Here is a 124,840-nt window from a genome sequence, read left to right on the forward strand (position 1 = left end):
TCTGGGTTTCCAGTTTTGAGTTAGAATGCAATGTCTTGGATAGCAACTCAACTATGACACATTAAGTCCTCTGTGGCCATCCCAATCTTGAGGGCAGAGGGCTCTCCCTGTTAGTGTCAAAGGCTGTTTTTGCTTTTCACTAATCTCAAAACCTTGTGGCTGATTCACAACCAATATCCCCTCATCCACAGCTGGCCACATGTCATAGAGTCATATGTGTGACATCAAACACTCATGTGGCCACCATTCTTCCTCCCTCCCTGGCAGAAGGTGGAAAAGACCAAAGGATCTGCCTCCACTCCCACAAGACCACCAGACTGCATATTAGTACCATAAGGTAAGATGACAAAGATCCTCAAGGACATGTTGAAGCAGCAGCAGCAGCAGGTATGACCACATCCCACCCCACCCATCCACCCCCACCCACTCTCCACCGTGGGTCCTTCCACAGAACGTGGCCACCCTGCACATTTAGGCCCAAAGAGGAAAACACTGCACAAGACACATTGTTTCTCATAGAGTTCTATTGTGGCGTATAATAATAGGTACTCTATATAAATTAAATTAAAAATAAAGCTCCAGCAGGTTGCACAGGTTGGCTGTTAATAAATACATCTCTGGGTAATTGTGCCCCAAGACCAGCTCATGACCACTCTCCCTCAACCAGAGAATTATACAAAAATAAATACAGGCTTGAGGGTGGGGTGGGAGGGGAGGACATGCCCAATTCCATTCTGCAAGTTTTTACACCATCCCCCCGTGCCACTTCTCTCCACTGGTATTGCCACAGGGAACCCCATGCTGACTGGAGAGCTGAGGGACAGAGATGCCTCTCTCCAGCCAAGCATTCTCAGAAGCAAAGGACTGTTCACTGAACAGACCACACATCCCATCTGAACCCTCTGGGGAAGGGGGGTTAATGCAGGGGCTGCCCCTCCCCAGAGAGGGGAAACCTGTTATTGCTCATCTCACAAGCAGCTCCTACAAGAACCAGACCAGAGAGAGGCACAGTGCAAGCACCAGGAGGGACATACCATTGTTCAGAGCCACAGGGACCACCACCAGCACAGCTAGGACCCCCAGAGTCTGGGTCAGGGGTCCCCAGAGCTGGGGAGGCAATACACACACACTCTCTGCAGGGTCTGCTAGGGTAGGAGACCTCTTTGGGGGCTCAAGTTTTGGGCCTGAACCCCCTTCATCCTGGGGGCTTACATGGGGCCTGGCCAGGCTGGAAGGACAGACTTCAGTCCCTAAGGGTCCAAGGAGGGAGAGATCTTGCCCCTGCAGGCCCAGAGCAGCTGGCTCCTGGCCAGATAGAGAAATCAACCTGTCTGCCAACTCAGTGGTAAACTCCATCTGGGCTTCTGTGGCCCCTGAGGATCCAGTCACCCCAGATATCATCCTATTCACATGCAAAGAGTCAGACTCCTTGCTCATCCCCTTCTCTGGAGCCCCACTGAATTGACCCTCTATACCCAGAGCCACAGGGCTGTTACATCCAGAACCCTCTGCCCATGGGAGCCACACATCTCCCATAGTGGCTACCACAGAAGGGGCCCCCGAGAGGATTTCTGGAGGTGATTCCTTAGGGGTATCCCCTTCTGGGCTGGAGGGTATGATGGAGAGCCCCTCCTCCCCCTCCCCCTCCTCATCAGGGTCCTCCGTGTCCTTGATGAGCTCCACACCACGCCCCAGCCGGGCATAGTGCAGCGTGATCTCCTCAGCCAGGGCACTGTTCAGGGCCCGCTCAGGGCCAGGCCACTTCAAGATCAGGTCGCGGTCTGTGAGTATGCCCAGGGGATGGCTGGGGGACACCCCTCCATCTAAGGGGCCCTCCCCACCACCCCCCATCCCACCAGCAGCCACGGCAGCCCGCAGGCGGCTCAGGTGGGATAGGTAGAGCTGCTCCAGCTCCTGGTCGATGGTGTCCTCTCCAAGCAGCTCCTCCAACCCACTCACAACCTCCAGCCCCCCGGTAGGCTCGTCCATAATAGCTCCCACTATGGGCTCCTTTCGGCCCCTTCCATTCTCGCTGGATACTTCCCACGTGGCCTCCATCTGTCGCTGGCTCGGTTCCAGGAGAGGCCCAGCTGCCCCCTCACTTGCATCAGGCCCCGAGGCCTGATCCCGGGGAGAGCGACCCAGGCCGCAGAGAGAAGAAGAGAGGGGAATCCTGATGGCCGGTGCCTGGGGAACCTCTGTGAAAGTCACAGGCGGGCTGCTTCTGGTGACATCACCTTCTTCTGGGGGTCTGCCAGTCACTGTAACTTCAGAAACCTGGAAACCATAGGGAGAGGAGGTGGGAGGGGAGAGAAAGGGAAGGGAATGAAGAGGCAGGGGAGGCAGGGAAACAAGCAGAGACAGTGAGAACTGGTGACAGCCTGCATCCAGACCCACAAGTGTTTCCAGATGAAAACTCCTTAAAGAACTATAATTTCCTTAACTCCAAAGACTATGCCTATATTAAAATAGATGGAATAAAAGGGGACTTCCTGCAGATCATAAAGGTGAGGAATTCAGTGGGCACCAATATTTGGTGAACAACTATCAGTAAAAACTATTGGTTGACCTCCAAAACATATCCAGAACATCAATATGAATTCATGTATTTTCTCTTTAAAAAAATTGTATTTCCTAGCACTGTCTTTTGACAAGGCCTAGAAACAACGACCAGTCTAAAAGCAACAAGCATTCCTAGCTCCCAAATCTTGGTTTCTAAATACCATTCTCCACTAAAAGGAATCAGGGATCCTGAAATAAATGACTGTTTTCAAGTCTGGGGCAGGAAAAGTACAAGACGAGGTTGTGACAAATTAACATACCAGAATGTGAGAAAGTGCTCAAAGAATGTTGGGGATGTGTCAAAACAAGTCTGGAGCAAATGAAAATAAACTCCCACTGGCCAGAGACAGTTCAACTTAAGCAGTTCAATTTATTATCAAAACAAATAAATAGGTGCAATGGGTTGAAACTCATCAAATATGTTTAGAATTCAAGAGTTAATAATGCCACCCCAAAACTTAAATCCCTAATTGGTAACCTTTGGTGTTCATTTCTTCTGAAAACTGGTAAATGAAAGGGAAAATTTTAAATATTTATCCAGCTTTTTCTATACAAACTCTATATATCCTCAGTATATATATGCTCAAGGTAGCCAAATAGCTTTTCTTTAGAGAAGAATTCCAGCTAATAAATAAAATGGAAATAGAAGTAAATAGAATTGATTCTATTTAAATTACTTTAATAACAGATTTAATAAATTTATTTAATAAAAATTAATAGTTTAATAAATTAATTAAATCTAAGATTAAATAAAATAGAACAAATTAATAAAAATAAAGTAGAAATGTGTTTCCATGTGGATGCAATCAGCCAAATCCAGACTGTGGGAAACTCTATAGGACAAACAAGTCTTCTTCAACAAACAAATTGTAAGATAGATTTAAAATTCTAAAAAGACTCATCAACCAAATGCAATGTGTTGACCTTGTTTGGACCCTAAAACACTTACGATATAAGGAAATTTGAACACTGACCAAATGTTTGGTAATACTAAGGAATTACTGTTAATCTTCTGAGGGGGAACGACGCATTGTGGGTTTTTTTTTGAGTGCTTAATTTTCTGAAATATAAACTGAAGTATTCGTGGATGACATAATGTCTAAATCTTCTTCAAAATAATTTCATAGGGAAGGCGAGAAGAAGGGGTGGGTGGAGTATAGAAAAAGTAGGAGTGGATGTGCTAAAATTTGTTGAAGCTGGGTGATAAGTATATGTGGGTTCCTTATACTAGTTTTCTTATTATTATTATTTTGGCTGCTCCTATGGCATGCACGGAGAAGGCAATGGCAAGCCACCCCAGTACTCTTGCCTAGAAAATCCCATGGACAGAGGAGCCTGGTAGGCTGCAGTCCATGAGGTCGCTAGGAATCGGACACGACTGAGTGACTTCACTTTCACTTTTCACTTTCACGCATTGGAGAAGGAAATGGCAACCCACTCCAGTGTTCTTGCCTAATCCAGGGACGGGGGAGCCTGGTGGGCTGCCGTCTCTGGGGTCGCACAGAGTCGGACACGACTGAAGCGACTTAGCAGCAGCAGCATGGCATGCAGAATCTTAATTTCCCTGACCAGGGATCAAACCCATGCCCTGTGCAGTGGAAGCACGGAGTCCTAACCACTGGACTGCCATGGAATTCCTGGTTTCTTTACTTTGATACGTTTGAAAATCTTTGTAATAAAAAGTTCAGACACACACACACACACACACTTACACATCTCTAGAATCTCTCTCTCTCCCTGCTAGCACCAGCATCATTCACCTGGACCACTGCAGTAACCCTTCCTAAGGGTCCCCCAGCTTCTGCCCTCAACCCCACAGTCTATTTTCCTCAAATCAGCCAGAGGGAACCTGCTAAACCGTAAGTCAGATTACAGCCCCACTCTGTTCCCCTGCCATTTAGAGTAGAAGCCAGAGTCCTCTTGACAGCCCATGAGGTCCCACACACTCTGTCCTCCCCAACCTCTCCCACCTCACCTCCTGCCGCTCCCCTGCACTCACTCTGCCCCTCTGCACTGACCTCCTCGCTCATATAGCCGCAGCCCCAGTTGGGGACTTTGCACTAGCCTGAGATGTTCTTCCCTCAGTTATCCATATGCCTCACTATTTCACTTTCTTCAGCTCTTCACTCAAATCTCACTGACCACCAAGGCTTTCCCTGGCCACCCAATCTGAAGTTGCAAACATCTCCCCTTCTCTAAACCCACCTCCCACACACACATCCACACACTCTCTCTCCTTATCCTTTTATTTTTTTTCCTTAGCACTCATCATCTAAAATACCATATTTTTAAAATTTGTTTTTTAATTGGTAAAATACCATACATTTTTACTACTACCTTGTTTTATTATGTCTCACTCCACTAAAATGTAAGTAAGCCCCATGAAGACAGTGTTTTTGGTCATTACTGTGTTACCAGTGTCCATAATAGTGCTTGGCACAGAGCAAGCACTCAATAAACATTTGCTAAACAAATGACATCTCTATAAGCCCAGGCAAATAACTGCATCCTACACTTCTGCCACCAAGTTCTGACTTGGGGGTCTCCCCCGACTCAGTGGACATGAGTTTGAGCAAACTCCGAGAGATAGTGAAGGACAGGGAAGCCCGGTGTGCTGCAGTCCATGGGGTCACAAAGAGTCGGACACAACTTAGCAACTAAACAGCAACAGACTCCTACCTAGGGTTGACCCAGAGCAAGTCGGCTCCCACCACCCAGCCTCTCATCAGGCGTTCATCCTTAGGCTGCCAGGTCTGCTTACCTGAAGTGTCATCTGGGGCCACGGACGGAGAGGTGTGGGGGCCACCAAAGGACCCACTGTCTCCTGGACATCAGGACGCTCTGCTGGAAAGAGGAGGACAGCGTTGGAGCCAGGCAAGTATATGAACTGGCCTGGTTTGATTAAGAAAATATATGCTTCTAGCCAGTTGTCAGATTTGCCTCTGAAGCTTTCTGTGACAATCTAAGGCAGAGGGTGCCTCTTAATTTATGGAGAAAGAAAAGGAAGATAGAAATGGTAAATATAAGCTAAAACTCCCACAGCCTGCCAATTGCTTACCCACAGCAGGGGTATTATCGTCCGCACTCTTCATCTTCAGCTCTTCGTTAGGCCTGTGGGGCGGAGGAGAGAATGCATGGATCTGATGCCCTGAAAGGCCAGTTCTGCCACCTACCGGCACTGTCTGAGCCTCTCTGCTGGCCCACCCTCACCTGATAGCTGCAGTTTCTCTTCTGCTGCCTCTCTCTATCCTCTGGTCATAAAGTCTACACACTCACTGGAGAAAACTGACGAAATACAGGAACGTGTAAAGAAGCAGGAGAAAAGTCATGCATCAGCCAGAGGCAACCACCATTACTGTTCTGGAAAATTTCATTCCACACATTCTACGAATCATTTAGATTCTACAGGCATAATTTTGCCGCTGGTTTTGTCCATTTAACAGTAAGAAGCAGAATTATATACTTTTGTAACCATCTGAAAAGGCTGCTTACTGCTCCTATCACATGGGCTGACCTTAATGTACACAGCCATTCCCTTCCTATTGGGCAGCTAGGTCATTTCTTTCATCTTGCTCTGGCAAAGCAGACCTCAGCAGACATCACTGGACATAGCTTAATGAACATTTTGGATTATTTCTCTAGGGTATATTTCTGGCTGTGGAGGAAACCACCTTTTCCAAGAAATGGCAAGTGAGGACTGTGGGGCACAGGAAACAGCAACAGGAAGGAAGGAAACAAATGGAAAATGGAAAGGTCAGAAGAAAAGGCAGTTATTCGAGGTCACAGAGGCCTAGGTCCCTCCGCCAACCCTCCACCCATTGCCGTATCAGCCTGGCAGGATACTTAATCTTCCTGAACCTCACCCTCCTCATCTTAAAACGGAGCACAGAGGAGCCAGGATATGTACACCAAGCACAGGGCAGTCGTGGGAAATGAGGACTTCAAGCCAGACACCAGGGCCTGGCACAGAGCAGGGGCTGAATAGATATCTGTTGGTCTTTTCCTCCTTTGCCAGGCAAGTCTGACCCCAAGGTCTGAGTAGCAGAAACCAAGTGTATTTCACCCAGTCCCTACCACAGGTGAGGGCACGAAGATCATGCGGAAATCATTGTTCTCATAAGTATCAGCTGTTTCCAATGAGGGAACAATTAACTAAAATCATATGGAGATCTGAGAAGAGCTGAGGCAATAGCTCAGGTCTTTTTTCTTTCTAAGAAGTAACAGTATATTGACACTTCCAGAAGTGGTTGCAACTTTTATGAAAACATATAATCAATTATCTTCACAATTACCTACAGAAACAGAATTATCACTAGCTGACCTGAATATAGTGTTACTATGGTACTTCGTAGCATAGCTTCACATGTATTCACTTAATTCTCATGAGAACCCTATGAGATACTTTTATTCTTATCTTACAGATGATGAAACAGAAGCCAAGTAAACAGCTCAGTCATGCAGTGAAGATAGAAACCTAGGCCTTTCAGCTCCTAAGTCTGTGCTCTCAACCAACAAACTGATGAGGGAGGCTGGGATCTTACCACAGCCCCGTCTCCAATCCTTTCCAGAGTAGATACGAAGCAGCAACAATGGACAAGATCCCTCCCTCCATCTTCATTAAAGCTTTGCTTTCGATCTTTCGTTTGCCACACTGTCATTCCCAGTTTCCCTGCCTTTGTGGGACATGTGGCTAGGAGACCACCAGACACAGAAATGGCTGAAAGAACTGCTTTTTATTAGCACCCTTGGGGAGGAAGCTTGAACAATGCACATGGATCTAGAGTCTGGAAGATCCAGAAAGGACCATCTGTCTTTCTCCACAGACTGGGGCTCACACCTCCCAGAATCACAGTCTAGAGGGCAGGGAGTGGGTGACTTTAGGAGCTCAGCCATCACCTCCTGCATTTCATGGATGAGAAAGGGGGATTTGAAGCAAACTGGCTTGGTCCTGCACCAGTCCCCCGAGTAGGTTGAAAATCCATGTCTTTGGATTTGTGGCCCAACACAATTTCTGCTGACTTCTTTGGCTAATGTAGTCCTTCATTAAAGAAAATGTCATCGTCCTAGGGTCTTCTCAAGCATCCTCAAGAAGACCCACAGAGAGGCAACCCTGCTTCCAGGGCAGGACTAAGCCAGCCTTCCCCTGCCATCTGGCCCAGTGCATGTACACAACAATCAGACTTCTACAAGCCACTCCAGAGTGGCCCTGGGTGTATGAGATAATAGGGGGAACTCAGGATGCAGCAACCAGCAGGGAAAGAACTCCACGGTCCATTTGAAGGAAGAGAGAGAAGTAAAACAAAGACATAACAATCCTTCTGCCCCCAGAACATCTCTTTCACAGCCGGGGAGGGTGAGAAGAGGGGAAACATCCAAAAATTGGGTCAAGCAATTCAGCCAATCCCAAGATCCACGAAGTCAGCAGAAGTACACAGGTCACTCTCCCTTCCTCCGACGTCAGAGAAATGAAAGCAGGAGGCACAAACATCTATCATTCTTCTCCACCGTGGACCCTTTTCACTGATACACCTAAGTCATCTGAAAACCTTCATATCTATCTTTCAAAGCAATACCCTTCCTTTTGCAGAAACTGTTCACAAATGCAGAAACTGAGGCTCAAGGAACTGTCCATACACACTACTAACTACACACCACTCTGATAATATCCAAAGAGGGTTCCATTTTGAAGAGTTTGAAACTTTGGCCCTTAAAAAAAAAACACTAACTATTCTTGAACTGTCTTTCACAGTAAATATTCCGAGGCAGCTAGGATTTTAATCAAAAGGATAGTAAAAGAAATTGGAGTACAAATGTATACTGACTCACTAATTGGTAACAGAGAAGAGGGGTTCTTAGAAAACTGAAGAGGGAGATTAAGAACAAAACTGTACCTCCAGTGTGCTTGCTAATTTTTGAGAAGGAAACCTGCCCTTTTGGCACCAACCCCACACATGCCACATGGTATCACCTTAAGGGTTATGAGCAGTCACAAGCTGGAGCACACAGATCAGGGGGCATCTTGCGCATGCATCTTCTGGGTGCTCTCCTGAGAGCTAGTCAAGACAGTGTGGCCTAGAAGAGGCCATGTCAGCCCTGCACGCCTGTCTCCTGGGCGTGAGAAGTCTTCTGCCATCAGGAGACTCAATGGCCTCTTGACCTGATGGCAGCTGAGACTGGGGGTGGGGTTTCAGAAAGAACTGCTGGGAGCCCCAGCCTAGGCCAGCCAAGACAGAACAAAAAAGTGCATCGTCACACAGTGAGTGAGCAAGTGATGGCTGACAACCCCCGTGGAGAAGAGCAAAGCAGACTTTTAGGGATGTCACATCACTGCTGCCACCACCCAAGTCCTCTGAGAGCACCCACAACACTCGTGTTTTCAAAGAACCTGGCCAGCCCAAAGTGGGTCATGCACTGAAACCCAAAGGGAAACTCAGCAGACCCCAGCTCCCATGCAGTCAGCCCAAAGATAATGCTGACTCTCCAAGGGGACAGGTGGCTTTGGAAACTTGCCCAAGATACTTGGAATCCCAGTTACCCTGAGCCTTCTGTTTTCTGAAAAGAATGGGGTTTGAAGGAGGCTGTGAAAGCCAAGTTAAGTGGGGCACTGCTTTGCCTTCCCCAGCTGTGTGTGTCAGTTCTGGAACTTACGGACAACCCAGTAGGGTGGAGGGAGGAAGCTGAGCAGTTTATTGTGCTATGAATTTCTGTTAAAGCAATGCCTCTATTCACTTCCCAATGACCCACAGTAAGAGATAACATTTTACATCATAACCCAGCACACGCTCATACATGTGTAAATATATAGACACATATCTGAAAACCAGTTGTTCTTTGAACACTTACCTTCACTACATGTTGTGATGCACTCATTATTTTCTATGCTGTTTTTTAATGTTTGTTGGAATCCAGTAAACTGATCTCACATCTCAATAAAGGGTCATGACATGTAGTTTTGAATAACCCCAGCTCTGCCACCTACCAGCTGTGTGGCCTACAGCAAGTTACTTAACCTCTCTGTGCCTCAGTTTCCTCATTGTGAAGAGGGTATAATACTAATACCTACCTCAGAGAGCTGTTTGGCAGATTGAGGAAATATTTGGAAATTGCCTTTAAAGTGCTTAACCAACAGTTCAGTTCAGTTCAGTTCAGTTCAGTCGCTCAGTCGTGTCCGACTCTCCGCGACCCCATGAATCACAGCACGCCAGGCCTCCCTGTCCATCACCAACTCCCGTACTCCCCTCCAAATTCCCACTGAAAGAAACTGAGGCTCTGAAGAGGAAGGAAACTTGCCCAGCTGGTAAGACCCATCACCCAGCCTGGCACAGCAGTTGAGAACTGGGGTGCCAGAGCAGGAGCTCCCAGCTCAGATCCCGGCTGTACCATTTTCCTAAAATGTGGCCTCAGGCCCACATCCTCGACCATGATGCCCTACTAGTTTTCCATGGAATAAAAGAGGACCACTTTCCCACTAAAATCCTCACTCTTCAGACAACTAAGATGACCCCTGGCCCGTCCTGTTTCAACTTTGATTGTTCTGATGTCCCAACTGCTAACTCGGATAGCAAGTCAGGCCCCCACTCATTCACCTACAGGTACACCTAAAAATCATGGAGGCATTACTGTGCATCAGCCCAGGGACAGACCTGAGACAAAATGGTGAGCAAATCCGACTAGGAGGCTTACAATTCAGTGTGCAGGAAGATATCAAAAAAAGATACTCACACTCATTCTTTCAACAAACATTTATTGAGCACCTGTTAAGTGCCAGGCACTGTGACAGGCCCTGTGGGAATACAGTGGTGAACAAAAGCAGACCATGTCCCTACCCCTCACGGAGCTTACAGTCTAGCAGGGCAGAAAGGGTCATCCAATAATCCCCTAATGAACATCTCACTAAAAACTGAGGCCAGGGCCTTCAGAAAAGGAAAGAATGCCCTAGAACAAAGGGCCTTGGCCCAGACTACAGGGTCAGATAGGGCTCAGGATGCTTAGAAGAAAAATAAGCAATGGAGGGGTTGGGGAGTGAGGGGCTGCTCAGGACTCTACGGAAGAGGTGATGGAGTCAATCTTGAATGAGGAGAGTTTGAGGCATCTTTGGGACATCAGCCAAGTAGAGGTACTGAGGTAATACATATGAGGCTGAAGAAAAGAGTGGAGAGAAAGAGAAGGGCCAGAGAGTCAGAGATAACGAAGCAGAAAGTGGTCCCAAGGCAAGGAAAAGTATTTTAAATAGGACTGCTCAACCACTTCAAGAACACAAAAATACCCCTATGGAATCTGGTAGATGCAGGGGCAGAAGTGAGTGGAGAGGTGTAGGTACCTCTTCAGAGAGGGGTCAACAGTGAAGGGGAGAAGGGTGATTGGGTGCTAGCCAGGAGCAGCATGGACAGAAGTGAGGTCAAATGACATACAGTTAAGACAGTAGTGACGCTGGCACGTATAAAGGCCAAGAGAGAGGCTCAGTCGAGGAGGGCAGTGAAAAGCTGCCAGAAGAGAAAGCATAACTGATTACGTCAGGTTCTGGAGAAAGTTGCAGAAAAATGGAACCCAGAGTGTAAGCAGAGGACTGGCCTAAGGGAGGAAACACAAAGGTGGGAAATCAGTTTGCAAGCTTGGGGGCTACAAGTCGTAGGGAGTTCCATTCTTATGGTTTCTACTTGTTTTTGTGAAGCAGGAAGTCTGAAGGTAAAGAACATTTAAGAGTCACTTCAGGGACAAGACAAGAGTGGCTCAGAATAAAGTAGGACTGCCAGGCAGGGTGGAAAGTGATCCTGGATATGTGGAAATGCTCATCTACTCTGCTATATGACAGTCTCTATCAGGGCATGCCTGCTTGGCTGATCAGTGCTATAAAAAGACCTGGGCCTGAGGCCATTGGGACGGACAGGCTTCCAGGAGAGGAACTGAAGGATCAAAATGAGGAGCTGCAAGGGGCAAAGGACCAGCATTCTTGGTGAGGGGAACAGCAGGGACAAAGGCTCTGAGGCAGGAAAGGGCAAAGCACCTTGGAAAGACCCCAGTGACAGAAGCTCAGAAGGCAAAGGATGGCGTGAGGTGAAACAAGTAGACCTGGAGGCCAGACTGGGGGAGAAGGCAGGAGGTGCTCAAAGGACATGCTGAGGCCTTCCTGGTCTTTATTTTTAAGAGGAATAGGATACTTCCCAAGGGTGTTAGCCAAGGCAGGTCTGGAACTCTCCTCCTCACACCGGCCCTGGGATTCTGGACTCTGGGAGCCTCAGTTTGCTCATCCAGAAAAGAAGGATCAAAACAGTCTTTCTCACAGAGAACGTTGAAAGGATCAGATAAGACTGTGCACGCAAATACTCCGCAGGGGCTCTGCCAGGTCTTGTTCAACAAACCCTCCATCCCTGCCCCTCCCACCCAGTTCCACCACCAACCCTTTGACAACTTAGCACCAGTCTGCAGTTTTTGCCCTATTTGAACCATTGCACTGTGCCCAGCACATGGCAGGCCTTCAATAAATGCTTGTTAATGGGTCATCTCTAAGCCTGAGGGTTATCAAAAGCCTAGTCCAGCAACTTGAGGAATGCAGCCATTTCAGTTTCTGAGCTGTATCCCAAGGGCTAGCACAGACTTCTCCCATGCCCCGACATGACGTGGCTGTGCTGGTGCACAGTGGGCCTGCAGTCAACACTTTCTGAATGGGAAGCCTTCTATGACAGGGCTCCCAAAGAAGGCTAGCCCCTAAGATCCTCTACCATCTCCTGAGGGCTGGGTTGCAGGGAGTGGCTGTTCTTCAACAGCGCTCCATGTCACCAGCAGCACCCAGGTTTTAAAACAATAATAAGTTGAAATGTACTCGCCAAGAAAGCCACCGACCTACAAAGAAAATCTTATCACTGATCATCGCTGATCTTGCAGTGAGCACCAACCTCCCCTTTGCAAGAGCTGAGATCAAGATAAAGAAGCTATCAAAAGCCATCTGCCCACTTAAAATAATATCACAAGTCATGTTAGGAACCACAGACCTGGGGCCAGATACCAAAACAATTGTCTGAACGGGCCGCTTCAATTTCTCCTTAAAACCACCCATGTATTTTAAAAGAAAAACACCCTCTCCACCCACCTTGGCCCTGCAAGCTTTTGATCTCTCTGTTCCCTTCCTTTCACACTCTAAAATGACCAAACTCTGCTACCCAAACTGTCGCGTCTTAGACAGCTCCCACGACAGCTGCCTGGGATGATGACTTGGGAAAAGTGACAGAAATGAAGGTGATTCTGGGGCACTGGAACAACTCAGTTATCTTGATTTAGGTGATGGTTTCACAAAGGCGTACATATGTAAAAATCTATTGAGCTTTACACTTAAGATCAATAAAGAAAAAAAAAAGATAAAAGGAAAGCAAGACATGCTGGAAACATAAACACCAGGAGGAAAATGCAGAACTTGCCCTGAATCCTATCAGGCCTTCAAGAGGAACAATAGTCTTTTTAAAAGTCCCTACCTCTCCTTCCTGGTCCTGTCACTCACTAGCTGAGTATACTTGAACAAGCTGGCTCACTTCTCTGAGCTACCTCAGTTTTCCCCTCTATTAAATGGGCATAATCATAGCATCTACAGCACACAGCATGCGCAGCAGGACTCAAGAGAGAACAAACTCGAAGCTCTCACGGAGATCAGTAAATGCTGGCCACTGTCAATCTTTTGAAGCTGCCACTATGCTTCAGTTACCTTGCCCATGCTTGCTGCATCCAATCCAAGCACCAAAGTGACTGTCACTTCCCTTTAGCAGATGGGAAAACTGAGGCTCACAGATGAAGAAACTGATGCAAGGCTACACAGCTGATGACGGGCAGAGCAGAGATGGGGAGCAGAATCCAAGAAGCTGTCTGTGATTCCCTAAGCATTAATATTGACACCTATATGGCCCCACTAAAAGCCAGGCTCAGTTCCGAATGCTCTTACTCGTCTCCTGTGAAGCAGGTGCAATAATTATGTTTTACAGATGTGCACTGAGGCACAGTGCAATGAGATGAGTTGCCCAAGGTCACAAGGCTAATAGACAGGACCAGGATTTGAACTCAGGCACTGATGTCAGAATCCACACTCTTACCGCTGTAAAGACAACCTTGCTGCCTGCCCTGTTCAGGTTACTGTGGGGCTCACTGGTTGGTAAGTGGGTACTTGTCTGCTTGCTCACTTACCCAGGCACATCTGCGCACCAGACCCGAGCTAGACCTTTCGAACCACTCACAGCCTAAGACCTTGCCAGAACCACAAACATCTTGCTGCAGCCAGAGGCTTCTGATCAAGCATCATATACAAGATCCAAAAAGCATTTTCCCATTCCAATTTCCAGTTCTCCCAAGAGTGGGGAAATGTATGCATTTCCCCCAAGTGCACAGAGAATCTACTTATCCCAGGTTAGACTTAGGTGGTTCCCCTCAAAATCAGGCCTAGTTGCTTCTCTTGAAAAACTCGCTACTTGATAGGAGAATCTTATATCAAGACCTTCTGGGGTTAACGGGTTCATTCTCCCAGGACCTGAATGGTCTGTCACAGGTGGTACAGCAAAAACAAAGATCAAGAGCTTCCAGTCTAGGCCCATCTGGTTCTGCCTCTGCCAGAGGCACTGCTTGCCTGTGAAAGCAGGGGCTCAGCCCCTCAACTCCACAGGAGATATCAGACTATATTAGAGCAAAGCAGGAAAGAGTGCACAGGCTTCAGGGTCAGACATGACTGAACTGGAAAAGCCAGGTGCCATCACTTCCTCAACCAGTTTCTCCCTCTGGAACCCTGACCTCCTGCTCCATCAAATGGGGATCAGATTCCCCGCCTCCCACTGGCAACACCCTTGGTCCACACTACCATATCACTGCAGTTCTCTTCACTCCAGCACACTATCCTTCATTCACACCAGGTTCATTCCCACCTCAGGACCTTTGCACTTGCTGTTCTCACTCCCTAGAACACCCTTGCTCCCATCATATGTGCATAGCTATTCCTCTTTATCATTCAGGGATCAGTTTAAACAGCACCTCCTCAGAAAGTCCTCCCTGTTCCCTTTTCCACAACCCCCCCTTATCTGTACATAACTCTTTATCAGCATCCAGGTTTCACTCCCTCAAAGGCCCTCCCCAAACATCCTGCCTAAAGCAGCTATTCCCTCCCAAACTATCCCCTTACTCTATTTCACTTTTCTCTCAGCAGTTAATCTTATCCTATGTATCTTATATACCTGTGGGTTTTTTTCAAACCAGGCTTATAAAAGCTTGTATGAACCTTGAGGGCAGGGAAGATGTCTGTCTTGTTCAGGGCTTTACAGTGGACTTCAATAAATCAATGAAACCCCAGTAATTAAAACACGGCCTAGCACATGTTTGGTCTCCATTACTCTTTGACTAACTGACTGAACGTGCCCTCCTCCCTGTCCTTTACAGCAGGCCTGAGGGTTGTTGGAATGCTTGTCCTCCATCCTAAACACAGCCCTGCGTTGGCGGAGGTGGCGCTGGCAGACATTACCTGCGCCTCATCGGCTTCATGCAGCTCTTCAGCTGCCTGGCCTCAGCCTCCACGGGGCCCTGGCACTCGGGCTGTGGCTCCAGCTGCTGCTGCTGGAGCAGCCCTTCGGCATCAGTGGGTATGGGAGCGGGTGCAATCCGGAGCAGAACTGTGTAGTTGCGGCCGTGGTTGTTGGCCCAGAAAGTGCCCTCGGGGGTCTCATAGCGCACCACGAAGTCCAGGCGCGCCCCATCGCCCGCGCCCTCAGCAAAGGGCAGCTGGAAGGCAAAGCGATCGGTGCGGCCACCGTCGTCGGGCGAGGAGGCAGACACCTGGCCAGGGCCCAGGCCAAGGCCCAGATCCAAGATGGGATCTCCTGCTCCTGGTCCTCCCACTCCTGCCCCCGGCGGGCTGCGCGGGACGTAGCGTGCTGGGTGGTCGCAGAAGGAAGCCCAGCCGTCGTGTGAGGCCCGCACGTGCACCACCTTCTCGAAAGAGCGGTTCAGCACGCGGACCAACCCTCGCAACACTGGCGGGCGCCCCCCAGGCACCCACACCCCGGCACCCCCGGGGACCGCTCCGGGAGGCGGCAGCAGCGCCTCCAGCTCCACCATGACGCGCCCCAAGCGCTCCAGACGGCCCGGCGCGGGCGGCAGCGAAAATGTGGGCACCAAGTAAAACCCCCCGCCAGCGGGAACGGGGCACAACGGCGAGGGCTCGGGGCAAGCCTCCTCTTCCTCCTCCCCTTCATCCCCATCCTCGCCATCGTCGTCCTCAGCCCCGCCGCTGTCACCATCTTGCCCGGCCGCCGCCGCCATCTTGCCCGCCCCGGGCCCGCCCCACGGCCGGTAGCGGCGTAGCTGCGCCAAAGGTAGCCCCAGGGCCTCGTCGGCGAACAGCACCCTCCGCGGGGCCACCGCTACCTCTACTGAGGTGCGGGGCTCGCCCGAGGCCAGCGAGGGGGGCGCGGGATGCCGCAGCGGGGGCTCCACAGGGGCCGTGCGCGCCATATTGGCGGCGGCGGCGGCGGCACCGACGGCACCGGCGGCGGGACCGGCGGGGGCAGGGCCTGAAGGGGCAGGCAGCCAATGGGAAGGCCAGCGCGGGGCGGGGGGTTACGACTCACGGGGGACGTAGGCGGTGAGACGAAGACAGGTATAGCGGAGAGCCAATGGGGATCCGCGCATGCGTGACGTAGGCGATGAAGCGCGTGCAGCGGAAGCACACAACCAATGGGGATGCCCGAGAGTGGGCTGTGTAGGAGGCGGGATGATCGAGGAATCAATGGAGACGCTTGGATGCGTGGAGGGTGCGGGCCCGGGATGAAGAGACCAGACGTAGGATAGCTAATGGGGAAATGTGAGCCGGGGTGGCGGGGAAAATGGAATGGCTACATGCGATGGGGGCAGCAGAAAGGCCAGAAAAGTAGGCGATCCGTGGGTTGCGTAGGTAGTGGGACGGAAGAGAGAGACAGCGAGGAGCCAATGGGGAGCCGCATGCCGGTGATGTAAGGAAAGATGACGATAATAGCTGCAGTGAGCCAATGGAGAGTCTTGTAAGTGTGCGCTACGCCTTTAAGGGGCGGTGCCAGGGCAGAAGTAACCAATAAGGAGGCTAAAAAAGATGAACAGGAGGTTGTGTCAGCAGCCTCAGCGGGGAGGGGAAGAGCCAATGGGGTGGGCGATGAAGTAGCAAGGAAGAGCTGCCGGGTAGCCAATGGGGGAGCCAGAGTGAAAGCAGTTGAGACCGCAAAGGGCAGTGCTAGAACGGGATGAACCAATACCGAAGCCAGAAAGTGTAGAAGGACCCGGAGGCGGGGCTGCAAAGAGCAGAACCAACTGGGATGTTTTAGGTGTTATGAAGGAGATGAACAGCCAATAAGGAGGCCAGAGAAGAGGACGGTGCGTAGGCCGCCTGAGCTGTAGGGTGATCAGGCCACTCATCTGTAGAATATAGGCAGCCCTTAGGAAGAGTACACCTCTGATGGATGAATTTACGTTCTCCTTAATCCTCTGTGACTCCCTGTTGCCCTAGGAGTGTGAATGCCCAGAGCCCCTGAAGACCTAGATTGCATCCTCGTGTGAAACCTAAGAAGGCAAAACGGACCTCTCCTGTCGCAGTTACTGGGCTTGCCCCACCCAGCTCTGAGCCTTTTCTTGAGCGGTACCACTAGCCAAGAATGCCCCTGATTATCATCTTCAGTATTCTCCAGACTTGGCATCATTCTTGAGTGAATGGTCAAATGAGAGTCAGAGCTTTGTGGGGAAGATTAGCTTTTTCTAACTCCAGCTCAGAAACACTGAGTGATGACTGTATGCATCCAGGAGTTGGTTGGGTGTGTTGGCAGACATTGACTAATGTAATCACAAATCAGAGCCCTGTCTTTCTTGCCTGACTCAAACTCCACACCCCACAGAGGCCTCACCTCCCTTCTTTCTGTCCCAGGTCTCTACTCCTACTGTTCCCTCCTCCAAGAGTACTGCTCCTTCTTGGTCATCTAATGAAATCTTCTCACTCCCCTTCCACTCTCACTTTGAGACCCTGCCTCCTGTGGGAACAGAATTGTAGCTTGTGTCCACTGAACATGACCATTCATACACTCTCCCTCCATCCTGGGAGGATTTTCTGAATACCCACTGTATGGAAGGTTCTGACTCACAACATCCCTAGGAGAAAGGCAGTTCTCCCAGCGGGCTCCCCTCCTCAGGTCTGTGTCCAGGATAGGGTCATGGGCCAGGAACTAATATGTTTAGTTGCAAATAACAGGGAAACCCACACAAAATAATATGGGCTTAAACAAGATAGAACTTTTTTTTTCTCACCTAAAATTTCAACATGTTAAGTAGTCCAGGAACTCCTTCGTTTGTGTCCTGGTCTGGCCTAAGACTGTCATCCTTCAACAAATCCTGTCAGCTCTCCATTTGCTATATTTCCCAAATGTGCCATTTCCCACTCCCTCCACTGCCAGCACCATCATCAGTCACGTGGATTACTGCAGTAGCCTTCCTCTCACTGATGCATCTGCTTCCACCCTCACTCGTACAGTACATTCTACACTCAAGCAATCAAAGAGATCCTGTTAAATCCTATGACAGTTCACATCTCTCCCCTGCTCACAACCCTCCCATGGCCTCCTACTCACTCAGTAAAAGCCAAAGTCCTTACCATGGGCTATAAGGTCCTGTATGTTTCAATGCCCCTCCCTCCAGCCCCCTCTCTTACCTCACATCCTACCCCTCTTTCTCTCACTTGTACCACTCTAACCACACGGACCTCCTTGGTATATTTTGAGCAGGTCAGGCACACTCCCACATCAGGATCTTAGCACTGGCTTATTTCCTCTGGAATTGTTCAGATATCATCTACTTGACTCCCGCCTCACCTCCTTCAAATCTTTGTCAAAGGCCCACTTCTCTGCGGACTTTTGCCAACCTCTCTATTTAACCCTGTCCCCTCTCCCACAGAAGCCTCCCCTGCGAGAGGATGTAGTCCAGTGCAGAGAGGTGGTGACCCCGGCCTCTGCCCACTTGACACCTTGGTCCTCACTGTGCACGAGTCCTGGCCCCCAACAGCAGCAGCATCACCCCTCACTCAACCTTCTCCCTCCTTTTCTGGTGCTCCTCTCACTGAGTGAGAGGATGGGTAGGGGCCCTGTGGGGAGGATGCACCCCACACCTTGGACTCTGAAAGGGAAAAAAGAGTCCCCTTTCTCAGGAGGGAACAGGTCCTGGGGCAGGGAATGGGGCCTCAGCTTCTAGAATTGACCTGGTTTATAGTTATATAGTTCAGACCCCCCAAGTCCCCAAGGAGCAAGGGGACATCCGTAAAGTCAGACTCCTTCCTGACAAGCACGTTCCTCACCCCCTCTCTTGCTTTTAACCACTTGCCACATCTTTTAAGCTCCTTCTATACGCAGGATCCCTGAAGGCCTCCAGCCTGAGACCTTACCCCACTTGGTGCCTCCCCTGGCTGCTCAGCACATATGGGCCATCTTTGGGTCTCAGACATGTCCTACCACCTCAAACGCCTCAACCAGTGAAATTGTTTTGAACTAATGGTAGGGAGAGTTGCTTTTTTTTTTTTTCTTTATTGTTGTTGTTAGCTGTTTTTTTTTTTTTTAGGTCTTTTTTCTCTATTCACTTTTTTTTTTCTTGTCTTTACAAAGCCAGGCCACCAGGCCCCTCTGTGCTTTTCCAGAAAGGTAAGTCTGAGTGGAGGAAAGAGGCTCTCCTTCTTTAGACAACTTGGGAGGTGATGGGGAAAAAAAGAAGTGAAGGGGTGGGTCTTGGACAGGAGGTTTATACCATGTGAATAAACTCTTCCCAATTTCTGTTCCCCAGGCCTGAAGCCAGTCTTGCAGACGGGTTGGAGTAGACGATGGATGGCAGAACCCTAGGCTCTGCAAGGCACTGGAGTGCCAAGGGCAGAGAGTCTCAGCCATGGCTTATCTGGAGAAGCCCCTGGGGGCTTCTCACACCTGTTGACCATTGACTGGAGGGAATGCTCACTGAGGTGAGGAAATGGAGCCACCAAGTCTTGGACAAACTGAAACCTTCAAGCCCCCCGAAGAATCTCCAAATCTCAGAACCTCCCTGTCATTGCAGCCTAGAATTTAAAATGTGAGACCATTGTGCTCAAGGAAACATGGGGGTTTCAAACTCCACCACCAACGGAACACAGGGCCCCTATTCACCAGCTCTGCGATCCCAGGCACATTGCAGGACGACCTCATGTCTCCCGTTTTCCCGATATGTATAACGGCCGTGATGACAGATGGATCTCCAAGGGCTGTGGTGAGGATTGAACATGATAAGTTGTGAGAAGTGTTCAGTGCTGTGCCTGGCACATGGAAAATCTGAGATAACTGTCAGCTATGGGGATGATGGTGGATATTTGGAATCCTAAATCCTTAGAAACTTGGATTTGTCAGAGTAGAAAATTACAACGGCTGAGGGCCTCAGAAGCATCAGAACATGATGTACCTGACTGTGAGAAGTTTGGGGTCCCAACGGGCTTTGCAAGGATGGATATATTAATACTGGGGCCTGGTTGGGACCTTACTGGTAGGGTAGCCTCTGGGTCAGAGTTCTCAGGCCCTAAGATATAATGAGGCAAGACTTTTCTCCCTTTCCTTATTCAGTGATGTTCAGTGGATTCTGGGAGCCAGTGATTCCCAGACTCTTGGATTCTGTGAATTGTGAGGGGGTAGGGAGGGACTCCCTGCATTTTTTCTCTGTGAATTAACTTCTATGCCCCTCACCCTCAGTGAGAAGATGGGTTGCAAGAATGCCCAGAGCTCCCCATCCTTGGGCAGTAAGAGCATGATGACCATGTCAGTTCCACTTAAGGGTAAACAGGCCTGGACCAGAGCAAGGCCTCTGGAAATGCAACCCTATTTCATTTCTTTCCCTGGCGTTTCCCATCCATGCATAGCCTGTAGTTCGTCTCTCCCTTTCCTCGGAGACCCTTACATATACCTTCACTCACGGAGTGGCATCTCTATCTTGCCTGAGAAGCCCCTGTGATTTATTTGAGTTCTTTTCCCTTTTTTTCTAACTCTACACAATTGTTTTAAAAACTGTGGTTTCTCATGAGCCTTGTTATCTCATTGATACCTCTCACCTCTGTAGTGAGGGGAAGAAATCATATTTTCAGATGACTCGTAAAGGGCAAAGAAAAAACCCAAAATTTCAAAATTTCCGTTTAAGTCTCATAATCAAGAAGAGAAGAAACAGAGCAAGCGAGTGAGAGAGAGAGAGAGAAAAAAAAAAAAAAACTATGAGAACCCCCCCCACCCTGTGATTATCAGCGTACACACTCATCGAAAAAAAATTGGATTATTAGAAGAGAGAGGTCTGTGGCTTCCACACCGTGGTTTTTCTTCTCGGTATAAAAGCAAAGTTGTTTTTGATATGTGACAGTTTCCCACAAGCCAAGCTGATCCTTTTCTGTCAGTCCAGTTCACCAAGGTGAGTGTCCCCACTCTCCCCCACCAGATGTGGGTACAACGGAAGAAACGACGGTGAGGTAGACATTGAGGGGATCGGGGACCCTTGGGGACTGTCAAGACGCACACAGCTCCTGTGGTCCTGGTCAGGTAAGGTACTATTTACAGTTAATAATAGTAATATCGAATGCCAGAAGACTGATAGATCAAGCACTTAATCAGTGCTGAGGCAGAGGCAAAGATAAATAAATGGATCAAAGTGTGGATGGGTAAGATATTTTAAATATATCAACTGCCAATCTTTATGAATTGCAGAGCTTTGAACAACTTGAAGTACTATACAGGTAAAACTGGAAATTTCAACTACGTCTGCGGCATCTCTTCGGCTCTTCTCTCTTGATACCTCCCATCCCTCTCTGTCTCATTCTTTTCATGTTTCTGTGCCCCACTGTTTTTCTGTCTTTCCTTGAAATGCACAATCTCCATCCCTCTGTCTCTCTCTGGCTCTGACCATCTCCCCTGTTGCTGTCTCCTCCATCTTGACCACACTCCATCTGACTCCTTTCCTCCATCTCTCCTACCGCCTTTCCTATTAACTCATCTTGCCTTCTCCCTGCCTGCCTCCCCGCACCCCAACGTCTAGCACAGAACTTTATACAGTTGGCGGTTAATAACAGTGTGCTAACTAACGTTGAGAAGGACATTTACATTTTACAAGAATGAGCTTCAATTGTTTGCCCTGATCAAAAGAGGAGTTGGGTTGGCCTGAGCCCTTAACATGAACTTGTGCTTGCGCCGCATGATGAGAGCCTCCTGGGGGGCACTTCACACTGTTGTCAACCATGGTTTAGCTGCAGAATCATACCCTTAGGACCTGGGTTTGTGTGTGTGTGTGTGTGTGTGTGTGTGTGTGTGGCCAGGATCCATGTCCAGTAACAGAGCAGATCATTCAGGGTCAGTGTGACCTCCTCTATGCAGGCTTAGCAAGTGCTCACTGAGTGTTAACTGTATTTTTTTTAAACCAAATTAGAATCATGCTATCAGGCTATCTGTTGATTTTGTTTCTGCTTTATTCAATGAATAGGAGCATTTTTGTAGGTCACTGAAAAATGTTTCAACATAAAATGATCTTTTATAACTGTCCAGACTATCCTCACATTGGTGTGAACCACGGCTGGTTTGACCAAGTGCTGATTTTGGACATTTGGGTTGTTTCTAGTTTTTTCCCATAATCATCCCTGATTAATCCCTCGGATTCCTACAAGTTGAGTGGCTAGGGCAAAGGGTTTGTGCATTTTTAAGGTTTCTGACCCTTTGTGCAAATTGTTCTCCCAAAAGGTTGTCCTGTTTTATGTTCCCTCTACTTGAGCTAAGCATGGGTGGGTATTATCATTTTTTAGTCCTTTCTCAACATAACAGGTAAGAAAAATATTACCATGTCGTTGAAATTTGCACCTTTTGATAATTTATACTGTTTGTTGACCAGTCATGCTTCCCGCCCCTCCCAGTTGTCTGGTCATGTCCTTAATCCTAATAGGGTGTTCATTAATTTATTGATGTGTCACAGCTCTTTATATAAAAGGATATTAACCTTCCTTCAGCCATACATATACAGCAAATATTCTCTCTCAGTTCATCATTTGCTAAAGTTGTTTTTCTATTTCTGCTGTTTTGTGATGCTTATGATGTTTTTATATTGTCAACGAGGTTAGTCTTTTCTTCTGTGGTTATTGTCTCTGGTTTTATGCTTAGAAAGTCCTTTCCCACTTGAAAATGAGATAAATGTTCACCTGTGTTGGCTTCTATTCTCTTTTATGGCCTCATTTTTTCCATTTACTTTAGAGGTTAAGAGTGTGGGTATTGGAGCCAGACTGTCTGGGACAAACCCAACCTCAGCCCAAGCAATCTGTGTGATTTTTAGCCAAGCATCTAACCTCTCTATACCTCTATTTCCTCATAGGTACTGTGATGGTTATAATAGTACCAACCTCAAAGGGTGGTTGCAAGGATTAAATCTTTCAACCTTCTTAAATGCTTAGCATAGGGCCTGGCATACAATAAACCCAAGATCAATATAAGATATTATTATTTATCCCTTTAATGGATCTGGAATTTATTTTAGAGTATATGATGAGGGTGACATTTCACACTGGGCTGGGAGGGGTTGGTGGGAAAATGGACTGGTCAGTCATTAACTTTATTGTCCCCTTAATTATCCCAGAAACATTTGTTAAACAGTCTCTTTCAGTGTCTCCTGGCTTGAAATGCCACATGCCACATTCATCACAACTCCATTCCCTGTAGACATTGGTCTGTATTTGAGCTTTTCCCCTTCTGTTCTGTTCCTCAGTTTCTCTTCTGGTGCCAGGGCCACAGCATTTTGTGATTGTTGCTCTTTGCTACAATGTAGCACCCACTGAACGGAGAAGGCGATGGCACCCCACTCCAGTCCTCTTGCCTGGAAAATCCCATGGACGGAGGAGCCTGGTAGGCTACAGTCCATGGGATCGCTAAGAGTCAGACACGACTGAGCGACTTCACTTTCACTTTTCACTTTCATGCATTGGAGAAGGAAATGGCAACCCACTCCAGTGTTCTTGCCTGGAGAATCCAGGGATGGGGGAGCCTGGTAGGTCGCACAGAGTCGACGCAGCAGCACCCACTGAAAGCCCTGGCACCTTGCCCTTTGTTATCCCTTTGTAATTGTGGAATAAGAAAGGATCAGTTCCTCCAGCCAGAGACCAGCAACTGTTCTTACTTGGAGCATCTCTTTCTCTGTCTCTCTCCGTCTCCCTCTCTCTTCCTCTGTCTCTTTCTGTTTCCCTTATCTGTCTCTTTGTCTCTCCCCATCTCCCTGTGTTGTTTCTGTCTCTTGTTCTCTGTCTTTGACGTTCTGCTCCTGTGGGTTCCTTGCTCGTCCTCACTGTCTCTCCTCTCTCGTTATCTTTCTCATTCTCTTTGTTTTTCTCTCCGAGTGTCTCTCTCTGTCCCACCCCATGTCTCTCCCATCTCTCTCTGTAGCTCTTGTCCTCTGGGTCTCTCAATTTGCTTGTGTCTGTTTCTGTCTCTCTTTGTCTCTCTGTATCCCTGTCTCCAGCCATTCCCCCGGATAGAAGGGCAGTTATCGAATCAAAGGCCTGCAGACACCTAGCTGCTCACTCAGACACAGAGCACAAGGCCCCTGGCCCTCATTCACTCCACACCCCTCCCTTCCCAGCATACAGAGGGGGCAGATTGAGGCCGGGAGATGGGCAGGAGGACTCCCTGAAGCCCTTGCAGAGACACAGTGGCAGAGTTGAGACCCAAGCTCAGATCCCGAGACTCTCAGAGGGGCCCTGGCTCTGTCTCTCCCCAACCGTGGGCCTCAGACCACTCCTCGGCACCCATCACAGGGACAGGGGAACCCTGGGCTGCCTCCCATCTGCTGCCATTCCCCGTTCAGCCCTCTCACAAGTTGGACCCTCAGGGTCACAGTGTGGGGCCAGCCTCACAAGAGCTAGGCTGGGTGGGGTCCCAGGGCCCCATGAGTCGGGAAGCCTCATGGCCAGAGGGTGGTAATACTAGAGGGACATCAGTCAGTCTGTTTGTGAGTCTGGCTGCAGGGCTCAGCCGTGTCCCCAGAGTTGGCACTGGTCCCTGGCACTCTATCCTGGGGCCCCTCCAGAGAGCCTGATGGTTCACACTTTACTGGCAAAGACCAGGGCCTTTCCTGCTCCCACCATGAGGTCCTAGCCAAAGGTGTGCTGGCCTCAACGTCCCCTTCCTTCCCTCCCCCATCTCTGGCAGAGTGGCTGTGAGTCTGAGAGCTTTCTCTGAGAATGGACAGGAAGACAGACCCTTCATGGGTCCATCTACTGATCACTGACATTTCATTAAGCATTTAGTACTCATTAACTTTGGAAGATGGATACTATTATTGTCTCAATTTACATATGAGCCTGAGGAGAGTTACAGCTGGTTAGTGTCAGAGCCTGGTTCCAGACTGGGGGAAGCAGAGAGGATGATTCTGACCTTCCTGCTTTCCCAGAACTTAGGAGGGAGGCCGAGGGGAGGCTTGCTGCAATTCCAGGCCTGGTAGGCAGGAGGCACTGTGAACTTCAGGAAGTTCCAGTGAATTTAGGCACCAGGGACATTGGCCTTCACATACTGAGAAGTTGAGCCCATGGACCCCACAGAGTCTGTGGGTTTGAGATTCTGGGATCCTCTGAATCTAAGAAATAATGTTCTATGATTCTAAGGTTCTGGCATGGTACCATTTGAAGACTCCGAGGGCCCCAGTCTCTGTGGGGTCTGCATGGCGCTCCCCAAGCGTCAAACCTTGGGCCTCTCCGTGACCCAAGAAGGACCAGGTCTATAGGACCCAGGGCTCGTCATGGTGGCCAGATGGACGTCACTCACCACATCCGCCAGCACTCACGTCACCCCACCTGGGCCAAACCAGCTGCAGGACGGGATGGCCAATTCTCGGAATGAAACCCGTGGGGTGGGGTACCTGCCCCCTTCTTTTCCTCCTTGGTACTGATGAAGCCCAGTGCATCCGGCCGCCATGACGTCAATGGCAGAAATATCTGGGGAAGTCGGGGGCTGTGACAGCAGGGCTCAGATGCAGACCCCGATACGAAAATACAATCTGTGTCCCAGAAACATCCTCCATGTGGCTTCTGAGAAATACTCAGAAAGGGACGCCCCAACAGACAGTGCAGGAAGCAGGCTGCCCAGTCTGGCCCTCCAGGTACCCTACCACCAGACAGACCATATCCACGGCCCCTTTCTGAGAATGTATCTATGCTGCCCTGACTCAGGTGGTTCCAGATGTATCTGGGGGAGTGGTTTCTTATATGCTCTGGCCAAGGTCCAGGCAACTGGAGAACCGACCACAAGCTAGCCTTGTGGACCAGGCCAGAGTGCTGGGAAACATTCATGCATCCACCAGAATCGGTATTGGTTTGCTCAGGTCTTCTGTGACAAAGTACCACAAACTAGGTGGCTTACACAATAGAAATGATTTGTTGCACAGTTCTGGAGGCTGAAGTCCGAGATCAAGGTGTCGGCAGGGTTGGTTCCTCGTAGGGGTATGAGAATCTGTCCATGCATCTTTCATAGCTTTGGATGGTTTGCTGGCAGCCTAATGTCCCTTGGCTTGTTCAAGCCTCACCGTGATCTCTGCCTGCCTTCATCCACTCATTCATTCACTCATGTCTTCAGGGTCTTCGACACTCTCTGGCCCTTGTTTTCTGAGCCTCCATAGACCCAGGCTCTTAATTCTCAGGCAGTAATGTCCTAAGCCGGAGAAGGCAATGGCAAGCCACTCCAGTACTCTTGCCTAGAAAATCCCATGGATGGAGGAGCCTGGTAGGCTGCAGTCCGTGGGGTCGCTAAGGGTCGGACACGACTGAGCGACTTCACTTTCACTTTTCACTTTCACACATTGGAGAAGGAAATGGCAACCCACTCCAGTGTTCTTGCCTGGAGAATCCCAGGGAAGGGGGAGCCTGGTGGGCTGCCATCTATGGGGTCACACAGAGTCGGACACGACTGAAGTGACTTAGCAGCAGCAGCAGCAGCAATGTCCTAAGCCCCTGAAAGACTAGGGCTTTAAATACCTGGATTCTTACCCCTACTTCCTTCAGCACCATAGCTCTGACACCCCCTGTGAGCTGACAGCAAAGGAAAAAATGAGCTACTGCCCCCTCAAAACCCTCCCTTCCACTCCCCAGGTCTGCTCTCAGCAGCTCTGTGCCCATCCCAGTGCTGTGGGGTGAGATTGGGACATAAACACACACACACGCACACACTTTCTGGAGAAAGTAGAGTTCTCAAGTCACCATGGGGCTGTGGGACACTATACCTGGTTAGCCACTTCCATAGCATGGAAGTTGGGCTTGGCAGTCCCTTCCAGTTCTGGCTTCCTCTCAGACTGGGATTACATGAATCTGAGAAACCAAGGCCCTGCCCATCAGAGAATATAAGGTTCTGGAGCCATTTAGGAGGACTTTCTGGACAGGGCTTGCGTACAGGAAGAGGAGCAAGCATTCCGGGTAGGTCGAATAGCATGAGCAATGGCTGGGAGGCAGGCCTGCAAAGCAGAGATTGGGGTAAACTCTGGTGGGAGCCAAGTCAAGGAGCCTGTACCAGCCCTGGCTCAAGAAAATCTGTATTTCCTCCTCTCTGGTACCTGCCCTGCCAGCTCCGTGCAGGGTGGGAGCGTGGAGATGGTCTTAGAGATGCCCGTCTAAGCTCCAGACTTCTTCACTCAGCTCCTACCTGGCCTTGCCAGTTGCACATCTAATGCCAGACTTTCCATGTCCCCCCACACCTGGATCATGACCCCCAACCCTGCTCCCCCATGTCTCCCCATCTCAGGTCATGTCAGCTCTGTTCTTCCAGCTGCCCAGCTAACACCCCATAAGTCACCATGATCCTCCCTCTCTCACGTCCCATATCCAAGCTGCCATCCAGTTCTCCTGACTCCACCTTCAAAACATAACTCCAAATCCACCCACTTCTCACCATCCCCACCACCATCAGCCCGGTCTGGACTGTTGCTTGCCTGGACTGTTTTAGCAGCCTCCTCACTATTCCCCCCACTTCCACCCTCACCTCCCTAGAGCATCCCCCTCTTACAGCAGCCAGAGGGATCTTTTGAGTCCATGCCCCCCTCTTACTCCCAGATATGCCTAAGTCACTGGGGTAACAATGCTCCCAGGAGAAAATCGGAACCCAGTCCTGGCAGGGTCTGCAAAGGTTGTGTGGCTTGTACCCAGTTCCGGGAGGACAGGAGGGCGGAGGCTTGAAGTCCACCACTCAAGTGCTGAGATCTACCCTGACTGAAACCCCCCAAACCAGCCTGAATTCCCCAGCAGAGTTGTGCCAGTGTGTGCGGGCAGGCTGTGTACTCCATCTATGTATGTCTGCACAGGGGGTGTGCTTGGAGACATAGTAGGCACACCTGTGTCCCTGACACCAAGTATGTGTGACCACATGAACACACATGTGACCAGAGCTGGGGGTCCCTTTGGGACAGTCCCTGACCAATGCCTGCTCTGACCAGAGGGGGTGTCCACATGGTTCAAACAGTTGAGTATTTCATACATGCACAGCCCAGCACACATGTAACTCCTTCTTCTTGTGTCCCTGCAGCCTGCCCTTGGACAAGGACCCAATGCCCAACCCCAGGCCAGCCAAGCCCTTGGCCCCTTCCTTGGTACTCAGCCCATCCCCAGGAGCCTCGCCCAGCTGGAGGGCTGCACCCAAGGCCTCAGACCAGCTGGGCACCAAGAGCCCGGGGACAACTTTCCAAGGCCGGGATCTCCGGAGCGGGGCCCACACCTCCTCTTCCTCCTTGAACCCCGTGCCACCATCGCAGCTGCAGGTAAGGCCTAGGGTCCAGGATTGGGCAGGCAGGGTGGGGCACCTGGGCCTACAGGTGCCGACCTTTACTGTGGCACTGGGAGGGGGGCCCAGCCGGGGCACAGGAAGTGGTTTTCTGGGTCCCAGGCAAGTCTGTGACTTATGCAGATGTCACGGGGCCAAGAAAGTCCCCACATAGCAGGTCTCAGAGATTCGAGGCTCTCGCCGACCTCCCAACCCGTCTCTCAGGAGAGGAGACCCCATCATCGTCCCACAGGCATAGCCGTGTGTGTCTCCACCCCCATGTGACAAAGGGCTGGGGACCCGTGGAGCTGAGGTGACAGGATGGAAGCCAGCTCCAAAACTTACTAGCTGGCTTGACCTTGAAACAGTCACCCGGTCTCCCTGAGCCTCAGTTTCCACGTATGTAAAATGGGGATGGTCAGAGTACCTAGTAGGCAGGGTTGCAGTGAGGAGTATAGGGATTAGACACGTAGAACAAGCATGAGGATAGCATGCCTCCCACCTGCCTCCCCCAGATGCCCACAGTGCCCCTTGTCATGGTGGCGCCCTCTGGAGCTCGGCTGGGTCCCTCGCCCCACTTGCAGGCGCTTCTCCAGGACAGGCCACACTTCGTGCACCAGGTACCAGCTCAGCATGGGTACGAGGGTGGAGCAGGTGGGAGAACTGGGGAGGGGACCAGGCTGAACCACAGCCCTCATGTGCCCCCAGCTCTCAACGGTGGACGCCCATGACCGGACCCCTGTGCTGCAGGTGCGCCCACTGGACAGCCCAGCCATGATCAGCCTCCCACCACCCGCTGCTGCTGCGGGGCTCTTCTCTCTCAAGGCCCGGCCCGGCCTGCCACCTGGTAACACTGTACCCCGCAGCTCCACAGAACCCCAGAGCCCCCAATCCTTGAACTAAAGGAGTGTGGGCTGCTGAATCACGGCCCTTGGGGGGCCAGAGGGGTCAGGTCTTATCATCTTGGAAATTCCAACCTCTCAAAAATGTCAGAATCTTAAAGACGCAGAATGTCAAATCCCAGAACCACAGATCTTTTGCAAAGTTAGTCGAAATGTCAGCACAGTCTTTGAGCTGCTCTACAGAAGCTTCGGAGGTTAGGGACCACAGAGCCCCCTGGGAGTCTGGGCCTGCTAAACTCAGGGGGGGTCAGAAGCTCAAAACGAGAGGCCTGGTCGGGGCCAAGCTTCAGAGCCTGGCACGCAGAGATGCCCTGTCCCCACTGCAGGGATCAACGTGGCCAGCCTGGAGTGGGTGTCCAGGGAGCCAGCACTGCTCTGCACCTTCCCAAGCCCCGGCATGCCTAGGAAAGACAGGTCAGTGCACAGGGCTGGGAAGGCTCCCTGCCCTGCCACCGCCGTCCCTGACACTCTTTGTCCCCTCAGCACCCTTTCAACTGTGCCCCACGGCTCCTACTCACTGCTGGCAAATGGTGTCTGCAAGTGGCCCGGATGTGAGAAGGTCTTCAAGGAGCCAGAGGACTTCCTCAAGTGAGTGAGCCGGGCCCACCAGGCCCATTCTGGTCCAGAGGTGGGGGGCAGTTTGTGGGAGGAGGTCTGGGGGTGCGGGTTTCAGCTCAGACCTCATCCTGATAGGGAAGTAAGATGAAAGAGGCAAAAGCTGAGACTGTGGGTTCAGAGCCTGACTCCATCACTCATGGGCTCTGATCTTGGGCAAATTACTTAGTTTCTGTGAGCCTCAGTTTCCTCATCTGTATAATGGGGCATCACAATAGAAGTGTGTGCTATGATTGCCTCCATTTTACAGACAGAGAAATTGAGGCCAGCGAGGTTAAGTGTCTTGATCAAGATCACCCAGCTTCTGAGCGATAGCCAAGCTCCAGAATCTACACTCCTAACTGCTTTGCCCTGCTACCCTGTCATGCCAACACACCAGTCTGATTTTATTGATCCCCAAAGTGCCAGATCCTCACTGTTGCTACCTCCTCTCAGCCCCATCACACACACACACACACACACACACACACACACACTCTCTCACACACACACACACACACTCTCTCTCTCTTTGTCTCTCTCTCTCTCTCTCAGTGCATCCTGTCTTCACGACCGGGCCTTTGCACAGGCTGTCCTCTACATCTGGAATGCCTTTCCCACTCTCACTTACCTGGCCTGCTCTCAGCTCACTACCCATCCATCATCATCTCCAGCACCCTGGCCATACAGTAGATGCCCAGTGGCATGTGCCGAAGGAATGACAGGTGTGAGAAGAAGACTGAGCTCAACAGAGGGGAGGGAGGCTGAGACTCTGAAGAGACCTTCCTCCCAGAGAGTCTGAGCCCTTTCCCCTCAGAATGTTGAGCCGGAAGGCTGGGCCCACCATGGTCACCTGCGTGGACTCTTCCCCCTACCCAGGCACTGCCAGGCAGACCATCTCCTGGATGAGAAGGGCAGGGCGCAGTGTCTGCTCCAGAGGGAGGTGGTGCAATCTTTGGAGCAACAGGTGATGTGGGGGGGTGGTAAATGGTCAGTCCACCCCATGCCAGGAGCCAGGCTCACCCAGGAAGGGGCCTGGCCTGAAAGAAGGAAGGGGGCAGGGCACTCCCAGGGAAGACCACAGCCCGGGCAAAGAAGTGGAGGAGAAAGAGCGGGTCGAGGCCTTACTCTGTGCCTGTCCTCACAGCTGGTGCTGGAGAAGGAGAAGCTGGGTGCTATGCAGGCCCATCTGGCCGGGAAGATGGCCCAAACCAAGGCTCCATCTGCGGTGAGCCACCCCAGACCCACAGGTGGCACGGACAGCTGGGCAGTGGGAGAGGCTCCTGCAGGGGGCAGGGGACCTATCCTTGCACCCAGGTCCTGGGATCTCTGGGCCCCTGTCCCCAGCTCCAAACAGACCCAGACCTGGGAATCTGTCGCCTTCTGCTTACAAACTCTCTGATCTTAAGATCCCCAGACATCACGATCTTGAGTTTGCAAAGCAACAGCAAATCACCCAACACTGAACAGAGACCATGTGCTGCTGGCAGAACCACCTATATAACTCACAGGGCCTGGTGCAAAATGAAATCGCCGGGCTCGGATTTCAAAATGATGATTGCAGAACATTAAACAAAGTGCCGGGCCCTGGGCACCTGCAGCGATCATATAGAAGCCAGCCCTGGGTGTCAGGCGTTGTTTCTGAGCACTTTGGTGATGTTACCTTATTTAATTCCTCATGATGCCTGTGTGAGGTAGGTATTACTATCATCCCCACTTCACAGATGAGGAAAATTGAGGCCAGGCAGGCTTAGGTGACTTTTCCAAGGTCCCAGTTGGGTGGCAGAAAAGCCCAATTCAACCCTAGCTTGTGGCCCCATCACTGGTGCTCTAACACCCATTTGCCCACACCTCCACTGTAATAAATAGGGTTTGTGCTGCTTCGTCGGATTCCACCTCAGAGTGGAACTGAGGACGCCCTTGCTTTTGCTAATAAAAAACACTTATTTAAAACTAAAGTGGAAAGTTTAAGCCTCTGGGTCAGCAGCCCCTCCCTCTTCCCCCAGGCATCATCTGACAAGGGCTCCTGCTGTATCGTAGCCACTGGCACCCCAGGCACCACCGTCCCGGCCTGGCCAGGACCCCAGGAGGCCCCTGACGGCCTGTTTGCCGTGCGGAGGCACCTCTGGGGCAGCCACGGAAACAGCACATTCCCAGGTAAGGGTGGTGCGTGTCCTACACAGTGCGTCCTGAACCATCTCCCTAACTGGTACAAGGCGGGGGACCACTCTTCCCTACCACTGCCACCCAGCCTTTGGGAAATGGCAACTGCTTGCAAAAGCTTCCTGTCTGGAATTCCATGGCCTCCAAGCCCCCATTGTGGTCTCAGATGTCTAGCCCTGTCTTCCCTGGAGGTTGGGACTCACTCACTCTGGGCTTCAGCTACTCACTCCATTTGATCATCAGGAGGGAGAAAGCTAGATTAATAATTCCCAGGGACTCTTTGTCTCCCCACCACCAAGAAAAAGCAGGGTGCCTTGCCGAGCTCACCAATCCCCTGCCACTCACAAGGTCTGGGCTATGGGTTTAACAGGGATCAGGGCCTTTGAGTGCCCTCCTGGCCCCGCCACTTAACCAGTTACATCCTTTTGGTGTGGAAGTTACTACTTTTAAACCTTGGGAAGAATAAGCCCTATAGTGGTTGGAGCAGTGTAAAAAGGAAATGGCATCATTTACGTAGAGTGCTTAGCCAACAGTGATTGTGATCCTGGAAAGTGGTGTACACGGTGGGATTTCAGGCATGCAGACTCGACAGCTGGTGGAGAGCAGAGGGTGGGAGAGGGAGTGAGGAGTTCACAGATGGCGTCTGATCCCTCCCCACCTCTTGACAGAGTTCTTCCACAACATGGACTACTTCAAGTTCCACAACATGCGGCCCCCTTTCACCTATGCCACCCTCATCCGCTGGGTAAGCAGGGTGCCAGGCTGAGGAGAAGGAAGAGAGAACTGGGGTGGAGGACCTTCCCTCACCAAACACCCCCAGGGGGGCTCCTGTATGAACAAACCCATGCCTTAGGTGTGATCCCCCATCTACACCCCAAACCCACACCTCAACTGCCATCCAAGCCACGGCAAGCCAAGAGCAGGACCTAAATCCACCCCTTTCCTAATGGCCACCTCAACCCCATGCCTAACTGCCTCCTGGGCCTATAAATAGCCCCCAAACTAATCTTATCTCTGCCCTTCCCCTATGCTCACCTCGGGTTCACCATAACTCCTTCCTCAGCCCTGACATACCCGTCTGTCACGACATCCCCCTGCTAGACCCCACCCCCAACCCCTTCCTTGTAATACCTGACCCTTCACCTCACCCCATCCCAACCCCTTCATCTTAATCTCCCTAATGCCTTCCCCAAGGCTTCACCAGAGGCCGCCTGGACCTTCATCCCAGGCCCACACCTAACCCTACACAATGCCACTCATTCACCTGCCTCACCCCATCCAAACCTGGAGGCTCACCACAGCCGTCATCACCGACCCCTGACACATTTCCATTCCTAAATCCAAGCAGATCAAATTCCCAGACCCTCAGCCTCACTCCACACCCAATCCCATCCCTGATCCTTAAATGACCACACAATCAAGACCTACAATCCAGACACACAAAATAACTAGGCCCATCTCTGCCTCCTGACCTAATGCTACACGTCATCCCACCCCTCGCCCCTTGACTCACCCCAGCTCATCCCCAGCCTGACCCTTAACCAGTCACTTCTCTGACCTCTAACTCTGCCGGGCCCTTTACTCCTTCCAAACCCCTAACTGTACCCCATCCCTGGCCCTTAAACTTCCTAAACCCTGAAATCTCACCCCACCCCCATCCCAAGAGCTCCAACTCCACCCCAGAAATTTAACTTCACTCTAGCCCTGACCCTGAACCAGATGTCACTCCAACCCCAGCTCTGATCCTTCACCTAACCCCATCCCAGCCCCACCCTCACCCCACTTCTAACCGTCTCTGACCCGTCACCCCTCACCATCTCCCTTCCTTCCCCTGTCCCCACAATTCCACCCAGGTCAGAGGCCAGCCCAAGGTGGGCCAGTGCCCCTGTCAGGGTGCGTTCGGGGGAGCAGCTCCCCTCACCCCCACACCCCCTAACCTCCAGGCCATCCTGGAGGCTCCTGAGAAGCAGCGGACACTCAACGAGATCTATCACTGGTTCACACGCATGTTTGCCTTCTTCAGAAACCACCCGGCCACCTGGAAGGTGAGCTCCTCTGGACAGGGCAGTGGCTGGGAGGGCCTCAAACGCCACCACAGGTGGGCCTGGGAGGGGGCTTGGAGGCGTGTTGCGAAAGGGCAGGAGCTCAGTTTGGGGTGGGCACTGCTGGCATCAGTGCATGACTGCCTGATCCTCCCACCCCCCTGGCCCTGGCCTTGCTGGCTGGTCCTCCCTGCACAGAATGCCATCCGCCACAACCTGAGCCTGCACAAGTGCTTTGTACGGGTGGAGAGCGAGAAGGGGGCTGTGTGGACCGTGGATGAGTTTGAGTTCCGCAAGAAGAGGAGCCAGAGGCCTAGCAGGTGTTCCAACCCCACACCTGGCCCCTGATCTCAGAGCCAAGGAGAGAAGGGAGGACAGGGGAGGGGACTGAAGTGGCTGGGGGCAGGGGCAACCGGCCCTGGACATGCCTGCAGGGACCAAGAAGTAAGGTGTGCGCTGTCCTGCCAGTCAGGGACCCCACTCCCCAGCTGACTGCCCTCTTGGATCACATGCTCTTGCACCAAGGATGCTCAGAGGGACCCCAGGCCCAGCCCTGCGCCCACTCCCCAGCTCCCTGTGATGGACTCTTCAGCCAAACTGAGACCTCACAACCAGTCACACACACACAGCCTGCCTCAGCCACTCTCACAGATGACCTTGGAGCTGGAAAAGGACACATAAGAGTCACAATCCTGTCCCCTGGACTCAATACAAACCCCCAAAACATGAAGAGCCTGCCTCAGTACACTCATACCACCTCAAGTTTGCAGTCACACAGTCACACCCGCACACAGTCAACCCACGTCCCCCCAGGCACACACCCACAGCCGGCTTCCAGGCCCACAGGTGCAGTGTCATACGACGCAGGCCCTGACAACAGCACAGAAGCAGCCTCGGGACCGTCAGGATGTCAGGTTCCAGAAAGCCACCCAGACGTGTGCATGCAGGTCACACATGGTAACGCATGGCTCCTGATACACATGCTTGGTCACACAGCCTCTGAGCTCACCAGCACGTCTCATGTGCACATACACACCCACACAGCACCCCAATGGGCCTCCGGAGTCCCAGGCAGATACCCAGGGCTACGCACACCAACTCACCAAATGTATCCAGTGTCTCAGCTGCCACCCACCCCTGCCCCACCCTGAGCCCTGCACCCTCTTCCATGCTTCAGCTTCGACTGCAGACAGAGCCCCTCATTTATTTGAGATCCAAGACCCCAACCCCCGCCCCATGCCCTCCACAATAAACGGAAGCCAAGCTCCCACACTCTGGATGATTGCCCCAGATAAGGGTTGGGGTGAGGTGGGTGAGGGTCTGGGGCCAAGGCTGCAGCAGGAGGAACTGGATGGTAATCAGAGGGCACAGCGAGGGCCAGTGCCCCAAGCACTCCAAATCCCTGCCTGAGGCTGGCGGGTAGACCTCTGGAGGGGGCTGCTCAGGCCTCATGGACCCGGCCCAGGAGCCCAGCGTTCTCCTGGCGAAGGGCTCGGTAGTCCTCACGGATCTTCTCCAAGTTGCTGAGGGTCTTCTTGCCCATCTCCGTCTCAATCTAAGGCAATGTGAACCACAGCCCTTCAGCATGCAGGGCCCCTTTCCCAGCTCCTGCTTGCCACCAACACCCCACTGCAGCCACTCAGGGCCCCACTGTGCTCCTCCCACCCCCCGCCCCAATAACAGCCTGCTCTGTCCCACCACCGGGCCTTAACATATGTCATCCATCCACCTGAAGCATTCTTGGCTGCGTAGCAGGATCACCCAGCCCATACTTAAGCTGAAGCCTCTGCCAGTGGCCCTGGAGGCAGGTATGAGGACCCTCAGGACGGAAGGCGGGAATCAGAGCAGGCCACTGGGCAGTTCCAGGTTACACAACCAGTTACTAATGGGCAGGGCTAAGACCCCAACCATTGGCTAGGTCTGGTCCCACAGCTTCTCTGTCCCCTGGCCTGCCTTGCTGAGCCCTCCCACCCCCTGGCCTCACCTGCTCCTCCAGGTCTCGAACCTCCCTCATGATCGTGCCTGTGTCCTCGATGGTCTGGATAAGCTGGCTGCAGTTCTGGGGACAGCAGGAGTGGAAGGCTCACACCCAAATTTGCCCCTTCCCCAGCCAGCCCCCAGGCACACTTCTCCCCTCACCTCGTGCAAGGCAGCTAGATACTTATAGGCCTTCCGAACAGCATCGTCCTTCTTCGCGTCCTGACAAAACAGAGAGGATCTTGAAGGTGTCAGTGGGCTGTTCCTGCCCCGCTCCCACCCCACCCCCACCTTCAGGCCCCCACAAGGCCACCCCTTCCCACTCCCCTGACTTCACCTTCCACGCAGCAAAGCCAGACGCAAGCGTCAGTGTAACTACGAGACTCACACCTGGTCCAGGACCATCCACCCCACCCCTGCACCCAGCCCGGCCTGCCCCAAACCTTGAACACAAGTTCATCAGTCACTGCAAATGTCCGGTCCAGCTTCCCAGACAGAGAGTTGATTTCCTTCTGAAGCTCCTTCGTGTCAGACAAGATCTGGCAGAGACCACGGTACCCATGAGCCCACGTCTGGGACAGGCAGCCAGCCAGCTGAGGCCATTCATATTCATGCTGTCACAGCTAGGCAGGCTCAGGGGTAGCTGGAATGGACTGTGTGGGGCTGGGCTATGCCAAGTATGGCCATATAGCTCTGCCTTCCATAGGGTGTGAGGTCCCTGTGTCACCCTGCAACACACATCCTGCCCATGGGTATGTCTGCCTGCGTGACCCACCTTCCACAGCCACAATGGTGTACCTTAGTGATCTCTTCCTTCTGCTTCCGGATGTTGCCCACAATCTCCAGGATGCGCTGAGTATAGGCCAACCGGGACACATCTCTGGGCAGGGTCTCAAGCTCTGACACCTACAAAGAGACAGTGGGTGCTCCCCTTGGACCCACACCTCCCCCACTCCGAGCCACCCAAGGCCCCCACACAGGTCTTTGGTTGTTGGTTGGTCAGTCGCTTCAGTCATGTCTGACTCTTTGCAACCCCACAGACTGTAACCCGCCAGGCTACTCTGTCCATGGGAATTCTTCAAGCAAGAATACTGGAGTGGGTTGCCATTTCCTCCTCCAGGGGATCTTCCCAGATCAGGGAAGAAACCCGTGTCTCCTGCATTGGTGGGTGGATTCTTTACTGTCTGAGCCATCAGGGAAGCCCCACGGATCTTACCAGCTGCTTGTAGACCTCCTCCTTCCGGCGGGCTTCTTCGGCAGCTGCCCGAACGCTCTGGTGCAGCTCCTGGATCTCTGCCAGCCGTCGAGAAGATTCCAGCTGCCAGGGTCCCGCAGAAAGAGGGTAGGGTAGTGAGGCAGAGCACAGGACTAGTCCCCTAGGGAGGGACTGAACCTGCCCCAACCATGGTCTAGGACCCCACCACCTACCTCTCTGCAGTCCTGGAGCTTTCGGAGGTGGCGGTACTCAGCAAGGAGCGGGACCCGGTGCTTTTCCCACTGACCCGCCAAGTGGATGACCCGCTGGGCACTGCTCTCCACCACAAGCTGGAGGGTGATGGTGGGAGGGGGGCTGCAGATCACACAGGCTGGGCCCACCCAACTCCAACCCTCCCAGCCCAGCCTCAGCACCAGCCCCACCTGCAGCTTGGCGAGGTTGGCAGCCCCGTCGGGTAGCAGCTCCACCGCCTGGCTCTTCAGACGCAGGGATTGCTCACGCTCCATGATGCTGAGCTCACTCTGCCGACACTCGGTCTCCACCTGGCACCCCAGAAACCCTTATTCCCTGTCAGTGGGGGAGCCCAGCCTGCTGAGCCTGGAAAGCCCTGGCCTAGCCCAACCCCCACAGATGACAATACATCCCTCTAGCCCTTATGGGTCCCCAGGTGGCACCAGTGGTAAAGAACCCGCCTGCTAATGCAGGAGATGCAAGAGATGGGGGTTCGATCCCTGAGTCAGGAAGATCCTCTGGAGGAGAGCATGGCAACCCACTTTTCCAGTATTCCTGCTTCAAGAATCCCATGGACAGAGGAGCTATGGTCCATGGGGTTACAAAGAGTCAGATACAACTGAAGTGACTTAGCATGCACGCAGCCCCTGGAGGCCCCGCAGACCCCTCCCAATAGCAACACAGACATATAAGCAGAGACAGGCACCCACAGCAGACCCCTCTGACTCCTTGACCTCAACACTGACTCCCATGGAAGCCCCGAGGAGGCCCACAGGCCCCTCCAGTTGCCCATGGACAGTCACACCTCTCCCAACTCTCACAGACAGCAAGGTACCTCTAACTCCTACAGGTCTCACACCCCCCTCACTCTCCCCGATTCTCCTGAACCCTCAAGAGTCCCACAGGTCCCCAATGGCTTCCATGAACCTTTCTGACATCTACAGACCTCTACAAAGTACACTCAGCCCCCCAAGTCCCTCTAAGCCCCCTAGGCCTGACCTCAGTGGGCATCCCCTCCCCCACCCTCACCTGCACAAGGTTGATTCCCAGCGTCTTCATGTTGGCTTCAACCTCTTCAATGTTGTGGTTCACCCCCTCCAGCTGCTCCCGAAGAGACTCCAGCTCCTGCTCCTGGGCTGCCCACGTGTCCTGGTAGACACAGGCCAGGCGGGGTGCGGGTGTCAGGCCCAGTAGACAGCCAAGGGCCCAGGACACCACCCCAGCCACCACTGCTCTGCTCACCTGTTCAGGCCGCTGGGAGGTGGACAGCACATCTGACACCTGGGCTGCCTGGGCCTCAGGCTCCTGGGGAGGGAGGAAGGAGCCATCTTGGCTGTCGGGGAAGGCCTGGGCCCTCACAGCCAACCTCAATCCCCCCCCGTCAGCACCCTCGCAGCACAGTACTCATGTACAGTGCATTGATGGCTGTCAGAATACGTGTGAGGATCAGTACTCTCTGTAACCTTAGACTGGAGCGTCTACTTATAAAGAACCTCCCTGACCCTGACACAGCTCCTGCCCGCCTGCCCATGAGAGGGGTGAGGGCCCCTCCGGGTGACCATCCAAGAAGAGATGTCCAGAAGAAACTCTCCAGAGAAAGCTGAGCTTTGCACAAAGAGCAGTCCTACACATTTACACAGCTCCCACCCCTGGACCCTTTCTCCACAGAAGTTCCCAAGAAGCCAGGGGATCCCTTTGGGTATGCACCCCAGTGGGGAGCAGGCAGGTCTGGTGGGAACAGGAGCCCCTTGTGTGGAGAGAGTGTGGTGTGTATACCTACAGCAACCTTGGTGCCATCAGCATGCCCTAGCCCCACCTACCAGATGGAAGGTGAACTTCTTGGAATGTGTGAAGCGGGAGCCTTTAGGAGCACCAGGCCTGGCTCCAGCACCCCAGGCCTGCAGCAGTTCTCCCAGGTCTCGGGCTTGTTGGGGGGGCCCTGGCCGGCCCCAGGTCTGGCGCAGATGCTCGGCCAGGTGCTTCTGTAGTCGCTGCCGCTGAGCCCGAGTGTCCTCCTGGAAACAGTGGAAGGGGGTGGAGGTCTGCTGGGTACCCGAGGCCCTGCTTCCACCAGGGAGCTGCCTGACAAGGGGCCACCCCCAAGTCGCACCCACCCTCCAGCCTCTCCAACAAGAGGACCCGGCTCCACTGTCTGGGCCCACCAGCCTGGGAGTTCCCTGAGGACAGCTCCATTTCTCTCCACCCACTCGCTCTCCACGCTGGAGAAGGCTGTGGGAAGGGACAGAAGTAAGCCTGCAGCCCCCAGTTAGAGACCAACACTGAAAGGACATGTGGGGACAGAGTGGAGACTGAGTCAGATGAGCTGGGAAAAGAAGGGGGCGGAGGCAGAGTGGAGCAGAGAGATATGAGAACAGAGGCAGTTTTGAGACAACTGGAGAAATCTGATTATGAACTCAGTGTTGGATAGTATTCAGAGGTCACTGTTCATCTTCTTAACTGAGAAGATGGCCTGCTGGTTGCATTAAAAAGTGAATGCCCTGGGGCTTCTCTGGTGGCTCAGTGGTAAAGGATCTGCCTGCCAATGCAGGAGACACAGGTTTGGTCCCTGATCCGGGACAATCCCACGTGCTACGGAGCAACTGAGCCTGTGTGCCACAACTGCTGAAGCCTGTGTTCTAGAGCCTGTGAGCCACAACTGCTGAAGCCCACATGTCTAGAGCCTGTTCTCTGCAATAAGAGAAGCCACCTCAATAAGAAGCCTGCGCACCACAACTATAAAGTAGCCCTTGCTTGCCACAACTAGAGAAAAGCCCATGCAACAACAAAGACCCAGCACAGCCAAAAATAAACTTTAAAAATTTATTTTTAAAAAGTGAATGCCCTTTTGAATTACGAGATGTCTGCCTAAGTATTCAGAGTGAAAATGACATGATGTGTCCCCCATCCTGAACCCCCTCCCACCTCCCTCCCACCCCATCCCTCTGGGTTGTCCCAGAGCACCAGCTGGGACACATGTACACCCGTGGCTGACTCAAGTCAATGTGTGGCAGAAACCACTAAAATAGTGTAAAGTAATTAGCCTCCAATTAAAATAAATTAATTTTTTAATGACATGATATCTGGGATTTGCTTTAAAATAATACGCACAAAAAAAATAAAGAGATGAGGAAAGATTGGAAAAATGCTTGGATTTTTTTTTTCTCTTTTTTTGGCTGCACCACACAGCTTGCAGGATCTTAATTCCCTGACCAGGGTTTGAACCCAGGCCTGGCAGTGAAAGCATGGAGTCCTAACCACTGGGCTGCCAGGGAAGTCCCACAAAATGCTTTAATGGAAGGTGGATGACAGGGCCATAGGGCTCATGAAACTATTCTCTCTACTTCTGTGTTTGAAGTGCCTGTAAGTTTTAAAATGAGAGAAAAAGATAAAGACAGAACAAACAGCAGTCGGGGAGGCAGAAGGGGACAGATATAGAGGGAGACAGAGTGGGAAGGGAATGGAGACAGACCCTGAGGTAGACAGAGGAGACACAGGGGCAGATTTAGAGGTAGACCAGAGAAGGCAATGGCACCCAACTCCAGTACTCTTGCCTAGGAAATCCCATGGGCGGAGGAGCCTGGTGGGCTGCAGTCCATGGGGTCACTAAGAGTCAGACACGACTGAGCGACTTCACTTTCACTTTCATGCATTGGAGAAGGAAATGGCAACCCACTCCAGTGTTCTTGCCTGGAGAATCCCAGGGACGGGGGAGCCTGGTGGGCTGCCGTCTATGGGGTCGCACAGAGTCGGACACGACTGAAGTGACTTAGCAGCGGCAGCAGCAGCATAGAGGTAACAGACACTGAGGTGGACATAGGGGCAGATATAGAGGGAGACAGAGGTGAGGGGACAGTACAGAAATGAGACAGTGGTGGGGAGAGAGAAAGAGGGGCCGCAGAACCACAGAACGAGAAAGCCAGTGGTGGGAAGAGATGGTCAGAGATCTGGAGGCTGTAATCGGTGATGACGACAGAGAGAAAGAGGAAGCGAATTGGGGGCAGGAAGGAGGTAATAGAAGCAGGGAGAAAGGGAGGAGATCCTGATGGCTCTGGCTGCCGTGCACGACCTTCGGTGGAACATCACCATTGGAGGAGAGCAGTATTACCCATGCCTCAGAGCAGGACATCGAAGCTCCGAGGGGCCACACTGACTTGTGTGAGGACTGGCTCTCTGGCTCCAGTGTTCTTCCAGGTGGGGAACCGGGTAGTTGCACACAGAGAGGAAACAGCGGAAGGAAGGGCCAAAGCGGGGAGAGGAGAGGGGCAAAGGACTAAAGGGAGGTGAGATGGGAGCTGCGGAGAGGAGCCGCCTCAGCAGTGGGGCCAAGCGCCAAGCAGTACCTGGGCAGGGAGGCGGGATGTCCGGTGGCCCCAGTCCTCGTCCCCGGCACAGCCCCGGCCTGCGTGCTGACAAAGCTGGACGGCATGGTGTTCAAGGAGTGAGGCCGCCCTGGCAGCCGGCTGGGGCACCTGGGTGGGGACTGGTAGCAGCAGGGGACCTGCCTGGAACTCCCGGGACTCTAGAGGCAGCAACAGAGTCAGCCAGCCCTCTGGCCTCACCACACAGGGAGGCCCACCCCTGCCCCTCCCTTCAGCCCCTCTCCACCGCCTCCTGCTCACCTCCTCTGGAGCTCAACTCAGGCATGACCAGCCTGCTGGCATGGAAAGGCTTCTGGTGGGCTGAGCCCTGGTGGGAGAGCAGAATCAGAGAGCCTCTAGGGTAAATCATGTTGGGCGGGGCAGAGGGAAGGGGTCAAAAACCTGAGCAACCAATTGAAGACAAGGCAGGCAGGGTAGTGACAAGCAGTATTAACATGAGTTGAGGGGTCCCACCTGGAGGTACTGTAGTTTAGGAGTGCGAAGGAGGGGTGGGACCCAGGGCAGGGCCAGGTGGTCCCGGATTCGGCTCCCAATGGCCCGGAGAAGGATAGCAGATTCACCTAGGGGAGAAGGGAGGGAGTGTCAATCAGGTGACAATGCCACAACTCCAAAATTGCATATACCCTGGGAAAGCAGCCTGACTCCCTCACAGAGATACAAATCTAGGTAGCTATCATTTTCACAGTCATTCAAGGAACACTAATTAAGCACCTACTCTGTACCAGTGCCCATCCTAGACCCTTAGGCTACCTCAGTGAACAAACATAAATATCCTCCTGCCCTCCCAGGGCGGCAGGCTGATAGAGGTGAGCATGACGGAGGTCATAAGTACAATGCAGAAAACTGGCAGGCGGTTGTCAGGAAAGGAGGCTAAAGACCAGGGAGAGGAAGATATTGTTTTGAACAAGGCAATCAAGGGAAGGCCTCTCTGAGGTGACACATGAACAGGAAACTCCAAGGGGTAAGGGAGTGAACCATGAGGCTACCTGGGAGAGTAAGCCAGCAGATGCAAAGGCCCTAAGGCTGGAGTGGCCTGATGTTTCTGAGGAGCCTCACTGAGGCCAGTGTGGTTAGAGTAGGGGCAGGCAAGGCAGGAGGTAAGGCCACAGGACCCTTCCAGCACCAACTCCCCACCTGGGTCAGCCCAAGCCCCAGTTCCCTCCCCCTGACCTGTATCTCCCTCCCCACCCCAGTCCTCTCATTTAGCTCTCCCTAAGACACATATTCCACCCCCCATCAGTCAAACTTTTCACCGCTTCCCCTTTTCTCAAGCCCCACAACACCCTCTCCCTCACTCCCAGCACATACCAGCAGACTGGTCTGCATCCTCAGAGGCATCAGTGGGCAGACGCTCAGCCAAGAACAGAAGCAGGTCTCGGAGGTCAGGCTCACTGGGGTAGAGGAAGTTCTGATAGCCAAGCTCCAAGGGGTAGCCCAGGTCCTGGGGGTTGGAAAGGGTGACACCTGTGAGTCTGGCAGGCAGGATCGTCCTGACCTGAGAGCCCAGGGCAGAGACTGCAAAGGCTACCATGCTCTCACCAGCCACCACCCTCTGAACTTTCCCTTGGCTCCCCACGGCCTCCAGAACTTTAATGTTAAAGCTCTGGCCTTGCTAAATATGATCAAAATCCAGAGGTCATAGATGAATGTTTCTGAATACACAAAAAAAATTTTAAAGAAAAAATATAATGAGCAAAGTCAAAAGAATAATAACAAGATAGGAAAAACTAGTATTTGGAGTTGGTATTTTTTGTAATTTAAGATGTTGCAACTGGCTGTCACATATCCAGCCTCTCGTCTGCATTCTTTTTTTAAAAAATTATTTATGTTTAATTGAAGGATAACTGCTTTACCATATTGTGTTGGTTTCTCCCATACATCAACATATCAAAGGCAAAGAGTGAATCTACCTAGTATATAGCATACACGCTAAGTTGCTTCAGTCGTGTCCGACTCTTTGTGACCCTATGGACTGTAGCCCACCAGGCTACTCTGTCCATGAGATTCTCCAGGCAAGAATACTGGGTGGGTTACCATTTCTTTCTCCAGGGGATCTTCCCAAGCCAGGGATCAAACCCGCGACTCTTGTCTTCTGCACTGGCTTTACCACTGGTGCTAGGTTCTTTACCATTAGCGCCATCTGGGAAGCCCATCTAGTATATGCTGCTGCTGCTAAGTCACTTCAGTCGTGTCTGACTCTGTGTGACCCCATAGACGGAAGCCCACCAGGCTCCCCTGTCCCTGGGATTCTCCAGGCAAGAACACTGGAGTGGGCTGCCATTTCCTTCTCCAATGTGTGAAAGTGGAAAGTGAAAAGTGAAAGTGAAGTCAATCAGTCGTGTCCGACCCTTAGCGACCCCACGGACTGCAGCCTATCAGGCTCCTCCATCCATGGGATTTTCTAGGCAAGAGTACTGGAGTGGCTTGCCATTGCCTTCTCCGACCTAGTATATGAAGAGTGCCTAAAACCACACACGCTGAAAGACCAGCAGTGCAACAGTAAAGGAGGCAAAAGATAGGAACAGATAGACAATTCCCAGAAAAAGAATGAAAAAAATGGTCCTTAAACATAAGCAAACATGTCCAACCTCACTTACAAGGGAGACTTGAATTGAAAGCACACTGAGCCCCAACATGAGTATCACTGATCTGGGACAACCTGACATTATGTTCTCCTGAAGTTCCACTTGGGTAGAGAGATATTATCACTGGCACAGAGATACTGCCCTGGAATGGAACGACCAGCCTCCTCGCTTCAGAGACGTGGGTCATCGCAAAAAGAAATAAAGAAAAACTAAGAAGGACTGCTGTTGGAGACAGAAGATTAGAGATATAACAGTAAAATAAAATGTATGATCCTTGATTGGATTCTGTAATTGGAAAAAAAACAGCTGTAAAGGATATCTTTGTAACTACTGAGGAAATCTGACCATCTACTAAACATTAGATACTATTATTCTATCGATATTCAATTTCATGGGTGTGATCATGATACTACGGTTATACTGGTGATTGTCCTTTTATCAATACTTAGGAGAGGTGCACTGAAAGTTTTAGGTATGAAGTATCACAATGTCTGCTGCTTTCAAATGGTTTAGAAAAGAAATGTGTGTGTGTGTGCACCCAGATAGAAAAGAAAGAAGTAAAATGTTAACAGTATAGAAAGATAGGAGAAAGATGTTATGTTTCTATTTTCCTTAAATTCAAAAGCTTTTCAAAGTGCAAAACTAGCAGGAAAACTATACGGAGATACTATTCCTCACCTATTGAACAGGCAGAACTCTGACACTACCCTTACTCAGTGCAAGACGCTGTGGGGAAACAGATACTCTCTCATACACTGCTGTCAGGAATACAGAAATTAAACAATCCCAATGAAGGTGATTTGGCAAAATCTAACAAAATGACACATGCATTTACTCTTTCACCTAGCAATCCTATTTCTAGGAGTTTACCATGAAGATATGCCTCCAACAATTCATGAATATAGATATACAAGATTATTCATTACAACATTATTTGCAAAATATTGGAAACTCCCTAAATGTTCAAGCATAAGAGAGTAGTTGAATAAACTACAGTGCATATATACAATGAACTACTCTGAAGCTGCAAAAAGGAAAAAATGAGGAAGAGCTCTATTGTCTGATATGAAATGATTTCCAGGATATGCTGCAAGGGGGGAGAAAGGATAAGAATTTAGGTATATGTTCTCTTTTATGTAAGAAAGGGGGGAAATAAGAATACATATTTTTATTTGCTTATATCTTCATTTTTTTCTGAAAAACTGGAAAGATACACAAGAAACTAACCAAAGTAATCTCCCTCTCAGCAGCCAGGTAAGGGTAACCAGGTGAATGGTTTGGAGTGCACGTGATACTTCTCAAGGTATCGCATCACTTCTGTCACACCTTGGAGATTTGTTTCACTCTTTCAGTTATTAACCATCTTTCACCTAGTAAACAATTCTTCTTTTTTAAGAAACTGTTTATTTTCTCTCAACTGAATTTCGCTTTCACACATTGGAGAAGGAAATGGTGACCCACTCCAGTGTTCTTGCCTGGAGAATCCCAGGGACAGGGAAGCCTGGTGGGCTTCCATCTATGGGGTCACACAGAGTCGGACACGACTGAAGTGACTTAGCAGCAGCAGAACAGTTTAAGATCCCTCGGTAGTTGTCCCTCCCCATTCAGTGGGCTGGGCAGTGGAAGCTGCAGACAAGTCATCTTCAGTGGCAGGCTGCTGAATAAGCACAGAAGGCACATGAGCACCTTCAGACCAGTCCACCACCTCAGGCTGAGTTGCAGTCAACTCCAGAGCTGGAGTAGTCCATTCACCCTGAAATTCCTCCTTGGTCACAGCTTCTCAGTTGCCGCCTGCTCTTCCTTTTCAATCTCTTCAAGATCTCTGTAGAAGTAGAGATCAGGCTACACTTCTCATGGGTATTCACACGAGATCGTGCCACACAGGCACAGAGCATCCACCACATCTGACCCACTGAGTGAGCTCCCCTGTTGTTGCATGAGATAGCACTATCCACATCCTGCCGAGAAGAGTCTGTGTTGCACAGAGCAACAGTAGGCAGGTTAACGTAAGAGGCTTCTGTGAGAGGCTTGTAGTCAGCCCTGGGATCAGTAACCACCAGGAATCTTGGCTCCTGGAAGGCTGCCTGGATTTGGTTAGTAAAGGTTCCAGGAGTGAAGTGGTCAGCAACAAGAGTGGCTCCAGGGGAAGCAGCAAACTTTAGCCCAGCTCACTGGCCAGTATTCCTAGAGAATGTGACATTGACATCAGCTGGGTTTTCCATGGCAACAATGGCATGAGCTGCCAACAGAAGCTTCTCCTAGGTTCTCTTCAGATTTATGATGTAGATGACATCACTTTTCCTTCTGTAGATGTACTGTCCCATCTGGAAGTCAAGGTTGGTGCCACCTAAGTGGGTTCCTGCTGCAAGGAATTCAAGGACATCTTCCTCCTTCATCTGTAGGGTATCAAGGGCTCCAGACACTGTGAAAGTTCCCCTTTAAGTTACAATGGGAATCCAGAACAACGCCATATGAACCCCTGTCTAGATAGCGTCGAAAGGCAACAGTTCTTCATATTAAATTTTCCCTATTCAAATTACTGCTACGGTTTCTGTGTCTGGACTGGACTCATAAAAACGACCTCCATAAAACAATAAATAACGCTTTTAAAAGAGACTATGGGCTTTGGAGTCAAAAAGGTTGCAGCTGAAATCTAGCCTGTGCTACTTGACTCGCTATAAAGCTTTGGACTCGTTATTTAACCACCCAGTTCAGTTTCTAGCTGTAAAATGGGGCTGACAGTACTGTCTCTATGTGGATGCTTTAAGGGATTAAAAAAAAAAGGCTTCCCTGGTGGCTCAGATGATAAATAATCTACCTGCAATGTGGGAGACCTGGGTTTGATCCCTGGATTAGGATTCCCCTGGAGGAGGGAATGACAACTCATTCCAGTATTATTGCCTGGAGAATCCCCTGGACAGAGGAGCCTGGCAGCCTACAGCCCTTTTAACAAAGAGTCAAACACGACTGAGTGACTAACACTTTCATTTTCACATAAGTGGTAAAAAGGCCCAACAAGGTTCTGGTCTGGAGCTACATGGATTCTGGAAGCAGACTTTCTGGATTCAAATCTAAGCTTTGCTTCTTATCAACTGTGTGACCACAGGCAAATCACTTAACCTCTCTGAGCTTTACTATCCTCACCTGAGTAAAAGGATACCAACAGTGCCTACTTCAGAAAGCTGTCTAAAGAATTCAATGGCTTAATGCCAAGTTACCACAACAGCCAGCACAGAGCACCACTCAGAAAACATCACGATTATATATAACATCATTATTACACAGACATATGTATATTTGGTCACAATGTAGGACATACTTATTTCAGAGGGTCGCAGTCAAAAAGTGTGAAAACCACTGTCTTTTAAGCTACTTTACTTTGGGTTTTTCCCGACACCTGCAATCAAAGAGTTATGACTGATACAGAAACTCATTCCAGGAGTGGGGTGTGTGAAATGACAGACACCAAAATATGGAGGTGGCTGAGTCGCAGAAAGTGGTGTCAGCAGTAGGGCACAGGACAAGGCAGACACCAGAAGGTGGCAGTGCTGAGCCAAGGTGGGCTACAGAAGCAGCACCCAGCTGAGTTAACAGACTTTTTCTACTTGCTTTTGCATCCCCTGAAGAAGGAAACGGCAACCCACCCCAGTATTCTTGCCCAGAAAATTCCACGGACAGAGGAGCCTGGCGGGCTACAGTCCATGGCGTCACAAAGAGTCAGTCACAAAGAGTTGGACACACGGCAGGCTTTCTAGCTGCTCAGGTCAAACCAAGACTTTGGGGCCAGACAATCACGTGAACTTCTCCATCACTGAGAAAGCCACACTCTCTTCCACACACTAAAGTTAGTGTGTGGAAAAGTAGATCACCATCAAATCCAGTGGGAAACAACACTGAGAGAAGCAGGTAACAGAAAACTGGGGGAAGCCTAAGCCCCAGCCCCTCCTCAACATGTCCCACTGTGCCCCTGTCTAGACAAACAGAGGACCCACGTTCCCCCTTATAAAGTGCCATTCTCAAGAAGACAGCCCCAGGCCAGAGGACAGATTGCTTGCCTCGAAGGCCACCAAAAGCCCCAGACAGAAGAACCCGAGAAGACCTGAGAGCTAGGCGAACCTGAGAGCCAAAGGCTGGGTAGAGGCCTATTTCTAAGAGACAGAAACTGCACAAGCAAGGCACAAATTCAAGAAACCTGACCACCCTGTCCCTTGGGGTTAAGTGGAAAGTTTCACTGTAGCTAACACTATTGGCCCCCTACCACCAAATACTGTTGGTATGTAATGAATGGCAATTCATTACATAGCCACAGGCTGTTGGAATGCAAGAAGCCAGATCAAGCCTATCTGGTTAACAGGGCAGAGTGAAGTTTTAGTGCAGACACTGTTTAAATTAACCAGCATATCTTCCTTTGGATAACCCTCCGTCCCCAACTCCATGCGATCCTGAAGGAGTAACCAATCACAGTGCCCTATAGGGATGACCATGGCTGGGCCAATCAGAGAACAGGTGGTTAATTTCAGCCTGAGCATTCAATCAAACAGGGCTGTTTCAGGAACTGGTAAATGGATATTATAGGGTTTAGAAAAGTACTTGGTGCTAAGCTCAAAATATAGAAGTCAGGAGTCGCCCAGGGGCAAACTGGATCAACTCATTTGATGATCCTAACAACCCTACTTTTATCATCCCAATTTCACAGAGAAGGAAACTGAGGGCTACAAGGTTTAGGGTCACACACAGCAAGTGCTGTAGCCAGGGTCTCAATTACTTAGGCAGTTTGACCACAGAGCCAGCAGCCTTAACCACTAAGTCACAAGGGGAGATAGCAGAGAGGAGAGTCAAGAGTTTCAAAGGAGTCTGGCGACTGTAAAGGAGGAAGGAAGAGGCTGTGTATATTGGGAGGAAGGCACTCACCATGCAGGCCTGAGCCAGGCTCATGGCCAAACGGAAACGGGCAGACATGGCAAGAGGCAGCAGGGGGCTGAGGCCAGAGCCCACAGCAGGGTTGATCACACGCAGGCAGCGGACCACAGCTTCTACCACCAGCTCAGTGGTGAAGGCTCGCAGAGTCTGCACATCTGGAGGAACTGCCCTGAAGAAGAAGGGGGCAGGCTCAATGAAGGGAATGGGAGCAGTCAGGAAACAGGGATGAGGCTGAGCCATGCAGTCTCCTGGAAGCCCTAATACTGGAAAGGGGTGGTGAGGATGGACACAGTTCAGACAGGTCCTCAGTGTTGCTGGCTGACTTCCATTTATAAAACTAAAAATGGTGGTGGTGGTGGGAGGTAGTCCTCAGGTCCTAAGACCTCAGTGTAGAATGGTGGATGGAAGGGATCCAAATTCAAAACATCTCAAATTCCCCTATGCCTAAAAGCCCAAAATGCCTGGGGTCTGGGAAAGCCTAGGAGCCCAGATGGAATGGTCTCTGGGTTTCTGCATCCCCAGATATTATGTTCCCTGCATGTCAGGGGCCCCTAGATATTGAACTGCTAAGGTTTTGAGCCTCAACGTCAAGAAGCTGGGATTTTCAAGAGTTCCAAATGTCAGAGTCCCTGGATATCAATACCACCTACTCTCAAGCAATCTGGAAGTCAACCTCCCTACATGTTGTCATCCTGGGTGTTTAGGATCCTCGAATGCAGGAGTCCCAGTGTGTCGGGGTCACCAGGCATTAAGGACACCAGATTTTAAAGTCGTGGAATTTTAAAAGCTTTCAGTTCAGTTCAGTCGCTCAGTCGTGTCCGACTCTTTGCGACCCCATGAATCACAGCATGCCAGGCCTCCCTGTCCATCACCAACTCCCGAATTCACTCAAACTCATGTCCATCGAGTCGGTGATGCCATCCAGCCATCTCATTCTCTGTCGTCCCCTTCTCCTCCCACCCCCAATCCCTCCTAGCATCAGACTCTTTTCCAGTGAGTCAACTCGTTAAAAGCCTTGGGTGTTGGGAAAAGAGGTTTGACGGTTCCCAAGTATCCAGTCCCGGAGGGTTTTGGAGTCCCTGAGTGCCAGGACCCCAGGGTTTTAAGTTCCTTGGTTCTCAGGATACAGGTGTTTTAGAATCTCTAGATATCAGGGTGCCAGGGTACTGATGTCAAGAACCATGGATTTCAGGAACCCAGGCCTTGAGACTGCAAGGTTTTAAGGTCTCAAGGTGCCTAGGTCCTGGAGTTTGGGGTTTACCAAGTGTAGGGGTCAAAGGTTTGGGAGTGTGTGAGTGTGTGTGTGTGTATGTGTGTGTGTGTGTGTGTATAGGAGGGAGGGTCTTAGGGTCCTGGAGGATGGATCCCTAGATGTTAAGGTCTGGGGTTTTAAGGTTCCCGGGTGACTGGATCCGGAGTTTTGGAGTCCCGGATGTGGGCATTCCGAGGTAGGCGGGGGCTGTGTCCTTACGTGCCGGCCTGGCGCAGTGAATGGATGAGGATTCGGTCCGCCTCCTCCATGGTGGAGCCGTTTCGGAGTCCGAGGTTGGGTCCAGGGCCGGGTCCGAGGAAGAGAGGCGCAGCAGAGGAAAGCCCGCTCCCCGCCCGCGGTCCAAGGAGTGTCACGGGCTCCGCGAGGAGAGTCGGGAAGTGTAGTCCCGAGAGCGCGTTTGACGCAAGCCGGATGCCTGTCGTACTGGTGTGAATGAGCGCGTGCACGCTTGGGCGCGCAATGGCTGCTGGGAGTTGTAGGTTCCGTTTTGTTTTGTTTTGCCTACAGCCCAGTTCGTGCTTCCAAGTGAGCGAGGGATTGTACTGAGCGCGCGCGCGAGAGAGAAGCTTCTTGACTCATTCCTTTTAAGGCATTCATCTTCTAGATTGTAAAAGTGTACAAGTTAATTAAGGCAGGAGCTTTCGCACAAAGCTACTAGGTTTGAGTCTCAGTTCCGCAGCCTGCTAAATGTGCAACAGTGGGCAGGTTACATAGCTTCCTTTGTCTTAGTTTCCTCATCTGTAAAATGGGACTATTAATAGTACCTGTTTCCTAGGATTAAAGCAGAATTAATTCATGTAAAGCAGCTGTTAAATGGTGTGCGGGATACATAATACAGTAAAAAAAGTACTATGTAAGCTACAGTCACTAGTATTCATGCATTCAATAAATGCTTTATTATAACTTTATACAGATTTGTACACTCCAGAGAATAATTACCTAGGGCAGAAAGTGAAGAGGAACTAAAAAGCCTCTTGATGAAAGTGAAAGAGGAGAGTGAAAAGGTTGGCTTGAAGCTCAACATTCAGAAGACAAAGATCACGGCATCTGGTCCCATCACTTCATGGGAAATAGATGGAGAAACAGTGGAAACAGTGTCAGACTTTATCTTTTGGGGCTCCAAAATCACTGCGGATGCTGATTGCAGCTATGAAATTAAAAAACACTTACTCCTTGGAAGGAAAGTATATTAAAAAGCAGAGACATTACTTTGCTTACAAAGGTCCATCTAGTCAAGGCTATGGTTTTTCCAGTGGTCAGGTATGGATGTGAGAGTTGGACTGTGAAGAAAGCTGATCGCCGAAGAATTGATGCTTTTGAACTGTGGTGTTGGAGAAGACTCTTGAGAGTCCCTTGGACTGCAAGGAGATCCAACCAATGCATTCTAAAGGAGATCAATCCTGGGTGTTCATTGGAAGGACTGATGCTAAAGCTGAAACTGCAATACTTTGGCCACCTCATGCGACGAGTTGACTCACTGGAAAAGTCTCTGATGCTGGGAGGGATTGGGGGCAGGAGGAGAAGGGGACGACAGAGAATGAGATGGCTGGATGGCATCACCGACTCGATGGACATGAGTTTGAGTGAACTCCGGGAGTTGGTGATGGACAGGGAGGCCTGGCTTGCTGTGATTCATGGGGTCGCAAAGAGTCGGACACAACTGAGCGACTGATCTGAACTGAACTGAGACATCCACATAACCACCAGTCATTAAAAAGACCACCCTGTCTTCACTGATCAGTAGTGCCACATTTGTCATTAAATCATGTGGGACAAAATAGATTTTCTGAACACTATTTTGTTCTTAATTACTCTAGCTCTATTACAAGTTTTGATATCTAATATGGCAGGTTCTCCCATCTTGTTATTTTTCAAAGATTTTGCTTTTTCTAGGTCTTTTGTATATCAATATACATTTTAGAATCAGTTTGTCAAATGTCAAGGAAAAATCTTCAGAAATTTATTTGGGAGGAATTGACATCTTCATAATATCGGCCATTTCAATTAGTAAATTTAATCTATTTATTTAGATCCCCTTTAATCATTTGATAATATTTGACAGTTTTTTCCCATGGAGATCTTACACATGTGTTATCTTAGGTCTATTCCTGCATACTTCAAATTTCAGATACTTTTGGAAAACAATTATCATTTTTCTTATTTTAGTTTCTGCCTCTGGTGCTGGTATATATTTTGTAAAAAAAAAAAATACGTATATGTATATACATATTTTTAATCAGTGCCTTTTCTGTTACCAGGCTCTGGCCCACAAGTGTCCCATCTTCACCCCTCCCCACCCTCCCATCCGACCCTGTTATGGCCCCGCCCTGTGACCTTAATCCCTCCAAAGCTGGGGGAAGAGACGGGGGCTGTGTGCAGATGGCTCTTCAATCTCGAAAGGAGGATGTCGGCATCTGAAGGCGGGAAAGGTGAGAGCAACCTTCCACCCCTACAGACCCTTGGAGCAAGCCTGGGCTCTGCTCTATCTTCTGCCCCTCTGACCCACCCACTGCCCACCAGGATCCTACCCCTGGAGAGCCTTTTGAGGACTGGAATCATATTACTCTGTTCCCATCCCAGACAGCCCCAACACAGCCCACAGCCTTAGATCCCAATTTGAAACCCAACCCCAATCCTGGCCCTGACCGCTATCCTAGCACCCACCCCAACTTCAACTCCAATGTCAGCCCCAAGGTTAATCCTAACACAAACTTTACCAACCAGAGGACAAACCCCTGTTAGAGTCCAAATCCCAACATGGATACAGACCTTACCATGAGCTCTAAAGTCACCTAAACTCAATCCCAATCCATGGATATCAGCACTGTTGGCGAATGGGTCTCTGACTTTCCAGAAAGAGCACAGACCCGTTTTTAAGGATCAGAGAGAAAGATAGAATGCATACTTGATGGTAGTAATAAGTTGTGAAGGTTTAGAGTCAGAGACTCCCTGGGTTTAACTCCCAATTCAGCCACTTCTTCAAATAACTTAACTTCTCTTTTTGCATCAATTTCTCAACCTGAAAAATGGGAATAATACTATGTGTCAGACATTCTTCTGAATGCTGAACTCATTTAATCTTCACAACAACCCTATGTTTAGGTACTCTTATTGTCATCTCATTATACAAATAAGGAAATTGAGGCTCAGAGAGATTACATAATTTTCTCAAGGCCACACAAAGCTACCAAGTGGTAGAATCAGAATTTAAACTCAAATAGCTTTTTTCTTCCAAAGCTGATGGTATCTTAACCAGGCCAACCCACTGCCCCTTGGAGGCTGAAATAGGGCCATGGGAATTGGGAATGGATTTAGCTGAAAACCCCAATGTAAAACTCAGATCCCACCTGAACTCAAACTCAACTTTAACTCTTAACCTTGATCCTAATTCAAATCCCAACTCATTCAACTATCTAGACCTAACCCTAAATCATATTTTAAGCACACTTTACTCACACCTGAATTTAAACCCAACCCAAAATCTACCACTCAAGTTTAACCCTAAATTTGCTTCCAGCTATAAACTCAGTCCTACCCCATGCAAATTTAAGCTCTCCCCCCACCAAATCTAACACAAACTCTGCTTCAGTTAGAAATATAATCTAACCCTTACTCACCTATAAACTTGTACTTTACCCTCAAGTCAATTCTAATACCAACTCATCCCCCAATCTTTAACTCAGGTACCCTCAACTCTCCCTAATTTTACATGCTCTTCTCTCCTTCCCTCAGATAGAAGAATAGGATCAGGTAGGAGGCAACCAATACCTTGTCCTCACCCTGATTTGGTTTCTTCACACAGACACCACCCCAGAGCCCAGTCCAGCCAATGGGACAGGCCCTGGGCCCGAATGGGGGCTATGCCCTGGGCCCCCAGCATCAGATGGTGAAATCAGCGGGGCATCAGGCCTAGGGACTCCTAAGCGAAAGACTCAGCACAGTAAGCACAAGACAGTGGCAGTAGCCAGTGCCCAGCGGTCACCCCGGGCACTCTTCTGCCTCACCCTGGCAAACCCCCTGCGGCGGTCCTGCATCAGCATTGTGGAATGGAAGCATCCTTGAAGGCCAGGGGCAGGGCTCAGGGGTGAAGGTCACCAGGGTACCAAGAGTCAAGGATCAAGCCAGGGCTGGAATGAAAGAGGGCTGAAATCACCAGGGATCAAGGGTTAAGAACTGGATTCAAGGGAGAGTTGAGAAAGGTGAAGGTCTGGAGGAGGGGATGGTGTCAAGAGCCAAAGACTAAATCTCAGCCAGACTTGAGGATGCTAAGGTTTTCTGGGGGGGTCAGAGTCAAGGCCTTGGTCAGAGCAGGGGCCGGGATTGTCAAGGTTGGTCATCTTAGGGTCGAGTCAGCACTGGGTGGGGAGGGCCCCAAGGGAATGTCACATTCTGAGGCCACTCTGCCTGGGTCCTTAACTGTGTCCACCTGAGGCCCTTCGACATCCTCATCTTGCTGACCATCTTTGCCAATTGCGTGGCCCTGGGAGTCTACATCCCCTTCCCAGAGGACGACTCCAACACTGCCAACCACAACCTGGTGAGGCTTGCCCCGCCCCACCTCCAGCTAGATACAGCTCAGGTAGAGCCACACCTCAAGCCTTCCAGCCTGGCCCCGCCTCTGCTGACCCAGACGACCCTCTCCTGCCCAGCCCCACCCTCCGTCCTGCTTTGCTGGCCTCCCCCTGAAGTGAAAGTTGCTCAGTCATGTCGGATTCTTTGCGATCCCGTGGACTGTAGCCCGCCAGGCTCCTCTGTCCATGGAATTCTCCAGGCCAGAATACTGGAGTGGGTAGCTGTTCCCTTCTCCAGGGGCTCTTCCCAACCCAGGGATCCAACTCAGGTCTCCCACACTGCAGGCAGATTCTTTAGCCTCTGAGCCACCAGGGAAGACCCGCCTCCCCCTACCCCCTATCCAACAAACCCCACTCCCAAACAACTTCCTAATCTCCCGCCTCACCCCGGCTCTGCCCCCAGGAGCAGGTGGAATACGTATTTTTGGTGATTTTCACTGTGGAGACGGTGCTCAAGATCGTGGCTTATGGGCTGGTGCTCCACCCCAGCGCCTACATCCGCAACGGCTGGAACCTGCTTGACTTCATCATTGTCGTGGTCGGGTGCGCATCTGCAGGGGACACACCCCACCACAGACCCGCTAAATTCGGGGCTCAGGGAAGCGACTGCTTCAGACTGCCCCCATTTGGCAGCCAGAATCAGGAATATTAACATATTTTAAACCTATTTGCATTTCCAGTTAAAGGGATTTGTACTTCTCAGAGGAGAAGGAAAGGAAGGGAAGGGGGGATCCCAAGGCCTGACCCCCTACTTCCTTTTCCCATGCTCCCCCATCAGGCTGTTCAGCGTGCTGCTGGAGCAGGGTCCCGGACGCCCAGGGGACACCCCGCATATGGGAGGGAAGCCAGGGGGCTTCGATGTGAAGGCATTGCGGGCATTTCGGGTGCTGCGGCCACTGAGGCTGGTGTCTGGGGTCCCAAGTGAGTGGCACATCCCCGGGGCTTGGAGGTGACAGAGGGGAGTGGGAGGGGTGGGGGGCTGAGCTGACCCCGCCCCTACTTTGCCCACCCCTCGCTCCCTACAGGCCTGCACATAGTGCTCAATTCCATCATGAAGGCTCTGGTGCCACTGTTGCATATTGCACTTCTTGTGCTCTTTGTCATCATCATTTATGCCATCATCGGACTGGAGCTGTTCCTCGGACGCATGCACAAAACGTGCTACTTCCTGGGATCTGGTCAGCAAGCCCACCCATCCCGGGACAGGACACGCCCCCTCCATTGGCTCCTAAGTCCCTCCCTGTTATCAAGGAGACACACTCAAATGCACGAGATTCTGCTCCCCGATTCAGGCTCTGCCACCAGATCAACAAGCCCTACCCCATATATTCCAGCTTCCCACTGGTGCTAGTGGTAAAGAACCCACCTGCCAATGCAGGACACGTTAAGAGATGGGTTCAATCCCTGGGTTGGGAAGATCCCCTGGAGGAGGAAATGGCAATGCACTCCAGTATTCTTGCCTGGAGAACCCCATGGACAGAGGGGCCTGGCGGGCTACAGTCCATGGGGTCTCAAAGAGTCAGGCATGACTGAAGCCACTTAGCACACACACACACAGCACATTCCATGTATTCCAGACTCTACCCTTAATCGCAGACTTTTCTGTGACCCCATGGGCTGTAGCCCACCAGGCTCCTCTGTCCTTGGGATTTCCCAGGCAAGAATACTGGAATGGGTTTCCATTTCCTTCTCCAGTGGATCTTCCAAACCAGGGATCCAACTGGTGTCTACCGCATCTCCTGCGTTAGCATTCTTTACCACTGAGCCACCAGGGAAGTGAAGACTCCTAGGCAGGCCTTTTTTATCCAGACCCAAACACAGGGCTTGCCCCCACCCTTCTTTCAAATGACCCTCTGAAATTCACAAGACTCTGCTCCTAGGCTCATGGTTCACTGTTATTCACAAGATTTGGCCTCAAAATTTACGGTCCCACTCCCCAGATCTCTGTGGTTGGGCTTCACAGCTTCCCGGTGGTTCAGAGTCCTGACCCAGCAGTCAGAGGCTAAGGGTTGTCTATTTTTTTAATTTCATATATTTATTTATGGCTGTGCTGGGCCTTTATTGCAGTGTGTGGGCTTCTCTTGTTGTGGCTCAAAGGCTCTAGAGTGTGGACTTCAGTAGTTGTAGTTCATGGGCTCAGTAGTTGCGGTTCTCAGGCTCTAGAGCACAGGCTCAATAGTTGCACTGCTCAAGCTTGGTTGCTCTGAAGTATGTGGGATCTTTCTGGACCAGGGATCAAACCCTGGTCTTCTGCATCGGCAGGCAGATTCTTTATCACTGAACCACCAGGGAAGCCCTAAGGGTTGTCTGATTCAGAAAAATCTAGAACCCTGAGGCAAACTTCCCAGGTAGGTGGGCTTCCAAGGTGCCCATGACTGTGGGTGGGCGCACTTCGGATTCCAGAGCTCCAGTGTTCCCACAGACGTAGAGGCGGAGGAGGACCCATCACCCTGTGCGTCCTCAGGATCAGGGCGTGCTTGCACACTGAACCAGACGGAGTGCCGTGGGCGCTGGGCAGGGCCCAACGGAGGCATCACCAACTTTGACAACTTTTTCTTCGCCATGCTGACAGTCTTCCAGTGCATCACCATGGAAGGCTGGACCGACGTGCTCTACTGGGTGAGGTGGAATGACAGACACCCAGTGCAGAAGCTGAACCTGCCTTTCCTCTCTGAGCTCAGGCAGGAGGGTCTGCATACACTGAGAGATGCATGTCCCCCCTTCCCTAGATGCAGGATGCCATGGGGTATGAGCTGCCCTGGGTGTATTTCGTGAGTCTCGTCATCTTTGGATCCTTCTTCGTCCTCAATCTTGTACTTGGCGTCCTGAGTGGGTGAGGAGCCTAAACACTTACCCAACCCCTCAGGCCCTGTCCCTTTACTTTGTTCCTAGCAAACTTCTAGGCATCCTTCAAAACCCATCTAAAATACCCCTTCATTCGTTCAGTCAATGCTGAGCATCTACTGTGTGTGAGGCACTGTTTCAGGAATGGAACAAGAGACAAAAGTCTCTGTCTTATTGGCTATTACATACATACATACACACATATATGTTTTGTCTTATATGAAATATGTACTATGGAAAGAAAGGAATGGGGAGATATTGTAATTACGAATAGGGACAAGCAGGGATGGGCCTCCTTGAGAAGGTAAATGGGAAAGATACTGAGCCATGTGAATATCTGAGGAAAGAGTGTTCCAAGCAAAGGGAAGAACCAGTGCAAAGTCTCCAAAACTAAAACGTTCCTAGTGTATTCAAAGAACAGCAAGGAGGTCAGTGTGGGTGGGATGGTGATGGCAAGGGAGCCAAGGTGATTCCTCTGTTTAGCCATCTATTCTCCTCCCTCAGGGAGTTCTCCAAAGAGAGGGAGAAGGCAAAAGCACGAGGGGATTTCCAGAAGCTTCGGGAGAAGCAGCAGCTGGAGGAGGACCTCCGGGGCTACCTGGACTGGATCACACAGGCGGAGGAGCTGGACATGGAGGACCCCTCATCTGCTGGCAACTTTGGTTCCGTGGCTGAAGAGGACCTGGCCGGCCACCGTAGGCAATCTCAACCCAGCCCACTCCCTGCCTCACACGTCACTCAGATGTGGGCTGCCCTCCTGAGATTTAGCCCCAGCCCTCAACAACTCTAGGCCCAGCCTCTGGTTATGGTCTATGACATAGAACACAGACTCAGATACCCTTCCCAGACTGTACCCAGAACAAAGACTCCAAATAATACCCCTCACCCCAGAGCCCTAACCTCACCCCAGACCCTGTTCCCCAAATGTCCTCCCTGTGCTTACAGGGCCACAACTGGCAGAACTGACCAATAGGAGACGAGGACGTCTGCGCTGGTTCAGTCACTCCACTCACTCCACCAGTAGCCATGGTGAGGATCCAACCAGGTTGAGGAGGGGATGGGATGAGTAGGCAGAGGGGAAAGCCAAAAGCAGAACCCTGCCATCTTCATGTACTGACCTCTTCTCCCACCCTGCCCACAGCCAGCCTCCCAGCCAGTGACACCGGTTCGATGGCAGAGACCCAAGGAGACGAGGAAGAGGAAGAGGGAACTCTAGCCAGCTGTACACGCTGCCTGTGAGGCCCCCAGCCCTCGACCCCTGACCCAGCTCAGAACCCAGAACAGATCCTGGCCCCAGTCCTGACTTCAGCCTCCAACTTCCTAGCCCTGACGTCCAACCCCTCCTGCTGAGTGCCCCTCAGCCCCCAATGATGCCCACCTCCCATCTTCCCCTTTTCCAGAAATAAGATCATGAAAACCAGCATTTGGTGAGTTGGGAAAGCTGTGTGACTCCCAGACCCTATGACTTTGTGAACCCCACCTCCAAGCCCCCCATGACCAACAGGCTCCCCCACCTGAGCTCCCCGGACAGGTTCAGGTAAGTGATCTCTGTCAGTGGGCTCCCTGTCCCCACAGCCGCCGTCTCCGCCGAGCCAACCGGGGCCTTCGGGCGCGCTGCCGGAGGGCTGTGAAGTCCAATGCCTGCTACTGGGCTGTGCTGCTTCTTGTCTTCCTCAACACTCTGACAATCGCCTCGGAGCACCACGGGCAGCCCTTCTGGCTCACCCAGATCCAGGGTGCACCCCCCAGCCTGCCAGCCCTCTCCTCAGCCCCCAATTCCTTCCACCCCAGAAGCTCAGATGCAGGATCTCTTGGGTGCCCCAGATCCCCAGATATGGCCCTCCCACCCAAGTAAATGCAGAAAACCTGTCCCGTCCTACCTTGCATCTTACACTTACGTAGCGTTTGCTGTGTGTGTCAGGCTCTGTTCTTGGCAGTTTACATGTACTCACTCAATTTCTCTTCACTGCAACTTTATGTGAATTAAGTACTAAGGCACAGAGCCTAGGACCAGGACTCAGCTACTGAGTGGCAAACCCAGGCAGCCTGGCTCTAGAGTTCAGGCTCTTAACACCCCACTGTCTGGACAAGTTAAACTCTATGTGCCTCAATTTCCCCATCTCCAAAATGGGGATAGTGATAGTATCCACTTCATGGGATGCTAAAAGCAAAAGTGAAAGGGTTAGTTGCTCAGTTCTGTCTGATTATTTGCGACCCCATGAACTGTAGCTTGCCAGGCTCCTCTGTCCATGGAATTCTCCAGACAAGAATACTGGAGTGGGTAGCCATTCCCTTCTCCAGGGAATCTTCCCGACCCAGGGATCGAGCCCACATCTTGTGCATTGCAGACAGATTGTTTACCATCTGAGCCACCAGGGATGGTGGGGAGGATTAAATGAGTTAAAGTGAAAAATGCTTAGAACGTTGCCTGACCCACATGGAGTTAACACTGTATAAGTGTTATTAATAGCCCTTACTATTATTCATTTTAATCTCAGCCCCAAACTGAATACTGAGCAAACTTCTAACCCCAACCCTCAAACAAGCCCCAGTCCCAGCTAAACGCTAGGTTCTAAGCCTACCCATGAATCAGAGATTTTCTGTAATCACAGAGGCTAACCGAGGCCCACACCCCAGCTCTGCCCTCACCCCAGCTCTAAAACTCTCAAAACCTCATGCACCCTGACCTACAAACTCACCCTATCCTCAGTCCTAACCACATCACCAGCCTGTGCCTGGTCTGATGCCAGCTGTCCCAGATCGCTCCACGACCCTTACCTCCCCACATGTCACCATAAAACCTGGCTAGCCCACTCAACCCTGCCCCTCTCCCCACAGAGTATGCCAACAAAGTGTTGCTCTGTCTATTCACGGTGGAGATGCTTCTCAAGTTGTATGGTCTGGGGCCCTCTGTCTATGTGTCCTCCTTCTTCAACCGCTTTGACTGCTTCGTGGTCTGTGGGGGCATCCTGGAGACTACCCTGGTGGAGGTGGGTGCCATGCAGCCCTTGGGCATCTCGGTACTCCGCTGTGTGCGCCTCCTCAGGATCTTTAAGGTCACCAGGTATGTGGGGGGGCGGTGTGGGGGTGTGTGTTTGTATGTGGCGAAGGGTGAAGACTGAGACCCCAAACACAGCTGCAACAGCCACCACCCCAGCTCCAATGATGACTGTATTTGCATCACCATTCATTTATCAAATATCTATTGAGTGCCTACCGCATACAAGGTGTCCTTCCAGGCCCTAGGGAAACACCAGGAATCAAAGCAGACAATAGCTCTTGCCATCCTAGAGATTAAAGTCAGTTGGGGAGGGTGTCTACTCCACTTCCCTCCCCTTCCTCAGCCTCAACTTCAGCTAGAATATGATTCCCAACCCCGTCTCCAAGTTCAACCCCATACTCATCATCAATCCAAACCCCATCCCTCACCCCCAACCATAACACTATCTTTAACTCCAACCACCAGCCACTCATCATCCACAAGGTAATTTACAGCCCCAATATCCAAACCCAAGCCCAGCCCCACCTCCAACCTCATTTCTAACTCCCAGCTACATCCCCATCACTAACCACATCCCAAACTCATAACCATTAGCCTATCTCCAACTGCAAACTCGTCCCCAATCCCAGCCCTAATCTAATCCCCATCCATCCTCTCCTCTATCCCAACCCTCAACCACAGCCTTATCCCCAACTCAGTAATCTACAATTCCAAATATTCCCTAAGCCCATCCCCAGCTACCATCCCTTACCCCAACCCCAGTCCCAGGACCAACCTGAAACCCAATTCTAGCTTCACCAACTTCCATATACCCACCATACTGATCTCATCTTCCCTAACGCCACCCTAACCTCAAATACAACCTTCCCCTTCCTTCTTATTCTCACCTCACTCTAACTCCAAAATCACATCCAACAGTGACATCAAAGTTCACCTTAACCCAGTCTGCCCCAGTACATCCCAAGTTGAAGCCCTGCCCTGTCTCCTGACTCACCACTGGACATGTCAACCCTTCCCCCTCCATCTCTGCTGCAGGCACTGGGCATCTCTGAGCAATTTAGTGGCATCTCTGCTCAATTCAATGAAATCCATTGCATCCTTGCTGCTTCTCCTCTTCCTCTTTATCATCATCTTCTCCCTGCTTGGCATGCAGCTGTTTGGGGGCAAGTTCAACTTTGACCAGACCCACACCAAGCGAAGCACCTTTGACACCTTTCCCCAGGCCCTCCTCACTGTCTTTCAGGTGGGACCTGGAGATCATGGGATGGATGGGCAAGTGGGGAGGGACCCAAGGTTGGGGAGAGGGTCCCAAGAGCTTCATGGTGAATTCCCACTCCTAGATACTGACGGGTGAGGACTGGAACGTGGTCATGTATGATGGTATCATGGCCTATGGCGGCCCTTTCTTCCCAGGGATGCTGGTGTGCGTGTATTTCATCATCCTCTTCATCTGCGGCAATTGTATCCTCAGAGCCTTGGGAGGCTGGATCATGGCAGGGTTGGGGGAGGATAATGAGGACCTGGGCACTCTGTAGGCAGTCTGCTTCTCCATCCTCTCTAGCCTGAGCTCACCCCAGACATCCTATTGAATGTGTTTCTTGCCATCGCTGTGGACAACCTGGCCAGTGGAGACGCAGGCACTGACAAAGATAAGGGCAGGTGAGGTCTGACTCTGCCTCCAAGACACTCTCACCCCGGAATCCCTGACTGGGACCCTCACACATACATCCCACACCACCAAAGATGCCTTGGCCTCCCTGGAAATCTCCATCTGCAGATCCAACCTGCCAGTCCTCATTCATTGGACATGTATTTACTTTTTACCTACTTTTTACCTGGTGGCTCAGGGCTTCCCTGGTGGCTCAGATGGTAAAGAATCTTCCTGCAATGCAGGAGACTCACTGTTACCCAATTCAATTCCTGGGTAAGGAAGGTCCCCCTGGAGAAGGGAATGGGGAGGAATACCCACTCTAGTATTCTTGCCTTTGAAATCCCATGGATAGCGGAGCCTGGCAGGCTATAGTCTATGGGGTCCCAAAGAGTCGAATACAACTGAGTGACTAATACACACATGCACGCATTTCACCAGGCCCTGTTCTATATGCTAAGGAGACAGCAGTGGCCAAAGCAAACAGAGTTCTTGCTTTCCTGGAGCTGACATTCTAGTTGGGAAAGGCAAGCAAAACACAAACAAATGAGTATGTGATAATATAATTCAACTAAATATATGTTTACAATATGTAATAAAGGAAAAGAAAGCAGAATACGCAAATAGAGAGATATGATGCTCACTGTTTTGGTTAGAGTAATCAAGGAAGGTGACTTTTGAACAGAGGCCCGAAAGAAGTAGGGGAGTGAGCCATGCTGACATCTGGAGTAAGAGTGTTCAAGGCAAGGGGACAGCAAGTACAGAGGTCTTGAGGTGATAATATTCTTAGCACATTTGAAAAAACACCATGGAGGGGTTTCCCTGGCGATCCAGGGATTAGGACCCCATGCTTCCACCACAGAGGGGCAGGGGTTATGGGTTCAGTCCTTAGTCAGAGAACTAAGATGCCACATGCTGCTGGGAGTGGGAAAAAAAATACACACCATGGAGACACCATGGATGCCATGGAGTGGCATGAACAAGGAGGAGAGTGATAGGGGGTGAGCTCAAATAGGGGGAAATAGAGAAGCCAGATCAAGGGTATCCTGGGCCATGGTGAGGAATTTCAGTTTTGCTCTGAGTAAGTGGGGAGCCATGGGAGGGGTGTGAGCAGAGGAGGAATGTCCCAGACTTCGAACTTAACAGGATCTCTTCTGCTGCTGGGAGAATAGACCAAGGAGATGAGGGAGGAAGCAGGGAGGTTCTATGGGACCTAAGAAAGGTCTATTCTGACTACAGTGACCCCCTCCTCCACCAGCCTTGCCTATCTGCTTCAATCTTTAACAGTCACTACCCACCCCACCCCCATATTTCTTTGCCCAGGGAGAAGATCACTGAGGAAACGCCACAGGAGAATGGAGCACTGGTGAGTTAAAAGCCTGGGCACTGTCTGTACCTCCCACTACCACCAGTATCTGTCTGTGTGCATGTCTTTAACCCCCATCCCCTGCCTATTCATTCCTTCTTTATTGCATCCCTTCTGTGCCTCCCCCGTGTCCATCCCCTGGTTAATCCTCCATCATCGATGACCCCCATCTTCCTGTCCCCAGGTGCCTGGTGGGGAGAATGAGGAAGAGGAATCTGCAAAAAATGAAGGAGCAGGCAAGTGGGCAGGGTCAGGTGGAAGAGGCGAAGGACCTTGGGGGAACCACCCAGGCAGGCCTTGTGACCCCTGAGACCCTCTTCTCTGGGGAGCAGCTTTCTCTGAGATGGTCTTGAAAATAATGGACTTGGTATGTGACCAGGAAGTTTCAAGACACTGAGATTACAGATGTGCTTGGTTGCTCAGTCGTGTCCAACTCTTTGTGACCCCATGGACTGCAGCCCGCCAAGTTCCTCTTTCCATGAAGATTTTCCAGGCAAGAATACTGGAGTGGGTTGCCATGCCCTCCTCCAGGGGATCTTCCCAACCCATGGATCAAACCCAGGTTTCCCACATTGCAGACGGATTCTTAACTGACTGAACCACCAGGGAAGCCCAAGAAGAGGAACCAATATTTTGTTTTATTGCAAAACTTCGCAGAGCCTTTATTATAAAATAGTGTGTAAATGCCTGAAGAGGGGCTTCCCCAGTGGTTCAGATGGTAGAGAATCTAACTGCAGTGCGAGAGCCCTAGGTTCAATCCCTGGGTACAGAAGATCTCCTGAAGAAGGGAATGGCAACATGCAGCAGTATTCTTGCCTGGGAAATCCCATGGGCAGAAGAGCCTGGTGGGCTACAGTCCTGAAGATGGCGATGTTCACTCAGCACACATTTACTGAGCCCCTACTGTGTCCCAGGGCTTCCCTTGTGGCTCAGCTGGTAAAGAATCCGCCTGCAATGCGGGAGACCTGGATTCGATCCTGTGTTCTAAGTGCTGAGGACACGGAAGTGAACAAAACGAACTGAAATCCCTTCTCTGAGGAGCTGCCATTCTAGCAGGGAGATGAGCATTTTACCACGGGAAAGCACTATTCTAGGAGCTCTACATACATCTTCTCAATTCATTCTCTCTCTTTTGATCTTCTTCTGGTGCCAGGCATGGAGGAAGAGGAGGAGGAGGAGGAAGAGGAGGAGGAGGAAGGGGGGGCCGGGCATGTGGAACTCCTGCAGGAAGTTGTACCCAAGGAGAAGGTGGTACCCATCCCTGAGGGCAGCGCCTTCTTCTGCCTCAGCCAAACCAACCCGTGAGTGCTGCGAATGTGCGGGTGGGGGGGGGGGGTGCTGGGGGAGCATAGGAGGGGAGGGAAACAGGCGGGGCAGGGGTAGGGAGAGGGGGAGGACCAGGGAGCGGCCAAGGCCCAGGTGGGGTGCACTGCCTGATGCAACAGGGCCCAAGCTGTCTCCCTTGGACTCCCTCAGTCACTTCTGTGGTCCTGGGTTCTGACCACGGCCATTTCTCCACTCCCCAGGCTGAGGAAGGCCTGCCACACCCTCATCCACCATCACATCTTCACCAATCTGATCCTGGTGTTTATCATCCTCAGCAGCGTGTCCCTGGCCGCTGAGGATCCCATCCGAGCCCACTCCTTCCGCAACCATGTGAGCCTTGGGCTGGGGGCTCAAGGGGACACTCCCAAGGCTGTCCTACTGGATACAAGCTATGGCCAGGGTGCAGACAGGGACAAGACCCCCTAGTTAGGCAGAGAGAGACAAGAAATAATGGTAGGTGCGGCGGTACTAGCCTTTATTACGTGTGCAGCACCCTTGGGGAAGCACTGGGGAGGTGATCAGTATTTGGCAGAGGAGGAAGCTGTACTCAGAGGCTGAGCAGACCAAGGGTGCCCATGGAACTGGGTAGAAGGAAAGGAGGCCAGATCCGAAGCCTTGTCTTTCTGATGGCCAAGGTTTTTGCCTCGTAGAGAAGTCCTTGATTGTGATGAGAGAGGGGAAGGAGAGGGCGGGAATGAAGGAAGGAGAGAGTGAGGAAGAGAGGGAAGGAGGAGGAACAGCAAAACATACAGAGAGGGACACACAGCTAGGATCCCCCTCAGCCATGACTTGGTGCCCCCCTCTTTCTCGCCCCCCAGATTCTGGGGTACTTCGATTATGCCTTCACCTCCATTTTCACTGTGGAGATTCTACTAAAGGTATGAATGGGCCCCGGAAGTTCATGGGGTCACAAAGAGTCGGCGGACATGACTCAGCAACTGAACAACAGTTGATATGCCCCCATTGTACCCCCAGTTGCCCCAACCTACTCCCCACCCACCCTTGTAGCCCACCACTCCTGTTTCCATCCCCAACTGCCCTCCCCATCTCCAGATCTGGGGTCTAACTAGCCTTATATCCCCCCACTTCCAAGATGACAGTGTTCGGGGCTTTCCTGCACCGCGGCTCCTTCTGCCGTAGCTGGTTCAATCTGCTGGATCTGCTGGTGGTCAGCGTGTCCCTCATCTCCTTTGGTATCCAGTGAGTGACACCTTGCCCACTCCATCCCTCCAAGAGCCAAGGCCAGGCCCCGGCCATGGACTGAGGCCTGCCCTCTCTTCAGCTCCAGTGCCATCTCAGTGGTGAAGATTCTGCGTGTGCTCCGAGTACTGCGGCCCCTTCGAGCCATCAACAGGGCCAAAGGACTCAAGGTATCCACATCCCACCAGACTCTGCCCCACCCCTGGGACCAAAGATCATGGTCAGAGTGGTCATTTGCAGTGATGCCTGACCCTCGTAGTTCAGTTGGTAAAGAATCTGCCTTCAATTCAGGAGACCCAGGTTTGATTCCTGGGTGGGGAAGATCCTCTGGAGAAGGAAATGGCAACCCATTCCAGTATTCTTGCCTGGAGAATCCCATGGACAGAGGAGCCTGGCAGGTTACAGTCCATGGGGTCGCAAGAATCAGACACAACTTAATGACTAAAACCACAACCTGACCACATAGCCTGAACCTGATGTTGTAACCACCCGGTCCTGAACACTGGGCACAGTTACAAATGATGGTCCATTCCTTACCAAAGGCCACATTTCTATGATCCAAGTTCCTGATGCGCGGACTTATACCCATCTGGCAAACACGTATTTCCAGTTGGTGCCCACATGTCCTTCACCCAAGACCGCACATTCTCAACCCAAGTCCCTGAGCCCCACACATGCCAAGAGTTTGTGCCCCCTGGCTGCCATGGCCTGCGGCATCCATGAGCCATGTTTGTGGGTGCCTGCAGCACGTGGTGCAATGCGTGTTCGTGGCCATCCGGACCATTGGGAATATCATGATTGTGACCACGCTCCTGCAGTTCATGTTCGCCTGCATTGGTGTGCAGCTCTTCAAGGTGAGAGGAAACACTGGAAAGGCTCAGATGTGAGTCAAGGCGGGGAGTGGGGGGATGAAGGGTGAATCTGTTTGACACATATCATCCCTGCAGGGGAAATTCTACAGTTGCACTGATGAGGCCAAACACACACCCCAAGAATGCAAGTGAGTGCCCAAATCCTGCCCTCCCTGCAGCCCAGGACCCCTCCCAGAGTCCAAAGAGGTCCCTGGATCTCACCCAGGCCTCTGAAACCCCTAGACCTTCCTCCAAACAACTGCAGAGACCCCCAGAGTTTTAAAAATATTTATTTGGCTGGGCTTCCCGATATCTCAGTGAATAAAGAATCCACCTGCCAATGCAGGAGACACAGGAGATGCTGGTTCATTTCCTGGGTTGGGAAGATCCCCTGGAGGAGGGCATGGCAACCCACTCCAGTATTGTTGCCTGGAGAATCCCATGGACAGAGAAGCCTGGCCGGCTGCAGTCCAAAGGGTCACAAGAGTTGGACATGACTGAGCGACTGCACACATACACACACACACACACACACACACACACATATTTATTTGGCTAAGTCGGATTCTAGTCACAGCACACAGATCTTTGTTGCATCATGCGAGATCTTCCACTGCAGCTGCAGTGCACGGAACTTTCTTGTTATGGCACACAGACTCAGTAGTTACAGCCCGTTAGCTCCACAGCACATGGGCTTAGTTGCTCTGTGGCATGTGGGATCTTAGTTCCCCAACCAGGAATCAAACCCGCATCCCCTGCATTGCAAAGCAGATTCTTAACCATTGGACTACAAGGTAAGTGCCACCCCCAGATTTTATCAAGGCCCCCAAGACCCCAGAATTCCTCAAGGCCCTAAGATACACCCTGAGAATTCTAAGAATTGCAAAGGCTCTCAGAACTCACTAATCCTTAAGATACCCCCAGTAACTGCCCCAAACCCCTCTTCACATTCCCCAGAGTTACCTCCATTCCACTCCAACCTCCCCGGCAATTCCCAAACACCCACCACCACCACCACCAAGTCCCAAGAATCCACCTTGAGACTCCTGTAGAGGGTAGTTGATATTTAGCCACTAAGCTGTGTCCGACTCTTTTGCAACACCATGACACTGTAGCCTGTCAGGCTCCTCTGTCCATGGGGTTTCCCAGGCAAGAATACTGGAGTGGGTCCCTCTACTTCAGGGGATCTTCCCAATCCAGGGATCAAATCTGCATCTCCTACGTCTCCTGCATTGCAGGCAAATTCTTTACCACTAGGGCACCTGGGAAGCCTGTAGCAGGTAGTAATTAACTGAAATTAGATGTTCCTGGTTCAAATTCATCTCATGAGACTTGAGTATGTTTCTTAACCTCGATGAGTCCCATTTTCCTCAACTGAAAAATGAGGATCAAAAGAGTATGGATTTCACAAGGTTGTTGTGAAGAGTAAATGAGTTACTACGTGGAGAGTACACTACAGTGTAAAAGTAACCTAGCACAGAGCCTGGTATATACTTAGTGCTGATAAATGTTGGCTATTATTAGTACTGCTTTTCCCTGGATGACAATGATGATGATGATAATGGTGATGCTAGCTAACGTATATGGTCCCAACAATGCACCAGATGCTGTTCTCATTGATCAACAAAATTAATCCTTGTAACAAGCCAGGAAATACGTTCTGTCATTATCCTTATTTCATAAATGGGGAAAACTGAAGCACAGAGAGGCTAACTGCCCAAGGTCACCCAGTCAGTAAATGGAAGTTCAGGATTTGAACCCAGGCTATTCACCTCCACCACTCTGCCCTGCTGCCTCCATGCTGGAGACACCAGTCACCTTTCCATAGCTCCCTACCCCTCCTCACCCATCCAGCATATCTGCAACATCCACAGGGGCTCCTTCCTGGTCTACCCCGATGGAGATGTGTCAAGGCCTCTGGTCCGGGAGCGGCTCTGGGTCAACAGCGATTTCAACTTTGACAATGTCCTTTCAGCCATGATGGCCCTGTTCACTGTCTCCACCTTCGAAGGCTGGCCTGCGTGAGGGACAGGGCCCTGGGGATGGGCAGGGGACTGGGCGAGAGTCTCTAGTAGATTGGCTTGGGATATCCTGGGGATGGGTGGAAGGGTATCTTGAGATGTGATGAAGGTCTCTGGAGAATGGATAGAGTTTTCTGGGGACTGGTGGGTGTATCAGATGACTAAGTGGGGATCTCCTAGAAGTTGGTCGAGGGTGCTTTGGGGACCTGGGTGAGGGGGCTTCCAGGAATTGAGTAGAGTTCTCTGAGGCACTAGGTGGAAGTCTAGAGAGGACTGGATACGATTTAGAGGGTACCCAGGTAGAGGTCTGGAGGGACTGGGTGGAGGTCTTGGAGGAGATGGAGCTGGAGATTCAGTGGTTTTCAGATACCTGCACAAGTCTTCAGGGTATTAGTTAAAGTTATTTGGGGGGAGATGGAACAAGGAATTCAAGCTGATGGGACAGGGGCCTTAGAGATCTTTGGGGGCTTGTGGGGGAGTTCTGGGGAGCTGCATAGGGACCCCAAGATGACTGGAGGAGAATTGGGCATCTGTGGGAACTTAAGGGATTTGAGGGTCTCAGAGGGCCTGATTGGGGAATTATCTGGAGGGTTGGATGGGGATCTCTGGGTCTCTGAAGGGCTGGGCTTTGGGAGCCTTTGATGACCTGATGTGGAGGTCTCAGGTGATTAGGTCAGGGGGTTGGGGGATATTTGAGAAGGATATTCTGGGGTATCTAAGGTGTCTTCGGGTAGGTCAGAGGAGTCTGGGATATCCTCCACTTGCCCTCACTGGTTCCCCAGGCTGCTATACAAGGCCATTGATGCAAACGCAGAGGACAAGGGCCCCATCTACAATTACCATGTGGAGATCTCAGTGTTCTTCATTGTCTACATCATCATCATTGCATTCTTCATGATGAACATCTTTGTGGGCTTTGTCATCATCACCTTCCGAGCCCAGGGCGAGCAGGAGTACCAAGACTGTGAGCTGGATAAGAACCAGGTGACCTCTGACCCCTGATTCACCAACACCCCTCCCCAACTCCTTGCCTTGGGACACCACCGCTCATTCATGCCTTGCACCCATATGCAGCGCCAGTGTGTAGAATACGCCCTCAAGGCCCAACCACTCCGTCGCTATATCCCCAAGAACCCACATCAGTATCGTGTGTGGGCCACTGTGAACTCTGCTGCCTTCGAGTATCTCATGTTCCTGCTCATCCTGCTCAACACGGTTGCTCTAGCCATGCAGGTGTGAACTCCCCACCCTGACCCCCACCAGACACCTGACCCTATTCTGTCCACACAAATCCTTGAGAACTATCAGAAATGCTTTAGGCTGCAAGTAACAAAACCCCCAACTGAGAGAAATGTAAGCTTTGAAGATATGTGTCACATTTTTTTCAAATTACAGACCTATTCACCCTAATTTCAGGGATGTGAGAATGTGAAAAAAATATGGCAGATGGCAAATGTAAGTTGCCATTGACTGTGAAATGCACCCCAATTTCAGAGATTCTAAAATGTGAAAAGATGTGTATCCTGGAATCAATAAAATGTGAGTTATCTCACATAGCAAGCATTGCAGAGGTAGGCTATTTGCTTATTGCCCACCAGGGATCCAAGATCTTTCTGTTCCACTATTCTTAGCAAGCTGGTTTTCATTCTCATGATTGTTGCTTCATGGTCACAAAACGGCTGCCATAGCTCCAGGCATCAAAACCACATTCAAAGCAGGAAAAAGGAAGGAAGGTTGTAGTAAGGGACTTTCCTCATTTGACCCTTTTGTTGTTTAGTCTCTGAGTCATATCCAGTTCTTTGTGACCCCATGGACTGTAGCCTGCCAGGCTCCTCTGTCCATGGGATTTTTCCAGGCAAGAATACTGGAGTGGGTTGCCATTTCCTTCTTTGATCCTTTTACTGGAAATCAAAACTATTTTTCACAGAAGCTGTCCAAGCAGCAGCAAGCTTGTTTCAGTCTCATTAGTCAGAACTAGCTGCAAGGAAAGCTAACAAATCAAGAGCTAGGCTTTCCAATATCCATAATGGGAGGTGGACAGTGTGAGAGTTTTGGCCAACTCATCGTGCTGCCACATCCCCAGACTCATCTCAGTCCAAGCCAGAGAATATTTTATTGTTATGGGGGTTTCCTGCCTCATGCTATATCCCCACATCTGATTTTCTCCTGCAGCACTATGAGCAGACTGCTCCCTTCAACTATGCCATGGACATCCTCAACATGGTCTTCACTGGCCTCTTCACTGTCGAGATGGTGCTCAAAATCATTGCCTTCAAACCCAAGGTACCCCCTCCCCCCAGACCTAATCCATTCCTTAGGGTGGAGCTCATTGCAAACCTCTCAGGGGGGACTTCCCTCATAGATCAGTCAGTAAAGAATCTGACTGAATGCAGGAAACCTGAGTTTGATTCCTGGGTTGGGAAGATCCCCTGGAGAAGGAAATGGCAATCCACTCCAGTATTCTTGCCTGGAAAATCCCATGGACAGAGGAGCCTGGTGGGCTACAGTCCATGGGGTCACAAGAGTTGGACACGACTCAGCGACTAAACCACCACCACCAGGGTGGCAAGCAACCAGTGAGTCATAATACTAAGGAGGAAGAGGGATCTAGATGCAGCCTTATCATGGTCCAACCCAGGCCCTGCCTCCCCAATGTCCCCAACCACTACTAGCCCCATACCCTAGCTTTCTAGCTCTGAGAAGACAGGGCACTGCTTTCTTCTTGTCTGCAGCATTACTTTACGGATGCCTGGAACACATTTGATGCTCTTATTGTGGTGGGCAGCGTAGTGGACATTGCCGTCACTGAAGTCAATGTGAGGACTGGCCTCTCTACTCACCCACTCTACTCCTACCAACCTTCTCTCACCTCAACCCCAGGGCTTTCTCTCATGGGGAGGTGGTTCCCACTCACATCCTACTCACTCCCAGAGACTCAAAACTCCTTCCTCTAGCTTTATCTCTTCTGAGTCTCTGTTGGGTTCAGCCAAAGCCCTCTTCTCCCAGCCCCCCTCCAATTTATTTGCAAGTTATGCCCTGCCTCCAGCAGCTCCTAAAATGACTCTCTTGTTTTACCATTATTTTCTTCATTGCCTCTACATCCCCCTCCATTGGCCCCATCATCTCCACCAACTCCTGCTTTGACTCCATCATCTCTTCTGATTCCTTTATTGGCTCCATTTCCTCCACCAACACCATCGTCTCTGATACTGGTTCTTTCACGGCTCTGTCATCACCACTGATTGCACCATTGGCTCCATCATCTTCTTCATTGGGTACTACGTGGTCCTCCGTTGACGATGCTGCTGGGTTCATATCTCCATCACTGGCTTCTCCATTGGATCTTCCATCGGTTCTCTCATGTCCATGAAACCACTGGCTCCACCATTTCCTTCACTGGCTCCAATATCTCTCTTCCATCATCTTCTGTACCTTCTCCTTTCCCTTTCACCCTTATTACCAACTTTTCCTTCAACCATCCTGATCCATTACTACATAACCTTCCTCATCATCCCTGGATAATAACTCTGCCATCCACTATCCCTCATATCTGCTCCATCATTTCTCCTCTTATTCACTGGCCCTGTCATCTCATCACCTCTGTTTTGGTAATATCTCTATCCAGAATGGTGGCCACCTGGGCGAGGTAACCCCCCACCTCACAGCAGGGACTCTATGCCTTTCTCTTCACCTACCATCCTTTCCTTTCTGCCTGAAACTCCTTAGAAATGTTCCCTAACCACTCTGGGGCCTGGGTTCTGAGGGATTTGATGGCTTGGGGAGGTCAAAGTATGAGACCGGGAGGTGGCTGAAGTAAATGTGAACTGAGCATACTCACCACACACTCAACCCCAGAGCTCTGAGGACAGTTCCCGCATTTCGATCACCTTCTTTCGCCTCTTCCGAGTCATGCGATTGGTCAAGCTCCTTAGTAAGGGTGAAGGGATTCGCACATTACTTTGGACATTCATCAAGTCTTTTCAGGTAACTCCCCCACTCCTTTGTCCACTCCTCATCCCTACCTCACACCTCTCAGCTTGTCCTTTTACCACTCCAAGAACTACCCCTTCCAGCATGTCATACCCATTAGCAGTTTACTATTTCATTTTCTGTCTTCTGTGGGCTTTCAATTCCCAACGTGTCTTGGCCTCACAGACCTTACTCTATTGTATTTAATACTGTGTTGTAGGCACCATGGGGGTGGACCACATCTCTCATATGGCCCAGGCTTGAGGGAGCAGTACATTCTGGGGCTTACAGTTCTCTTCCTGTACCTGAGTACCTATCATCCTCTCCACCCCCATAGGCCTTACCCTATGTGGCTCTTCTCATCGCAATGATATTCTTCATTTACGCAGTCATTGGGATGCAGGTAAGTGAAAACACTAAGGAGCATCCCTTGGGCACTCTTCTGTTGAAAGGGGTTAGACAGGAATGAGCCCAAAGTGGGGGTATAAAGACAGACAAGCCACATAACCCTGAGTCAGTCCACACATCTGTGTAATGGGGTCAGCAGTGCCTGCTTGTCAGCGTGGTGAGGATCCTTCGGGTATTAGGTGTTGTGAAATGGCTGGGATCCTGTAAAGGGCACAGAGTCACCCCTCTGACACAGCCCTTGTGTGCCCACAGATGTTCGGCAAGGTGGCTCTTCAGGATGGCACACAGATCAACCGAAACAACAACTTCCAGACCTTTCCACAGGCTGTACTGCTTTTGTTCAGGTGACACAAATACCCCTTCCCTGCTGCTTTGATCTCCAGCATGCTTTTGCGGGGGCTGGGGGGGGTGGAGCACATAGCCTCTCTGGGCCCCAGACTGCCTGAGTTATGGAAATAACAGGGCAGCATGGGACTCCATGGGGTGTCCCTGGTGGCTCAGATGGTAAAGAATCTGCCTGCAATGCAGAAGACCCAGGTTCAATCCCTGGGTTTGGAAGATCTCCTGCAGAAGGAAATGGCTACCCGCTCCAGTACTCTTGCCTGGAGAATCCCATGGACAGAGGAGCCTGGCGGGCTATAGTCCATAGGGTCGCAAAGAGTCAGACACAACTGAGCCACTAACACTAGTGCTGGTGCTGTGGGACTCCATATTGCCGAAGACCTTTTCTGGTTGTGTTCTAAAGAATCTGTTAGAATAGTCTAGCCTCAGCCATTCTTTTTCTGGCTGCAAGATGCATACCTTTCATAGACCTTGCATCTATAAAATGAAAACATGACTGTCATCAACATGGCCACGCCAGCTTTTAAAATATTGAAATGCTGTCTTTACCAGATGTTGCGCCTGGCAAGAAGTAGGTCATCTCCTCACCCCTCTGGCCCCTACAGCCTCTTGTCATGCTGTCAGAGCCTCCCCTCCAAGATGGCATCCCTGTGTGGCCCCGCAGGTGTGCTACTGGTGAGGCATGGCAGGAGATAATGCTTGCCAGCCTTCCCGGAAGCCGGTGTGACCCTGAGTCTGACTTCGGCCCTGGTGAGGAGTTTAGCTGTGGTAGCAATTTTGCCATTGCCTATTTTATCAGCTTCTTCATGCTCTGTGCATTCCTGGTAAGGACCATTTCCCCACCACTATTAACACTGACCCAGGGGTTGGCTCTGAGGAAGTCCGGGGATGAGGTGGGGAGCCCAGATCTTCAGAGCGGATGAAAGGGCTGGCTTGACAAGCTCAAACCAAGGACTCCTGAGTCAGTGACCATATAAGCTTACCTCAGCCTCCCATCAAACCCACATACCCTGCTCTGCCCTTCACCTAACCTCTCCTACTCACTGGCCCACAGATCATAAATCTCTTTGTGGCTGTGATCATGGACAACTTTGATTATCTAACCAGAGATTGGTCCATCCTGGGACCCCATCACCTCGATGAATTCAAGAGGATTTGGTCTGAATATGACCCTGGGGCCAAGTATGCCCTCTAACCCCATACCTGGGATCCCAGAGGACAGTGTTCTGCCCCGCACAGTCCTCCAACCCCAGAACCACTCACCTGTGCTTCCCATTACCCAGTCAGTAGATGCTCCAAGGTTCCCACTGCTGCTGTCCTCTGCCTTTTCCCCTCCCAATTCTTCCCTGGCAGGCTATGGGGTGTTGGTGGGGGGAGGGAGTGATGAGCTGGTAGGACCTTGAGTCAGGACTAGAGGGGTTATCTCCAGCCCAGTGGTGCCTCCTATCCACCCCTACCTTCCCCAGAGGCCGCATCAAGCACCTGGATGTGGTTGCCCTGCTGAGACGCATCCAGCCCCCCCTGGGATTCGGGAAGCTGTGCCCTCACCGAGTGGCCTGCAAGGTCTGTGCACCTGCCCACCACAGCCTCGGAGAGGACTGTCCACCATATGACCGGGGTGGGCAGGGACCCTGCCTTGGGTGGGGAAGGGGTGTTTGGTGGCATCCTCAAAGGCTTCTGCCCTTGGGCATCACATGCCTGCATCGCTGGCATTTGCCCAAAGTGGCTTCCATATCCCTGCTGTGCACAGAGACTTGTGGCGATGAACATGCCCCTCAACTCAGATGGGACAGTCACATTCAACGCCACACTCTTTGCCCTGGTTCGGACATCCCTGAAGATCAAGACAGAAGGTGTGTGGGGAAGAGGGGCAGGGGCAGGAGGGAGAGGGTTGCTGGGGAAGGTGCCAGGAGCAAACTAATTGGAGAATGGGCCCCACTCCTAGCTCTGAACCTCAAAATAGGTGAGTTTGTCTTCTCCAGGTCTGTTTTCCCACCTGTCCAACTGGAGCAGTGTGTGGCTGCAGTAGAAGCTTGTGACACCCCCTCCAACAGTGAGGGAGTAGCTGTGAAGTGTTCTTCCCGTTGGCTTACGCCCATATCCTCTCCCGATGCAGGGAACCTGGAGCAAGCCAATCAGGAGCTGCGGATTGTCATCAAAAAGATCTGGAAGCGGATGAAGCAGAAGCTGCTAGATGAGGTCATCCCACCAGCTGACGGTGAGCTGGCTCCACCCCAATTTCTTAAGCCCGCCTCTGAATGTCGAGGATTTGCTCACCACCACCAAACCATCCCTGGCTACAGACAGAGGGGTGCAGGGGGAGAGTCCAAGCCTTGGTGGGAGAGGCGGGGAGAGCAGAGGACTTCTGTGTGACCTTGCCTCTTCTCCCTTGTTCCCAGAGGAAGAAGTTACCGTGGGCAAATTCTATGCCACATTTCTGATCCAGGACTATTTCCGCAAATTCCGGCGGAGGAAAGAAAAGGGGCTACTAGGCACCGAGGCCCCCCCGAGCACCTCCTCTGCCCTTCAGGTCTTGGGAGCAGGGGCTGAGCTGGGTGGGGATATGTGGGAGCATTGTAGCTGAGGCTGACTGCCTTCTTGATCTCATGGACGCCGTGTCACAGATGAAGAAACTGAGGCCCCAGGACCCATAGAGGATCAGGGGTGGCTGTGGGGCTCCTTTACCACCCCACACTCCTACCCAAGGGCAGGGAAGTTTAGACCCTGAGCTGCCCGCTTCCCTATTTTTCTACCCCCGTAGGCTGGCCTGAGGAGCCTGCAAGACTTGGGTCCAGAGATGCGGCAGGCCCTCACTTGTGACACAGAGGAAGAGGAAGGGGAAGAGGGGCAGGAGGGAGAGGAGGAGGAAAACAAGGACTTGGAAACGTACACAGTAAGGACAATAAGTTTTCACTCCCCCAGACACTCTTGATCATAAAATATTGGGTTGGCCAAAAAGTTCGTTTGGGTTTTTCAGTACCCTGTTATGGAAAAACCTGAACAAACTTTTTGGCCAACTGCATCATCGACTCAATGGACGTGAGTTTGTGTAAACTCTGGGAGTTGGTGATGGACAGGGAGGCCTGGAGTGCTGCAATCCATGGGGTCGCAAAGAGTCGGACAAGACTGAGCTGCTGAACTGAACTGAACTGAATACTCCCTTAACCCTTTGAGTGACTTCCATACTGCCTCTGGGAGGAAGCCCCCCAGAGAAGACACCCTACAGTAGACAAACGTTTATTTGGTACCTACCACCCACTGTTGGGCTGGAGGCAAGACCCAGATTCAGCCCCTGGGGCACTTGCTGGATACATACTATTTGACCAAGTGATTTAGTTATAACCTGGATGCAATCCTCAATCCTGTGATTTCCATAGGCCCTGATGGGCTCCCAGCCCCCATCTCGCCGGAGCTCTGTGATTTCTGTGTCTCTGCCTGCTGGAGATAAACCTCCAGATTCACTTTCCCTTGGACCCAGTGATGACGATGGGGGGGCTCCCAACTCCAGACAGTCCAGTGTTCTCCAATCTGGGTCCCATGCCCACAGGTATGGCCAAAGCTCTGGGGGAGGCTTGTGAGGGAAGACAGGGACTAGCCACTATATGGGGACTTCAGGGGGCAGAGGTGGTGAACATAAGAGGGCCTTTAAATGGAAATGTGGGGAGAAATGGAGGGGATTCAAGGGCTCTGGTGGGAACAGACGGTAATAAGAGATTCATATGAGAGAGGCAATACAGAGGTTTAATATACAAAAACACATGATGTGGAGCAAAATGGGTTAAGTTCAAATCCTGGCTCTGCCATTTGCTAAGTGACCTTGAGCTAGTCACTTACTTTCTGTGGTCCTCAATTTCCTCACCTGTGAATGGGAAGTGATGGTAGCACTTACCTCATGGGAATGATGGATGAAATGAGGTCACACCTAGCTTTTACAGCCGCCCCCTCACCACCTCCTCAACACACCCCCAGTTCTTGTGTTGAAGCTCTCTCTTCAGCAGGCCAAAGAGAGAGCCTGCTTTGATTTTTTGGAAACTTTGAGTGCTTCCAATAAGACAGACAACTGTTAAAGCCTATGTTTGCCTTAAAATGATGACATGTTAACTTTATGTTTTGTGAATTTTCTCAATTAGGAAAAAATTAAAAGTCCGGTGTTTCTGTAGAAGGTAGGGCATGGAATGAGAGGGAATCAGGGGCTCAGGACCACATCGAGAGGATCTGGTCTGCCTAACTTGCCTCACTTTCCCCAGGAGAAGCTCTGGGATTCTCATTTTCACCATTCCAGAAGAAGGAAGTTCTCAGTCCAAGGCAACCAAAGGGCAAGAGAGGCAGGATGAGCAAGAGGAAGTCCTGAGCCAGCACTCTGGCCACGACACGTAGGATGAGCCCATGAGCCCATGTGTGGGAGGAATGGTAACCCACTGCACATGCCCAGGCCTGAGCTCACCCCGGCCATTCCTCACGAACAGGCTCTCCTACCTAGATGAACAGGCAGAGACTCCCCCACGCCCCATCCTTTTGCCATCTCACAGACCCCAGAGATACGTGGATAGCCACCAAGCACCACGCCGCCGTCTGCTGCCCCCAACGCCTGCAGGTGAGAGTGGACATGGACCCGGGCCCCCCTCCCTGGGCCATCAGGGCAGAGGGCTGGAGAGGCACCGACATTCCTCTTTGCCCACGGTGCCCCCCACACCCCCAGGTCGGAAGCCATCCTTCACTATCCAGTGTCTGCGGCGCCAGGGCAGCTGTGAAGATTTACCCATTCCAGGCACCTATCATCGTGGACGCAACTCAGGGCCCAGTAGGGCAAAGGTGAGGTGGGGGAGGGAGGCTGAGATCTGGAGGGGTGGGGGCAGCTGAGGCTGAATTTATCAAATACACTACATATCAGGTCCTTCTGAAGAAGGGGGCACATGTGAATTCACGTAATCCTCACTGTGCCTGTAAGGTGGGTACTATTAGCCCCAGTTTACAGATGAAGAGACTGAGGCCCAGAGAGGCTTACCCAAGATCACACAGCTAGTAGGTGGCAAACCCAGGCCTTCTGTGCTCTTAAATAAACTCACGTCTGATTTATACCCCTTCAGTTTGACTCCAGTTGTGGTCTGGGATAAGAGGTAGGCACGGGAATGATTCCTAGATCCTCATACCCTATCCATTCATCACTATGCCCCTGATGTTTATTCTGGTCCAGGGTTCCTGGGCAACTCCTCCTCAGCGGGGCCGACTCCTATATGCCCCACTGCTGTTGGTGGAGGAGGGTGCAGCAGGGGAGGGATACCTCGGCAAATCCAGCAGTCCACTGCGCACCTTCACCTGTCTGCATGTGCCTGGAACCCACTCGGACCCCAGCCATGGAAAAAGGGGCAGTGCTGACAGCCTGGTGGAGGCTGTGAGTCCAGAAAGGGAGGGGGCAGGAGGGATGGGAGAGAAGAGGAGGAGGTGGGAGCTTGGGAAGGAGGGGAAAGGGGTCCCCAGTCTCTGTGTTGTGCATGTAGCTCTCTCTTTGCTCTGCAACTTCTGCTCAGCAAGATGTGTGCCCCGCTGCCCCCCACAGACATCCCCGTGTGCCTCCATGGGCTCATCACTAACTCACAGCAACCCTTCTGTGCATACTGCCTTGTTTCCATGCTGCACTCACTGTCAACACAAATCCCATCTGTGCCCCCCAGGTGCTCATCTCTGAAGGCCTGGGCCTCTTTGCTCGAGACCCACGCTTCGTGGCCCTGGCCAAGCAGGAGATTGCAGATGCATGTCGCCTGACCCTGGACGAGATGGACAGTGCTGCCAGTGACCTGCTGGCACAGGGGACCAGCTCACTGTATAGTGACGAAGAGTCCATCCTCTCCCGTTTTGATGAGGAGGACCTAGGAGATGAGATGGCCTGTGTCCATGCCCTCTGAAGTCCTACCCCTCCCCCACTGCTCAATAAACTTCCTTCCCTCCTTTCCTCAGAAGGAGACAGCCGTGGACCACACTCCTGGATTTTGGTGTCTTTGCACTGGAGGCCTGGGGCTGCCCAGCGGCTTCCATCTATCCATCCCTTGTATCAGCCCTGAGCCACTGCCCACACATGGGTATTTCCAGAAACCAGGACAGCCAGGCCTGATTATTCAGCGTCAGGGAAGGAGGGAGGAGGAGGAGGAAGAGACAGCAGCCAAAAAAAGCTGGAGACAAAGTGGAGGTGCTGGGGGAAGGGAGGGTACTAGACAGATGGAGAGAGAGGATGCGTGGGGGTTTGGATGAAGGGTGGGGGAAAGTCAGAGATTCCACAAGGGGTCAGGCAGATCAGACTGAGGCAGGACAAATGGATGGAAAGGAAAGATATGGAAACCTCCAGGCGAGGCCTGCCAGTAGTAAGGCCTGGAGGTTAGAATTAGCCTGGCATGTGATGTGTCTCAGGCAGAGGGGCCCTCTGACAGTGTCAGAGAGGGAGACTAAATTGGGATCACCCTGTCTCCTACTTTACCTCTTCCACTGGAACAAAAGGAAATCTAGGACTTCCCTGGTGGTAGGGTGGTTAAGATTGCACTTCCACTGCATGGGCATGGGGTTCGATCCTTGGTGGGGAACTAAGATCCCGCATGCTACACAGCATGGCCAGAAAGAGAGAGAGAGAGAGACAATCTAACTCCATTTGTAAAAGACATGGGTGACAGCTTAGGGTGAGGTTTCTAGCCTGGGAGAACCCACTCGGGGCTAACCTGGCTTTCCTGAGGCCAGCTTAGAGTACTCCATTCCCAGATCCCACAGTTCCTCTTTCTGCTGCTTTTTCTACCTTTAGTCGTTGCCCAAACTTTGGGGTCTCATTCAATCAGTGAAGGTTTAACAGGCATTTGTTTTGTGCCCGTCACTGTTCTGGGTTTCCCTTAGCACAAACTGAGCTGGCTTAGACATGTGTCAGGACTTGTCCAAAGTGTTAGTCATCCCCACACCAAAGGAATTGAGGTAGTGTTGGAAGTGGCACAGGATGGGGCCACCTGTGGGGAGGGTGTCTGACCTGAGGTCTCCCCCCAGCTCTCAGAGCAGGGGTTTCTCATTTGCATAATTTGTGTCAATTGAAACCAGGACTGAAATTTGAGAGAAACCAAAATTGGAGATCTGGGACTCAGAATATAGAGTTGCACTAGATCTGGAAACAAAGGCTTAGGGTGGTTGGGCTTGTATATGGTGGGAAAGTAAGTTATGGGTAGGGCAAAGAGAGGTAAGGGAGTTGTTGAGGGATGAGGTGGGACAAGCCACCCAAGGACAGATGATGCAGATCCTTGAATGCCAGGCCCCAACCCCTGGGGTTTTTCCTGAACGAAGTGGGGAGCCATGAGAGGAATTTGAGCAGGGTAGTGATATAGTTAACTTTGCATTTTAAATAGATGCTCTGACGTTTGTGCTGAAAACAGAAGGGAGGGGGAAGAGACTGGAGATGCTAAATTTGGCAGGAATGATGGTTGCCTTAGCCAGGGGAGGTGCAGAGGAAATGGAGAGAAGGGAGTAGGTTCCAGAGATGTATAGAGGTAAAATGAACCATTTACTGGGCCCCAAACTAGGTGTGTTACAGTGATTATCTTGTTTAACAGTGCAACTATCCTATAAGTACCATTTTAAATTATCTTACCTGTCCAAAGTCAGACAGGAACAGATATTAGAGGTGGGATGCAAATTCCAGCAATTGGATGCCAAAGCCCAAGCTCTTCATACATCCATTTGAACTATACATTCAGATAGTTCAAAATTCAAAAGTACAGAGGAGTATAAAGTGAAAGTTTCCCTTCCCTCTGGAGGCAACCAGTGTTATCAGATATCTTTTATACAGTTATAGGATGTTGTACTGATAAGTTAGCACAATGGCTAACAGTAACAGGTGCTGGAGCCAAACTTCCTGGGTTCAAATCCTAGCTCCGCCACTTACCAGCTGGTCAAAGTTCTACCACTTACCAGCTGTTCAAATCCTAGTTCTGTCACTTTCCAACTGCATTACTTTAGAAATTCCTTCAGCTTAGTTTGGGATAGTAGTAGTACCTGACTCGTAGAGTTGTTGTGAGGATTTAAATGAGTGATATATGAGAAGCTCACAGAATGACCACAATTTAAAATGTTAGTTATTCTATCATTATGATGCAATCCCTTCATTCTGTTTGTACATAATTCCCACATAGTTTGGCCTCTTGCATTTCTTAAGTATCTTGGATATCATTACACAGCTCCGTATTATTAGTAATGACAGCTATATAGTACTCCATTTTGTGGCTCTAGCTGAGTTTTTTTTATTAAACTGGCCACCAGTAATGAGCACTTGGGAAGTGTCCACACTTCCTTATTTTTATAATAAAAAATAAAGAGCACTGCAGTGTATCATCTTATACATACCTCCTTTAGCACATGTATGAATCTCCCTGAAAGACAAATTCCTACAAGTGTAAGTGCTGAGCCACATATATGGACTTGTTAGTTTGCTACATCCTGCCAAACTATTCTCTACAGAAGTTATACCAATTTAACTTCCATGGGCAATTTATGAGAATGCCTGTTTCTGGCCAATCTGCTAATATTGAGCATTATCAAGCTGTTTTATATTCACCACCCTCAAAGGTGGAAAACAATGTCTTAGTAACTTTTACAGGCATTTCTTTTAGTATGAGTGAGGCTTAGCATTTTAAATTCCAACTGTATTTATCCATTGGCTTCTACAACGTGGCAATTGCCATTGACCTCGGTGGGCCTAGTTTTGGCAGTATGAAGGAGGTGTAATCCAATTAAAAGAGGACTGAGGAATAAACAGATTGTAACAGGGAGATCCAACCAGTCCATTCTAAAGGAGATCAGTCCTGGGTGTTCACTGGAAGGACTGATGCTAAAGCTGAAACTCCAATACTTTGGCCACCTCACCTGAAGAGTTGACTCACTGGAAAACAGTCTGATGCTGGGAGGGATTGGGGGCAGGAGGAGAAGGGGACGACAGAGAATGAGATGGCTGGATGGCATCACGGACTCGATGGACATGAGTTTGAGTGAACTCCCGGAGTTGGTGATGGACAGGGAGGCCTGGAGTGCTGTGATTCATGGGGTTGCAAAGAGTCGGACACGACTGAGCGACTGAACTGAACTAAAGAAGTGTAGAATTGCAGTAGGGAGTTGACTAAGTTGTTCCACACTTTGAATAAGGAAGAGAGAAACAGGGGAGATAGTTGGAGTGGGAGGGTGTTTTTTTTCTTAATGTGCTGAAAATGCAGAAAAGAAGAAACCCTCAAGACCCTGAACTACGTTTAAATTGCAGGGACTTTGGGCACTGTCAATAACTAGCTGGATAACCTTATACAAGTCGCTTAACCTCTCTGGGGACTAATTTTCCTCACCTGTAAAAATGGGGACAATGGTCCCTACCACATAGGGACGTTCTAAGGATTAAATAAATGAACACATTCAACAAATTCAGTAAAGGGCTGGCAAACTGTCCTACTGTAGGACAGAACGGTCCACCTCCCCAGATCTCTAGCCGTGTTTTCAGAGATCACGACCTTCCCAGAGAATTCTCACGGTTCCAACCTCCCGTCTGGCATGGCGACCAGTGAGATTTAGATAGGGCCGCTGTGCGCAGGCTCCCTTGGCGAGTGAGGCGGGGGTGCGAGGGGCGGAGCTGCGGCCGCCTGGGCTGTTCCGACGATCGCGCGCCGCCCCCGCCGCGCCCTGCGCCCGCCCTTGCTAGCAGGCGCCTCCCGCCCCCCGCATTGCTGATGCTGCTGCTGGCCGACATGGACGTGGTGAATCAGGTACGCGTTCCAGCACCGCGGACAGATCCCGCCGCGGCCCGGCCTCCTCGCCCGGGTCGCAGTGAATCTGCCTATTCTTAGAGGTGGTGGCCAGAATTCTAGCAGCGGACGCCTGATCCCCAGCTCTGGGGCTGGGGTCTGCGGCAGACTAGGGGAGGGAAGGGGAGGTGGAGAAAAGGAGTGCGCCCTTTGCCGCAGCGAGGGCTGTCCTCACTGCCGCAGCGGGAGCCGCCAGAAGCCATTTCCTTACAGGCGAGCGAGGAAGAAGAGGGGTCTTAGAGCTAGGGTATAGGCAAGGAGGGAAGGGAAGGGAGAATGGAAGGAAAATTGGGGGGTGCTGCGGATGAGCTAGGAAATAGAGCGACAGAAGGAGTGGGGGCGGGGGTGCAAGGGAGGGCTGACACCTGCCCCTTCCAGACCTTTCCAGATGGTACCCTGGTATACGACCACCTCTTCCCCCAGAGCAGACCAAGGGGGACGATCGGTTTCACTTCTCCCAAACCCCTAGTCTCCCATCCCCCAGCACATATACAGTGAAGCTGTGTCCCAGCTCTCCACCTTAATCAGTCCAGACCTTCTGCCATCGCACTCTTCTTCACCACCTCAGAACCTCGCCCATCTCTAACCAGGACTAACCCCTCCCCATCCTCATCATCTCAGACACCCCACCACCATCATCTGACTCACCTTTACTGATGCAGACCCCTCCCCCACCCTAGCCAACCCAACTCCCTCCCTGTTGTGACTCACCTTCACCATCCAAGACCATTTCCCCACCTTAATGAACCCCAACGCCTTCCTCACTCTCTCCACCTGATCCCCTTTGCCATCTGACTCATCTTTACGATTTCAAACCTTCTCTCCTTCCTTAATCAGTCCTGACTCCATCCCCATCTTCCTCACCCTTGAACCCCTCTACCGTCTATCTCCCCACCTCCCTGAACCCCAGGGATCTTCTTCAGAGACCCTGAGCTCACACCTTCCCCAAAGTGTCACTTTCTCCTTTTCACCTTCTCTCCAAATGTCACTCTCTCCCCAAGATCACATGCCTTATCCCCAGGGGTTATTGCCTGGTGGCCTTGTCCCTCACCTCCCTCTCCATCCCCAACAACCCCACCCTTCCCCACTACTTCTCTCCTCAGCTGGTGGCTGGGGGTCAGTTCCGGGTGGTCAAGGAGCCCCTCGGCTTCGTGAAGGTGCTGCAATGGGTGAGTGTGGCCTGAGCTGTGGGGAGAAAGAGGGAGGTACTGGGATTCGGAAGAGCAGAGGTGGAGTATGGATGGGGAGGGAGGAATAGATGGGTAGGTGGGGGGCAAAGGGTATGAAGAAATTGGGCTCCAGGGTGAAGTCCCAGGGCATTGGGGCCAGAGAATGGATGGGCCGTGATGTAACATCACATAAGGTCAAGGGTACCCACATCATGAAGTGGAATATTGTGATGTGCTACTTCATCTCCTGAGGTGAGAGAGGGGCAAGGGAGGTGAAGCCTGAAGCTGATTGCTCCAGGAAGAAACACAAAGCCAGAGAAACCCAGAGACAGTGAAGGAGACAGGGAGAATGGGAGATCAGGAATGATGGAGACAGAGATGGAAATACCCAGAAAAAAGATATAGAGATGAGAAAGAGACAAAGAAATGGGAAACAGAGAAAGATGAACAGAGATGCAAAGAGAAACAGCAAGAGAGGTAGACAAGTGGGGGGCGGAGAGAAAGAGAGAGGAGAAGAGACCCACTGCAAAAAGAGAAAGAGATAAATTGCTGAACAGAAAGGCAGGAGGGAGACAGAGAGAGCACCATAGAGACAACGAGTCAGAGACAAAGCAGGGAGTTAGAGACAGACCAAGAAACAGAAAGGCACACACACAGAGACACACATTCAGAGAGAAGAGGCAGGAAGAGCCACACATAGATGCTAGAGAAGCAGAGAGAGAGACAGAGAGACAGAGATATTTGAGAAAGACATTGAGAAATACAGAGAGAGAGAGACTGAGAGAACTAGAGACACAGAGGACAACAGAGACAGGCGGAATAGAGAGCGAGACAGAGAGACAGAGAGAGAGGAATAGAGGCTGAGACAGAACAAGGGGAATCAGAGCATTATGGAGATGTAGAGCCCAAGAGAGACAGTGGGAGAAAGACTGGAAGAGATAGTCACACCCCTCTAATCAGCTTGTCCTTGGGCCCCATGAGCCCTGATTAGGGGGTGGGGGCGGGGACTAGTCCATCTGCTGCTGCCTATGCTGGGTCCTGATCTGTCCAGAGGAGGGCAGCCCCATCCCACGTGCACACAGGCTCACTGTGGCCATCCCCACCCCTACTGCCCAAGGTCTTTGCCATCTTCGCCTTTGCCACATGCGGCAGTTACAGTGGGGAGTTCCAGCTGAGTGTGGACTGTGCCAACAAGACCAAGAGTGACCTCAACATCGAGGTCGAATTCGAGTACCCCTTCAGGTGTGCCCCCACTCTAGCCCACCCCTGGGATCCTGACAGGCCTGGGATGGGGGTGGGGGTTGGGACTGGCCAACACCTCCACCCCAGAGGCTCCTGCCCAGCCTCCACCTCGGGAGACCACACCCACTCAGGTCACTGCGCATGCACTGAGCACCTACCTTGTGCCTGGCACTGCTCTGGACATCTAGGACACGTGGTGACCAAGACAGGCATAGGCTGTTGCCCTCTGGCTATGTTCTAGTGAACGGGAGGGACAGGAGACTAGCAATAAATAAGATTCAAAATTATATATATATATATATACACACACACACATATGTATGTATCCTTAATGCCATAGGATAATAATGTTAGCCAATATTATTATTTAATTCCCATTCATTCATTCCATATAAATTTCTTGAGAACCCATTGTATGTCAGGTACTGCTCAAAGTGCTGGGGATAAAACAGTGAACAAAACAGACCAAGCTCCCTACCCTCGTGGAGCCAACATTATAACAAATAAACAAATTAATAAAGATAATTGCAGATTGGGAGAAACCCAAGGAGGGGATCCTCCTGCAGGGTCTTATGATAGAGAATAAGGAGGAAGTGCTGCTTAGCCATAGGGAAGGATTAAACCCAATTAAGCAGTTCTGAGAATTATTGAGCTCTTACCGTGTGCTGGGTGCTAGGTACATGAGAGTGAGCACAAGCAGGCAAAGTGGCTACCCTAATGGAGAGGCTTCCCTCCTAGCCATGCAGAGACAGAGACTTACAGGAACAATTTCAATGGAGGTTCCTGAGGCTCTTCCACTACTAGGACAAGTCACATACCTGCTCCAGGTCTCCATTTCTTCATCCATAAGAGGGGATAATAATACTCATCCTACAGGGTTATGACACACATTAAGTGAATTCATACTTGTAAAATGCTTAGCACAGTGCCAGACACACAATAAGCACTCCATAAGTGTTTGTTAAAATAAGGGAAATAAAGAAGTTTAAAGGACTCAGGAAAGAGGTCAGGGATTGAATTGGAAATTAGGGATTTTTGAGCATTAAGGGGAAATATAGGCTCAGGAGATCATCCAAGGTGAGAGGGAAGACTGAAGAGAGGATAGTCCAGCAGTGACCCTGAACAATAATCAAAAGAAAAGTGCCAGGGAGGCATGGTCTGAGAGGCTGGGGAGGGGGCATGGCAACCAGGGATCCACCAGCTCACAGAAGCCAAGGGAGTTTGGGGAAGGAGTAGCAGTTGCAGCATGGGATACTTTGGAATCTAGAAGGCCACAAAAATCTGTGGCCCCCAACACCTCCCATTCCTAGAGCCTCAGGTCCTGAGGATCTGCCCTTTACCCACAAGTCTGCCAGAGAAAAAAATCTTTAGCCTGTGTTCCCCTTGACCAACCCTGCCACTGCCCCAATAACCCCCCTTAAGGACCCCCTCATTCCCCCTAGAAACCCCAAAATTCAAACCAGACCCAACTCCTAGCTCCATCATTTAGCAGCCTTGCAGGCCCGGATAAGTAACTTAGTCTTGCAGAGCCTCGGTTTGTTCTTCTGTAAAACAGGTATAATAATGCCTCCTTTAGAGAATTGTGGGGGAGAGTCCTTAAAAGAGACAATTATGTAAAATGCTTAGAGCTGACCAATATGTTTAAGCCCTTCCCTTAGGGCCTTTGCTATACAAGGGCACTGGCACCATTTGCTTATCTCAGGATCCTGCCCCGCAACCTGAGGTTGGAGCTCAGGGACGTCACTCCGGTCTTTCTCCCCACACACATTCCTCCTTATGACCCCTCTTCCCTCACACCACATGTCTTCCCAGTCTGCTCCTACCTGCCCCACCCACACCTCACATACACCCGTCCTGTTCTCGCATCCCTCCTACCCTCCTGTCCTTCTGTCCGTCTCCTATCTTGCAGTCTCTGGGCTCTCCTCTGCTATGTACACGTTTGTTTCTCTTTTGAGGACCTGAAGTGAGGTGGAGAGAAGAGTCAACATGACATAGGGGAAAAACACAGGATTCAGATCCCAATTCTGTCATTCCCATGCCAGCTGTGTGACTTTAAGCAAGTCAATGCGTCTCTTGGAGCCTCTGTTTCTGCCTCCACATATTTCATTTAATAAATACTTATTGAGCGCCTACTATGTGGCAGCACTGTTCCAGGACTTAAGGGCACAACAGTGAACAAAACCAAGGAAAAAGCCCTGCCCTCTTGTATTTACAGCAAAAATCAAGGAAAAAAGTAACGTGCATGGTATGTCCAGGGATATCACAGTTACAAAGAAAACGGAGCAAAGAGGGCTAAGGAGTGCTGGGAGGGAATGTTTAATTTTAAATAGATCAGGGAAGACCTCACTGAGAAGACGACCAGTGTAGCAAAGCTTGGAGGAGATGGAGTGGGTAAGATATGAGATATCTAGGAGAGCATTCTAGTGCAAATATCCTACGGTGGGAGGGAACCTGGTGTGTTCTATGAATAACCAAGGGGCCAAAGTGCCTAGATTGGAGTGAGGGCTGAATAACACCTATTTCACCGGGATGTTCTCAGCAGTCACTGAAATGTGACTGCCGGACTTTCCTGGTGGTCTAGTGGTTAGGACTCTACGCTTTCACTGCTGAAGGCACGGGTTCAATCCCTGGCCAGGGAACTAGGATCCCACAAGCCCCATGGTGCAACCATAAAAGCCAAACAACAAATAATGAAATGTGGCTGGTACACAGTAGGTGCTCGTGAATGGTTATCTCCTCCTCTTCCTGGGACCATGTCAGAATCTGGGAGGACCCATGACTGGGAAGGGGGGAGGGGAAGGGAGTTCTTAGGGCCTAGGCCACACCTGCCCACCTCTCTCCACAGGCTGCACGAAGTGTACTTTGAGGCACCCACCTGCCAAGGGGACCCTAAAAAAATCTTCCTGGTGGGGAACTACTCCTCATCAGCTGAATTCTTTGTCACCGTGGCCGTGTTTGCCTTCCTCTACTCCATGGGGGCTCTGGCTACCTACATCTTCCTGCAGAACAAGTACCGGGAGAACAACAAAGGGCCCATGCTGGTGAGCTCCCACAGCCACTCACATGCATGCAGGGGCCAGGGGACATGGAGCCGTGGGGACACAGCCATTTTCAGAGGCCACACCAAATTCCAGACTGGCTCACACGCAAGCACTGCTGCTACGAGCATCAGAGACACTGACTCATAGAATGACAGGGACATATCTACAGCCCACACGGAATCCCAGACACCTGGAAACCTACCACCTCTCACCAAACCCCACAGTCTAGATGAAAGAAAGGAGCACACGGAGGTTCCTTATATCAGTCATGCTTGTCACCCATCACACCACACAGACACACTGATCCCTCTACAGCTGTACCCATACACACTCATTCCAGATACAAAATGACACAAATCCCCACATTCAGACAAAAGCAGAAAGACACACTACTTGCCACAGATTAGCCAACCAACTCACAGAACCCTCCTCACACACACACACCCCACATACCACAATCACACTCTCACGCCCTCTGTGTCACATATACACACAAACACACACATGTCCAAGCGAGAAGGGCCACCTTCAAATGAGTGTTGGGGGCTTCAAGAGCTGGAAAGGCAGGGGAGAGACAAGCCTCTTCTGGGGGACCTCTCTCCCAAGAAAGCCTGTGATCTGAGGACCCCACAGCCCAGCATGAAGCAGCCCACTCATGGTGCTGTGTCCCTCTCCCCTGCCTGTCCTAGGACTTTCTGGCCACGGCAGTGTTTGCCTTCATGTGGCTGGTTAGCTCATCGGCCTGGGCCAAGGGGCTATCAGACGTGAAGATGGCCACAGACCCAGAGAACATTATTAAGGGGATGCATGTCTGCCACCAGCCAGGGAATACATGCAAGGAGCTGAGGGACCCTGTGACCTCTGGCCTCAACACCTCGGTGGTAAGTCCTGGGAGGCTGGCTGGGCCAGCTGGGGAGGGTGACTGGGAAACTTAATCTGGCATGGGGAGGGGGAGTGGTGGAGAGAAAAAAAAAATGAGAGGAGAATTCCAAAGAAATCCGCGAGGGCTCCTTGGAGGAGGCATGCAAAAAACAGAGCCTTGAAGGATGAGATAGTAATTGTAATCACTGTGACACCACAAACTGTTCCCAAAAGGGGAACATGAGATTTTCTCTCCAGTTAGGTCCTGGATCCCAGGCTCAGCCTAGTCATGTAGAATCTCTGGCAACTCAGTGAGTACCCTCTAGGGACCTGTTTCCTTACATGCAAAATGAAAGAATAACTTGAAATGTTTCTCATCTGGACTCCCCCTACTGGCCAGAGTCAGGCTGAGCTCAAATCCCGGTTCTGCCACTTACAAGCTCTATAATCTGTAACTATCAATAGATAGCCTCTCAGACCTCAGTTTGAGCATATAAATTGAAAACAAGAGGTCCTGCTTCAAAGTTGATTAGTGGAATAATAACATACAAAATGCTTAGAAAAGGACCTGGCACATGCTAAGTCGTATACAAGTGTTACAGATGCTAAGGTTCCAATTTTTTTCTGTCAATTGCTGGCTATCAGACCTCCAGTCACTTAGCTTCTCTGGGCCTCAGTTTCCTCAACTGTAAAGTAGAAATATTACTTTCTGGCCCCAAACTGAATTACGTTGTACATATTTATACAAATTCCATATCTTTGTTTTAGTACAAATCATATATTTATATACTTTACACATACGTATTTATACATAAGCCCCTGGTGGCTTAGTGGTAAAGAAACCGCCTGCAATGCAGGAGATGCAGGAGATGCGGGTTCGATCCCTGGGTCTGGAAGATCTCCTGGAGAAGGAAATGGCAACCCACTCCAGTATTATCCCGTTTATGTACTTTACACATATGTATTTATACATAGGTGTGTATATGTGTTTATTAGTGTTATGCCTACATATTTAATAAAAATTTATGCTTAACAATTTACTATATCTTACAAAATTAGATTCATTTACTATATTCTGTACCTGTATAAACGTGTATATATGCAAATACATAAACACATATATCCCTGGGAATGTGAATTCTAATAACCCCACCAAGGTGATTTTTTGCACATAGACATTCATGTGCTGGGACTCGCAGGGTCAGGGTCTCAGAAACCACCACCCTCTGGGCGCCTGCGAATCCAAGCCCAATGCAAACAGCCTCAATGTTCCCCGGGACCACCAGGGCAATGGGCGCTAGATGACAGCAGAGCTTTGTCTCCCCGCAGGTGTTTGGCTTCCTGAACCTAGTGCTCTGGGTCGGTAACCTGTGGTTCGTGTTCAAGGAGACAGGCTGGGCCGCCCCATTCCTGCGCGCTCCTCCAGGTGCCCCCGAGAAGCAACCAGCGCCCGGGGACGCCTATGGCGAGGCAGGCTACGGGCAGGGCCCCGGCGGGTACGGGCCCCAGGACTCCTACGGGCCCCAGGGCGGCTATCAGCCAGACTACGGGCAGCCGGCCAGCAGCGGTGGCGGTGGCTATGGGCCTCAGGGCGACTACGGGCAGCAAGGCTACGGCCCTCAGGGTGCACCCACATCCTTCTCCAATCAGATGTAGTCTGGTGAGTGACAGACGGGTGAGGTGGCCAATGAGGGCCCATGAAAGGAGATGGGTGGGTCAATGAACCAATAAGAGGCAGGAGTTATATGGTACATAGGACACTAGCTGGACAAGTAAGGACGGCTGTTTGAAGGTGCCAATGGAGAGGCGGAGCTACATGTTAAGGGCGAGTAAATAGCCAAGTGGAGAGGAGAAGAGTGGCTTTTGAAAATAGGCAGAATGAAGAGCCAATGAGAGAGAGGTGGAAGTGCTGCTCTGATGGAAGGGAGGGGAGAGAAGCGGGCAGAGCAACCAATTAAAGGGAGGAATAACAGGAGGATTTGCGTACTGGAAAGTTGGCTGGGCGCAGGCGCCGAGGAGGGAAGAGGAGGTGGGTCTTAGCCAATGTGTTATGATAAGGGCAATGGATGATGAAGGTAAATGGGCTTGAATCATGAAGGTCAGCGATTGCTAATCTGGAAGGAAGTGACAGATCCGCCACCTCTCCGCAACCGTGGAGATGAGGGGGGCGGTGTGGAATTTCCAAGAAGGAAAGGGGCGGGGCGGAGCGAAGCAGGGGGCATTGGAAAGTCTTGCCTGCCTTGTTGGGACCCTAAAGAGAAGCGAGATGCCCCTCGCATATGAGAGGGGAAGATGGGAAATAGAGGCAGGCTGATGGCGTTAGAGGGAAAGGCAAGGAAATGGCAACACAGGTGGAGGTAGCTTCTGGCACTTGGCCAGGATGGAAAGGGCAGGGAGGAGTTTATTAGGTATCTCATATACAATTCATTAAAAATTCCTGTTGGCTCTACTTTCAAAATATATCTATAATCTTCACACTGTCCCCCTGGACCTCTTCACTGGTTTTCACTCCCATTCCCATTATATTCTGCTCACAGCTTGGGGAACGACCCTGTTAAATTCTAAATCAAGCCACAGCCCTCCTGTGGTCAGATCTCAGATCTCTGCTGGGGCTTACTCAGATTAAAAGCCAAAGCTTTCACTATGGCCCGCGAGGCCCTACACAATCTAGCCCCACCCCTCACTTCTCTGACCTCTCATCCCCAGTCACTCCCCTTAACTCTGTTCCAGCCACACTGGCCATCTCCATGTGTCAGGCACAGTCCAACTTCATGGTCTTGGTACTTGCTTTCTCCTTGGAGTTTCAAACCCACACACACTGATAACCTTACCTGGCCAATTCCTTACAAGTCCCTTTTCTTACCTTTCCCTATGTTTTCTTTATCACAGTCTGTAATTTTTATTTTATATGTTTATTTACTATTTCTTCTACTAGATTAGGGGATGTCCCCATGACTAATTCATGCCATAGATAAATCAGAGCACTACTAATGTTAAGAAACTTTTACTGAAACAACATAGCATGAAACATTTTACTATCATTTTAAAATTTTCCCTTGATTTGTACCTGATCCAGAGTCAAAGCTGAAGTCCTCACAACTTTGTCCACAAGGTCCTATATGACCCCATTACCTACCTCTCTGACATCACCTTCTATCACTCTCCCTTGCTCACTCCATCGAAGCCCCATGGATCTCCTTGCTGTTCCTCAAACACATTAGATGTGGTCTCACCCAGGGCCCTTGCATTGGCAGCTGTGCTCCCTGCCCAGAATGTAATTCTCCTTGGTTATCTGCATGGTTCATTCCCTCACCTCCTTAAGTCTTTATTCCAATGTCACACTGCTTCAATGAGGTCTTCTCTGACTACCTACTTACTAGAGTAACCTTTCTTTCCTTACTGGCACTCCTAATCCCCCTCATCCCAGTTTAATTTTGTTTTTCCATTTCACTTATTATCACCTTATGTCATACTAGATAACTTATTTACACATCATGGTCATTGTTTGAAGTCTCTCTGTCTCCCCTGCTACAATGTAAGCTCCACAAAAATATGGATCTTCGCTGTGCTCAATGTAGTTTATCAGCAATGAGGAGAACAGTACCTGTTAACAGATATTTTTGGATTAGGGGAAACCAATCCGAAAGGAAACCACAATTTCTTTGGTACCTAATCTAGTGGAGGTAAGATATATCTTCCCAACAGGAGCAGCTGGGATGAAGCTGATCCCAAGACTATAAGTGAAGGAAGAAGGAAGGAAGAAGGGCATGGCAGGTAGAGGGTAAAGCCTGGGCAGAGGCATAGCAGCCCAGCCCTTCCCTAAAGGCACTACCTGTGTCTAGACCACCTCTCCTTTTTATGTCTTTTGTCTCCACAGGTCAGTGCAGCCTGGGAGGACCCCATGGGTAGGCAAGAACTCAGGAGAAGGCCTGCCCCCACTTACCATCCCTACACCCCAGGTCTCCACCCCTCAAGCCAGGAGACCCTTAACTGTCTTTGCTGTTTATATATATATATATTATATATAAATATCTATTTATCTGTCTAAGCCCTGCCCCCACTCCACTCCCCTTGTGCATTAGGACTTGATCTTGAGTGGGCCCTTCTCTTACCCCTACCCCTTCCCCTTCATCCTTTGGCCCCTCTCTGTTCCCTGGCTCTGTGCCCTGAGGTTGGGGGGACTCTTTAAGGGGCACAGGGAGGAGACAGAAGGCTGCGTGGGGGGGGTGAGTATGAGTTCAGACTATCTCCCCTTTCTCCCTCTCCTCCTCCTGACTCTGGCCTTGATTTTCTCCAGCAATTCCTGAACAGGGGCCATTAGGGAAAATCCAACACTGAAGAGGGGAGAAAGGAAGAGACTGGGTGAGCCTGGGACCCAAGGTGGTCTTGGAGAGGAGCTCTGGAGTGGAGGGAACTAATAAGCAGATGGGTTGGGTTCCAGACATACTGGATTTGGAGTCTCAAGAAGAGGGGTGCCCTACAGCATTCTAGAATGGGGCTTGGAAGGAGGCTGAGGGTGGGGGTCTAGAAGGGGTGGAGCTTTGAGTGAGGCAGTTGTAGGGCCCACAGTGGGCAGGGGTTAGAGTAAGACAGAGTTCTAAGGAAGGAGTGTGACTTGGGACCTGGGAACCACATAGAGAAAAAACGCTAAGGGCTGGTTTTAGAGAGGTGGGGCTTGAACTAGACAGTGGGTGAGGCTCCAGAGTGGGCAGGTCTCGGATTGGGACCAGAATCTATGGAAGGGGTGTGACTTGGAACATTCCATAGACTGAGTTTGATTCTAAAGGGGGCAGACCTTGGGCAAGCCTAGAAGTGGGGTTCAGGAATGGGCCAAACTTGGAGTGAGGTCATGGTCGGGATTCTAGATAGTTGGGGGCTCAGAGTGAGGCCTGCCCGGTGGTTTCGAAAAGGGCAGCCCTGTCCCCACAATGGAGCAGTGAAGAAAATATATTTTAAAGTGGATGGGCTTGGCAGTGGGGAGGGTAGGATGAGAGACTTGGTTGGGGCTGAGGGATTGGTTTCGTTAGGGGTGGGGGGAAGATCTTTGGCCAAGGCTGGGGACTGAGGTGGCCCAGGAAGAGCTAAGAAATAAGACTTGGAGGTTAAGGGGTGGGATCCAGAGAGAGGCACCCCACACACACCTTTGCCCACCCTGAGATGGGCCAGCTAGGCAATCACTGCACAGAGCCAAAGGGTCTGTGGGGCCAACCCACCCTCTCTCCCCCTTCCCTTGCCTCCTCCCTCCCTCCATACCCACTTCCTTCCCGGGGTGGTTGGAGGCCTGGTCTGGAGCCCCTATCCTGCACCCTCTGCTGTGTCTGTGGCGTCTGTAGTGCCTGTGATCGTGTGTTGCCATTTTGTCTGGCTGTGGCCCTCCCCCACCCCTCCAGACCTTCTCCCTTTCCCGTGCCCTTCGATATTGTTTGAAGAATCCCTCCCTGAGGAAGAATATGATTAATTCTCCCCTAAATAAATTCCTCAACCACCTAGTCCACACGGATCTGACTTCTCAGTGTCTTTTGGTGGGGGGTGGGGGGCGGAGGCGGGGGACAAAGGAAAAAGAAGGTGAGAGAAAGCTCTACCTCTGACATGCTGGACACCGTTCAAGAAACCCCATTTTCGGCCCCTCCAACAGTGCTTTGCTGAGCTGCATCCTCTGTGAAGCCTCGCTTGCCAGTTGTTCTAAGTCACACTCAGAGTAGCCCTGCCAACTGCCCTACTACTGACCACTGAGTGCCCAGTTGTATCCGACTCTTTGCGGTCTCATGGACAGTAGCCCACCAGGCTCCTCTGTCCATAGAATTTTCCAGGCAAGAGTACTGGAATGGGTTGCCATTTCCTCCTCCATGGAATCTTCCTGAACCAGGGATCGAACCCAAGCTTCCTGTGTCTCCAGCATTGCAGGCGGATTCTTTACCACTGAGTCTCTCGGTTCTAATTTGGGTTCCTTAGGCCCTTTCCCAGACTCTGGGGATCCCTGTCCTTGAATCCCCAAAGGGTTCAAAGAGGATCCTCATGCTTCACAAGGAGACTTCCCTCTAGTCACCCGCCTCACATTCTTCAGACCCTGCTGTCTCTCCTTTTCCTTGCCTGAGCTCCTGCTGGAGACCCGGGACACCGACTAGGCAGCAAGGCGGAGGCGGGGCGCCAAGGAGACTAGTTAGTTCTTTCATTCATTTCATAACCTGTCCTGGCTCCTCCCTGGGGCAGGGAGGGGCGGGAAATGACCGGGTTTGCGTAATGGGTCCGGGGTGGGGTGGGGTGGGTTAGGGTAGGGTAGGGGGATGGGGAAGTGGGGGTGAGGGGTGGGGCCCACTGTGAAGGGCCGGTGGACCGCTGCCCGTTGCGGTGCCTACCTTGGCCAGGCATCGGAGTTCTGACTGTGTGCCAGGGACCCCCTCCTCCCACCCCTAAGCATAGCAAAGCCTGAGAGGGCAAAGGAGAGACTCCTAGCTCAGGGAAAGAATACCTGGAGAGAGAAAAGCGGGAACAGGGGAGAGAAGCCTTTAAAATATATTTCTGAGGGCCTCGCAGTTGGAACTATAAGGATGGGAACCTGGCCAGTCAGTTTAAGCCCTTTCCCATAAATCCCAAATAACCCTGGCTCTGTCTGAAAGCGGATGTGAGCGAGGACATAGGGAGCGGGGGTGTACAAGGTCTAGCTTTCAGACGGGGCTGCAATAGGGTTGGAGACCGTTCGTGCTGCATTAATCGCAGGCAAAGAGACCCTCAGATCATCACCAGTGAGGGGAGGACCAAGAGGTGGCTTTAACCCATCCCCCAAATAAACATCCAAGATAAATTGACACAAAGTGCCAATACAAGTACAGCAGCGCACACTCTTGCAGTCAGATCACCACTTCCAAGTTCCCCTCCTCCACAACGGAGCCCTCCAGCCCTAGAACATCTAGTGAGAGATCATATGGAACCCTGGGGTTCTGGGGTCTGTGATTTCTGAGGCCCAGCTCCCGCTCAGGCATGAGTGCCGGGAAGCTGTAGTGCTCGGCGCTCCTGGGCTGCGCGCCCCTCACCTCTAGGCAGGGGGCGCCTTGGCCCAGGAGAGACAACAGGCCCAGGGGCGGACCCCGCTGGGCGCGCTCCTCCTACGCCGGTGTCAGGTTTACGGAACCAAGAGCTCCCCTGCCGGACGCGCGGTGGCCAGACGGCCACAAGGATTCCGTTCGCCTGACCCGGCCCGGCTGGACCCTGCCTGGGCGCGCCATGTTCGCGCGTGGGTCCCGGAGGCGCCGCTCCGGGCGCGCGGTGAGCAAGACTCTGGGCAGCGATGGGGGTCGGGGTAAACTGAGACCCAGGAGAGGAAGCCAGGGGTAGAGAGGAGGTGTTCCACAGAGGATCTGGGAATCCCCATCCCCAGGATACCCAGACCGGAGGGCTGTTGGAAGCATGTGGATGAAGGAACGTGGAAATCTGGTGGCCTTTACTCCCTAATCACCTTTCCGCACACCTTTATCAGTACGCAGGGAACTTGGTGCACTCCTCTCTTGGGTGAATTATGGGAGGGGATTCTGAGAGCCAAAAGATTGGGTCTTGAAGTCCTAGACTGAGCAGAGACCTCCTGAGCTTCTGAAGAAAGGGACCTCCCCCTGTACCTGGGTGGAAGGTGAACTGAGAGGTGAGGCCCTACACTCCTGGGGTGTCTGAATATTGAGAGTCAAGTGGTTGGGATATAGGGGTAAGAGCTTCCAGGCTTCCACTTGAGTCACGGAGCTTTTGAATTCCTAGATAGGAGGGTCTCTGTCTTCCTTTGGAGGGGCTGTCTGGGTGGGGTGTGGTCCAGAAGGGTGAATAGCCCTAGGATATGAGGGATAAAGGCTGAGGCTTCTTGGGGTGTGAGTTTCTGAATGGCTCAATGGCCTCCTGAGATCCCAGAGAAGGGTCTCAGTTCCTTGGGTTTGAAAAGGTGAAGCCAAGGTTTGGGGAAGAGCTCTTGCTGCTGCTGCTGCTAAGTCGCTTCAGTCGTGTCCAACTCTGTGCAACCCCATAGATGGCAGCCCACCAGGCTCCCCAGTCCCTGGGATTCTCCAGGCAAGAACACTGGAGTGGGTTGCCATTTCCTTCTCCAATGCATGAAAGTGAAAAGTGAAAGTGAAGTCGTGTCCGACTCTTTGCAACCCCATGGACTGCAGCCTACCAGGCTTCCCGTCCATGGGATTTTCCAGGCAAGAGTACTGGAGTGGGGTGCCATTGCCTTCTCCAGAAGAGCTCTTGAGCTTCTGAAAATAGGAACAGGGTTCACGTGGGGATACCAAGTAAGGATGGGGTCTCAGACTCCCAACCTGTGGAACTGGAGTGCTGCTGGTTCCTGAGTGGAGAAGGGGACCAGCGAGATGAGGCCTGGGAAGAGACACCCAGGTTAGGGTCTCTGCTCTGGTGGGGGGAATACTCTGAGTTCAGGTGTTTTGAGGCCTGAAGGATTCAGAGGCTAGTGGGAGGTGTCCAGGCTGGGTGAGGGGAGTCTGAGGCTGGCCCAGGGAGGAGAAATTCCCTGAAAAGGGGGCATGTAGGGAGGTAGCCTCAGCTGCCCCGCCTCTACCTCGGTGGTGTCCCCCTCTGCTCTGGGCTCTGTCCCAGCCTGCCTGGCGTTGCCCTGGTGGGACAGGCCCTGGCCTGTGGTTGCTGTCCTTGGAATGGAGAGGCGGGCGTTGATTTCTCTCTCCCTCCCCGCCCTTGCGCACCTCGCCCGGTCCCGCGTCTGTCCCCGCCCACTCCAGCCTCCAGAGGCCGAGGACCCGGACCGCGGCCAGCCCTGCAACTCCTGCAGGGAGCAGTGCCCCGGCTTCCTGCTACACGGCTGGAGGTAGGTGACCTTGCCTTTGTCAGGGTCCTGCCCTTAGGGGATCCCACCGAGACTTAGGCCACTCCCCTAGCCTGGAGCCCGGTCTTCGAGAAAGCTCAGGGCCAGAGCCCCTCCCTCCCCAGACTCGGTCCCAGTTGTGGCGTTCCCAGGAGATCTCCGCCTGCTACATGTCCCCGCCCCCAGAAGTATTCTCCTAGTTTCCAAGCCCCATCTCTAGGGAGAGCCTGGGTCCCAGGTTCTGAGCGCCGCCCACTGACCTCCAACCCCCTTCTGGGGCTCAGAACTCCTCTCCCACACCCAGGCCCTATCCTCCTAGTGAAGCCCTGTACCCAAAACCTCGCATAGAATACAACAGACAGAGCCCTACTCACGGGCTCAGAGCCTCAGCACAAGCTAGAGCCCGCCTCTAGGAAAAGTTCCCCCAACAACTTCCAAAGTCCTGAAGGGAAACCCCTAGACTTATAACTCCAATCTCAGGTTCAGCCCCGCCCCTACTCAGGTCCGCTGCCAGGAGAGTGTGACCCAAGTCCCAGTGCTGAAAGTCAGGGCCTTGAGACCTTCCACAGCCCCACCACTCGCTTCACATCCTCCGGCCGGGCCCACAGCCCCGCTCGCGGCTCCCAGCTCAGGTGGCCGCTCCGCCCTTCACAGGTCCCGCCCACTCCCCCACAGTCCGCTCAGCACCGCCTCCAAGCCCAGAGCCCTCTCAGGCTCCTAGGCTTTTGCTGGCGATAATATGCGTGTCTCTGGCCCTCAGTTAGACTCCCTTGGGCCGCCAAGGGGTTCTCAGTGGGCTATCCCTTAGGAACTGACCCCCATCCCGGCCCCCTCAGAAAGATCTGCCAGCACTGCAAATGCCCGCGGGAGGAGCACGCCGTGCATGCAGTGCCTGTGGACCTGGAACGCATCATGTGTCGGCTAATCTCAGACTTCCAGCGCCACTCCATCTCCGATGATGACTCAGGCTGTGCCTCAGAGGAGTATGCCTGGGTGCCCCCTGGTCTCAAGCCTGAGCAGGTGACCAAACGCCACCACCCACTCTTGCTCACCAGTGGGCACGCACACACACACACTCACACACACACTCGGGTGGGAACCTATTTCCAGGGAAACACTAGAGTATGTGGTCAGACTGTGCTTGTCCTTCTGACCCCTCTGTGATCTAGCAGGGAACCCTGATTGATCACTGGGCCAGTTCCTCAGGACCTGATCACCCCACTCCTGTTCTTGCCTTACCTCAGGCCTTATCCCAGCACTTTTCATTCACCATATTTCCATTGATTCATTCATTCATTCAACAGTCACTGAGCACTTACTGCATGTCAGACACTGTTGTGAGAACATAACAACGAACAAAAAACACACACAGAAATACACCTGCCCACATAGAGGTTGTATTCCCAAAGGGAACAAGAGACAATAAGCAAACCTACAAAAATATGTCGGATGGTGTAAGAGCTATGGAATAAACAGATCAGAGAGGTGGGGGAGAGACAGAGATGTTGGAATTGTAAATAAGGTGCCCAGGTCAGCCTCTGTGACAGTATGATGTTTGAGCTTCCTGAAGAAGGTGAGGATGTGAGCTATGCAGATATCAGAGGTTAGAACAATCCAGGCAAGGGGAAAAGCTAATGCAAAGGCCCTGAGGCAGGTGTGTGCTTGGCATGTGTGAGAAACAGTGAGGAGGCCAATGTATGTGGGGCACAGTGAGCAATGGGACCAGTGGTTGGAGATGAGGTCAGAGATGGTGGGGGCCATGGACACAACTTTGACTTCCACTTTGAATGAGGGAGAGGACACCAGAGGCTTGTGAGCAGAGAAGGGATGTGATTTGTCTTAGGATTTAACAGGATCCCTCTGGCTGCTGAGTGTAGAATGGACTGTGAGAGTGAGAGTGGAAGCAGGGGACTAGTGAAGAGGAGGCAACTGCAGTGGTCCAGGTGACTGATCCTGATCATGACATTGGCAGTGGAAGTAGTGAGCGGTAGTCAGAGTCTAGTTATATTTTGAAACTAGAGCTTAGAGGATTTTCATGTGGGTATGAGAGAGGAGTCAAAGATGACACAAAAGATGGATGGATTGACTGATATGGGGCAGGCCAAGGCAGGAGCAAGTTTGAAGGCTAAGAGCATACATTTGGTTTTGGCTGTCTGGAGTTTGAGATGCCCGTTGGACATCTGAGTGGTCACATGAAAATGGAACTCAACAAGAAGTCACAGGGCTAGAGGTATGCATTTGTGAGGCATTAGCCAGGAGATGGTATTTATAGCCATGAAGTTGGATGTGATTCCCAAAGAACTGAAGGTAGACAGAGGGAAGAGGACCAAGGACTGAGACTGAGGACCCTCCCATGCTTAGGGATCAACTAGCTGAGGAGGAACCAAAAGAGAGACAGAGAAGGAGCACTCAGTAAGGTAGGAGGAAGAAAACCCAGGGCTGTGTGGTCTTGTGGAAGCTAACATAACAGAGTGTTTCCAGGAACACGGAGTGATTGGCTGTGTCCAATGCTGCTGATGGGTCAAGCTGACTGAAGACTGAGACCTGAGAAATGAGTTTAGCAATCTGGATATCATCGATGACTATAACAGGAATAGCTTTGGAGGAGGGGCAGAGACAGAGGGAGCAGAGAAGCCCGACTGGAGTGGGGTCTAGAGAGAATGGGAGGAGATGAAATGGAGATAGCAAGCGCATACATTTTTGAGGAATTTTGCTGTAAATGGGGAAAGAAAAGTGAAGCAGCAGATGGAGGGAAAAGAAGGGTCAAGACATGAAGGAACTCTCAGTATGTTTGAGAGGTGGCAGGAAGGATCTGGTCTGTAGGAAGGAGAGATGGAGGGGGCTCAGTAGAAGTTCCCTCCTGATGACTTTAATTTTCTCAGAAAAGTAGGGATCCACCAACACTGACTCAACGGACATGAGTTTGAGCAAAGTCTGGGAGATAGTGAAGGACAGGGGAGCCTGGTGTGCTGCAGTCTATGGGGTCACAAAGAGTCAGACACGACTGAGCCACTGAACAACAACCACCCCACTGCATCACCTCTAGTCTCAATTATTTTTGCCAATCCCCTATGTCCCTCCAGGTGTACCAATTTTTCAGCTGCCTCCCAGAAGACAAGGTCCCCTATGTCAACAGTCCTGGGGAGAAATACAGGATCAAGCAGCTTCTGCACCAGCTGCCCCCACATGACAGTGAGGTGAGGAGGCAGAAGACAGAAAGGGCATGCCAGGTAGGGGGATGGCCTGGACAAATGCTGGGAGCTGGAAAGCAGTTGGCCGGCTCAGAGGAGGAAAGGTGAACTGATCTGAGGGGATAGGCCTAGACAGGCAGGGGTGATCAGGGGACATTCCTTGGTAAAAACTGCAGCTGGGCCTTGGGAGAAGAGGTAAGGGGTGGGTATTTGAGGTACCTATACAAAGGCCTAGAAGTAAACTTTCTGAGCAAGGATGAAATCTGGAAGAAGGTCGGGGTGGGGCAGGCATCAGGGGAAGTTCCTGGAAGACCCCTGCTACTCCAGGCACAGTACTGTACGGCACTGGAAGAGGAGGAGAAGAAAGAGCTCAGAGCCTTCAGCCAGCAGCGGAAGCGGGAGAATCTGGGGCGTGGCACTGTGCGCATCTTCCCCGTGACCATCACCGGGGCCATCTGCGAAGAGGTGAGCCATGGAGGGCCTCAGTGAGTAAGCAGTGCCTTTGCTCCAAGCCTTGGGGTGCAGACCCATCTCCCAGGCCCTGGGAAGATGAGGCTGGCCACTTAAGCCCTGGTGGTCTGTCTAGTGTACCCTCTGGTGTGTGGGGTCTTTTCCTTACTTTCTGCTGTTGGGCAGGGACCATATCTAAGGCCTCCCTGACCAGCCAGGTCTGTCTGTAGGACCCCCTGGTGGACTGGGGCCTGTTTCTCAGATCCCATGTCAGGTATGATCTGCCTCTAAGGAGAGCCTAGTAGACCTTCTCTATTCATTTTCTCCCTTCCATGCTGTGGACATGGGATGTGGGCTATCTCTTTGGCCCTCTTATGATTGAGACTTTTTCTTAAGAACCAACCCACAGTGGCAGGGTATGTCTTCAGAGCTGGGCGATGGGTGGAATTTGTCTCTGAGGCCCCCCTGGTGGGTGGACCCTAACCTCAGATCTTACTGTTAGGTGAGGTCTGTTGCTAAGATGCCCCAACTGGGCCTGACCTTCTCTATGGTTTTCCCAACCCCCTAAAGGCGAGACTTGCCCTTGAGGCCACCCACGAGAGACAGGGCTTGTCTCTGTGGATTTCCCCAGGAGCAGGGTTGTTCTCTAAGGACTCCTGCTCCCACCTTCACCCCCAGCCATGTAGGCAGGGCCTGTCTTGAAGTTACCCCCTGGATGGGGCTGGTCACATGGGCCAGGGGAAGGCCCAGGTGTGACACACCTTGGCAAACCCCCATCCACCTGGCCGTCTTAGTGATGGTGTCAGCGTTCACTTGTCATTTCACAGTGCGGGAAGCAGATTGGAGGTGGGGACATCGCCGTGTTTGCCAGCCGTGCAGGCCTAGGCGCCTGCTGGCACCCACAGTGCTTTGTGTGTGCCACATGCCGGGAGCTGCTGGTAGACCTCATCTACTTCTACCATGCCGGCAAGGTCTACTGCGGTCGCCACCATGCCGAACGCCTGCGCCCACGCTGCCAAGCATGTGATGAGGTTTGTGCCTTTGTGCCCAACGGTGGGAATGGAGGGTGGGCAGGGCCAGGGGCAGACCCTTCTGATGGCCACGGATGGCCTTTGCCTGCCAGATCATCTTCTCCCCTGAGTGCACGGAAGCCGAGGGCCGGCACTGGCACATGGGTCACTTCTGCTGCTTTGAGTGTGAAGTGTCGCTCGCGGGGCAGCGCTATGTCATGCGTCAGAGTCGCCCCCACTGCTGTACCTGCTATGAGGCCCGCCACGCGGAGTACTGTGATGGCTGCGGGGAGCACATTGGTGGGTGAACATGGGACTGGCTGGGCAATGGACAGACAGCTGGGTCATAGCCCCACCCCCAGGATTCCTTCTGTATTCCAGGCCCCATCTCCCATTATACCCCATACTTTAATTCTAGCCCCAGCACCGTAGCCCTATACCCTTCACTGCAATTCCATTACCGACGTCCCCCATCATGCCATCTTTTCTAAACTCAGCTACACTAGGCACCACCTCATATCTAGGCCCACCTCCAGAGTGCTCGCTAGTTTCTAGACCCCCCGCAACCAAGTTACTCTCCTACCCTCTCAACCTAGCCCCTACTCCAAGCTATGCCATTCTCTCACACTCTCCTCCATCAGCCTAGGTAAACCCTACCCTCTAAGCCAGACCCAACCTTCTAAGATCTACTCGCTTCCCACCAAAGCCACGCCCTACTTTCTCTGTCCTGCTGCCACTACCCAGGTCTCTTCTTCAGGTCTACCTTCCATTCTCCTTCCACCTGAAGCCACCTCTTAATGTCTAAGCCTGACCCACATCTTAGAGTCTAATACCCACCTCCACTCTGGGAGGGGCCACCTGGGGAAAGAAAAGGAGGCAGAGGAGACATTTATCAGCCAGTTTCCAGGAGAGGAGGGTGAGGGAAGGGCCTCAATCTGGAGAGGTGGGGGAAAAGGGCATCTCCAGGGACCCTGCCCCAGATTCCCAAGAAGGGCCCCCATTCAGTAGGGTCGGGGATATGCCTGAGGGTTCTGCCTCAGTTTTCCCTCTCCTGTCCATCCCTGCAGGCCTGGACCAAGGCCAGATGGCTTATGAGGGCCAGCACTGGCATGCCTCAGAGCGCTGCTTCTGTTGTAGTCGCTGCGGGCGAGCTCTCCTGGGCCGCCCCTTCCTGCCACGCCGTGGTCTAATCTTCTGCTCACGAGCCTGCAGCCTGGGGTCTGAGCCCACGGCTCCGGGTCACAGCCGCCGCAGCTGGAGCACGAGCACAGTCTCCACACCTCTCACAGCCTCTACAGCTTCTTTCTCTGCTGTGGAGGGGGCATCCGAGACTACCACCAAAGGCACCAACACCGAAGAAGCGCCTGGTGAGCCACCCCACCTCCCCCAACCCTGTCCCTTCCCCTTGACCAGCCCCGGCCCTTCACCCTGGCATCCCTGGCCCTACCCCCATCTCAGTCCTGGCTCCATCCCCAAACCATTCCAGGCCTCATCTCCAGCCCAAACCACACCCCACGTGAATCCTGGTTCCGCCCCACTTTTGTGCAGGGCCCTTCCCCTACCTCAACTTGTCCCAGCTTGAGCCCAAGTTCCTCCTCCAAACCCTCGACCCTTCACCCTCTGCTCCCCGCCCCGCCGGGATTCTGCTCCATTCTATACCACGCCCCTTCCACCGGAGGCCACACCCCCACCCCTGGCCACACCCCATACGCCAATCCAGTCCTGTTACTCCTGCTTTCACCTCCACCCAGAACCTGCCTAAGGCCTCATATTTCCTGGACTCCCCACCTTTCTGCCCCACCCCAATGCAGCCCCCATTTTCCCAGTCTTGATCGGGGAGAGAGAAGGTCCTTTCCAGAGGCCTCTCCTGGGTGGGGTGGGGGTGGGGCAGGGGTTATAGGGCGACTCTCCATCTTTTTCCAGCTGCAGACCCTGAGGAGCCCACCCACTTTCTGAGAGGGGCCCCCCACCGCCACTCCATGCCTGAGCTGGGGCTCCGCAGTGTCCCCGAACCACCCCTGGGGCCTCCCAGCCAGCCGGATCCGCGACCAGAAGATGGTGCCTTTGGTCGCCAGAGTGCCCCTCGTGTCAGCTTCCGCGATCCTCTGGTGTCTGAGGGAGGCCCTCGGCGCACCCTGAGTGCGCCCCCAGCCCAGCGCCGCAGACCACGCAGCCCCCCGCCCAGGGGCCCCACGCGTCGCCGCCACCGCCACCGCCACCGCCACCATCATCACCACCACCATCACCACCACCGCTGCCACTTGGGCAGACGTCGCCACCATCAATGTGACTTGGGATCAGGGTCGGACTCAGGATCTTGCTCCAGCTCACCCTCCAGTTCCAGTTCCGAGTCCTCAGAGGAGGACGGCTACTTTCTAGGGGAACGCATCCCGCTGTCCCCGCACTTGTGCAGGCCAGTGCTTGCTCAAGACACTGCAGCTGAGACCGCCAACTCCCCATCTCCACAGCTCCCTGGGAATTCTCGCTCAGGAATGTCTCGACAGGCCAGAGATAAGAACTGCATCGTGGCTTGAAGGAGTGACAGTTCTGGGGGAGCTTCATTCTCAAGTCAGTGTAGATGATGACCTACACCCCAACTTACATGTATTACTGAAGTAATTTAATATTTGTTGTAAAACAGGCTTGTCTTCTTTACCTCCTTGCTCCAGCATCCCCCCTCCCCAATTTTCCCCCTACTGATGCTTGAGATTTATCTACATTTAATCAAAGGATTAATTTATTCACTATCGTAAGTTCTAATAATCTGCATAGTATTTATTTATTGCTCCACAGAACAGCTTCACCCCCTACACACACTGAGGAGGTTATTTGAGTGAGTTACAATATGGGGCCTGGAGTCTGAAATCTGAGGTAACCTCTTCCATCATTTTGTGACTTAGGTGGGGCATTGTCCAGGCAGAACTGATGTCTCTGTTTGGATACTGCAGAAGGGGGCCCTAGGCACACCCATAAAGGTAGCCATACCCAGGAGGGTTGATTGGCAGGCTGGAAGACAAATTCCATAATAAAGGCACTTTTACCTCAATAGGGAGCTGGGAGTTGACTGGGAGTGTTGTAGGGGTGGGGAGGAGTTATTTCAAAAGAGGTGTTATTTGCAGATTGCTGAGAGAAATGAAGAGTTCACCTACACCGGGCCATCTGCAGGGTCTGCAAGAGGAAAAGAGAGAAATCATTGGCTGGATCCATATGCCTGTTTTACATATAAGAATACTGAAGCTTAGGGTACTTACTGGCACTAAAGCCTTAAGTACCAACAAGAGACAGTTAGCATTCATGCCCCTTGGGAAACCAATCTTCTTCTTACCCCTTAGCATCACCCCCAACATACCCACACACTTACCAGTAGGGGCTGCTGTATGTCTCTGCTGCCGCAAGGGGAAGGTAATATAGGCATCGTAACCAAAGAGGCCTGCAGCGCATAGGCCCAGTACCTGGGGATGGGAGTGAGGGCAGGTAGATTAGACTGGTCAACCTACTATCTCCTTGTATCCACCACCTCCAGTGACTAGCCCATGCAGAGATGATGGTTAAAGTCACAGGTGGGGATCCCAGAGGGCCCCGGGGAAAGACCAGAGACTGGATTCTACCCCACCCTCCTTCCTAGTACCTCTTAACACAATACAGCGACACAGTGGCCCCGTATATGTTGTTGTTGTTTAGTCCCTCAGTCATGTCCGACTCTCTTGCAACCCCATGGACTGTAGCCCACCAGGCTCCTCTGTCCATGGAATTTTCCAGGCAAGAATACTGGAGTGGGTTGCCATTCCCTTCTCCAGGGGATCTTCCCGACCCAGCGATTGAACATAGGTCTTCTGCATTGCAGGAGGATTCTTTACTACTGAGCCACCAGGGAAGCCAGGCCCCACATATAGGGGACACCATTCATACTGTGCATTGAAACAAAGCTCTAGCAGATGGTTTAGTCTAATGTATTGACATTGATAGTGCTTTGTGCTTCCACCTCTATGTGCTTCCCACAAAAGTCCTTGTGTCAGACAAGGGATGGCTCTTTACAGCAAATGATGATTTGGGGAGGAAAACCAGGGCCTCAGTTTGACTTCCCTGCAGGCCCTGAGGACAAGTGTGACCTACTGTGAGTCACACACTTTCTGACAGAAGCAGAGGCAGAAACAGCCCCAGGATCCTCAAACCCTTCTCTCTGTGCTTAGAAGCTGACTCCACAGCCTTTACCCCCGCAGCGATTTTGGAGTTGTTTCCTCTCTCAACGAGCACCACAATGGAGGTGATCAGGTAGAGAATGACCGCTACAAGGGTTCGGAAGAAATCCTGTGAGGTGTAGGGAGAAGAAGGAAGTCAGCATTCAGAATTGCCCCCCACAATCACAACTTCCGGTATCCCTCCCTAGCCCTGCCAATTGTGACCCCTTTCTCACACTCCAAGGCCAGTTGATGATCTGTATCTTGGTGTGCAGGTCACACATGTAGACAACAAAGAAGACGGCGGCAAAGATCATCTCTATCACCGACAAGAAAGAGTACCCTGATGTCGAGGTGCTAAAGCAGATCAGAATCACCAGGCATAGTATCTGGAAGGACATGTGAAAGGGGGCCTCAGTCAACTCCCAGGGCTGAGGGGAATGGTTTCAATTGCGGATGGGGGCGGGGGGGAATCATCTCAAACTCAGGACTGGGAATATGACAAATAGCAATAGCTAAACTCAGTGTGTGCACACTGTGTTCCAAATGTTCTAAGAGCTGCACAAGTATTAATTCACTCTGTCATCACAATAACCTAGTGAACTGGGTACTATTATTAGTACCTTTATTTTGTATACATGAGGAAAGTGAGGCACAGAGATGTGAAGTGACTTATCCACAATCACCCAGCTAATAGGTAGAGTTGGGTGCCTTGGTTTCCCACCTTTTTCCTTCTAGGATGCCCTGTGGGGAGTATTGCCTCCAGCACTAAGGGCACCAGCTTCAGGGCTTTGACTGGACGCGACATGAGGTTCCCCCAGCAACCTCTCGGGGAAGCGGCGAGAGTAACACCAGAGGGGCAGGGCTCCATTAAAGGCGCTGCACCTTTTACAAAGGACTCAAAGGAGGCGCCCACTTTGAGGAGTACGGGAAACCGAGGCTCCTGAGCGGCCCAGATGGCCAAAGACCTTCCACCCCACCACAGAGGGGCTAGGAAGAACTGGGGGAGGGCTAGTCAGCCTACCCTGCGGGACTAGAGCGCGCGGGGCCCCACCCCAACAGGTCCCGCCCCTGGGCGCTCTGCCAGCCCGCCCGCCTGTGCCCAGGCCGCGCCACGCCCTGCCACGGGATGTCCCCCCAAACACCCAGGACCTGGGGACACCTTCGAGGAGTCCACCGATGAGTCTACTGGGTCTCTCTCCACCGGGCCCGCCATACGCACTGTGGATCTCTTGCCTGACCGCGTCGGCCAGCAGCTCCTGACCACCTTCACCAAGACCTCACTGATTTGGCCCTGCGTGTGCCCCTGGTTTCGGGCCTCCGCCATCAACCCACCCACTTGGCGCCCCACTGCCCCCGGCCGCGCGCCTGCCTCCCCCGGAGCTGCCCCGCTCCGCGTGCTGCTGCGACCCCACCCGCCAGTCCCGGGACGCTCACAATCTCAGCAAAAAGAAGAAATCCCTTTCGGGTGCGCGAGAAGCTGGTGCAGGCGGCCCAGCAGCCGGGAGCCGAGAGGCGCTCGGAATCCGCCATGGTGTGGACCCGAGTCCCAAGAGGCGCAGAAGACCTGCTCTCTGGCTCGTGTTTTCGAGCACGCTGCACACCCAGCCGTCTTGCCAGCCGTCTGGCCGGGAAGGGGGCCCCCGGGGCGAAGGAGGGAGTGAATCACCGCGCAGAGCAGAAGCGGGCGGGGCTTAAGTGGGTCGGGCCAGGTGGCCACCGCCCCGGAAGCCCCCTCGCCCCGCCCGCCAAGGATTCTCCCCGCTGGGCGCTCAGCCCCCGAGGCGCCCAGTCTTCAGGGGCGCCAGTTTGGCAGTTCTGCGGTTTGGCAGTTCTGCGAACCAGAACTGTGTTGCAATGGAGAGACCCTTCACGCTTTTAGAATACCAATGCGTCTGGGACTGCCTCAGAAGTGGAGATCTGGCTTTGGGAGGGAATGCCTCAGTTTCCTTAGCTGTAAAAACTGCCCAGGTCAAGGTTAAACTCAGGTATGTTTACAAAATTAGGAGTAATTCAGATTTTGGAAAATTTTCCCAATGCCTACAAGGTATTATTGAATACTTTCAGGGGGATCTGAGATTGCCTCGTTTAAAAAAAAAAAAAACAGCAACACACACATGTTAATATTTCCTCAAGGAATGATGTGGACCTTCACAATAAGTGGGATAAGACAGGACCAAAAAATTGTTCCTGGTTAAGTCAGGTCAAGTTTTGTAACCAAATGGTGCCCAACTTGTGGGAAATCTGTTGGTTTCCAAAGCTTTTTGGATTTCAGGATTGTGGATAAGAGATCATGGATCGTGGAATAAACCTCTTAGATGGGGATGAGACCTTGCCAGGTTGAGAGAGAACAAAGCCTGCTGAGCATCACGCTGCTCCCTAAATGAAGAGTGGACGTTATTAACAGTGTCAGAGCCCAGGGTCTGTTTCTCTGTTCTGCAATTCTAGGGAGGTCCTGGCCCCAAGTGTTAGGCTTCTGTTTCCTGGTTCTAAGTAGAGGGGCTGTCAGCCCAGTCTTAGATGAAGAATGCGGAAGGAACACAGTTTTATTTATTGCCGTGAGCTTGGCACAATGAGGGGAAGGCTCCTGGGTGCCAGACTGGGTTAAAAGGCTGATGACATTTAAAGAATGAGTTATCCTGAGCAAGTAATTTCTCCTGACTCAGCCTCAATTTCTTCGTCTGAGACCTGCACATGGTAATGGAATCAGGATCTCCCCCAAGGTGTGCTCCTCTGGCACACTCTCTCCAGAGTGGGTGTTGGTTTCATTCTCATTTGAGGTGAGGAGAGCCATGGCTGGAAGGCCAGGATGGTTCAACCCAAGGGCCTACCTGCTTTCCTCCCTGAACCTTGGGTCCCACAAAACCAAGTAAGGGGCTCTCAGTCCAGGTGGCTGAAAGAGATTGGATAGTGCAAGGCATGAAGCATACCTTTCCCAGGGCTGAGTGTGTGCTTTCCAATTATGTGAGGCCATGCCTGGGTTTCTAGAACAGAACAAACTCTCTTCCACATCAGAGCCTTTGAACTTGCTTCTCCCACTGCTGCCAATGCCCTTCTCTCCACCTCCACTCCCACCCAGCCCCTTCAAACATCTAGCTTCTGGTCACTCAGGTCCCAGATCAGATACTATGTCTTCAAAGAGGTCAGCAGCCCACCATCATTACCTCCCCAACCATAACCTTTTGCTATCTTCATAACTCTCACTTCTCTCTGAAATTCTTTTTTTCATCTTCTTGTGTCTTTTCTGACATCAGTCTACTCCCCCTCCACTACATCAGCTAAAGAAGGATAGAAATCTGTTTCATCCCTCCAACATTTCATCAGTGCCTATCACAGTGCAAAGTAAACAGTCGGGGTTCAGTTAATACTTGTCAAATGCAGGAGAGATTAAGAGGACAGGCTTGGGAATCGGGCAAGATTAAATCTTGCTTCAATCCTCAACTTCCTCAAGCTATTTATACTCACTGGACTTCATTTCTCTCCTCTGTGAAATGGACACATTAGGATTTTTGAGTCAATGTGTAACTAAGTGGAAATAGTGCCAGTAAAGCCGGTAGCCAGGATAAGACCAAGTAAATGGTGGTTGGGGTTACTATTGTTAGACTCCTGGGTGTGACTATGGCTCTGAAGTCCTTCCCTGACTTCCCCAGAGCCACACCTTCTATCAAGCTGAGTAAGGGTCGGCTAGAAGCCACAGCGGACTCCCCCACAGTTGCTACAGCGCTAATCATTCAAGGCTTCACCTCTTTATACCCCAACTCCTAGCCTAGTTTTACAGTCCCTCTCTCCTCTCCAGCGCCGCCCTGGACACTCCCACGAGGGTCCTTTACTTTCTCCCACCTCTCCAGCCCCTCCGCACAGAGGTGAGAGTTGCTCATTCCCTCCAGACTACAGCTTCCTTCGTTGGGGGGATAGGACCAAGTGTCGTGGGTGTGGTGACCACGGAGCTGACTGGACATTGCTGATCTCAGTCAGCGCCAGCACTGGGGCTACACCGGAGCCCAGCTCGCCATATAAGACCGGGCTTTGGGGCTCCGTTCCCAGGACGGAGGAAACTCTGGCCTCTCCCAGGACTGGGAACGCCCAGCGTGTAGCGTGTGCACACAAGCCCGGCTGCAGTTCGTCACCATCTGTGGAAGAAGGGGGCGCGGCCCAAGGGTTCTAATAGCCGTTTTTAGCCCAGCCTGCTGACTCACACCTTCCTGGCTCCGCCCCGAAGGGGGCTCCGGTGCCCCAGCCAGTGCCTTGAGGGTGGCAGTCTACAGCCAGCTAAAGCTGGCCGACCAGGCCGGAAGTGAGTGACCGCAGGCTCTCGGCGAAGGAAGCCGCCAGGTTCTAACTTTGCTATCTAGTTCTCTTGAGGGTCTGGACGATTCCCGGCCGACCGGGGTTGTGGGTAAACTGGTGCACTCTCGCCACAACAGGCCCACCTCTGCATTCCCCACGCAATGCGCAATAATTAGCTGTGAGCCCTGTACACCTCCAAAAAAGTGTATGAATGAATGGGGAAAGAAGCAGGAGTTGGCAAAGTGGGAACGGAGTGGGTCCAAAGCGCGCCAGCAGAAGCAAAGAGCTCTTTAGAGGCATGAAAGAAACAGCGCAAAGTAAGCTTGCCAATGGTTGCTTGAAGAGGCCCTCCTCGAAACCAGATCGACCCTCCCCCTCCTTCACGTGTGGGACTCGGGATCCCCACCTGGCCTGGAGCAGTTGGCAAGTCAAGACTGGATTGAACCATTTTATTACCTCCCCGGCCCCGAAACAAGAAGCGCCGGGCTGGCCGGTTGGGAAGGGCCATACCACTGATGCCGCGAGGGGAGCGCGGGCGGGTCGACTGCGAAGCAGGATGGGGGGGGGCGGGGGACAAGACCAAGGAAGTTCTCCCAGCGATGTTAAGTGAGCGGCTGGGGGAGCACACCAGACGTAGGTTGGGAAATGCCAAGTGAGCCTTCCGCTGCACGCTCAGTGCCTCCGCCTTCCGGCTGCCATCTCCAGGGCGAGCTGTGCGGCCCCTGGGACCCCTAGGGCCCGCGAGAGCCGTTCCTCGCTGGGCGTCAGCCAGGGTCCGGGAGAATCTGGAGTTTGGTCGTTGGGGTCCTCCGTGCGGCGCTCTGCAGCAGGAACCGCGGGGCCATCGGCCGCCCCTTCTGGGCGAGGCTCCTGGCTTCCCCGGTTTTGGGGGGTCGTATGGGGTCGTGGGTGATGAAGTAGGGAGGAAGTGCTGGCGCTGCGAGTCTTCATCATTTCTGATCCCCCAGGATCTGGAACGCGATCTGGGGATGGCAGAACTGCGGATAAGATTGGGCGATAGGGTGGGCAATGGGAATGGAGCTCTTTGGCCGAGGGTGGCCTGCAGACTCTAAGGGCTGCAAAAGACCCTGGTACTTAGACAAAGGCATGGACACGCCCTCCGGGAACGGGGCCACACCCCAAGACCCGATGCTTCCTTTCCTCTCCTTTCCTGGATCCAGAACACTCCTCTCAGAAATCAAATCCCACAACCCTCAAAGGCAGTCAAACCCTCCCATCTAGGATCCCAGACTCTCTCCTTGCTCATCCCATCATTCTCAACTCCCAGCCCTTACCCTAATGGACTAGTCTCCCTACCCTCTGGTTCCCTATCCCATCCCCTCTCTGCTTAGACGTACTCTGTCTTCCCATCTGAGGACCACAACTCTTCCTTCTAAACATCATCCTAGTACCTCAAAACCCTTCCCTCTGAAATCCACCCTTACTCCTACCCTGGGACCCCGGTCTTCCTCTCCCCTTTTGAAAATACCATGACCCTCAGACACCGAGCGCCGATCCTCCCAGCTGAGACTACCAAACAATTCTAACGAGGTCCCCAGCCTCTCCATTCTGTCACCCTCTTCTTCCCCTCACAGATCCCTGACGCTTCTCCCCTAGAAAACCCACCATCTTCTTTCTGGGGCCTTCCCACCACCTCAGGCTTGCCAGGGTGGGTTTCAGGAGGCCTACTTAGCACGAGGCAAAGCCGGGGGCCACCTCTACGAATCCGATCCACGACCTCAACATGAGTGAGGCCCTGAGTTGACTCTCCATTGATGTGAAGCACCAGGTCGCCGGCCTGCAAGAGTGCAAGGCAAGGGGTGTTGTAAGAAGGTCAAAATGAAGAGCACACTAACGGGAGAGGACAGGACTGGCATCGTTGAATGAAGGGTGCCTTATGGTTCACCTGCAAGCGACCGCAGCGCTGGGCTGGTCCATCCTTCAGCAGCCGGCGCACTGTCAGCGGAGCATCCCCACCTGCATCTCGGCCTCCACTTAATGTGAAGCCAAAGCCGGAGGAACTACGAATGAGTTCAACAGAGAACTGACCAGAGGCCTGGGGTGACTGCAGAGTAGGACGAGCTTTACCCTGGGTCACTTGGGGCGGCGCGGTATGTATACCCATGGTCTCTGACCGACGATGCTGGAGTAAAGATACAAGTGTACATACATTGCCACTCCTGAGGCAGGTGGCCTTGATTAGGAGGACAAAGTGGTACCTGGGGACGCTGTTCCACGAAATTGGCATTAGGAAGGCGATTGTCTGTGACCTCTATCTCGGCAGAATACAGCGTGCTAATGGCTGGGGGATGAAAAAGGCAGTCGGAAGGGTACTATAAAGAAACGAGGACCTGTCTGTTGAATTAATATTCTAGCCTCATCTCATTTCCGTGCCTTTAGGATGCACAGACTTGCTCATTCATTTAACTAGGCTCCGCCCACATGAATAACTATCCTGATTGCACCTTCTTAATAACCCCGGCAACAGCTATTCTAGTATCCCCAAACTAATAACATGTAGATCCTACCTCTCATATTAAACCCTTAGGTCCACCCTACACGGTGCTTCTCCAGGATTCCAGCTGGTGAAGATTTCAGGACTTGCTCTTTAATTAGCCTATAAAACCTCAACCTATTCCTGACAATTCGAGACGCTCCCCCAGTGCGTTTATAGACTCCACCCCTTTGACTAACATTCCAGGCCCGCCTCTCAGCCAAATGCCCGCCCCCAAAGCTCACCAGGCCTGGCCTCCTCAAAAATGCCACTTGAAACCCTTCTGAAGAAAGTAAAGATCAAACTCCGCACCAACAGCTAATCTTGCAGCGTTCACCTTCTGCAATAACCATCTCTATGTCACCTCCTAGAGGAATATTCTAGTCTAACCCCAGCACCTCAAATCACAGCCCGAGCCCGGGCCTCCCTACTCACACTCATTGGTCCCACCAAGGGAAGTAACTAACAATCCTGGGCCCGCCCCCTCGGAACCGGGCTCCACTCCGACCACGCCCCCGAAAGGCCACGCCCCATCACGCACCCTCCTTGGGGCGCAGGCGCAAGGTGGCACCGGCCCTGCGTACCAGCGCCGCCACGTCGGCCGCAGCTCGGGCCGCCAGGGGGCGAGCTTCCAGCCGCGCCAGGAACTGTCTGACGCTGGGACTCTCGGGCTGGGGACAGCTACCGCCTGCACGAGTGAAAAAACAGATCAGGGCCCACCCTGATCCTCGGCGAACCCTCACGGGCCCCTACGACCAAAGACCTAGAATTCCCCTCAAGATCCCCGAGACCACTCCTTTTCATACTCCCGAAGGTCACCGACTGTGCCTTTCACCTCCCAGGACCCCCGACTATCACGGGAATGCCTGGAGAGCTATTTAACTCCAGCACTCCTGGACACCTCCGAACACCCTGTGAATATCTCTGGAGCTTTCTGACGCCCCCCCCCCCCCGACACAACCCCAGATTCCAAACTCTTCCCCCCCAGTATTCAGGAGGACCGCGATTCTCCCAGATGTCCCAACAGAACACGGTCTGCTCCCTGTGGCCCAGGCACCCCCGATTCCCTTCTAGATGTCCTAGGCAACCCTGCTGGTCCATGTAGCCCCAGATGGCCCCTCCACCTATCCCCAGAGGCTCAGCCTAACCTCCCACAATCCACCACAGACCCCCCCTCGCCCAGTGCCCAGGTGTCCCCAGTGACCCTGGGCAGACCCCTCCAGCACATCTCCCCCGAGACTCCTGGGAGTCCCGGGGTCTGGTGCGCCGCCCCGCGGCGCAGGTGTGGGTGTGGGTGCGGCTCCTCGAGCCCAGCCGGGGTCGCTGGGCCGCTGCCCTCCACCGCCGCCGCCCTCGCCGCCGCTGCTCGGGCGCCAGGGCTGCTTTGTTTACCACCTGTCAGAAGGAGAAGGTGAGGAGCAGACAGGAGGTGCGAGGGCTGGCAGGGACGCGCCCACTACCCTCCCACCCCGAGCCCGGTACCTCCTCTGCTTCCCCTAGGGTCCGTGCCGCCCCCCGGGCGCCGCTCCATGACCTGTACTTGGCCTGGTGGACGCACGGCCGCCCTCGACGCGTTTGGAGCGCTCGGGAGCGCTCACCTGGTGGCCAGCCCGGGCCTGGACGTGGCTGAAGCCGGCCAGACCCGTGCTCAGCGCCCCAACCAGCGCGGTGACCTACCTGGCAGCCGCCAAAGAGCCCTGGCCCTGGGAGCCAGCACGCACTCTTGGCCTCGCCCTGCCTCAGCTGCTGCCTCTCTTTCCCATCACCAAGGGAAAACTTTCCACCCAGGGGATGTTGTTATTCCAGTGTCAGAGGGGAAAGTCGAGGCCCAGAGAAGTTCAAGGCCCCACCTGAGCTCTGACAACTAAAAATGGGGTGCAAAGCCGGAGTCCAAGTTTACCGAGGTGTACTGCGGCCTCCAACAGAGCTCTCCACATCTTACATGGAAAGTCGCTCAGTCGTGTCTGACTCTGTGATCCCATGGACTGTAGCCCGCCAGCCTCCTCTGTCCATGGCTTCTCCAGGCAAGAATACTGGAATGGGTTGCCATGGATCCCCTCCTCCAGGGGATCTTCCCCACCCAGGGATGAAACCCGTGTCTCCTGAGACTTCTACATTGGCAGGCGGATTCTTGACCACTGAGCCACCTGGGAAGTCCCCTCCACATCGTAGACACTCAGTCAAGCCGCACTGAATGTTTCCCTACTGGGGAACTGGAAGAGTATGGGGGCCTGAGGAGTGGGGGCACCCTGGGAGTCTTTGGGAGCCCTGGGAGGTGTCAGGGCCCTGAGCATGATAGGGTTGGGGGACCCCGAAAGTGGGGAAGGGCAGGTCTCCTGGAGAGTGGAGGGGCAGTAGGAGCCTGGACTTGAGGAAGCTTTGAAGGCATATGGTGTGTGTTGGGGGCGGGGACACTAACCAGTGAGAGGGGAGTAATGAGGCTCCTCCTAGGTTTGAAATGGGGTGAGGGTGTCTGGAGACAAAGCTCCCAAGATGGAAGCCCATGGGCAGAGTGCTACTCTAGTGACAGGAGGAATGGGGAGGGGTGAGAGAAGGCCTGTGGCCACCACTTTGTGGAGGAAGAAACAGGCAAAAGATGTGAACACAAACTTTACCAAAGAACATATACAGATGGCAACTAAGCATGTGAACCCTGCTTCATATGATTAGTCTTGAGGTAATACAAGTTAAAATCATGGCAAAATGCCACTACACACATATTAGCATGGCTGAAGTTAATGAAATGTCTGACCATACCAACTGTATGTGAAGATGTCCAGGAAATGGAACTCTCCTTTATTGCCGACTATTTTTTTCTCTGGCTGTACCTCAAAACTTGTAGGGTGTTAGTTTGCTGACAGGGAATCTAACCTAGGCCCTGGTCTGCAAAAGCCCTGAGTCCTAACCACTGTACCTCCAGGAAATTACCACATATACTGTTGATGGAAATGTAAAATGGTATATAGTATCTTTAGAAATCAGTTTGGCAGTATCTTTAAGAAATTAAACTTACACATGTGATCCAGTCATTCTATTCCTAATATATTTATGTGAAAGAAATGGAAGCATATGTCTCTACAGTATTTGTATACGAATGCTCATAGCAGCTTTATTTTTTGTCTTATTCATCTCAGGCTTCATAACAAAATACCATGTGACTTAAAATTTTTTTCTCAGGGTTCCTAATACTGGAAAGTCAAATCCAGCTGCTTTCCAAATTGATTCCTGGTCAGGGCTCTCTTCCCAACTTGCAAATGACCATGTTCACTCTCTATCCTCACGTGGAACAAAAAGAGAGAGAGATCCTCCTCATTTTTATAATTTTATTTATTTACTTATTTTTGGCTGTGGTGGGTCTTTGTTCCTGTGCGATCTTTTCTCTAGTTGTGGAGAGTGAGCAGGTACGACTCTCTAGTTAGGTGCATGGGTTTCTCATCGTGGTGGCTTCTCTTGTAGCAGAGCCCATGCTCTAGGACGTGCAAGCATCAGTAGTTGTGGCACATGGGCTCAGTATTTGTGGCTCCCAGGCTCTAGAGCACAGATCATTAGTTTGGCGCATGGGCTTAGTTGCTCCATGGTATGTGGGGTCTTCCTGGATCAGGGATTGAACCCGTGTCTCCTGCAATGGCAAGTGGATTCTTTACCACGGAGCCACCTGGGAAGCCCCTCTTCCTCTTCTTATCAGGCCATATCCTATCAGATCAGGACGCCAGTCTTATGACCTCATTTTTTAAAAATTTTAGCCATGCCCTGTGGCTTCTGGGATCTCAGTTCCCTGACCAGAGATTGAACTCGGTCCACAGCACTAAAAGTGCTGAATCCTAACTACTACAGGACCAGGCAATTCCCATCTTATGAAATCATTTTACCTTATTTTCCTTCTAAAGATTCTATCTCCAGCTACAGTCACATTGGGGGTTGTTGCTGAGTCTCTAAGTTGTGTCCGACTCTTTTCAACCCTATGGACTGCAGCACACTAGGCTTCACTGTCTTTCACTATCTCCCGGAGTTTGCTCAAACTCATGTCCATTGTGTCGGTGATGCTATTCAACTATCTCATCCTCTGTCATCACCTTCTTGTCCTGCCTTCAATCTTTCCCAGCGTCAGGTTCTCTTCCAATGAGTTGGCTGCTTGCATCAGGTGGCCAAAGTATTGGAGCTTCAGCTTCAGCATCAGTCCTTCTAAGGAATATTCAGGGTTGATTTCCTTTAGGATTGACTGGTTTGATCTCTTTGCAGTCCAAGAGTCTTCTCCAGCACCACAGTTCGAAAGCATCAAATTGGGGGTTGGGGCTTTAATATACAAATTTTGGGGAGACACAAGTCAGTCCATAGAATATGTTAATAGCCAAAAAGTGAAAACAACCCAAGTGTCCATCAATAGGTGAATGGATCAACAAATTGGAATATTCATGCAGCAGAATAACACGCTGCAATAAAAATGAATATAGAATTTGGATGGATCTCAAAATAATTACGGAGAAAGCAATGGCAAGCCACTCCAGTACTCTTGCCTGGAAAATCCCATGGATGGAGCAGCCTGGTAGGCTGCAGTCCATGGGGTCGCTAAGGGTTGGACACGACTGAGCAACTTCACTTTTCACTTTCATGCATTGGAGAAGGAAATGGCAACCAACTCCAGTGTTCTTGCCTGGAGAATCCCAGGGATGGGGGAGCCTGGTGGGCTTCCGTCTATGGGGTCACACAGAGTTGGACACGACTGAAGTGACTTAGCAGCAGCAGCAGCAGCAAAATAATTAAGTGAAAGAGGCAAGACTTAGCTCTCCCCACAGAGTACATTGTGTATGATTGCTGCTGCTGCTAATGCTAAGTCGTTTCAGTCGTGTCCAACTCTGTGCGACCCCATAGACGGCAGCCCACCAGGCTCCCCCGTCTCTGGGATTCTCCAGGCAAGAACACTGTTACATTTATATAAAAATGTCCTCTTATCCTCATCCATCAGAGGGGAGACATAATGAAAATCACAATCAGAGAAAGCTAACCATATCACACTAACTCAGGTATCCATACGATCAGTTTGGTTAGCTTTCTGTTATTGTGGTTTTCATTCTGTCTCCCCTAGATGAGGATAAGAGGTTTGTGCAAGCTTTCTGATAGGAGGGACTGGCTGTGGGGAGAACTGAGTCTTGCTCTGGTGGGCAGGGCCATGCTCAGTAAATCTTTAATCCGATTTTCTGCTGATGGGTGGGACTGTGTTCCCTCCCTGTAGTTTGGCCTGGGGCAAAACTGTGGTAAGGGTGATGGTGACCTCCTCCAAAAGGACTTATGTTAGCATGTGGCACCTCCCAGGACTGCTGCAGTCAGTGTCCCTGACCCCGTGGCAGGCCACTGTTGACCCACATCTCTACCAGAGACTGAAAACACTCACAGGCAAGTCTGGCTCAGTCTCTTGTGAGGTCACTGCTCTTTTCTCCTGGGTCCTGGTGCACACAAGATTTTGTTTGTGCCCTCCAAGAGTCTCTGTTTCACCCGTCCTGTAGAAGTTCTGTAATCAAATCCCACTGGCCTTCTAAGTCAAATTCCCTGGGGTTCTCAGTCCCTTTGCAGGATACCCAGGTTGGGAAATCTGTTGTGGGCCCTAGAACTTTCCTAACAGTGCAAGAACTTCTTTGGCATAATTGTTTTCCAGTTTGTGGGTTGCCTGTTGTGCAGCTCTAGAGTGGGGCTAATGGCGACCTCTTCCAAGATGACTTAATGCCACATGCTGCACCTCCTAGGACTGGTGCTGCCAGAGGCCCTGTCCCCACGGCAGGCCACTGCTGAGCTGTGCCTCAGCAGGAGACACTCAAACATTCAAAGGCAGGTCTGGCTCCATCTCTTGTGGAGGTCATTGCTCCTTTCCCTGGGTCTTGGTGCACACAAGGTTTTGTTTGTGCCCTGGAAAAGGTCAGTTTTCATTCCAATCCCAAAGAACAGCAATGCCAAAGAATGTTCAAACTACTCACAATTGCATTTATTTCACATACTAGCAAGGTCATGCTCAAAATCCTCCAAGCTAGGCTTCAATAGTATGTGAACCAAGAACTTCCAGATGTACAAGCTGGATTTAGAAAAGGGAAAGGAACCAGAGATCAAATTTCCAATATCCATTGGATCATAGAAAAGGGAAAATAATTCCAGAAAAATATCTACTTCTGCTTCATTGACTATGCTAAAACCTTGACTGTGTGGATCACAACAAATTATGGAAAATTCCTAAAGAGATGGGAATACCAGACCACCTGACCTGCCTCCTGAGAAACCTGTATGCAGGTCAAGAAGCAACAGTTAGAACCAGACATGGAGCAATGGACTGGTTCCAAGTTGGGAGAGGAGTACGACAAGGTTGTGTATTGTCACCCTGCTTATCTAACTTATATAAAGAGTACATCATGCAAAATGCTGGGCTGGATGAAGCACAAGCTGGAATCAAGATTGCTGGGAGTAATATCAATAACTTTGGATATGCAGGTGATACCACCCTTATGGTAGAAAGCAAAGAGCCTTAGATGAAGGTGAAAGATGAGAGTGAAAAAGCTGGCTTATAACTCAACATTCCAAAAACTAAGATCATGGCATCTGGTCCCATCACTTCATGGCAAATAGGTGGGGAAACAGTGACTACAGACTTTATCTTCTTGGATTCCAAAATCACTGTGGACCGTGACTGCAGCCAGGAAATTAAAAGACACTTGCTCCTTGGAAGAAAAGCTATAACAAACCTAGACAACATATTAAAAAGCAGAGATGTTATTTGCCAACAAACCTCTGTATTGTCAAAGCTATGGTTTTTCCAGTAGTCATGTATGGATGTGAGAGTTAGACCATAAAAAAGGCTGAGTGCCGAAGAATTGATGCTTTTTAACTGTGGTTTTGGAGAAGACTTGAGAATCCCTGGGACTGCAAGATCAAACCAGTCAATCCTAAAGGAAATCAACCCTGAATATTCCTTGGAAGGACTGATGCTGAAGCTGAAGCTCCAATACTTTGGCCACTTGATGAGAGCAGCCGATTTATTGGAAAAGACCCTGATGCTGGGAAAGATAGAAGGCAGGAGGAGGAGGGGATGACAGAGGATGAAATGGTTGGATGGCATCACCAACTCAATGGACATGGGTTTGAGAAAGCTCTGGGAGATGGTAAAGGACAAGGAAGCCTGGCATGCTGCAGTCCATGGGGTCACAAAGAGCTGGACACAACTGAACAACTGAACAACAACAAATGCAAACTAATACACAGTGGAAGAAAGTATACGTTGTCAGGGGTGGGGAGGACAGCAGTAAGGAAAGAAGACTCACACGGGGCAGGAGAAAACATTTGGCAGTGAGGATTATGTTCCCTGTCTTGAGTGTAGTGATAGTCTCACAGATGTAAACACTTTGAAACTGTGCCCTATAGGGTCAATGTTTCTGTTCTGGTGACAGAGATTCTTGAGCTTGTCTTACAGAACAGCAGATATGGGAACAGCTTGTTAAAGATCGCTCTGCTTTGTAACCTGTCTTCACTGACCAAACTTGCCTTAATTATTTTTTGACTCCTTCACCACTCCCTATTATCTATCAGTGTTATCACACCTCTGACATATGGGTTGCTATAATAATGAGGGCTTTGTGTTGCTTTTCAGGAACTTGAAGTTAGATCTTGTCCAGTTCAAACTGGCTAAGATTTGTTGGGACCACCGACCCCAGACTGGGCCTGCACAGGAGTTTGATGAATAACCTTTTCACATCACATGGTCCACCTTCAGATCATGGTGCACCTCCATTTTTGCACATGCACCCCCTGAAGCAGAATAAAACTCATATACACCGGCACAGAACACCTCTTAGGTCACCTTTTCCCTACCTTTAATCACTTTTCCCTGGGCCAAAAACAACCCTGCTTCTTTATCTCATAGACATCTCAAGCCACATGCCTTTTGGGAGCACTTTCCTTTCTCTGCTGCAGATCTTGGTGTCTCATCATTTGACTTGCTGCATGTTGAGCAAATGAAACTGGTTTTGTCACAGGTTCATAACCTATTAAATTTTATGTCAATTAACCCGCTATCTCCTAAAGAAAAGAAAGATTTGCTTAAATTAATAAGAATTTGGTGGGGTTGTTAGAGGGACTGACCTACGTCCATGAACCAAGTGATGCTAAAAGGGGCAAAAGGATTATTTTCAGGAATGGCTACAGCTAAGAGGAGCATAGGATTTTTCTTCTTGCCCCACGGGGCATCTTAGTTCCCTGAACAAGGATTGAACCTGGAAGCAGTATATGAGAGTTCCATTTCCCGGACATCTTCACATACAGTTGGTATGGTCAGACATTTCATTAACTTCAGCCATGCTAATATGTGTGTAGTGGCATTTTGCCATGATTTTAACTTGTATTACCTCAAGACTAATCATATGAAGCAGGGTTCACATGCTTAGTTGCCATCTGTATATGTTCTTTGGTAAAGTTTGTGTTCACATCTTTTGCCTGTTTCTTCCTCCACAAAGTGGTGGCCACAGGCCTTCTCTCACCCCTCCCCATTCCTCCTGTCACTAGAGTAGCACTCTGCCCATGGGCTTCCATCTTGGGAGCTTTGTCTCCAGACACCCTCACCCCATTTCAAACCTAGGAGGAGCCTCATTACTCCCCTCTCACTGGTTAGTGTCCCCGCCCCCAACACACACCATATGCCTTCAAAGCTTCCTCAAGTCCAGGCTCCTACTGCCCCTCCACTCTCCAGGAGACCTGCCCTTCCCCACTTTCGGGGTCCCCCAACCCTATCATGCTCAGGGCCCTGACACCTCCCAGGGCTCCCAAAGACTCCCAGGGTGCCCCCACTCCTCAGGCCCCCATACTCTTCCAGTTCCCCAGTAGGGAAACATTCAGTGCGGCTTGACTGAGTGTCTACGATGTGGAGGGGACTTCCCAGGTGGCTCAGTGGTCAAGAATCCGCCTGCCAATGTAGAAGTCTCAGGAGACACGGGTTTCATCCCTGGGTGGGGAAGATCCCCTGGAGGAGGGGATCCATGGCAACCCATTCCAGTATTCTTGCCTGGAGAAGCCATGGACAGAGGAGGCTGGCGGGCTACAGTCCATGGGATCACAGAGTCAGACACGACTGAGCGACTTTCCATGTAAGATGTGGAGAGCTCTGTTGGAGGCCGCAGTACACCTCGGTAAACTTGGATTCCGGCTTTGCACCCCATTTTTAGTTGTCAGAGCTCAGGTGGGGCCTTGAACTTCTCTGGGCCTCGACTTTCCCCTCTGACACTGGAATAACAACATCCCCTGGGTGGAAAGTTTTCCCTTGGTGATGGGAAAGAGAGGCAGCAGCTGAGGCAGGGCGAGGCCAAGAGTGCGTGCTGGCTCCCAGGGCCAGGGCTCTTTGGCGGCTGCCAGGTAGGTCACCGCGCTGGTTGGGGCGCTGAGCACGGGTCTGGCCGGCTTCAGCCACGTCCAGGCCCGGGCTGGCCACCAGGTGAGCGCTCCCGAGCGCTCCAAACGCGTCGAGGGCGGCCGTGCATCCACCAGGCCAAGTACAGGTCATGGAGCGGCGCCCGGGGGGCGGCACGGACCCTAGGGGAAGCAGAGGAGGTACCGGGCTCGGGGTGGGAGGGTAGTGGGCGCGTCCCTGCCAGCCCTCGCACCTCCTGTCTGCTCCTCACCTTCTCCTTCTGACAGGTGGTAAACAAAGCAGCCCTGGCGCCCGAGCAGCGGCGGCGAGGGCGGCGGCGGTGGAGGGCAGCGGCCCAGCGACCCCGGCTGGGCTCGAGGAGCCGCACCCACACCCACACCTGCGCCGCGGGGCGGCGCACCAGACCCCGGGACTCCCAGGAGTCTCGGGGGAGATGTGCTGGAGGGGTCTGCCCAGGGTCACTGGGGACACCTGGGCACTGGGCGAGGGGGGGTCTGTGGTGGATTGTGGGAGGTTAGGCTGAGCCTCTGGGGATAGGTGGAGGGGCCATCTGCGGCTACATGGACCAGCAGGGTTGCCTAGGACATCTAGAAGGGAATCGGGGGTGCCTGGGCCACAGGGAGCAGACCGTGTTCTGTTGGGACATCTGGGAGAATCGCGGTCCTCCTGAATACTGGGGGGGAAGAGTTTGGAATCTGGGGTTGTGTCGGGGGGGGGGCGTCAGAAAGCT

General features: G+C 51.6%; 8 protein-coding genes, 1 long non-coding RNA gene and 1 pseudogene across 21 annotated transcripts in view; 5 read left to right on the forward strand and 5 right to left on the reverse strand.

Annotated features, from left to right (window-relative positions):
- Nucleotides 1-534: 534 nt before the first annotated feature.
- Nucleotides 535-16,102, reverse strand: PPP1R3F (protein phosphatase 1 regulatory subunit 3F). 2 transcript variants are annotated; one of them, XM_055393403.2, is made up of 4 exons: nt 15,047-16,102; nt 5,621-5,673; nt 5,324-5,403; nt 535-2,277 (listed from the first exon to the last, which is right to left on the reverse strand). In XM_055393403.2, the coding sequence occupies exons 1-4, from the start codon at nt 16,033-16,035 to the stop codon at nt 982-984; spliced, it is 2,418 nt and encodes an 805-aa protein (XP_055249378.2). In that variant the 5' UTR covers nt 16,036-16,102; the 3' UTR covers nt 535-981. The 2 variants fall into 2 exon arrangements, with proteins under 2 accessions (XP_055249378.2, XP_055249377.2); XM_055393402.2 differs by having other exon boundaries at nt 5,324-5,406; nt 15,047-16,101.
- A 989-nt stretch (nt 16,103-17,091) lies between these two features.
- Nucleotides 17,092-35,162, forward strand: FOXP3 (forkhead box P3). Of its 4 annotated transcripts, XM_088833729.1 has the most exons (14): nt 17,092-19,082; nt 19,191-19,226; nt 19,366-19,818; nt 21,022-21,122; nt 28,113-28,344; nt 28,862-28,966; nt 29,055-29,193; nt 29,575-29,836; nt 30,722-30,809; nt 30,990-31,070; nt 31,849-31,999; nt 32,674-32,750; nt 33,949-34,050; nt 34,246-35,162. In XM_088833729.1, the coding sequence occupies exons 5-14, from the start codon at nt 28,135-28,137 to the stop codon at nt 34,393-34,395; spliced, it is 1,365 nt and encodes a 454-aa protein (XP_088689855.1). In that variant the 5' UTR covers nt 17,092-19,082; nt 19,191-19,226; nt 19,366-19,818; nt 21,022-21,122; nt 28,113-28,134; the 3' UTR covers nt 34,396-35,162. The 4 variants fall into 4 exon arrangements, with proteins under 4 accessions (XP_088689855.1, XP_088689854.1, XP_088689856.1 ...); XM_055393409.2 differs by lacking the exons at nt 17,092-19,082; nt 19,191-19,226; nt 19,366-19,818; nt 21,022-21,122 and adding an exon at nt 20,803-20,994 and having other exon boundaries at nt 29,575-29,662; nt 29,732-29,836; XM_088833728.1 differs by lacking the exons at nt 17,092-19,082; nt 19,191-19,226; nt 19,366-19,818; nt 21,022-21,122 and adding an exon at nt 20,778-20,994.
- Nucleotides 35,163-35,231: 69 nt separating this feature from the next.
- On the reverse strand, nt 35,232-51,017 carry CCDC22 (CCC complex scaffolding subunit CCDC22). The gene is made up of 17 exons (XM_055393408.2): nt 50,827-51,017; nt 49,347-49,524; nt 43,159-43,291; nt 42,304-42,410; nt 42,091-42,157; nt 41,812-41,990; nt 39,292-39,486; nt 38,714-38,776; nt 38,501-38,620; nt 37,663-37,782; nt 37,453-37,569; nt 37,241-37,342; nt 36,823-36,930; nt 36,468-36,563; nt 36,187-36,246; nt 36,032-36,106; nt 35,232-35,602 (listed from the first exon to the last, which is right to left on the reverse strand). The coding sequence occupies exons 1-17, from the start codon at nt 50,874-50,876 to the stop codon at nt 35,489-35,491; spliced, it is 1,884 nt and encodes a 627-aa protein (XP_055249383.2). The 5' UTR covers nt 50,877-51,017; the 3' UTR covers nt 35,232-35,488.
- On the reverse strand, nt 45,325-46,852 carry LOC148773314 (small ribosomal subunit protein uS2 pseudogene; annotated as a pseudogene).
- Nucleotides 51,018-53,032: 2,015 nt separating the features above from the next.
- CACNA1F (calcium voltage-gated channel subunit alpha1 F) lies at nt 53,033-80,101 on the forward strand. 3 transcript variants are annotated; one of them, XM_088834128.1, is made up of 48 exons: nt 53,033-53,107; nt 54,584-54,588; nt 55,060-55,165; nt 55,603-55,742; nt 55,978-56,120; nt 56,225-56,377; nt 57,622-57,818; nt 57,929-58,032; nt 58,548-58,738; nt 58,989-59,072; nt 59,185-59,278; nt 59,444-59,470; nt 59,619-59,779; nt 60,882-61,107; nt 62,080-62,287; nt 62,385-62,505; nt 62,622-62,703; nt 64,016-64,058; nt 64,243-64,294; nt 65,212-65,359; nt 65,585-65,714; nt 66,203-66,262; nt 66,478-66,584; nt 66,667-66,754; nt 67,331-67,438; nt 67,532-67,584; nt 69,310-69,456; nt 70,239-70,440; nt 70,531-70,689; nt 71,629-71,739; nt 72,189-72,272; nt 73,082-73,102; nt 73,312-73,440; nt 73,763-73,828; nt 74,086-74,177; nt 74,840-74,999; nt 75,230-75,357; nt 75,642-75,738; nt 75,926-76,028; nt 76,292-76,393; nt 76,575-76,705; nt 76,937-77,068; nt 77,553-77,722; nt 78,423-78,523; nt 78,635-78,769; nt 78,875-78,987; nt 79,370-79,567; nt 79,848-80,101. In XM_088834128.1, the coding sequence occupies exons 1-48, from the start codon at nt 53,033-53,035 to the stop codon at nt 80,076-80,078; spliced, it is 5,718 nt and encodes a 1,905-aa protein (XP_088690254.1). In that variant the 3' UTR covers nt 80,079-80,101. The 3 variants fall into 3 exon arrangements, with proteins under 3 accessions (XP_088690254.1, XP_055294066.1, XP_088690253.1); XM_055438091.2 differs by having other exon boundaries at nt 53,033-53,057; nt 54,431-54,680; XM_088834127.1 differs by having other exon boundaries at nt 53,033-53,057; nt 54,431-54,680; nt 58,548-58,705.
- Nucleotides 80,102-83,903: 3,802 nt separating this feature from the next.
- On the forward strand, nt 83,904-95,773 carry SYP (synaptophysin). Its single transcript, XM_055438608.2, has 7 exons — nt 83,904-83,939; nt 85,082-85,147; nt 86,265-86,389; nt 89,235-89,430; nt 90,120-90,311; nt 91,621-91,951; nt 94,169-95,773. The coding sequence occupies exons 1-6, from the start codon at nt 83,904-83,906 to the stop codon at nt 91,945-91,947; spliced, it is 942 nt and encodes a 313-aa protein (XP_055294583.1). The 3' UTR covers nt 91,948-91,951; nt 94,169-95,773.
- A 1,641-nt stretch (nt 95,774-97,414) lies between these two features.
- Nucleotides 97,415-106,398, forward strand: PRICKLE3 (prickle planar cell polarity protein 3). Of its 2 annotated transcripts, XM_055393266.2 has the most exons (9): nt 97,415-97,554; nt 99,024-99,109; nt 99,943-100,126; nt 102,190-102,303; nt 102,625-102,762; nt 103,575-103,778; nt 103,871-104,057; nt 104,825-105,124; nt 105,681-106,398. In XM_055393266.2, the coding sequence occupies exons 1-9, from the start codon at nt 97,513-97,515 to the stop codon at nt 106,289-106,291; spliced, it is 1,866 nt and encodes a 621-aa protein (XP_055249241.2). In that variant the 5' UTR covers nt 97,415-97,512; the 3' UTR covers nt 106,292-106,398. The 2 variants fall into 2 exon arrangements, with proteins under 2 accessions (XP_055249241.2, XP_088689793.1); XM_088833667.1 differs by lacking the exons at nt 99,024-99,109; nt 99,943-100,126 and having other exon boundaries at nt 97,432-97,554.
- Nucleotides 106,399-106,507: 109 nt separating this feature from the next.
- PLP2 (proteolipid protein 2) lies at nt 106,508-109,601 on the reverse strand. The gene is made up of 5 exons (XM_055393268.2): nt 109,373-109,601; nt 108,172-108,324; nt 107,970-108,065; nt 107,119-107,209; nt 106,508-106,925 (listed from the first exon to the last, which is right to left on the reverse strand). Exons 1-5 carry the CDS (start codon nt 109,466-109,468, stop codon nt 106,903-106,905), a joined length of 459 nt encoding a protein of 152 aa, XP_055249243.1. The 5' UTR covers nt 109,469-109,601; the 3' UTR covers nt 106,508-106,902.
- A 3,056-nt stretch (nt 109,602-112,657) lies between these two features.
- On the reverse strand, nt 112,658-116,380 carry MAGIX (MAGI family member, X-linked). 6 transcript variants are annotated; one of them, XM_055437931.2, is made up of 6 exons: nt 116,199-116,380; nt 115,258-115,404; nt 114,442-114,524; nt 114,129-114,365; nt 113,912-114,020; nt 112,658-113,205 (listed from the first exon to the last, which is right to left on the reverse strand). In XM_055437931.2, the coding sequence occupies exons 1-6, from the start codon at nt 116,245-116,247 to the stop codon at nt 112,895-112,897; spliced, it is 936 nt and encodes a 311-aa protein (XP_055293906.2). In that variant the 5' UTR covers nt 116,248-116,380; the 3' UTR covers nt 112,658-112,894. The 6 variants fall into 6 exon arrangements, with proteins under 6 accessions (XP_055293906.2, XP_055293905.2, XP_055293904.2 ...); XM_055437930.2 differs by having other exon boundaries at nt 112,658-113,220; XM_055437929.2 differs by having other exon boundaries at nt 113,849-114,020; nt 116,199-116,378.
- Nucleotides 116,381-124,028: 7,648 nt separating this feature from the next.
- The window catches only part of LOC148773315 (uncharacterized), a 3,613-nt gene continuing 2,801 nt past the window's right edge, over nt 124,029-124,840 (forward strand). The window contains exon 1 of the long non-coding RNA XR_016036904.1: nt 124,029-124,289. This is a non-coding gene — a long non-coding RNA (uncharacterized LOC148773315). The remainder of the gene's footprint in view (nt 124,290-124,840) is intronic.

The sequence above is a fragment of the Moschus berezovskii genome, chromosome X, assembly GCF_049115385.1.
Source record: "Moschus berezovskii isolate FMDL1 chromosome X, NW_MosBer_1.0, whole genome shotgun sequence".
Lineage (NCBI taxonomy): Eukaryota > Metazoa > Chordata > Mammalia > Artiodactyla > Moschidae > Moschus > Moschus berezovskii.

Coding starts and splice junctions, on each gene's coding strand:
- PRICKLE3 (XM_055393266.2), top strand. CDS start 97,513: ATGTTCGCGCGTGGGTCCCGGAGGCGCCGCTCCGGGCGCGCG. Junction 97,555..99,023: donor GGCGCCGCTCCGGGCGCGCG/GTGAGCAAGACT, acceptor CGCCCACTCCAG/CCTCCAGAGGCCGAGGACCC. Junction 102,763..103,574: donor CCGGGGCCATCTGCGAAGAG/GTGAGCCATGGA, acceptor GTCATTTCACAG/TGCGGGAAGCAGATTGGAGG.
- SYP (XM_055438608.2), top strand. CDS start 83,904: ATGCTGCTGCTGGCCGACATGGACGTGGTGAATCAG. Junction 85,148..86,264: donor TCGTGAAGGTGCTGCAATGG/GTGAGTGTGGCC, acceptor CTACTGCCCAAG/GTCTTTGCCATCTTCGCCTT. Junction 90,312..91,620: donor CTGGCCTCAACACCTCGGTG/GTAAGTCCTGGG, acceptor GTCTCCCCGCAG/GTGTTTGGCTTCCTGAACCT.
- FOXP3 (XM_088833729.1), top strand. CDS start 28,135: ATGCCCAACCCCAGGCCAGCCAAGCCCTTGGCCCCTTCCTTGGTACTC. Junction 28,345..28,861: donor TGCCACCATCGCAGCTGCAG/GTAAGGCCTAGG, acceptor TGCCTCCCCCAG/ATGCCCACAGTGCCCCTTGT. Junction 34,051..34,245: donor ACCACCCGGCCACCTGGAAG/GTGAGCTCCTCT, acceptor CTCCCTGCACAG/AATGCCATCCGCCACAACCT.
- CCDC22 (XM_055393408.2), bottom strand. CDS start 50,876: ATGGAGGAGGCGGACCGAATCCTCATCCATTCACTGCGCCAGGCCGGC. Junction 38,621..38,713: donor CCTCCCAGCGGCCTGAACAG/GTGAGCAGAGCA, acceptor TGTGTCTACCAG/GACACGTGGGCAGCCCAGGA. Junction 36,931..37,240: donor AGGAGGTCTACAAGCAGCTG/GTAAGATCCGTG, acceptor GTCTCTTTGTAG/GTGTCAGAGCTTGAGACCCT.
- MAGIX (XM_055437928.2), bottom strand. CDS start 116,247: ATGGAGCGGCGCCCGGGGGGCGGCACGGACCCTAGGGGAAGCAGAGGA. Junction 114,366..114,441: donor TCGTGGAACAGCGTCCCCAG/GTACCACTTTGT, acceptor TCTTTACTCCAG/CATCGTCGGTCAGAGACCAT. Junction 113,221..113,848: donor AAGGCCCCAGAAAGAAGATG/GTGGGTTTTCTA, acceptor TCTTATCCGCAG/TTCTGCCATCCCCAGATCGC.
- PPP1R3F (XM_055393402.2), bottom strand. CDS start 16,035: ATGGCGCGCACGGCCCCTGTGGAGCCCCCGCTGCGGCATCCCGCGCCC. Junction 5,407..5,620: donor CGATAATACCCCTGCTGTGG/GTAAGCAATTGG, acceptor TCCTCTTTCCAG/CAGAGCGTCCTGATGTCCAG. Junction 2,278..5,323: donor GGCCCCAGATGACACTTCAG/GTAAGCAGACCT, acceptor TATGGTTTCCAG/GTTTCTGAAGTTACAGTGAC.
- CACNA1F (XM_055438091.2), top strand. CDS start 53,033: ATGTCGGCATCTGAAGGCGGGAAAG. Junction 65,715..66,202: donor CCCACTCCTTCCGCAACCAT/GTGAGCCTTGGG, acceptor CTCGCCCCCCAG/ATTCTGGGGTACTTCGATTA. Junction 75,000..75,229: donor TCATGCTCTGTGCATTCCTG/GTAAGGACCATT, acceptor ACTGGCCCACAG/ATCATAAATCTCTTTGTGGC.
- PLP2 (XM_055393268.2), bottom strand. CDS start 109,468: ATGGCGGATTCCGAGCGCCTCTCGGCTCCCGGCTGCTGGGCCGCCTGC. Junction 108,325..109,372: donor TTCTTCTTTTTGCTGAGATT/GTGAGCGTCCCG, acceptor ATGTCCTTCCAG/ATACTATGCCTGGTGATTCT. Junction 106,926..107,118: donor ACATACAGCAGCCCCTACTG/GTAAGTGTGTGG, acceptor TTCCTCTTGCAG/ACCCTGCAGATGGCCCGGTG.